At 39.0% G+C, this 112580-nt stretch overlaps 4 protein-coding genes across 5 annotated transcripts; 2 read left to right on the top strand and 2 right to left on the bottom strand.

Moving 5' to 3' along the window:
- The first annotated feature begins 13287 nt into the window (after positions 1 to 13287).
- her9 (hairy-related 9) lies at positions 13288 to 15092 on the top strand. Of its 2 annotated transcripts, none has more exons than XM_058409084.1 (4): positions 13288 to 13601; positions 13851 to 13946; positions 14058 to 14145; positions 14250 to 15092. In XM_058409084.1, the coding sequence occupies exons 1-4, from the start codon at positions 13494 to 13496 to the stop codon at positions 14810 to 14812; spliced, it is 855 nt and encodes a 284-aa protein (XP_058265067.1). In that variant the 5' UTR covers positions 13288 to 13493; the 3' UTR covers positions 14813 to 15092. The 2 variants fall into 2 exon arrangements, with proteins under 2 accessions (XP_058265067.1, XP_058265066.1); XM_058409083.1 differs by having other exon boundaries at positions 13289 to 13601; positions 14247 to 15092.
- Positions 15093 to 39951: 24859 nt separating this feature from the next.
- LOC131365877 (PPARGC1 and ESRR induced regulator, muscle 1) lies at positions 39952 to 73112 on the top strand. Its single transcript, XM_058409784.1, has 6 exons — positions 39952 to 40030; positions 41256 to 41453; positions 65088 to 65217; positions 65920 to 69662; positions 71783 to 71899; positions 72171 to 73112. Exons 1-6 carry the CDS (start codon positions 39952 to 39954, stop codon positions 72275 to 72277), a joined length of 4374 nt encoding a protein of 1457 aa, XP_058265767.1. The 3' UTR covers positions 72278 to 73112.
- A 1503-nt stretch (positions 73113 to 74615) lies between these two features.
- Positions 74616 to 88761, bottom strand: plekhn1 (pleckstrin homology domain containing, family N member 1). Its single transcript, XM_058410510.1, has 16 exons — positions 88534 to 88761; positions 86643 to 86733; positions 86388 to 86549; positions 85332 to 85412; positions 84218 to 84308; positions 82704 to 82837; positions 81912 to 82067; positions 80687 to 80767; positions 80521 to 80596; positions 80279 to 80424; positions 80034 to 80189; positions 78735 to 78971; positions 77976 to 78140; positions 77221 to 77442; positions 77002 to 77062; positions 74616 to 75560 (listed from the first exon to the last, which is right to left on the bottom strand). The coding sequence occupies exons 1-16, from the start codon at positions 88605 to 88607 to the stop codon at positions 75376 to 75378; spliced, it is 2118 nt and encodes a 705-aa protein (XP_058266493.1). The 5' UTR covers positions 88608 to 88761; the 3' UTR covers positions 74616 to 75375.
- Positions 88762 to 96481: 7720 nt separating this feature from the next.
- Positions 96482 to 111686, bottom strand: klhl17 (kelch-like family member 17). Its single transcript, XM_058410921.1, has 12 exons — positions 111479 to 111686; positions 106027 to 106288; positions 105121 to 105242; positions 104590 to 104811; positions 101651 to 101767; positions 101257 to 101470; positions 101022 to 101166; positions 100697 to 100864; positions 100164 to 100252; positions 99848 to 99921; positions 99303 to 99484; positions 96482 to 98349 (listed from the first exon to the last, which is right to left on the bottom strand). Exons 2-12 carry the CDS (start codon positions 106238 to 106240, stop codon positions 98121 to 98123), a joined length of 1776 nt encoding a protein of 591 aa, XP_058266904.1. The 5' UTR covers positions 106241 to 106288; positions 111479 to 111686; the 3' UTR covers positions 96482 to 98120.
- Positions 111687 to 112580: the final 894 nt, after the last annotated feature.

Raw genomic sequence — 112580 nt, 5'->3', positions numbered from 1 at the left:
TTCCGACCGAGTGTAATTAGGAGTGGAGCCGCTACAAGGCAGAGGGCCTGCTGTGCCCAGCACTGCTGTCCTTCTCAACCCTACTATATCATTGGAGAAAAGCCTATATAAAGCTAAAGTATTTTAAAATTCTTTCTAAGGAGTACCTAGTTTGTCATGTCACACTGTCAAATACAAACACATCCATTTAGACCATAGAGTAATAAAGAAGTCTTAATAAGAAGATAAGTAGAAAATAAGAAGAAAAACACTTTAAATTAAAAGCTCCTGATTGTCACATGAACCACCATTAGAGAAAAACCGAAAACCACCTCATCCTTTAATGGCTGGCCGGAGTTTAGAGGATGATGTTCAGAGGATATCTGCTTGTTGTGAACTCTGGGTGCTGTAGGGGAAATTTAAAGTCTCGTTATTTAAAGATTATTACCCTTAATCTATTAAAGTCAGCGCGAAGTATCCATCACCCTGCAGGCTTCTTTAGGCCTTTTGAACCAGTGGGGGACTCACCAGACCTGTGATGTGCCATTGAGGAAAAAGAGCCTCCCTGGTCATGTGCTAGCTGCCTGTATTTTGGGAATGTAGCCATAAAACCATAGCTGTAACTGAAGACTTTTACTTAGTCATGATGACTGCATCAGAATGTGATATTTGGTTAATGTTCAGTGCATTGTGTGTGAGTAATGTCTTACAGCTCTTTGATGGATCATTTTGTCACCTGTGGAGCAGAGGTAGTTTGCCTAGAGGTGAATTTGACTAAAGGCTCTTTGATGGGTTTACTCAGATGGGCTCAGTCAGCAGGTTCCACCTCATTAGAATTTTCATTATAATGGGCTATAATTCGGAATATATTTATCCTTCCATATTCCCTCCCCTAACCTGGAAAACTGACAGATGGCTTTAGGTTATATGTATAAAAACTACGTTCATCATACTGAACATATCTGTATTTATCACTTATCTATGACTATTGAATATATCTCCAGCCCAGGTAAATGTCATGGATACCATCTGGAACCTTTGCAGGTTTAGTTTCAAAATGCTGCAGCTAAGATGTGGAGTTAAGGTTTACAAGTCTAATGTAAGTTGAGCTGAAGAGTCACATGGCCCAGCGGTGTGCTGTGGGGAGATCCTCACCTGAGGCCATGCTTGGCCTTCCAGCAGAGTAGTGAGCCTGAAGGCCTGTTCTCAAAGGACCATTGTCTCCACCCCGCTGTTACTTTCAACTGAAATCTGTCATCATGCAGTTAGTGAGGAGTAAGCAAAATGCAGCAGTTAGGGTCTGCTCATTAAACAGTAACTTTGTCTCAAGCTCTCTTTTTTTAGCTGAAGACACCTGTTGGGGCTTAGTTTAAAGACAGTGAGTGGGTTTTGTATGTTTTTTAATTGTGTATTTCTATAAGAAAATATATATCTAGGTAACATTATTATTATTATTATTATTATTATTATTATTATTATTATTATTATTATTATTATCATTATTATTATTATTATTATTACTACATGACATTAATGGCACCCATACAACATCCCTTGAGATGCTGTCAGATTGTCCAGTTGTTGCACACATTTTATAGACATCCTCCATGTTAGTTAAATATAGCTATAGCATAAAAGTACAGCTATAGCTAAAGCACAGACTTGGTAGTAACTAGAGAGTTTAAATAGCTATTCAGGCACATAATTGGTCTTCAATTCATGGCTATTTTCCAGCCTAATGTTCTGAAACTGGTATTATCTGGTGCTTCATTTAAACCTACAATTAATTGATACATGAAATCGACTACGGCTGGCCTTATAGGCTCAATCCCCAGTTGTGCAATTTGCAAACTGTTCTTTTAAACCAGTGAAAATGCAGTCAGCTTCTTGTTGTTCTCCATCACTGACATTCTCAGAAGACTGTGAAGAATAATAATAGACTTTACGGGCAGAATTATACAGCAAGATTTTACTGCTGTGAGATGCCTAGGGAGACTGGAGCTATCATTTTAGTTTGACTGTGTTGTCCAAAAAAGTGTAGATTTCTTTTTGCCATTTATTTCAGTTGATTTTTTATACATATATATATATATATATATATATATATATATATATATATATATATATATATATATATATATATATATATAATGCTTTATATATATTGTCAAAAAGCACATTTACTTGATTGAGATTGAGATCACAAATGATCAGAGGCAATAGTGGCATGGATTAAACATCTTGAGGCGACATGATGAAACATGAAACCGTCATTGGAACCATTCTAAAAATGACTCTCATCCACTTCTAAGTGACAACTTATAGTGGGATTTTATATCATTACAGTGTATAACTGTAAAATACTAAAGACAAACAGTACTAAGTGTGTTCATTATGAGAATTTTGTGTGCTGGGAGGTCTTACGAATACAGCACAGTGAGATTATCCACTAAATCTGTGGATATGAAACAATTCATAGCTCTCACAGCAATTCATGCATTATAGTGTCCTCTGAACTTTATGTAAGTATTTCTGTTACTTAAATTGCTCCCTTGTGGTAAAATATGATTTTTAAAAACTGATTTGTGGACAGGGCAGCATGGTGGCTTAGTGGTTAGCACTGTTGCCTCACAGCAAGAGGTTCGAATCCCGGGGTCGAACAGGCTGTGTGGAGTTTGCATGTTCTCCCCGTGCCTGCGTGGGGGTACTCCGGTCCAAAAACATGTGCATTAGGTTGATTGGTGATTCTAAATTGCCCATGAGTGTGTGTGGTTGTTCGTCTATGTATGGCCCTGCGATAGACTGGTGACCTGTCCAGGGTGTACCCCTGCCTTTCACCCTATGTGTTCTGGGATAGGCTCCAGCAGACCCCCGTGACCCTAGGAATAAACGGGTATGGACAATGTGCACAATGTGCAATGACAGGCAGAAACAATATTAATAAAGTTGTAGCTGTTTTCAACAGAGATTTTGCAAATGTAGAAAAATAAAAAGGAGCATGAGTATTTTATGAAACAATAATTGATAAGCTGAAGGGCTATAAAGCACAATATGAACAACAGTCGTAACATCAAGTAGAAACACGCACACACACACACCAAAAAATGGTAAGCCTCTTAATGAGTTAATCCCTCATGTCCTTTCATCTATAGGAGGAGTAGGTGATTCATATGAGACCACAGGGACAGTAAAGTGACAGGGCTGGTTTTGGCGAAGGCATGGAGGGACCTCGTTATGCTGCGGCTCCATGTAGCCGTGGCCAGTCAGCCGACTCCAGTCTGAAAGTGGTGTCACAACGCTGCTCATAGTCCACAGATCAAGGCCCACTAGCCTCCAGGTGGGCCCACTAATGAGCTGAGCCCCAGCTCGACTGATTCCTCCCTGGGCAGGAGGGCCAGAGGCTGGAGGACGCAGTGTCATTAGGGGTCTGGAACTGGCCATAGCCAGGAGAACTCATTTAAAGAGACAATGAAAGTGAAGTTTTTCTGACATAAAATGCAAAAGTAAATGTAGAGCTGGCAGTGGGGGTCTAACACGTCACAGTGCGTCAGCAATAAAGACAAACCCAGGCCATAAAAGCCAAGGCACAAACGACGACATGGGCTTGCTACATTGTTGTAATAATCGTTTTGTTGTTATTAATTGAATGGGCATTGAGTTGTCATTCCTTTGTTCCTCTACCTTTCTCTCTTGCTTTACAACCCTGCCATATTAACAGTGTAAATAGAGATGAAGTGAGCGTTCCCCTGAAGCTCTTCACTAGGTAGAGGGTGAGGCTGAGGGAGGGGCGGCTAATGAGTGTGTTTGTCTCTCTCGTCAAGCTCAGGCTTTTGTTCCGTTGATTTCAGATGCCCATTGATACATAGTGTTGTGTGGGATGCAAATTGTCTCTTCAGCAGTGTTTAGCCCAAAATAAGATAAGAGCCCAAGACATTGCTCTACGGACTGCCTACTTCCACTGACGTGACAAGAAAAAGTGCAGCACCAGATAGGATCTGACAGGGTTCCTGAGAAAGTAGACTGATAAAAACAATTTTGAAATTATATTATTTATATTATATTTCAGAAAAAAAACATAATCACAACATATTAAGAGAAAATTGCAAAAAAAAGAACTTTAAAAAAATCAGGAAGTTCAAACCAGGAAGTGTTTCAACATTTTGTTGCATACTTACAATAAAATATATCTAGAATTCATATTAAATCAAATTACCTTAGGATTTTTTCCGCAAACATTTATTACTCTTAAATGCATACATACATACATGCCATTAAATAACTAAAATCCTTTGAGTGAGATAAGTACCAGCATCCAGCTAGTAAATACAGGTAATCTGAGCCTCAGTGTATATAAAGCTTCTGTGGATTTACTTTTTTTTTTTTTTTTCCAAAAGCCTCACATTAAAAACACGTAAACAGGAAAGCATGGGTGCCTGAGTGTGTAGTCTTAAAGCTAGCAATGTATTACTTTGTAAAATGTGAAATGGGTCAGTCATATGTGCATCACATAAGGCAATGGTGCAAAACTCCATTCCTGGAGATAGTCCAACACAAATAACTGAATTCTCTGCTGTCCCAGCCTTAACTGTGTATCTGGACCTCTATCATGAAAACATCAAAACTAAACAGAATGCAACATTCCCTCAGAAATCCGGCAGTTTTTTCTGTTTCTCATTTGCATTACAGGATTTATTCATCCCTAAGCAAAACAGTGACATTTCTCTAAGTCTCATAAAGACTCTAGTTACTTCGTTACTGTACTTAAACCTGTTTTTTTAATGACCTTCTTTCAATTAATATTAACGAATTTTAATGATTATATATTTTTTTAAAAGAAACATCTCTATTTCCTACACATTTTCAAACATTACTTTTCTATAATCGTATATTTGTTTTCTCATCAGATAACTTAAAGGTCTGCCTTAGGGTCACATTTGTTTGAACAAATCTAAACCTTAAGAGATGACTGCTGGAATAAGACCCAGTACAATTCATTCAAAGTGGCACTTTGTATTGCGATAGCTAGAAATTAGCATATCATAAGAGTTAACATCATGCCAGCTAACATTTGAGATATTAGGAATAAAGCCGTTAGTTCGCCGAAGGTTTTCTCACATTCCTTGCTGAAAGGATTACAAATATTCAATCACTTTTTTACCTTAATTCGACTGAAATTTTTTACCAGTGAATTTAAATTGAGTGAACAAGATTTAGATTGTTAGGATGCTGAATAAGAATTTTAGCATGGGGAGATAAAGAATCTTTATCCTTTTTAAGTCCTGCATCAGTATGTTTATTTGAAACCTTCCTGTTGCAGAGGAGAGAGCAGTTCTGTTTGAGTGATTTGTCAGTGATTGGACTAACTTTGAGCAAATCTGACCCAGTGCTACCATGTGTGTCTTCCTGTTCCCAAGAGTGCTTGTTAAGAATGGGTCATGGCCATGGATTTTTTGGTTTATTTTGCAGGCTTTTCATGCGAGTAAATAGCCTTGGTTGTGCGCTGGCACAGACTGAACACGGTGGGTGTCCCGCAGTGCTGGTCAGTCAGAGAGGAACGAACTCAGCCCAGACAATGTGCTGCCTGCATAAAAGCCTCTTTGTGGATGGAGAGAGGGGTCAACTCTCTCCTCCAGCCAGCTCATAAATAGCCACATTCTCTACCTTTCTGATTTTTGCTTTGGCAAGTAAGCCCAAACAAAAGTGGAAAGACGCTTAATTATTCACAGGGAAATGCATAAAGGATTAATTTGCATTGATTTTGCGTCTCCACAAAAAGAGCCGTTTTGTGAGCTCAAGGACCGATGCGGACCGTTTTCTCCGACCAGCCAAATGGAACAAAAAGATCAATGGCAGCTTCAGCATGGCTATCAGAGAGAAGAATTCTGCAATGGGTCCTAAGCATAATGTTGGTTTTGAGCATTTAACACATTGTCCCTGCCTTTAGTTGTGTGCTTCTCGTCTGAAAAGGACGCATGTTTCAACACAATATAAAAAAAACTCCCTTATACATTTTATAATTCGATTTGTTAAGTCAAAATGGAAGGTTTCTAATTTTAATAATTTGGATTGATGATAGCATTGAAAATGCCAGCAGTGACAAATGGGTCTGTGATTTGCTTTTGAACTTGTAAAACTTTCCATTCAGATTTGTATGATTTGGTAAAAGTGATCTTTCTTATCCACAAATAAATTAATGATGCCTCTTTTCCATAACAAATTGCAACAGTTACCATTACACATTACAAACAGTATTCTGTATTCCAAATCACTTTGTGGATCAAGGCACTTTTTTGACGCTATTTTTATGCTGCACCTCTAAAAGCAACTATTCTAATTTGCATAATTACTTTTGCTTCTGACAGATATTGAGTCAATATTATTGATGATGAAAATTATAATCATTCAGGGAAAATTTGAACTTTGACATCTGATGCAGAATATAGACTAATTTTCCACAGATGGATTTTTCCCATGTTAATCAGAGGAGAATTGAAGTAGAAAACATGTCAGTGACCAAAATAAGAAAAATATCGTACTGTCTTCTTCAACATTGCTGCGTTATGAAAATGAACTTGCTGAAACAGTTCTTATTGTCCATACTTGAAGTTTTGCTGTTTTAGCTGCTTGAGCCTCTCTTTTTTTTTGTTGCTTTTCACACACGTGTGCTGGAGCTGCGGGGTGTGTGTAGGTCCATCTCGTCCCCCTGCAGCTAATATGTGCATATCTGTCAGTCTGAATTTCTTTCAGTGTGTTCATATGGAAAAAGTGTAGCAGTGCACTGCTGCTTAGAACACATCAAGTCTAAATCACTGCTGCTTCATGGTAGTGTAATTACAGGGATGGGCCCTGAGATCTGCTAACTCGCAATATCCCTATAGTGCCCCATTCAGCTAGCGTGCCACTGCCCTGTCTAGAGCGAAGCCTCTTAAACCACATGAAAAGAGCTCTTCTGTAGTTATTGTGCTTATTGTCTCTGAAAGCCTGTTATTAGTTCAGGGTATTAAATGACCGAGAGTTGCTGGTAAAAAAAACATCAGACGACTTACAGGTGTTAGATCTGTCCCTAATCTTGCTACTTTTAATATTGCATGCTTGAATGGACATAGGACCAGAAAACTAAAGTTGGGGCGGGAATGGGTTTAGTACAAACGTTTGGGAAAGCATAGTTAATCTCTATTAATTCATTATTTAAGTTGTTTTAGGAATACTTAATGCCTGGGCTGTGCCATGTTATAACTGGAAGAGTAAATCTCTCTACAGGGAATTTTGTGTGAATGCCTACAGAGGACGTATAAAAAATAATTCATAATTAAAACAAATTATAATGATCAGAATTATGATGCAGTACTCATATTACTCTTTAGGATATGACAATAACTGCAGACCAGTATTTGTGAAAAGCAACGTTGTATTAAAATAAATAAATAAATGAAAGGTTTGCTGTTGTGTCGCAAAAACAATTCGATTCCTTTACACTGTCTAGGATTGTGTTGCTCTTATATTTTTCATTACCAAACACAATTTGGATTTTGGGATTCATTTTGGTCAGAGGTCTGAAATACTTCTGTAACCCTTCTATTTTCCTTTAGTCTTTTAGAAAAGTGAGAAAAGTACTGTCTTGTTTTGTTTTGTTTTTTTATTTATTAGTTATTTACTTGTTTAATCAGCATTTTCTACCATTAGCAATCAAAGTATATAGGACATTACAAATATATATATATATATATATATATATATATATATATATATATATATATATATATATATATATATATATATTTGTAATGTCCTATATACTTTGATTGCTAATGGTAGAAAATGCTGATTAAACAAGTAAATAATCATAAATATGATCATAATAATAATCAAATATAATTACAAATTGATAATTTGATAGAAATTTGATAATAATCAAAAATAATTACAAATAAATTTGTAATGTCCTATATACATTATGTATTGTATTTTATTGTATTGTATATTTTAGGGTTTTTTTTTTTCTTTCTTCTTAGTCTTATATTTTTGTGTAAATATATGTGTATATATAATTTTATATTTTATATGTTGTATCTTGTAACTGACTAAACTGCTGTAACACAAAAATATCCCTCATGGGATCAATAAAGTCTATCTATCTATCTATCTATCTATCTATCTATCTATCTATCTATCTATCTATCTATCTATCTATCTATCTATCTATCTATCTATCTATCTTTAGTGTTATTGAGGAAAATACTTTTTTACTGCTTATATTTATATTTTAAACCTTATTACCAAGACTATAAAAACAGTAAAGACTATAAGGAATCTTGTAAATTGATTGATTTGTGGTGTAGTGTAATTAATATTATAGCTATATGGTCATTTGAAGATGACAAAGGTAACATTTTTAAGGTAAGCTTCCTACTTTGCTTTCATTAACTGTCTATCTTTAACTCAGCAATTTCTTAGTCTTTTTTGCTAATGCCAGTTTAGACTAGTTCCAATAGTTAAGATAATTGGATATGCAGCAAGTCAGGTTCTAGCTAATTGTAAACATTGGTTATTTTTACATATGTTATTTTATGATATTTAACTTTATTCATTTATTCATTAGAAAACTACATTGCATTAGTAATGTATATAACGATAATATAAAGCGGCTCAATGAAGTTTTAAGGTTTTAAGTTGAGGATTTTGGCTGGCACATTATATAGTTATATCTATATATTCACTAAGGTTTAATATCTCAGTATTTTTTTTTCATCGCTGACAATCTTTCAGTTTATGGCAATGGTAATCGTTGTGTCTGCAGGGATATTTTTTCTGTCACTGGTATCATCAGTATAGTCAAATTCACTGACATTTTTTTATTTATTTAAACAGCTTCTCATTAGCTGAAAGACCTCCTAATTTAAAATAAAAGATCCCTGGCCTTGTGATTGTTATAGTTCTGACTTACAAGCTACCATGAAGTGTCTGATGGCAGATCATTGTTTTATCATTGCATTAGCGTTGTAGTAATCTCTTGCAAACATTTATCTAGCAATCAAATTAAGGGTTCCAGTGATTTTCCGAATTCAATTTGGTGTTTTGTATTTTGCCTAATGTGCCACGTTCTTCTCTTTTACACAGACACCAGTAAGAATTGGTCGGATGTGTCAGTGCACAGCTTTAAAGCATTCGTGCGTGGCATTGCAGTGAAGTGACCCATTCCAAATAACCTATATCATTCTGGAACTAGGGTTTATAAAGGAGTCCTTTGGAATGAGGGCTCAAAAGATTTTTTTTGGGGAGGGGCATGATGAAAAGTGCCCCCACCCTCAGAAAAAAGATAAAGAAAAAGTATTTGGACATGTCACCAGGGCTTTCAAAGGAAAACAAACTGCAGCAACCAATGTGAGTTGACTTAATCTGATTAGGCTAACCTCATCAACAGCCCACTTAAAAAAAAGAGAAGAAAGCCATGAATCGGACCAAAAAGTAAGGGGTGGGGGAAGCGCTCTCTCTCTTTCGCGCTCTCTCACTCTCTGTCTGTCTCTTTCTCTGTATTACTCTCCCACTCCTTGCCCAGACTGAGAGGACCAGAGTGAATACACCATATTATAATGGACATGCTGGTCCACAGATGGCAAAATGACAACAAACCATTTGAAAAGCGAAGCAAACACAATTACTCCAAGGATTTTTTTTTTGCAGGTATAAGAACAATAGAGAAGTAATAAGATTAAAGAAGAATGAACTGAAAAGTCCATGAAATGCCACACTCTCACACACTGCCAGTGTTAACATTTAACTTTGAAGTGCTGAGGATTGAATGTAGACCCCCTGAACTCCTTGAGTAGTATATCCATATTTTAAGTAATTAATGCAGGCTCTCACCTCTGTTATGAAGCCCCCCACAGTGGAAGTAATAAATCACAGATGAAAGGTAAATAAAGCATTGAAAAGCTGGCACATAGATGTAATGGGGGTATTTTAATACAGCAGTTTATGTTAAAGAAATCCTTAGCAACAACATTTTTTAAGGTGTCTTTCCATGCCAAAGGAAAGTCTTAGATCTTTTGCCAGTGTTTCTTTCCCATGCAGCAATTAATCCTTCACAATACTTTAACATAAACATGTAACTGACCATTAAATATTAAATGAATCTGACCACATGGTCCATGTGTAATGGAATGGACATCCAAATCTGCTAATATTACACCATTTCCTGCGGGACACCAATGATGATGAAACCCGCACACTATTTTAGTGGAATAAAAATCACGGTATGTGTTTGTATTTACCAGGACTTGTGCCTGCATTTGTTAGGAACTTATGTTGTTACATAGATTTTGAATCCTGTCTATTGGCCTACATGAATTTTGAGGTAACAGTAACCAGAGACCTGTGTCTATAGTTAGAACTGTGAGTGCATTGTACAAGGGATTCATCAAGTAAACACAATTAGGTTCTGTGTGATTGGACTGCACGTAAGAAGATTGGCACAGCAACAGCTGCTAATGCAGATCTAATTGACTGCTTTCTGCATTCTGCACGGATTTGGACAGAAGCTGTGACTCATTATATATGGACAAATAAGGCAGCTTTGGCCAGAAAGGATCTTCTGAGAATGCTCTGATCCAACATATTTGCAGAGTGGACAGAGGTTAGACTACACACCCACAATGCACTGAGCCCCTTTTTCTTTTAATAAAATAACCAATACATTGTGTCATTTTGATTTCTCAGTACAGGCATAGTGCATACATACTTAATACGTGAGTATACTGACCATCTTTAGTAGATTTGACATGTTAAAGATATATTTTGTACTCTAAGCATCGTCTTTTTTTGCTCAACATCTCAGATATTTTAGCTCTAACAGCATGCAGAGCTGAAGTGCTGCATCATTTCATTCAATTCCAGTGCAAACGGGGCAAACATGAGTGGCTGTACACACAGCTGGCCTCTAAGACCTCACGGATCCTAGGCAAACAAGTTTTCAGCATGCCCCAGCAAGGCTCAGGCGGCCAGGACAAGAGGCATCACACAATAGCCAGCAAGCTCCAAAGAGCATGCTCAAGATAGACTTAATAAACTCTCATTGCCTCAGGATTTTCTTTCTTGACAGAGACAATAGTGTGGAGATCTCAGACTTAGCTAGGTTAGCTCATCAGGAATTCAAACATACAACAGTATATTAAAAAAAAAAGAAAAAAGAAAAGAAAAGTTTCCATTCATTTATGAGCATTATTTATAAAGTAAACAACCAGACTTTTAGACAGGTATTTACGTCAAGTTTTTTCTTCTTCTTCTTATTATTATTCATAAATACATTACTATACATAATTTCTTTTTAAAAGCATATTAATTGAACTTGGAAAAAAAAAACTTTTTGCAAATTTTTGCAAGTAAAAATACTGGAAATTTGTTTTACTTATTATTGTTATGTAATTGCATCCACTCGTATAGACAACAAAGATAGTGTATATTACCATACTGTTCTGATTCACACACGTCCAATTACTTGATCATGCAAATGCAGGCTATATGGCCAATAAAGCAGTCTGACCCATGTGCATGGTATAACAAGCATTTAAAAGTCTTTTGGGTTTTTTTTTTGTTTGTTTGTTTATTTAGCTCGCATGCATTCAGAAAAATGACAAGGCTGAACGGTGAAATGTGCATACGCCGTCTGCTGATATGAGTTTAAACAGGAATGTATGATCTCAACTCAGTAATTCTTCTTTTTATCATAATGCTCAAATAAATGCTTTAATATGGTTTCTTTCTTTGACAAAGGCACAACATGAATGAATTTGAAGTAGATGGGCCGCATCAATGTGCCGCCTAGTGGTTTAAAGAGGCTGATTATATTTAAGGAATGTTTACTGAGAGTCGCCGACAGATGGCGCCTGTGACTAAGGAATTATTGAATTATTGAAATTGAAATTTCACAATCCCGTAGACTTCGACAGGGGTGGTTGTATATACATATATATATATATATATATATATATATATAAACATCCAAAACATGTACTGATAACACTGATAGCATAATAAAAACGAATTTCAAACCAAAGTACATGAACACCTAATAATCAAAATTCAGAATTAATACTGAGTTTGGGTTATTATTGAAAAACAAGTTAATGAAGACATGAGCACGCAATGTACTTCAATTCTCCATTCATGATATGACATTTTTGCAAATGTAGCATGTTTGAATATTGTAATAATGTAGCATGAAAATTCTCTCAGGCTAAAAAAGCAAACCAGGCTTTCGCAAACTCCCCGAGCGCACGAACAGCAAACTCTGAGGCGGCACGTGCTCAGAGGAATCAGAAGCGCAGCGAGCAGGCGCACAGGCTCACTGGCACGCGGACAGCTGTGGAGCCCCTCCCCCGCGCGCGAGCTCTTTGGCTCCCGCTCGGTTGTAATGGTCGTCGCGTAAAGGCTGCTCCAGCCAATCAGAAGTAAGTAAGTGTGATTTGCATAAAGCGGGCGACTGCCATTGGTGTCCTGCGTGCCGCTGCGAACCGCCTCGCGTGCCTCTACAGCTGTTTCCTCCCTCAGCACAACGACTGCCGAAGTTAACTACCTGTGATTTTATCATTCATATATTTTTTTAAATGTATAAGTTACATACAAACATATATGTTTTGAGATATATATTTATAACACCTGACAGGGTTTTATATGACCAGAATCAACGTAATCAACTTTGTCTAAAAGTACTTCCCAAATAAAGTTTTCTCTGTGAAAAACAGTTGGATTGTGACTGAGTTAGAGCAATAACAGATATTCGAATCAAAGAAAACAACTTTAATGAATGGATTAAAGGAAGTAATTTACCAAAGTGTACGTTTCAATAAGGGATAATTACATGATTAACCTAAAAGGTGTCTCTTTCCTGTTCCACTTAAAGACGAATTGGCGGCTGAATTTCACAGGCTATAGTCTATATATTTTCATAAACAGGCACGCATAAAGAGTTGTATAAAGTACAGGAATGAGTAACAGGAACGAGTTACTTTATATTGTGGAAAGGTAGTCGGAATAGACGAAAAGGGGAAGCTAGAAAGCGGCCGCGGCGTTTCCCTGATTCCCCTTATCACTTCACAGTTAAGAGAGACTGCACTCGCCGCTTTGTTGTTTGTCCCTGCAGGGCTGATTGAGCAGCGCGTGACTGACAGCCCGCGGGGGTGTTGTCCAATCAGCGGTCTACCCGCGCCCAATGGGTGAGTCCGCGCGCCCATTGGCTGAGGCGAGTGTGGGAAAGAATGCAGAGAGGGTTTCACACGAACCGGGAGCACGCGAGCTATCTATAAATACCGCCGGCGTGTGGCAGAGGGAGACTCGACTCGCCTTGCGCATACTCATATGACAGCTCGACTTTTAAGTGATAGCAGCTGGGACTTGTGCTCTCTTCCCCCTTGTGACCATCACAAGAGTTCGGTCACGTTTAGCATCCCGATCCTGCTGTTTTCAACACTTCCAACGGAATATACCAACTTTGTTTTCTACGGATAAGAGTTTCAATAATGCCAGCTGATACGATGGAGAAACAGACAGCGTCTCCGATTGCTGGTGCTCCTGCAAACGGAACACACACCCCGGACAAACCAAAGAATGCCAGTGAGCATAGAAAGGTAAATCAATCGAAATACTATTAAAAAAAAAATAGTAATTGAAGAGAGTAGGTCTAGTGTGTAGTTTGTCGTTACGATACCATCCCTAATGGCGTGTATGCTAAGGGGGCCTAAGCAAACAAACAAATACTTTCTAAGTTTATTTATGTATGCATTTATATATATATATATATACATTTGTGTTTTTGCTAAGGTTTTTCTAAATTGTGTTGTCATGCAAATTTATGGTATTTTTTTTCGAATTTCCAGTCTTCAAAGCCAATCATGGAGAAACGCCGCAGAGCAAGAATCAATGAAAGCCTAGGCCAACTCAAGACACTCATTCTTGATGCTCTTAAAAAAGATGTAAGTTTCTGTTTAAAATAGCAAGTCTTATTCCTGTAAATCAATACATTGTGCATTACTCAACAATATCGTTCGAACATGCACTTATTGGTATTGTGTTTTTATCAATAGAGTTCGAGACACTCTAAATTAGAGAAGGCTGATATTCTCGAGATGACAGTGAAGCACTTGAGGAACTTGCAGCGGGTTCAGATGACTGGTAAGTTCAAAAGGCCCTCGCATATTCCCTCACCTGAAGCATTTTAATACAAGCCATGCATAGTCGTTCGACCCAACTCAAAATATCTCTTTTACCTCCAGCAGCCATGTCAACTGACAACGCCGTCCTGAGCAAATACCGCGCAGGATTCAGCGAGTGCATGAACGAGGTGACGCGCTTTCTGTCCACGTGCGAAGGCGTCAACACTGAGGTGCGCTCGCGGCTCCTGAACCACTTGTCCGGCTGTTTGGGACAGATGATGGCCTTGAATTACCCACCGGCTGCCCCAGCCCAGCATCCTCACCTAACGCAGCCTTTGAACGTGCAGCTTCCCTCCTCCGCAGTGAGCTCCAAGCTGAGCCCGTCGGATGCGGTGCCGTCCAAGGTGTTCGGGGGATTCCAGCTGGTGCCCGCCACTGACGGACAGTTCGCCTTTCTCATCCCTAACCCCGCGTTTGCCTCCGCTACGACCCCGGTCATCCCTCTCTATGCTAATGCTGGAGTTCCGGTGGCTGTCAGCGCAAGTCCCGTGCACGCGAGCTCGGCCCCTCCAGCGGTCTCCCCGGTGCAGGGCATGACCTCATTCGCCGGCGTTTCGCAAGCCGCGAGTCCGGTTGGCGTGAGCGCAGGTCCCGAGAGCAACGAGCCGGTGTGGCGGCCCTGGTAGACCTCCATGCATCATGAAGAATAAAATGTTGAGTTCCGTTTTATGGGACTGTTTAACACTTTTGTTGAACATGTTGTTCATTTTGAAATGTTACCTGTGTCCAATATTTGGATTTGTTTGATACATATGTTGTTAAATCGATAGAAAAGAACACTCAGAAGTACTTTTTATTAAATAATTTAGTTTTGTACAAAGTTTGTAAAAGATGCCAAAGTGTTACTGTCATGTTTTCATTCTGAATGTTTGATGTTGAATAAACATTTATAACAAAGCTTCTCAATGACGTTTTGAGACTTTTCACTCATTTTAATCAACCATATTTAGTCGAATAGACACATGGCTAACTTATCCGAGTTTACACCCAGTTTCATTTACATTTTATTTTAAGAGTGTGGCTGTGAGGCCTGTTACTCCAGCATAATCTACAGCCTGTTTTGGCTAAACAAAATTATAAGGGGTGTTTCAACAAAAAGGGGGTCATGTTTTTTTCCCTTTCTTTTCCGTGTTCCAAAAGGTAATTAAAAGCTTGAAAGGGGTCTCATCCTGTATGCAGCGGGATCTGTAAGAAGCCCTATTCACTGGTCGGGGAAATGCGCTTTAGGGGTTAATGTAGGTAACACATTGTCCAGCTGAAAAGAGAATATGGAGGAATCCCCTCTTCTCTTTGTGTCGTAGAATTCGCTCAATCTTTTAGCTGACCTCAGATGTGGTGTTTTCGCGCTCTTTTGGCTTCTAGGATGACTTTAAGGACAACAAAAACCTAGAGAAAGACTCCTGGCTACGTGCAAAACTGCTGGATTTATTAGGAACCAAAATAGTGTGCTGGCCTACATAACGCAGAACTGCTACAATTGTGAAAAGCTTATTATTCAATAGGATTGGAACATAGTGGTAGTTGTTATCAGAAAACACTTAATTTAAATTGGCTCTGAAATTTCTAACTGGCCTCGCGCGGGTAATAAATTTTGGCACTCGGTCGTGTGTGTTATCTCTGGCCATAAGCCTATCTTCCCCCGGCGGATGCGCTCCGGAACTTGGAGACGTGTCGCTCTGTGTGTGTGCGTGTGTGTGTGTGTGCGTGAGTGTGTGTGCGTGCGTGTGTGAAGCGCGCGTGTGTGCTGCCTCATGCTCTTCCGTCTGCAGCTCGTGTTACACCTTAGCACCCAGCTGTCATTAGAGTTCCCACTTAGCAAATCACATCACACTTCATATTACAACCAGCATAGTTATTTGTAGAAACACAACATTCCCATAGAGACCTAGTGGTAAGGCATTTTAATCTATTAGAATATTGTTATTCTAATTATAGTCAATGCGCAATTATTTTGAGGGATCGGGTGCCAGGGAGGAAGCAGAAAACGCACGTTTGTTCAAAGTCGAACGATATTTGACAGCGTGTGGGCTTCTGCCTCTGCCTGCATGTTTGAGTTAGCAGAGTGTAGAGAGGCTGCTGTGGTGCCGAGGTCGTGAGAACGGAGTGAACCGGAGAGCTCGCGGCCAGGCACAGCGCCAGTCGGTAAATCCCCTCTGGCACCGCAGGCGGGTCGCGTGGAGGTGGAGAGGCGCGAGCAAGTGTGTACGGAGCCAGTGGAGAGTCTGCCTCACACACACACACACACACACACACACGCGCGCGCGCGCGCGCTATTCCTGATTGATGGACAATTCATTCGGGGCTGTTTCTTTGCAGGCGCTAAAGACAACAGAATGCATAAAAAGCAGGCGGGAAGAGAGTGAACGCGGGAAATCTTCTGCGTTGTGATCAGTTCAATTGGATGTCCCAGGGGATGTGGCTTTGTATTGAGGGTCACAAACCTAAACTGGCCAATTCATTCAGGATGCGCTTTATGGTTTGCCTTTGAATACTCAAAGGTCGTTAACACAATTAAAAGATGTGATGTTAGGAACATTGCAAATGATCCAATTTTTTTTTATTTTTCGCAATATGAATATATGGTGGTGAGAAGAGAAGCTGAATGTTGCTTGAAGGATTTAATAGGAAATGGATAAATAAGAAGGATTAATAGGTATCCAAACCAGTGCCCTTTGTGCCACTAAATGGAATGCTGACTTAATATATGCTTTCTCTTTCAGAAAGTTTCTGAGAACCCTATTTTTACAGGCCACTTTAGCACGGAACATGTACTTAACAAAAAAAAGATGAAGTCTTTGTACAAAGCACAATGTTGTATACACAAATACACTCTCAAAAGAGCAAAAGAGACCAAACCAGTTGCTGGAAAAGTCCCGACCTATGCGTTGTCCGAGCCACATGTTAATTTTCTCATGGTGCTTTGTCTATATTTGTCCAGCCACTTTCACATTCACTGGATAGCAGGAAGTGCTTTGCATGCTTAGGTATGGAAGTTGGAGGTGGAGAAAGATGGGGGCAAGAGGTCCATGTTCCAGAAAAGCAGCAGGAATGTATGACCCTCTTTTTACACCTGCTGCTAAAGGAGCTATGTGAGACTCAGACGTTGGTCGTAAGTCAATAGATATCTGGATTTGTCTACTGCATTCTTGAGTTCTTCAGCTATACCGCACCCTCTTTGTAAAACATGGGATATTGATGATTTAGGGATGTTGGTTTAACATATTAATCCAGCTAGCACGTAATGAAGCAAGGCTAAAATATATGAACTCCAGTGATAAGTCAAAAAACAGCAGCAATAATGCTTGGATTGTGTCCTTTATATTAGCTTCCCATGTCACACTTCTCTCACACATCAAATCCATTTAAGTAGTTCATTGGCCCTTGCATCTGAAATGTTGTTTTTTATTTTGACACTGCTTTGTGGGACTGCCCTTGGTATTAATAGAAACCATCTCTGGGAGCTGGAGTGACCTACGTGCTCACAAGGGAGAAATTCATGGATACACACTCACTGCCTGCTCTGATCAGATATCACAGGCCAAGGAGCCGCTTGGCTTGGACATCCTCATCACTTGCTTTCAGGATGTATTTCTGAGGCTAGGTTTTGCTTTTCAGAATCTTCTCACATTTCAGGATACGAGCCAGATCACTTTAAGCCCTTGCAAATGGTGCAGATTCCATGAGTGAAAATACCCCCCCCTCCCCACCACACACACACACACACACTCAGACATGCTTATGCTGACAGATAGGAGCTCCCATATATTTATACTGACACCACCTTGGTGGCCTTGAAGAAATTGGCTTAAAAGCACATTTAATTTACACATTTCCTCCTCTCAGGCACATATTTAGCTGAACATCACTTATCAGCTGTTTTCACTTGATTTGTTTGCTTCAGAGAAAAGTATTGCTAAAATGCTTTGGAACATTTAAAGGTCACTCTAACCAATTGCCAAAGATGATGAAAAAAGCGATCATTTTCAGTTGGTAACCGAAACGTCAAACAGAGGGCACAATCTGTAGGCACTCATGTTATGAGTGTACAGTGATTTCCATTTGTGCAAGCTTTGTGATATCAGTCTTCTCAGTGGCATTTCCCTATTTTGCAGTACACACTGCTAAGAACTGTGCCATGAGAAACCTTAAACTAGAATAGAGCCCCGGTACAAGTTTAACATACGAAAGTGGTTAAATAGACGTGCTACTGGGAACGGAAGATGTCTACCAGTAGTGACACACTCCCTGTGTGTAGCTTTCTTACTGTGTGTTGCACTGGCACCGTGTGTGTTGGGTTCAGCGGAAGGGCACACTCTGTAGGAGTGGGAAATGAGCCCCTGAAAGGATGGTGAATCAGCCACTGTCTCACCACAAGCCTTGACATGCCCCAGATAGACACCTGAGAGCAACTGCTTACAGCTCTGACTCACGTCGCCTTGTGTGTGCGTGTGACAGTGTGTCTGTGTGATTAGCCTTACTATCTTTACTCCATTAGTAGTCAACACCCTAGAAACAGCACACAAACAAAAGGGGTTCTCTCACAATAACCTAAATGAAGGGATGCAGGATGATCAGTTGCCTGGCTCATGGTTTCCTGCCTTGGAAACAAAAAAAAAAATGTATAAATGCATATTATATATAGAACATATTTGATCTTTATCCTATTATGGGAGTAGTCTTTTCCAGGATGACCCTTTCTCCCATTCACAGGGCACAAGTGTTCAGTGAATGATTTGGTTTGTGTGAAATCCATGCATGAATTAATGAAAGTACTTTCTAAAGTGAAACTAAAGAGAATTTGTCAAAATCCTACGCAGATGAAAGTGAAAGCAAAAAATGTGCTATTAAAACATGCAAGTATTAAAAAAAAAGCATTTTATTTTAAACTCTTAAAAGGTGATTTATTTAAAAGCAGTTACACCATTTTACTTAAAAACAAAAATTTTAATGTTGATTTAATTTTAATGTTGTACTGTTTAACATTAACCGGAATTTCACTTGCTTTACAGCGAATTATGTCGGCAACTGGAATTGATGCTAGTCCAACCTTCAGTTTGCAAATAAAACAGCCTAACTTGCTATAGTTGAATATACCCAGTTAATCTTAGGAAATTCAAGTTTTAAAAGCTTTTTCAAAACATCACACAAAAATCAGTTCCTTTGTAAATATAATAGATATAATAAAATATAAAGTATAAATAAAATCAATGTTTTTAATTTTCCTGTTTAATTCTGTTTAATTTTCCAAAGTCTTTGTCATTTGTTACATCTGACACGTTCCATCAGATATTCCATTTTTCCCCACACCAGGCTGTTTAAGGTACTGAGTATCATATCTTTGCCATCTCTACTGTTAACTATGTTGTGTAGAAAAAGAAGGTCACAGCAGATGATAAATTGGTAGCTTTTTCTATGCTGATGAACCCGATTAAATGCTAAACTGAAATGACTGGATGCAAACTCAAACGAGGCTCAAACTGAGCCTGTTCAATGTGCAGAGTAGAGTCACCGGCTAAATGGGAGAAGAGAAAAGAAGGACATTGATGGCCTAAACTAAAATAGTATTCTGTTTCAGTAATCCTCAAGCATTCAATAATCCTCAAACAATGTATAAATATGGTCAAATAATACATGTTTATAATACTTAATACTTAAATATACTCAAGTATTTTCTACTTCAATCATTTACATAGACCTTCACAGTCTCCAGCGCTCAACTTTTGACTGACATTTTATTCAGCACTCTCCACCGCATGATCAAAACACCAATTAAGCGAATGCCTTTTGGAAGACACAGACTCTGAAGCTGTTCTGGCATCTCATGGGGTCCCAACACCTTACCCAAAACAGTGAACATAGTTTTTTTCATGTGTATATGCAAGACATAGTAATAGACATAGTGAAAAGTATACAATGTTCCCAGATGAACAGGACAATTTCAATTAAGGTTTGAGGTCTGGGGCTGCTTCTCAGGCTGTAGGAGGTGGAATCAGTTGATTTTTTTGATGATGGTAAGTGGAAAGTCCTGTTGAAAACATCTTCAATTGATGTTCACTTAGGTTAAGATCCAGTGACGAAAAAGTACTAGTATATGATAGCCATTTCAAATATAGCTAATCAAATACAGCCTCAAATGCATTTTGCTCAAAGAGATAATGAAAGATGTTTACTCAATACAATGTTTTTTTCTACGGAAACTGTGTGTATGTTGCGTTAAACGGTTTCTAAAGTAACAGTAATTTCTAAAGTAATAGATGATTCATCTTCAAAGTATTAACTGCAATATAAAAGGCTGTGTTTATACAGTATTGTTCAAGTTGATGTGTATTAAACTGTAAAATCTATATACTGTTAAAGTTTAAACTTCTATAAAAACAATATATTTAGGTATGCATGATATATATCACATTCGATTCAAACGTGTGGCTCATTGTCCCTATACAGGATGTCCTGGTGTCGACTCAAACACTGGGTTGCTAGGGTGCATGAGTGTGTGTACATGTGTGTAGAGAGAGTGAGACAGAGACCTAGGGACAAATCCCCTCACCAGATGTTACCAGCTTTTGAAAAGGTGCCATTTCTTTCATGCTTCGCACTGTTCCTTCCCCCCATGTCAAAAGATCAACTTGTTTTTCTTCCTCTCTTTATCAGGCAGCGTCCCAATATGTGGCCCTAAATGACTTCGCCGTCTCACTGGAGTGGCCATATTGCAAACAGTCAGGCAATGCGTGCTTGTCTTTCTCTTTTTTTATGCCCTCTTGCTTCTCATTTTTATGCAGTGGGAAGGTAAACTCTTCCTATTTGTCTTTCACTTCCTATGGTAAATGTAGATCAGAGTGCTTTCCACTTGATAGTTTTACTGCTCCGATTCTCATGCATGAAACAGTAGGACTAAGTGTCAATAAGTGGACAACCTTTCTTCAAACAAAGACACCCGGTGAATGGCTGGGAAGAGAAGAGAGCACAGCTAAACACACACACTCAAAATTGTGTTTTCCTCTTCCACAGATATGGAAATGACATTATTCGTGCGTCACTCTTTCTTTATGTATTTTTGTACATGTGTAAGTTTAGAACTTTATTCAAATGCCATAATATGTGTGTATATTTTGCCATCCAACATCCAGCCATCTATCTCAATGTTTGGAAAGCATTAATGAGTATTTATCTCTAAATCTAATCTTTTACTCTGTTTATCCCTCAGAAAAAGTGCTGATAGAGCTTTCTATCTGAGAGCAAACACCCTGAGCAGCTCATTTTAATGAATCACACAAGTATCCTAGAGCTTCTGCAGCATCACGATTGATCACCTGTAAAGCAGAAAACCTCCTGTTAGGCTTTAAACAGTCCTCAGAGGGTTGACAGCGGGCAATGATCAATGTAGTGTCAGGGGAACAGATAAGATTAGATTAGCACATGCAAACCTCCCACTTCATCTGCCTAAACCTTGTCAAACTCAAAAGTGTATGTAATTAAAGTTCATTTTAACACATTCAGAAGATGCACATTAAAATCATTTCTTAACTGTTATAAAGGCCTACAAAATACTGAGAAAAAAATAGTGCTTGCCTGATTTCTCCTGTCCCATCAAAACAACATACTAAATTGGTTTTTTATTTTTAGTGCCACATACTAGGGTGGTGTCATGCTTCACTACAACCTCGAAAACAGACTCAGGTTTTACTTTGTTATTGTACTGACAATACGTATACCTGAAATTCTCTATTTGTGTTTTCTAGGCAAGACTTTTTGGACTTTTACTGACATCTTTTCTAGAGCTAAATCTGTAAATTCTGTAAAAATGGTAAGACAAAAATTGGAACATTGATTTAAAATCTATTTGACTCAAACGTTGGTTACTGAGGTTACGGTTATGGTTAGATTAATATGTAGCATATCATTAACTAGTTGTATTATTAAGTGTGTCAGTGGAAGTTCTTCAGAAGGAAAGCAAGACATACGTGTGTGTGTGTGTGTGTGTATGCGTGTGTGTGTGTGCACTCTCACACACTGATTGTCAGCAGTGTACAATAGCTGCTCTGTGGTCCATGTCTGACTGTATACACACTGAAGGGGATCCCTGGAGCAGAACGTCTTATTGATCACTTCACCTATCCCACAGCCGCTATCATTGTCCTCTCCCCTTTTCTCCTCAGCCAAATCGATACCTCTTTGTGTCCATCTCTGTCCATTGACAAATCACTCAGGCCAAATGCTTTATTGTGCAGCTGTCAGTCAAACCATAGGTATGACCTCGTCTTTTCCCTGCTTCAACTCTGCATCACGTGAACCGGATTTTTCATGTTAACTTCTCAAATGTATTTTACAGGTTTTTGTTTTTCTTGTGATACTTTTTCTATATTTCTATTTATCTTCAGTGTTTTTTGTTTGCTTGTAGTTTGTGTAGTTTTATGTGATTTTATATTATTTTTCCCTGTTAATTTTTCCCCACATCATTCACTTCTTTTTACATATTAATCTATTTTTTTCATCAAGCATTTTTCACATATTGCTCCCTGTCACATTTGTAACATGTCGAGTTTTATTGTACATCCCTATCATGTGATCATGTCAGAAATTACATGTGAAAAACGTAACATCTCGTTTGTCTTCAGTATAGAGAGGTAAAACAATAGCAATACACCTCTTCTGTCAAACATACTATATTATAAACATTTTTACTTTATGCTTTCTGTTATTACAGTCTTTTAATGCTAACTGTGTTCTGAGGTTATGTAAGTTAATCTATAAATACCTGAGCCACAGCATCTTGTTAGATTCCTATAAATGAAGCAGACCTGTTCAACCTGCTCATCTGTGCCCATACACTCTCTCGGGCCTGCTGGGATAATCTATGGCTTCCGTCTATTGAAGCGAGCATGTTTGCCATTGCTCACGGATCCAGCTTGCCGATATCTGTTTATCACATCTAACATCCCATTCTTTTGATGTGGCCACTTGCCACAAACGAGCTTCCATGGCCAGATCCCCAGCAATAGACACAACAGTCTAGAGTGCAATAACAATACTTCACTACAGCGCTCTTCCTATATTGTGTCTGATAATTCCGATTGGGGAAAGTTTATTGTTCAGAGGCCTCTTTGTAGTGCTTAGCCTGGAATGTCTTGTTTCCTCTTGAATATTTTTAGCTGAAAAAAGACATTAGCTCTGTGAGTATATAGGCATGAGAAACTATTTGTAGGTGTAAATATGTGTGGTATACAGACTTGTTTTGCATGTGTGTGTGTGTGTGGGCTTGACGTTTTATGATGAATCTATATGTTACTGCTGGATAGATGTAGAGCACTGTATCCTGACAGAACTGTTCACGATCACTGGGGTGTTTCAGATGAGGACAGTAGGTCATCTAGGGGTCTGTGACCCTCCTCATTTAAAGCGACCAGGAGTCAAGCATTCAGGAGCAGTGAATGGAGGCGACCATGCAGTGGACAGCAGTCTTGATTGCTGAAACGATGGCACAAGGTTAACAAGCCTTATTTAGGAAGGTCTGTCACCTCTGCCGAATGAAGAGAATGCTTGAGGAAAGCTTTCTTGGAAGAGCCCACTCAACACCTCACACCATGAAACCTCGAGGGCTTTAGACTGAGACTTACTTCCCACCCAAGGAAACATCTGGGAACAAAGAATAAAGCTGCACAGTTTCATGTGTGTGTTTGTGTGTGTGTGTGTGTGTGTGTGTGTGTGTGTATGTGTGTGTGTTTCTAAATGGATTCATGAGTTTTCAGAATTTTTTCAAATAAATCTGGATATAAAACGAAAGAAATTTTGAACATATAACAACAAAAAATATAAGAACAAAGAAATCTCAATATCTTGAATGTTCCTTGTGCAAGATTCTGCATTATTTCATTATTAAAGTTGCTATTTAAATTTAAGCATATTTGTGATATCGACCATGTTAGTGTCATTGTACAAAAGGTCAGAGTCTTATCCCTTCCACTGAAGCATGTGTTCATTTGATTGGGATTTGACTTGACAATGATCATCAGCTTTCACACACTTGCATTGCATGCTGTCATTAAAACAAGTACGAAATATGAGGACATTGTTTAATGAATATAAATATTTTTAAGATTCTACTTTTCACTCAAGTTTTTGCTTACTTTTCATTTGTAATGAAAAGAAATGGTATTAAATTATAACATATTTCACTAGTGGCCTTTGATTTCTAGAGGCCGTTATATGTCTATGTAGGTATTTTTTCTAATTGTGGCTCATGCAAGCTATTCAACTTTGTCAGTGTATTAGTTTCCTTACAGAATCCATAGATATTTTTAGAAATATATTTTTGAAATATTTTTCATTTTATTTTTTTTAAATAAAGAGATATTTTGCAGCATTATTTATCAAACCACTGAAAAAAAACATTGATTCACTGTCACTAGATTGGGACCTAATTGCTTTAGACTATTCAGACTTTAACAGAAAATAAGGCCATGATGTTTGGTCTGCTGTGAAAAGTGGGCCTTTAGAATGAGCCACTTATCCGTATTCAGCATTGCTTCTCTAGTCCCCCAGTAGACAAAAGTCAGCGATGACATCACCTCATTTTTCTTCAGTGAATAAGCCACAGGCCTGGCTCATGAGACGTCTCTTTCAAACCTAGCCACTAAATCTACTTAGGAGGTCTCTAAACACTGCTATGCATTTTCTTGATTCCTATCTAATAATCAGTTGATTTACCCAGCAAGAAGTGTGAGATTTATCTATTCTGGAGAAATGTATTTACCTTTGTCTTAAAAAAAAAAAAACACTTTCCTTTTTCATACTGATTAAAATAGTTTTAAGCTATCTCTCTCTCTCTCTCTATCTCTCTCTCTCTCTCTCTCTCTCTCTCTCTCTCTCTCTCTCTCTATATATATATATATATATATATATATATATATATATATATTTATATAAAGATATATAGATATAGATATATATAGATATATACAGAGATAGATAGATAGATAGATAGATAGATAGATAGATAGATAGATAGATAGATAGATAGATAGATAGATAGATAGATTCTCAAAATAATGACAATAATAACAAGCTAGATAAGTTCTCAAAATAATCAGACACAAATTAGGAACACCTTATTTTGACAGCTAGTTATAGTGTATGTTGTTGGTGTTATTGTTTGTTTGCATGTATTTTAGCTATAAAGCCCCTCTTTGTAAAAGTTGTTACCTTCTGTCAGTGACCATTAAAGTATAGGATTTCTGCATAGACTCCAAAGGGTAAATGGTTCCACTTCAAGTATCTGAAGTATCTCAGCACTTGGCACACGCAACAGTAAATAGTCTCGGAGCAATTGTCTTATCATTCCATGGGAAAGACCAGCATAAGAATGCAGCTGATCAACCAGAGCAACTCATGCGGGCTCCATGCCCAGGAAAATGGAGTTAAGTATAAAGAATCTCGAAAGTTTCACGTTTCTCACAGCTGTGACAAAGATGTGTTCATGATTAGTTCATTTGTACTTGCCATCTATTTATAAAGGAGGCTGTATTTTTAGGCATTCTTTTTTTTTCTAAAGAAGGGAAGTCCATATGTGAGTATTAATGCAGAAGCAGGTGGTTAAAAAGTCTTTGTTAATCACTTAATGATGAATCCCCCCCCACTTTACATGGTGGCTCTTTAGGGGCTCTTTTACTCCTCATGCATGGGTTGAGGAAACTTTATAAAAAGTTTATTTTAGCATGAAATGAGTGGGCATGGATAAATGGACTGCTCGAGGTTTTTGTCAGCCGATGCAGTCTAGCCTATTGGGGGTCTCCAGAGCGGGCAGGTTCTGACCATATGTCATCATTCCAGGCTTTTGTGTGGGTGTATCTCTGTGGCAACTGCATCAGCTGTGGCTATTGTGTGGCTCGACTCACTAGCCCATATATTCATTGCCAAGCAATTGCAGGCCCCGCAACAGAAACAAATTGATACATACAAGCTCCGGCCCCATTTGGCTCACATGACACATTTCAGGCGAACAAAAAAAGAACATTTTGGCCTGTTGAAAATCTTGAGGAAAGATTGGTCTCTATGGAGACCAGGCGGCCGGCCCTCCACGGCCCATTAAACTCCAATCAGATGTAAATTTCTGCTCTGAGAGCCACAGCCCCCTTCACACCAGTGACACAAATTAAACAGTTTGTTGGCCAATTCACATGTCATTTTAATAGCTTTTTATTCATTTGCCCTTTGTTTAAATGAGCAGAATTACAAATCGTCACTGATTTATAATATCTGGCCACTTAAGCAATCTGTTCGTTCTAACTTTGGCACTAACAAGGGGATGAGCTGCAGGACAGAGAAAGCTGCAGTAAGTCAGAATAAAACTGAAGGCTGGTGAAAGGATATTAAGAATGACAGGAAGAATTTACTATTCATTACTTTATATTAAAAAAAATACATATTTTATGATTTAAAGTTCATTTCATATATAAATTATACATTAATATATTATATACATTAAATTAATTAATTAGTTTTTTTGAGAAATGTAAAAAGCATTGAGTTATCACAATTAAATCATTAAAAATGGCAGATCTGAAAGTAACATATTTTTGAGTGTAACATTTATAATGTTTCATATAAAATCTATTTTATTTCTCAGAAGTTATTTGCACGGGAGCCATTCAGTTTGATCAGTTTTTATTATTTCTCTTTGTTATAAATGATCTAGACCACATTCCTCTCATATAGTGGGGCCTATATTACATTAAGAGCATGTTTCAGCACTAATACAAAACAGAATATTGGCTACTGAAGAAACCAAAAGCAAGCTCCCCATGCTTTATTTTTTCTGTTTTTTTTTTTTTTTTAAATCGTGTTTTTGCAAAGCTGCATGTCAGGGTGGAAGCTGTGATGTGGAAAATGAGTACGTTTAACTTGCGGGCTGATGCCTCTGAGCAGGAAGCAATGGGCTCTTGCGATTGAGCAAAGAAAATATTTTGCTTGACTCTTGGGCTGGAGATTTGTTCGTACATGGCAGTTTGTGTGTATATTTTTCTTGGTTAGCATGCACTGTCTACTGTTGTTAAAATCACTAATGTCAGGCTTCAAACAAGCAAGATTTATCCCATGTGAAGAAAAGGTCAGCAGTGCTTCAAGCTCACATCATTGCCATGTTAGTGAACCACAGAACTGAGGTGCCTGAAAAACAGACACACAGCTTTTTACTCTTTCCTTTTTGAGGTCATGCCAGTATGACCAGTAGCACTGCCTTAGTAATATTTCACTGTTAATGATGATGATAAATAAATAAATGGTCTGCAGTATTTCGAGCATCTCTAGTATTTTGAAGCAATTTTAAGTAACACAGTATTATTTAAGAAATTAAACAAGAAATTTTGTCAGTTATAAAAATGTAAAAGAGAGCAAAATTTAAGAAACAGCACAAACATGCTGTAAAAATGCAGAAATACTTATTTAGGTATATGTCATAATTCTATACAACAACAAAAACAGCACCACCACCATCAACAACAACAACAAGAACAAAAATAAACAAAATAATAATAATAATAATAATAATAATAATAGTAATATATTTAATTAATTGTACATGTGGATAAACAAATAATTAACACCAGCAACAATTTCTATTCTTTTATTATTATTATTGTTATTGTTGTTGTTGTTGTTTATATAAATGTGAACAAATGTATGTAAGTAAACAATTTGTATAAATATAAACAATATAGCATAAAAACATATATATATATATATATATATATATATATATATATATATATATATATATATATATATATATATATTATAAACAATAAATAAAATAAAAAATAAATATTAATTGAAATTGAAATTGAACATGCTTGTCAAACAGAAGAAACTCCTCCTGCATCCCCTCGGCTCCCCTCAGGTTAACCTCACAAGGGGCACATGCTAATTTGACAGTGAGATGACTGATTGCATCAGCACCATCACCTGTGGTGCTCATTTTCATATGTCATTGTGTGTAGCATGTGCCGGGTGAAGGAGCTTCTCCCCAACACAAGAGCATCAGCATGTAGCACACTACAGGATCACTCTGTGTCTCTCATTCAGCATCTCTGTTTCAGCTAGCTGATGAAATAACGAGGTGTGTTTCTCATGCAAACCGTTTCTCGTGTGAACTGTTACTCAGCATAAAAATAATGTAAGAATAATAATATCTAAAATAAAAGCTTATTATTTTGGTAATAACTATCAATTATTTAGCAAAAACTAATAGGAAAGTTACCAGAGTGACAAATTTGGATTCACACGAGTCTTAGGAATTTACATTATGCATTGCAATGTTTACAAAATGTCTTTCCTACACATATTGTTTTAAAGACAATTTAATGATTAAAATATTAGTATGTTTTTGTGAACAGAATGATGTTGCTAGCTTTTGCTCAAAATTCCTGCTTTACAGATCGAACAAAAAAAGGTTAATTATTTCAACCCTTACTAAAAGCTGTTCATTAGGGATTTTTCACTGCGCATCCTCTAAAGCATTTTTTAACTACTATAGTGCACAGGTCACAATGAGAACCATCCCAAGAATGTGTGAAAACGGAATGATTATACAGAGGAATGTGAATGTCTCAGTCTTTTAATTGTGTCTGCACTTTATTCATGTGAAAAGCAGACAGGGAAAAAAACGTCTGTCTAAGATGGAAGGCTGTCTGGTTGCCTGGTGTCTTCACTCTTCTTGTGTTTGTAGCTTTAGTGAGAGCGCTGGTGGCAGGAGAGGAATCATTAGAGCCGTATCCAGTCCCTCTGTGTCTGACTGACAGGCTGATACAGCCAGTGCACTAAAGAAAGGGAGGAGGAGAAAAAAAAAACTCCAACTCTCTCGACACTCATTGCAAAATTGTAATTGCCCATCTGGTTGTTCATTAGGGTAACAAGGGCGCTCTTTTGGAAATGATGGAGGGGGGATAGAGGGGAAGTTAAGAAAAGGAATAGGATTCTTCAGGGTCCATAGGCTCCAATTATTCAGAGATTATCCTTTCCCATCCAGTGATCTTGAAATGAATAAAAGTTTGGCCTCTATTACTGACAGCTGGATGCACAACTATAGATGCTGAAGGCAGATCAGGGCCTGGGGTTACGGTGTCAATCTAACTCTGACCCTCAGGGGTTACTGAGGTGATGTGATGTAGTGACAGCACACAGGCATCGCCTCTTAGCAGACTGCCATATAAATCCAGAGGCCAATCACATTAGCTGGGTTTTTTTATTCTTCCGGAGTTTTAAAGCAAAACAGTACATATCCTAAAAGTGTGTGCCGCCTGTTGCCTTTGAGGATAGCTTAAGGACTGTGCATGTAAAAAGACTTAGGGTGAACAGTCATATGGCCAAGCCCTCTGCTTAGAAAGTGGCTAATATATGCCTATTTGAATTGTGTTCAAAGCAGATGCACACAAATGCATGGAGATGCAGCTGTGAAATGTACACCTTTATAAATGGCACAGATAAAGATCAGTACTTATTCACCAGCACTTTAAGATCACCCCAGAAATCTACTTGAATTGTGAAATGATAGAGACGGCCAGGTATTCACCCTCACCAAGAATTTGAATGAACTCTGGTGTCCTATCCACATAACAATTTGAGAAAGACCTTCCAAACTCCTAATCTAAGGGTTAGATCTTACCATAGTGTTGATTCATGTGTGATCACAGAGCAAAGCCACAGGATACTACTGAATTGCTTGTAGTGTTATCTCCTGGGCAGCGATCCAACTCCTGTAATCAGAAGATGCTCCTTTGCCTTGGCACCCTTGATGCCATCTCCCCCCACCACAGACTCCTTGTCCCCCTCAGGAGCACGGCTCTCAGATCTCCCGACAAGTGTTGCCGAGGCCTCTCGTTTTTATCATGGAAAAAGGCTGCAGCATTCTCATGCCACCACACAATGCCTAAACAAGCGGGTATGTCTAATTCAATTAAGTGCACGAGACTGTGCCAAGTCTCAGCGGGCCCCGCGTGACAGTAGTAATGAGCTTGGGCTTTGAGTGATCTGGGTGGTGAGGGGGAAATAGTGGAGGGAAGGGGGTGGACGGCACCCGGCTTAATACTTCGCTCCTTACTGCCACCCGCTCTCACAGATAGCCTTTGATATGCTGAAAATGGCCAGGAAAACCTCATTTAGGCCCTTTTTAAATGGAATATTTGGCATTCCTAAACAACTGTACCAAAGGGACTTGAGAGGACACACACAGATGGGTATTATGCAGCCAGAGCCCTGGGTGTTCCACTGATCTTCCCTCTTCACTCTGTCTTTCTCCAGTGACACACAAACACAGCTGGCCCCTGTGTGCTGTATGCCAGGGGCCGCATTGCGTCTGAGCGGATGTAAGATACAGTCGCGTATAATCCATGGATGGACCCTTTGATGAAACATGAATAGAGAATAGAGATTGTTGCAGCGTGCTTCCTCTGGCTTTATGCAGTGTTTTGGCATGAACTGCAGCGTTGAATGCAAACACGCGTATCCATGACCATGCTGGGGACCCCGCCCCCTTTGTAATCGGCTTAGATGGACTTGTGACATATGGAATTCAAAGAAATCATTTCAGCTAGCATATTTGAAATGACAATTAGACTATTATTTGACAAGTCGTACAAGGGATAATAAAAAAGTCTCACTTTGCTCTGCTTTTGAAAGACAACCACTGAAGAAAGAGATGACAGAGATTTTGCATGCTTTTGCTGTTTTGTTGTACTCATCCATTCTTTTCATTTCTTTACACTGTACATTAGAGACCTCTACCACATCTAAATGACATAGATACATAGATGTTGTACACTAAAATAAATTTAAGTGGCACACTATATCCGTTTTACTAACGGTTTACTGACATTCTTTTGCATTTCAACACTTTTGACTTTCATTAGCAAATATTAGAGACCTGGGCAGCCATTAGTTTCGGCAAAAAACGCTCAGAAAAGGCCTCCCGCTGCTCCTGTGAAGCGCCGATTCCCAGCCGGCACAAAAAAGCCTCTTAAACGTTTGACTTTCTCACAGAAACAGCTTGCTAAATGGCGTTCCTGTAATGGACTCCTGCTAGGGTTCATATGCGTTGTATACCCTGGATGCCCAAAGTTGTGTCAACAGCATTACCATGACAAAGCCCCAAAAGAAAGGCAAGAAAGGGTTTTTTGAATCAAAAAAATCTGAAACTATAGAATTCTTTGTTTTCAGGAGAAAAAAAGCTTCAAATCAAAGACACTGATGGTATTTTTTTTTCTTGGATGGAGAAAGTGGTGCTGAATGAATGTCTTATTTACATGCCAAAGGGAAGGGATGTGGTTTTAGAGGATGGGAAAAGCAAGGCCTCTATTATAGAAGGTGCTGGTGTGCAGGGGCTGAGGCTGAGTGGGAGCCTCCCTGCCAGGCCGCGGTTAACAAGGCGCTGGATGAATTAGAGAATGGCAATGAGTTTTTAATTGGTGACACATTATATTTATCAAGCTGACAGGCAGAGTCCCGAGCTTGGGCCTTTCTTGTTTTGTCCCTGGGCACACATTACTTCCCCCTAGTCACCCTTTCACATTCCCGTCTGTCCAGAGCAGCTCCCACACATGTGGAAAAAAATCCAAACATAATAATTGAGCGGTAAGTTGAAAGACTGTTGCATAGATCCAAATCCTTGCTCCTCTTTTTTCACATTCTCATGGTGAAGATATGAAGGCAAATCCTTTTCAGACTTTTCAATCTGAGTTCATTATAGCAAGGAATAACATTAGCAAGGAATCCATATTAAGGATTGTGGAAAGTTCTAATATGTGAATTCATTTTATTCTTTTGATAACAGGAATAAACTAATTCTTTCTGTTTGAGAATAGACTTTTGTAATTCGAGTAATGTTTGCTGAAACTGGAACGGCCATGCTGTAAACAGGTGAGGTAAATAGGGATCACAATGTGAGAGTAAGTTTTCCTTTTCTTTCCTTGCACAGTTTGAAACTTAAACATCTCAGTGTTTGGTGAGCAACAGGAGTGCATCAGAACTCAAACAGATTTGGAAGAATCTTTTGTTGCCCTTCAGGGGGATGGGTTTAGGAGTAGAGCTCAGCTCCGCTTTATGTAATGGGACCACAGAATGGCAGCAGAGGAAGGGGGCCTAATGAAATATTTAAGATTTCTGCTAAAAGAGGCCCTGAAAGTTCCAACAAAAGATTTGCTGAGGGCCTTCATTGTGTGGCAGCCTGGTGGAAGCTGTGCCGGGACCGCTACAGATGTGAGGAGGGCCCATATTGAGCCGGATGGTGGAGGCTCTGCTCACAGCTGTGTCTGCACACTCCCGGCCGGGCCACCAGCCCCCTGCTTTTGTGCCCCATTGTGGCCAGCACATAGCGCTGATTTTACACCAAGATGATTGCACAGCAACGCCTTTGTGCCGCCACTAAAAAAGCACCCCGCCCCGTCCTAGCGAAAGCTCATGTCTGTGCCCTTCCCCCTTTCTGCCCATCTCCAGCATCTCTCACTCTGTCTGTCTAGATTCCTTTTTTCCCCTCTCTCTCCATCAGCAACAAACTAAGGGATGACAGGGTGATGAATCCATACCCTGTTGTCCTGTCGCAACTATTGAGATAAGCACCAGGGTCTGAAGCATTACCCATGTGGCCTTCCTCCTCCAGAACCTGCCTATTTACTACTTAATGGCCGTTGATTAATGGGCCATCTATTCAAATGAACATATGCCATTTTTAGGACCTATAAGAGCTTTATGTCCAAATTCTGAGCCGGGTGTCACAAGGTCAAGGCAGACCTTTTTAACACATTATCTGTGAAAAGGAGGTGATGCATAATTTACTAAGAACGTAACAGTTGACTGAGTGGGTTAAGCTGAGAGTAAAGGATTCTCATGAAATGAATAAATGCCAAGTCATGCATGTGTCATTATTATCATTATTAGCCTCCGCAGCGTCTCTGTATTGGAATAAGTGAGCAGAACTTACTCATTCCAATACAGAGAGTTCTGCAGCTATTATTTAGAATATAACTTAATGAATCAATTTTAAGGCTTTATTATGGAATAAAGCTTGTGAATTGGAATTTCCTATTTGCAAAGTCAAGTGGTCTGCAAACCCAAGTTCAGCCCATGCCATGGTATCAAGAGACAGCTCATAACGTCAATTTTAAAAGAAGTTCTTCCCTACTTTTAAGTAGAATTATATTTCCTATAATCAATCAACAAAAAAGACATTAATTGCTTCAATCTTTAAAATTGACCATACATTTTTGTGTTAAGGTAAATAAATCATAAAAGATCTCTTAAATTACTATCATTAGCTAGTATTGCTAGCATATATAGCATTAGCTGGTATTGGTGTTGGTATTGGTGGAGCAAACAAAAGACAAGTTTTTGTGGAAATGTGCATGCTTTTCGAACAAATTTGTAGCTTTTTTTTGTAGGTCCTGAGGTCAAAAATAATTCTGATCACCGACTTTCCACTTCCGAGTTAAGTCGAGCGCAGCATTAAACCAAAGCCAAGTGGAAATACTCTTAGGTCATTCAAAAGTTGGAAAATGAAAAAAAGGTTAATCCCTTCTCAGATCTGGTTGTAGCTCTGCTGAAAAGGAATTAAGCCAGGAATTACTCTGACATTACGCTAGTCTGGACTTACTATTCTGAATAAAATTACTTTTGTTTGTTATCATCTTCACTCAAAACTCATGCTGCTCCACCATACTCAAGATTTATTGTAAGGTTTTACATTCAGTAGATGATGGCATGGAAAGATTTGCATTCATACAGCAATTAGGTTTTGCAGTGGGTTGTTCTAGGATGCTAACCGGGGAGTCTGTGCTGGGGATAGGATCCAAGAAGGTTATAATGCCAACTGATCAATGTGTCCTCAGTGTGTTGATGTAAAACAGAGCCCCACGTTGATCTCCTCACACACTAGAGCACAGCCTCATTTCTGCCGTGTGTTTCCCCTCTTTCCACAAAGACCTGTCACGTTTAATGGCCTGTTGGCTGAGTGGGCTGCTGTAGCCCTCTCCAGAAGAAAGGCCAGGAAAGAAAGGCTCATAGACAACTAATGCAGCTTAATATTCTTTAAAAAGGTCGGGGGACAATTAAAGGAGTGTTTCCCATGGTTCTCCCCCAGCGGTTACTGCCCGCCTGCACAGCAGCCAGGCTGTTTGATGGAGTCTGAATACATCTTATTGATGGGGTCAGAGATTAGAGGCGACTGGGATGGCTCTGAAAGGGCCGAGTGTGGCCTCTGAGAGAGGCTTGGCAGAGCCACATTCAGCCAGGCCTCTCGGCCTCCTTCACACACCAGCACATTTGCTCCACTTGTCTGCCTACAAATGCTTTTCAACTGAGCTTTCCTATTCACAGACACCACACCGCTGATGCACGTGGGGCTAGTCTGTTCTCTCAGAGCAAGCATGCATGTGTGTGTGTGTGTGTGTGTGTGTGTGCAGAACTACATCCAAGCTTGTAGATGCAAGATAAAACATGTCAGTTGAATTATTCATTTGAATTTCAGTTGGATACTCCATTTACATTTGTAATGATGGTAAATGACCAGTTGGAAGCAAACAGAGAACATCTAACTTTAGATATACTGCGCAAAAAATTGCAAAAATTGACCTGTCTTTATTGATATTCAATTTTGGTAGATAAATATTATTATGCAGCAATTACTGTATATATTGTGAAACTCTACTGGCACTACTTTCAGCCACAACCTTTTCGGATAAATTTAATCTTTTAATATAATCTCATTTTATTGATTGTTTCATGTAGTTTCTGTATATAAGGGTTTAAATCCCACGTTTATTTGTGTAGAAAATTTCTGTTGTACCATTTATTTATGTAACTACTTATTTTTTCATAATGCCCATTCCTCATTACTATAATGGAAATATAATGTACATTAAAATGCATGGTCAGGATAGAATTTGGCCAAATGTATAACGTTCATCATTCTATTGTGCATCAAGATGGGCTGAACAGATCATCATAAAACTGACTTTAAATGTTTTTTTACTTAAATAAAAATGCTACACTTTTATAAGTAGATTTGAAAAGAGATTTGAGAGTTTTTACTGAATTTTGCTTAAACTTTGCTGCAAAACTCTGCTTCTCTTTTCATTGTGACTGGAAATAGATTCCATGATCACTGATAGTTCTCAGAGGAGCTTCCTGTGTTCCTGGAAAGACATGCTTTGAAAAGCAACTAATTTGGCTACATATGAAGTGTGTAGATGCTGGTAGAGGAGGTGGAACCCAGCTGTACTTTACCATACTGCAGCAATTAGAGGAATGTTGTGGGTCAGTGAATACACAGGCTTTTGTTTGACTCGATTGCTGCATTCAATGGGATCTATAGAAGCATCAAAGAAGGAACCCAATTACTGCACTGAGCATTTTAATTGTTCATTCTGTGTAATTAAGAAGCAAGTTTCAAATGTTTTTAAGGGGCCACTGGATTATCTATTTTTTTTAATCTATCATTAGGTTAAATGGCATGCCCCTGCCCAGGTGCACTTTGGCAGAGGGTACTTAGGGGCATTGCTCCGTACACGAATCTGCAGTGGTCAGTGCTTGTTAGACATTGTTAGTAGCTTGTTGCACATATAGGATTAACCAAGCCCTTTGCCTTCTGTCTCAATAATAACATCTAGCATCAGTGAGTATGGACTTTTCAGAGTACCATTCTATTTTTATATTTTTTACAATATTTTTTGCACATTTATTTGCAATTTATAAGACATTACACATACAGTGTTTCTTGTACAGTAGTAGAGAAAAAAACATAAAAATTCCACCATGAAACAAACACACTCAGTGCTCAATTTATTAAAAATGCCTTTACACTTATTCATTCATGCAATTATCTAATCAGGCAATTGTGTGATGGCAGAGCAATGCATAAAGTCATGCGGGTACTGGCCAGTAGCTTCAGGTAATGTTCACCTCAAGCATCAGTATGGGGAAAAAATGACAAGGATCACACTGTTCACTGGTAACAGTTCACTGTTAATTCTAACGCAGCAAATTTATCATTTCCATTATGACTAGGTAGTCAAATGGCACTGTGGGTAATGCGGGAAACTATTAACTGAAGTTAAAATAGACTCAAAGTAAAAGTCTATGGAAGACTAAAAAATTATATCAGAATTTTGTTACACCATTAAACTCGCCTGCTACTGAAGATTATATGTTAAATATAAAGAGTAACATGCAATCAATCAGGGTGTAGTTTACCTTCAAGTCTGCAGTGTAGATGCCTTCATTTTAAATATCTGTGACCTTAGTACCACTTTTGATAGCCATGACCAATGCAGATTTACTTTCAACACTGCAATGCAGCCAGGCTCATGTCATCTATAATCATCTCTAAAGAGAAGGGCAATTTTAGGACACATGCTCTTCCCCACCCAATTCATGATAAATGTATGCTGTTGACACCTTCTGTAACTGTCTGCAAGTTGCTGCAAAAATCTGGGAAGCACAGGGTTCAGCAGCAGCTGCCAACAAGAGGCGTGGTGGTGATGGTGGCGCTGTGTGTTTGTGCATGTGGTGGTGTCATGGGAAGGACCTTGTGAGCAATGTTAATAACTCACAAGTGGCCGAGGCCGGTGGTCACTGCCACATTATTAATGTGCTATCACACTCCCTGGTATCCAGCCCATGGATGCATTCCAGCAATAATGGGCAGCAGCTGGACCTGGGTTTCCGGGAGGACAGCTGATTCTGGTCTGATGCTGGGACGTAGTCTCAGGGAAACACCCTGACCTCTCCCCAGCTCAGGCTGTCTACACGCTCTTTGCATCATGTCTAGGCCTGGAGTCCCTCTGCACTTTGTCTTATTTCAACAGGCTGTATTGACAGCTCGTTAGAAAGCACTGAATGCAAACTGCAACACATGCGGTTTCACAGTGTAGGCTTTCAAGGCTGGTCTAACATCACACAACTGAGGCAAAGCTCTTAATGCTGATTGCTGTTCTGGATATTGTATCTATTATTGTTAGAGTTTCACTAGTGTCATTACTGCTCATTATTAAAGCATAGCAAAACAAATATTTAGATGTTGAAGGTTAAATGTGTATATTTACACTATATTGCCAAAAGTATTCGCTCACCCATCCAAATAATCAGAATCAGATGTTCCAATCACTTCCATGGCCACAGGTGTATAAAATCAAGCACCTAGGCATGCAGACTGTTTTTACAAACATTTGTGAAAGAATGGGTCGCTCTCAGGAGCTCAGTGAATTCCAGCGTGGAACTGTGATAGGATGCCACCTGTGCAACAAATCCAGTCGTGAAATTTCCTCGCTCCTAAATATTCCACAGTCAACTGTCAGCTGTATTATAAGAACGTGGGAGTGTTTGGGAACGACAGCAACTCAGCCACGAAGTGGTAGGCCACGTAAACTGACGGAGCGGGGTCAGCGGATGCTGAGGCGCATAGTGCGAAGAGGTCGCCAACTTTCTGCAGAGTCAATCGCTACAGACCTCCAAACTTCATGTGGCCTTCAGATTAGCTCAAGAACAGTGCACAGAGAGCTTCATGGAATGGGTTTCCATGGCCGAGCAGCTGCATCCAAGCCATACATCACCAAGTGCAATGCAAAGCGTCGGATGCAGTGGTGTAAAGCACGCTGCCACTGGACTCTAGAGCAGTGGAGACGCGTTCTCTGGAGTGACGAATCGCTCTTCTCCATCTGGCAATCTGATGGACGAGTCTGGGTTTGGCGGTTGCCAGGAGAACGGTACTTGTCTGACTGCATTGTGCCAAGTGTAAAGTTTGGTGGAGGGGGGATTATGGTGTGGGGTTGTTTTTCAGGAGCTGGGCTTGGCCCCTTAGTTCCAGTGAAAGGAACTCTGAATGCTTCAGCATACCAAGACATTTTGGACAATTCCATGCTCCCAACTTTGTGGGAACAGTTTGGAGCTGGCCCCTTCCTCTTCCAACATGACTGTGCACCAGTGCACAAAGCAAGGTCCATAAAGACATGGATGACAGAGTCTGGTGTGGATGAACTTGACTGGCCTGCACAGAGTCCTGACCTCAACCCGATAGAACACCTTTGGGATGAATTAGAGCGGAGACTGAGAGCCAGGCCTTCTCGTCCAACATCAGTGTGTGACCTCACAAATGCGCTTCTGGAAGAATGGTCAAAAATTCCCATAAACACACTCCTAAACCTTGTGGACAGCCTTCCCAGAAGAGTTGAAGCTGTTATAGCTGGAAAGGGTGGACCGATGTCATATTGAACCCTATGGATTAGGAATGGGATGTCACTTAAGTTCATATGCGAGTCAAGGCAGGTGAGCGAATACTTTTGGCAATATAGTGTATCAAGTTAGATGGGGGAACATAAATAGTGCATATTATACTGTGCAACCAGTTATTTAGGAGTGCATGTTGCACTTAACACACTCATATTTCTTCCTCCATACACTGCTCTCACTAGGGATTCAGTTTGGTGTTAACAGTCAAAAGGAGATTTAATAAAGAGAGCTATATGGTGTGAAGGCTGACCTTGCTTCAGCCCCACACTTAGCTTGCACTTACCAATCTTTCTTAGAAAAGCCACTTCTTCTTTTAGTGTGTTCCCAAGGCGCTGAGTCTCACAAAATAAAACACACACATACACATAAGCCCAGACCTGAGTCTTGGCTGAGGCCCATGGGCCGAAGTGGTGCTGGCGGAGGCACCGTGAGAAACAGGGGGGTGACAGGCGAATGTGAGCACAGCTGCACAACTGTTGAGCAAAAAAGGCCAATTACAGAAATATGCAGCCTGAGGCTGCCGTGCAATGAAAACAGAGCTGTGTTTTTACTCAGTGCTAAACTACGATCAATGTATAATAATAATAATAATAATAATAATAATAATAATAATAATTCTTTTACCACTTTGTTTATGGAAAGAATCTAAAGGTTTTAGTGTGTGTATGTGTGTGTGTGTGTGTGTGGTTTCTTAAAATGCATTATAAAATTTAGACCAATCCAATAAGAAAAAAAATCAAACCAACATAATCCAGGTGTTTTATATCTTGCATTCAACCAGCTGCAAATGAAAAGGAAAAATCCATGTGTTAACTATTCGTTTACAAAATACAGTTGTATATCAAGCGCAACAGAATATTCTGTTTTCCTGAAGAAGAAGAAGAAGAAGAAGAAGAAGAAGGGAAAAAAAGTGTTATCCCAGCTGCTACCTGCCTGGTCTCGCTCACGCACGTTTTGCTCTGCGCGCGCCACAAAGCCAGACGCGCGCGCGGCCACGTGCTCAGCACGCTCTCTACTGTGCGCGAGCTCGGGCTTGCACGTCCGTCATCATGCCGGTGAGCTCCTCTGTTCTTCTGTACATCCACCTTCTCTAATAACACACACGGCTTACTGCCCAGCGGCTAAACTGGATTTACAGCTGCACACACCCGTCTTTACTTTTCACGTGTCCTTGCACACTTTCTCTGTGAACGTCATTTCTCCTGTAGGTCAAAATTTTGTGAAAGATTAGTTCTATAAAAATATAATATAAATAAATATCCTAAAGCTCAAATTTTGCTTTGTTCAAATATTTTCTAATTATTATTATTATTATTATTATTATTATTATTATTATTATTATTATTATTATTATTAAAGTTTTAGTTTAAGTCATGTGTAAATATACTAGCTTAGTAATAACTAGATTCCAGTTTCTTTTATGACCACACAGTGGCTATTCAGTCACAATTCATCAACAAAAAGCACAAGACAAGCAAGAAATTATAATAAACACCTCAGCATGACTAAACAAACCGTGGATATCTGGGTGCAGAGTGTGCCACATCACACTGGCATGCAGGACTTCTTTAACTGCAAGTGTAACTGTGGCTGCTAACATAAATACTCACTCACTTATCCTGCTCAGGGGTCTGTAAAAGTGGGGTTAAAGCAAAAGAATTCAACCTGGATGAGATGTCAGTATATCATAAGGCATCCAGAGGAAACAGTACACAGAGGAATCCAATTAGATACAGGGAGAACATTGGACCGAAGCTCAGGACCGAATCCAGGACCCATCACATGTATTCACTTCTGTAAGTTAATCCTGTAAGACCATTGTCGAGCACCTTCCCAGATAGCAACTAATTACAATACAATAAAAACTATAATATAGCTATAATAATTATAACAACTTAAACAATTTGATAGTGAATGATTGCTCTATTCTCTGTATCACTGTAACTTTAAAACAATTCCAGACATTATTTAATAGGAAATGATCTCATGTTCTGTTCTCTAGTTCTTGAATAAAGTTTCAGTAATCTTGTCCAGAATAAAGTTTCAGTAATCTCTTCTCTAGGTCGTGGGAAGTTCATCCTAAACCATGTTTATCTAAAAAAAAAGAGGTAAAGTGGTGGTACATCATTGGTATGATAATCAAACACTGCTAAATTGTCCTGATTTATGAAAAATATTTATCATCACTCAGCTTCAAAATCAAATGTGAAACAATACTATCCATCCATTTTCTGTAGCAGATAGGGGACACCCTAGATAGGATGTCAACCCATCGCAAGGCAGAATTGCACACATTCACACAGTTTAGAGATGCCACGAATCCCACAACACACTTCTTTGAACTGGTGGAGGAAACCAGAGTGCCTGGAGGAAACCCCCAAAGCATGGGGGAGAACATGCAAACTCAGCAAGCACATGACAGAGGGTGAGAATCATGCCCCTGACCCCAGATGTGCGAGGCAAACATCTTAACCACTAAGCCACCATGCCCTCTCTATTTTACAATAATAAATTGCAAAATGACATTTACTGTGTGTGTGTGTGTGTTGAGTGTGGGTGTGTGTGTGTACTTTAAGAGAATATGTAGCCATGTGTACATGCACCCATGTGCCAATCTCATGCTTGCATGTCATATCTTTAACATGACAGTTTTAAGAAGGCAGGAGGCAGAACTTGTGGTCAGGTGGTTGGTAAAGAGTGGGGAGGGTTGTGAATGTGAGCAAGGACGCATGTGCATGTGTGTGTGAAAGAGAGAACCAAAGAGAGCTCGTACTTCTGCCTTTCAAGGTGTGTTATTTGCTCAAGGCTGTCCAAACATTTACGGAGCCCTGGCAGCCCAGGAATGCAGAGGCACGGCTGAGGCAGTCGAGCAGCAGGCGTGGGAAACCGCTGCTCTCCTCAACCTCTGCCGGATCCTTCCCCCTCGGGCAGAGTGTCAACACAGCCAGTGCCAGAGATGTGTGAGCCTGATAGTGACAGGTCCCGTCAGCAGCGCGAGCGCTTGTATACACACACACACACACACACATATGCGCGCACACACTTGTACGCACATGCATGCTTGCTCTGGGAAGTATACAGGGCCTGCCGCCTCCCTTCCACACTGACACACTTTAACAATCTGACGAGGATGCCTGGGGCGGCCACACGCACTCAGGCACACACACACACGTACACACACACGTACACACACATACACACATTTGACTATCAATTGACAAAATTATTTAAGCAGTTAATTAATGTTATGCTTACACTTAAATTTAAGCATCTAGCTTATCTCTCTTAAACTTAGTAAACAAAAGGAAATCTTTCTGCTCTTTTCTTTTTAATAAAATCTAAAAACAGTTTTCTTACCTTTTTCTAAAAAATACAAAACTGGCAAATGTCCCCACATGGTTAAACCTGTCATATATTCATATACTAGTAGAGACATTTGGTCCCCACCAAGATTTAAAACATGCCTTCTCTTACATACATTCTATACCAGTCGACTATTCCTATGCAGACAGCGACAGAGGTACGGTATATTCATATATTCAAACAAAACATTCTACATATATTAATATGCATAATTCAATACAGGCCAACACTAATCGAAAAATGTAGCTATTCAGTGGACCTACACCCAACATGCTCTTGTGATCAAGGACAAACTGAAGTGCTCACTGCTCTGTGATAATACATCTAACCATTTCTAATCCACTCAAACAACAATGCCCACATCCCAGCTGAGCTCATGTTATGGAGTTATTATCCGCAGGCTGAATGCACTCGGCGTCTGCTCCCCATCATTACGTTAATAGCCCTGTGCATTGTGCTGTGTGGGGCGTGTAGTCACATGGGTGTGGTGGGGACACCGTGGGTGACACTGAGTGCTGCTAGAGCTCTTTAGATACCAACAGACGCTATACTGCAACAAGTGCTTGCAACCCCTCCCAGGTTTAATGAGTCTGTGTGTGTGAAAGGGAGACTTTATGTGTCTGTGCACGTTGTCAACATTAATTCAGGTCTGAGCAATTTGAATAACTGTTGAAACATAATGCTCTGTTCAGTCAGGGCAATTAAAAAAATCTCGAAAGTCCTTCCAGCAATATGAACGTGGGCTCCAAAATTGAAAATATTATAAAATTGTCCTAAAGTAAAATGGTGCCTAAATATATATATGTATGTATTGCAACTGAGACAGACCAGCAATTTCTTATGTTAAATATAAAGACAATTTTCAAACATCAAAGTTTAAAATGAAGGATTAAATATTTGCTCAGCGCTTCATTTAACAATTGAGCAACGCGAATGGTTGTAATCCCCAGGTGTTGCTTTGTGAGTGTGCCAAACACGGGAATCTAGTCGAAACCCAGAGAAGGAAGTCAGTCATGCAGTATCTGATGGCCTCGGGCAGAATGACGGCAACGTCAGAGCTCAATGTTTCGTCAAACAAGTTAGAGAACAGTCACTCTGCCAACTGCTCAATGAAACCGGCTTTTGCGTCTGACAGTCTAATGAAACAGATGCTACAATGTTTCCTTGTGGTTTATAGAGTTTATTTATACTTCATTTCAAATTGTCTTTCAAAGAAAGGAGAAGGGGGAGGGTTTAGGTAATCCATCACAGTGCCAGGTGGCACAGATAGAAAATTACTTTTTTACTCATCCGTGAGCTCACCTCAGTGGACAAAGGCATACACAGGCTAGTGTGTTTATTAACAAATAAAAAGCCGAAATGCACCTCACACACACACACACACACGTGCATACACATGCATACACCCACACCCGTGTATGTTGTTCCTCTTGTCTTCAGGCTCCAGACACCTGCTTACACTGCCAGGAAGAGTCATGTTACAGTGATGAGGCAAGATCTGACCAATGAACTGCTGTGAGAACAGCAGGCGAAGGTGGTGGGAACTCTCCTCCCCTCTCTCTCTCCGCTACGCTCCTTTACACAGTCTTACCTGGGAACTTCGCACAGGCCCAGGGAGGGGCCAGTAACCTGCTTGCCTAATGAATACAAAACAAAACCTCTCACTGACAGGTGAGTTACAGAAGTCAAGTGTGTTCATTTACTCTTTCTTCTCTTCTCAATTTTTTTTTCTCCTTCGCTCTTGTTTGCTTCCTCCTTATTTTTTTCCCCCCTTCATGGCATACAGCTTTACATCAGCCCATCATGGCACCATTCAGAAAAGAGAGAATGGGGCGAGAGAAACAAAACAGAGCCAAAGTGTGGGAACTTTTCCTCCTTCCTTTATTCCCATATGAGTGGTTTCATTGTTAACTCTGTCTGTGTCAACCAGAGTGCACCTGGGGCCAAACCACATACTTCTACACTATACGTGATATGAAACATTCACTCTGGTAATACAAAAACAACGTATTAACTTAGGATTTATTAAGTTCATTGACAAATATTAAAAGAATATTTACCTGTTATTGTATGTATTATAACACCTATTCATTTCTTCCATACAGTGTAGATTCATTCCTCACAATCAAAACATCTATCTGTAAAACATTGTCCATTTTCAGGATAATATATCATATATTAATCATAAAAGGCATATAATTGTTTCAAGCATAAAAAAAATAAAAGTTCTTGTTGCTTTGCTGTCTTTGTCAGCCCTGCAGTTTGTTTAGTATAGAACCAAGACTGCCCCCCTCAGATCACAGAGCACATTGCTTTTGCATAAGCAGGATCACTTCTACTAAAAGGAGCTGGTCCTAGAAACCTCCTGTCTGCTCAGGGGTCCCTGAAATACATGACTGGTTGAATAAAAATGATATCTTTCTTAAATTACTTTTGGCCTTGTTGACATTTTTTTAAACACAGCTTCAGATTGATGTGGAACTGTGTTAATGTACATAGTTCTGTGTTGTTTTATGTAGCTCTGTGTTCCTTGTAGCACCATGGATCTGGAAGAACATTGTTTCATTTCACTACACCGGCTCAGCTGTATATGGCTGAAATGAAAAGAAAAGCTTCTTGAACTGACTTGACTTGATTTTACTTGACAGCATCCTCTCTTTTTCTCAAAGCTGCTTTTCCTTAATGGACTACCTACTGTATACATATAAGATTTTTTTTTCAGAAACATTTTAGAATATTTCACATATAGGCAGCCTTGAGTCAAAGCTTAAAACCTGTTCAGACATTATTCAGGAAGAAAGTCTTGCTGTGTTTCCCATCTCACTGTGTTGTCATCTTTGAATAGGGTTGGAGGACAAGGAGCAAATAGCATAACACCAAAGTGTGAAAATCACTCCCTTTCATTTAACTGAAATGACTCTATCCTGACTCGTAATGTCTCAGTCCAGTGCCCTATACACCACACTATGCACTTTAAAATGACACTTTAACACATTATGGTAAACCTAATAGGATTGCTCTTTGTCTAGACTTAAAACAGAGGCTTCTATTGAGTCTAAACTGTTTTCTCAACCTTTTCCTCTTGCATATGTATTTTGTCATGGCTGTTATTCCCTTTATTTAAACCTATTTCCTTTTTAGCATCTTTTTAAGATTTTTTTGTTTGACATTTGTTTGCAGTTGGTGTCTGGCATTTTTACGAGATTGATGGAGAAGTTGTGATGTGTCTCAGAACTGGAGAAACTACTGGACATTAATGTATATTTCTGACAACTTATAGCTCTAGATCTGACTTATTAATCACAAAGCCCACAACTTATTACATTATTAGATAATTCATGCTTTGATTATTTGTTATATTCCCAAATTAGGTGTTTATACTAGCAGAAGCAAAGGTTACCTGGTGATTGTGGGACTTGGGGGAGGCAGGTTGGCTGGGGCGGTGTAGGGTGCAAGAAAAATGATCATGCAGCTGGACAGAAAATGTATAAGTACTGAATACACAAACCACAGACAACATGTGCATCAATAACATTTTAGGCAATATTGTTTAACAGTTATGCGAGCAGAAATGCCTGAATGATGAGAGAGGTCAGGGGGCAACGTCTGGACTTATTAGAGTTAACATGAATGTGCTACTCTTCCCATGATGAGCAGAAAAGCATATCATAATGCACACATCAAATTTTGAGGTGGACAGGTCACAACAGCAGTCCTGTGAGTGTAGGTGTGTAGGATGTGAGAAACTGGACAGTTAATAAATATAATATGTAAAAAAAAAGAAAAAAATCTATCACAGATGGCAGATGTAAACCTATCTATATATCAGGGCATTGCTAAAGACACTAAAGTCAGTATTGTAAAGCTTGTAGTTTGCTTGTGCACCAGTAGAAGCTGGTCCTAGTTTCTTGCGGCCCCCCTCTCTCACCTTTTTGTGCATGGTTCATGGGAAATAGGCTCACACAATGGCCTGCAGGCCTTGTGATTCATGTTGTTTTTGTGTGTGCCATGAAAGTGGTCAGATTACATTGCAGGCAGTTGATAATAACAACATGGAAATGAGTCCGGATGGAGGGAGCCAGGCGAGAGAAGAGAGAGGAGGGCTGCCTGTTGGAGAGCAGAATACGGATACGTATTGGCTGAATTGATCCTTGGTTGCTCTTGAGGGAGAGGACTGTGTGACCAGACACCCTTCATTCACAGGTGCTCTCACTTTCCACCCTGGTCAGTGGGGACAGGGTTTGGTGACTAACTCGTGTATTTGTTCTTAGACTCATTCTGTGTGAAAAAAGAGGAACCCTTATGAAGACCTGTGCACCTAGGCCTGCACTTTTTGTCACCATTCAGCAGACGAACAGTAGAAGACTGTTTCACCTGAGTGCTGCCTTTCTTTACTTTAGTACGGTTCACTAGTTCACTTAGTTCAAAAGAAGATCCTGGAACCTGCGTCAAGCCCATTCTGAAATATTTTCTTTTTCTTAACCTGTGCAAACAGACTGCATCCATCGTTATTTTCACAGTGACCATGTATGCTCTGTTTGTCATTCATTCCCATATACCGGTTTTGCTCTTTGATCTTCATATGAATGACGTGACTTAAAATCCAGTCTGACAAGTGTCTGGGTGTTCTCGCCTTTGAAACAGTGACCACACATTGCTTCAGGTTCAAGTCTTCTTACGCAGAAGGACAGAGGCATGTCAGGTCCAGTCTAGCCACGTTCATGAGGGAACTAAGATTTAAACTGTTGCTGCTCAGTTCAACCACAGTGACTTTAACCTATGTTTTCTTCAGCTCAACTTAATATACAAAGAAAGTCAAGCCAAAATGTCTCCAGTAGAAGTCAAGAAATGTAAATGCAGGAAAAACATGCTAGAAGGTTGATTAAATGTCTATAACAACAGCTATGACAGCTATAGCAGTTATAACTGTTACAACCAAATTTGACATGCTCTCTTTCCATTTGTAATTTGTAATTGTTTCCATAGTAATGGCTGATTTTCTGTGATTTTCTGTGGTTTTCACACTGTGTGTGTGTGTGTGTGTGCAGTGATGGTCAAGGCTTTTGCTCATTCTCTAATATTTGAATTTACAGAGACTTGTATATAAAACTATCCAAATAAATAACTTAAAATGTGTTGCTGTATAATGCTGAAAAAAACATCATAATTTCCAGAAAGAGACATTTTTTTAATGAGTCTGCAGTGTCAGCACTTTGTAACAGGCAGAAAATTTTCCACCAATGGAAAATCTCCAGGACAGGCTCCAGGCAGGTAACATGACAAGCTTTGACAAATGACACATTGTTTGATGAAAAATTGCTGCCATGAATTGAACGACTGTTTATAGTTAATTCAATGCATAAAAATTGTCATGTGCCATGGTTAATAAATATATCAATTGTATAATCGTTGGGATATTGTTGTGTTATAAGAGGAATAAAACCCCTCAGGATGCTCTGTTATATGAACATATTTAACTACAAATCCCACCACTCAATCATTGATTATTTTTCTATAACAGCATACCCTATAGCGTTTTATTCATTACTTAAATCCATTTTTAACCGGTGTTATTCTTTTGTATTTTTGCTCCAGGCAGCAGATTTTCCCAAACCTTTGACTGATGTGCCAGGCTTCATAAGTTCCCATACACGCTGTACAAAGTTGTGCAGTGTGTGAACTTTTAGCCCACACACACACTGTGAGAGCAGAGCATGCTCCGCTGACATGACCTCAGCTGAGCTGTTGCCCATGTAAATGTTATTTGCTTGTGAAGTGGCAGGACTGAGCAAACATCACCGCATCGTTTCACTGCTTGGTTTATACAGAGGTGTCAGCTGTAGGCGCATGGCTTACACCCTAAGTGTGGGAAGCCTAATCTTTGGCAGACTTGGTCTAAGCTAGGTGAAACAAATAACAACAATGTGTGGAAGAGGCCACGATAATTATAAATGGTGTGACAGCATGCTAAGTAACCCATTAGCAGACTGTGAGGCATGCAGCTGAGTCAGTAAATGTTATCTTTGTTTAAGCCACCTTTTGTTTATTCTTAATGCCAGAACCTGTCATGGGTGTACATGTGTCTGGAACAAAGTGACTGTAAAAGCAAAGAAGGTATTTGCTTTATGATGCTTGTCTTGAATACAGTCTCTGTTAGATTTCCTTGAGGACAGATACATTTACAGCCCGTTTGCTCCAAGCTAATATTGATTCTCAGCGCATGATGCAGTTTAGTGAAATACAACAGCTCTTTATAATACTGTCTTATCTTCATATACATACATGCCGTTCCAGCTGTTGTACTACTGTATACTGTCATTGATAAAGAGATCAGTTAAAAAATGTTAGAATTTAACTTTTACAATTTAGCTTAGGTGCTAGTCCAAAGATTATCAGTGAAACATCATCATTAATACATTAATGTAGCATAATATCACAATAGGAATGATTAGTGTCTAACCTAAATACGCTGTTTAGTTAGAAATATCAATGTGCTCAGTGGTTCAGGTAATGATAGACATGGCCGAATGATTATATAATGGAATCACTGTTATTTATTTTCCTTTTAATGTACCAGTTACAGCTCCAGAAATCTAAAGTATCATCTCAATAAATATCCCAGACTTCCTCCTCAGGGTTTTCCTGCCCTGCAGTCAAAATTTCACTCTCCTAGCTCATCGAAATGTACCTCCTTCTCTTTCTTTAGAGGAAATGTCTCATAGCTGCAACACAAAAGCCGCCTCAGCAATAAATGGCAGCGAAGCAGACAGATAAAAGTAGAAGTTGGTGAAAGCTGAGCGAGAGGGACGGAGGGTGGAGAGCAGTTTTACTGCTCAATGTTAATTGAAGTCATTGAGGGGAGAGTCGAGTATTCCCTCAGGCCTGCCAGGAGAAAGGACAGGCTTCAGCGCTGGTGGGGGTGTACAGCAGTAAAACAGATGCTTTATCACAATGACCTCCATTTCCACTAGAAAGTTGAATGATTGACTCATTTTCATGGTAATAAAAGGGTCTGTTGGTTATTTGCTGCATGTATTGTTTTGGAAATCAAAGTTTTCCATTCTAATGTTACTTCATATGTTACCTGCCCCTGATGAAAGTTTGCTAGCGGAAGTAACATATGGAAAGCTTGTTGTTGCTGCATTGCCTAGAAATAACTTATCTAATCTTAACTTCGAACTCAACTCAAATTCAACCACATCACAAATGCTTGTGTTGTTCCATCCATTACAGAACCCCTTTTCTTTAACGAGAGGCTGGTTCTAAAGATAGGGGTCATCTAACCCTTTGGTAGAACGGATGAATGTAGCGTGTTTCCTTTATCCTGACTTTTTCCATTTAATGTCTCAGTGAATCCTGCCGTTTTGCCATTTTTAGGCCAGACTTTAATCTCTGTTTTGTTCTGCCACCTCCCACTGAAGACAGAGCGTAAGACAAAGTGCTGTTTACACTAATGGCCCACTAGGCCTTTCACTACAGAAACAAACAGCACTGGGGGAACTGAATGCAACTTAACATTTTGACATTTTTCCACATGCTCTCAAAACCAATATTGACCCAGCACCCCTGTGAGGCAGGCTTTAGTCTGAGGCCTTGGCATACAAACCAAACCATTGCATCCAGACCAGCAGGCAGCAAGTCAAGGGGAGAAGCCAACAATACCCAGCCCAGGATGGGGCTCTCCTGCCGGGCCGGCAGAGTGGCCACTGTCCTAGGCTCAAGCTGGTCCACAGAAGCAGGCTGTATGAAAGGCTTGACGCCATTCCCTGCTTTAATGATCCTGTCTGAGAGGGTCGATTGTGGCCAAACCTCAGACCCTGCTGGTGTGCAATACAGACAACAGCAAAGGGACCACAGGAGCACTCGCATGTGTAGAGCGGCTAGTTCTTCTCAAAGGCCACATTACAATCAATTAAGGTTCTAATGACCAGGATTTGGACTTGTAACCTGTGGCTCGGGGTCGGTATTTAGCAGAGTCCTGGTGGCACAGCTGGGTGAGACGTCAATAAGCTCTGAAATAACTTCAGACTGGAGGAAGAGAGCAGCGGGGAAGTGCAGTCTGACTACATCCCCCTGCCTTTACCCACACTCAGACGCACACTAACAAACCGCTGGCTTTCATGTTGTGAAGACACTGACAGGGAGGAAAACAAAAGAATCGCATCCCTCTTCAATAAAATGGACAACACGTCCTATTCTTTTAGCAAGGCCTGAGATAAAGATATACACAGCACACAGATGTGAATTAGTGTCAGGGTGGATTGAAGCAAGGTGACACCGGGGTCATGTGGAGAGTGCAAGCTAAGACCCTCAAGGCCATTAGTTAAGTCACATTAACATACATGGCCAGCAGGACCATGTTAACAGGGGGCCGAATGGGGAGAGTGCTGTGTTTGTATAGTGTTGCCTGAGGGGGCTCCTCACCTGTGACTGCACATGAGGGCTTTCACACCTCTGCCTGCTCCACTGCTAAGAGGGAGGTGCTCTCAGAGTGAATCCTAAACAGCAGGGGTAAAGGAAGAGGGGCAGCTCAGTAGGGAGGATATACATAACTTAAATCAACTGTCTTTTCTGATTATTCAGCATGTCAAAATGCACTACAACAGTACTTTAATGACAATTGCTTTCAGGTATATGAGTAGAGTGAATACATGATTTTAATCATTTAATACAATAAATTTGTGATTCTGTGTCATTAAACAGCCCTAATGTGAATCTTGTATGCCTTTTTGATCAAAAGATTGACTAATAGGAAATGTTTTAAACCTTCTAGTACTTTATATTCATTTTTTTATTTTATTACATTTGAAATATTTTAAATATTAGTAACAAAAGTAGGGACTGTTTATCACTTACAGTTTTGCAGACTCTCCCATTACAGAAAACATAATGACTGTTACAAAGCGCTGACAACTGTGACTCCTTCACTTCCAGTAATGTCTCCTTAAAAAACCCTTCACCATATCAGTTAGAAATTTTGCTTTTTCTTTAAATGACAACACAATCAGTTTACTATTAGCCTTAGTTTGGGAGGAGCATCCACTTAAAAAATCTCTATGAATGAGCCGTTAATGTAGAAATGTATTTATGTTACCGCGGTCTTGCTGCTAGAGAAAAATAATCCACACCTTCTGAATTCAATAGCACTGTGGGATAATTAAAAAATGATGTACAGGCAATTGATTTATTTACATTAAGCCAGTGTGACTGTGTTATTCCAGTTATTATCTCCTGTGTGTCAGACTAATTTAATTAAAAGATCAGTAATATACCTTTTAACTAGCCTATTTAAAAAACAAAACAAAACTATGTCTCAGCTCTAAGAGTGGAATCAGGTTGATTAATTTGGATGTCGAACACACTTTACACACTTTGCATTTTAGCTGTCATAGTTCCTTTGACTGTACCAAGGAACTATGACCGCTAAAATGCAAAGTGCCCAATCAGATTATTAAGCATATAACAGATCCTTTTTGCCATTTATAAGTAATCCAATTATTCCAGGCTTGATTTTAACCAACAGTGGTTAGAATTCTTACATCCATTGAACACAGCCAACAAACTCTGGTTTTATCCTGAGCCACAAGCTAATGCTAATAAGCAGCACGCTGCACAACCCCAAGCACACGTCACCTCACGCGGTTGTGTTCATAAGCAGGGCCAGGAACACTGTGGACTATTGTGAGAGGAGCTGTGGAGGCTGATGGTTAGTAATAAGAGCATCCGGCTCTTCACCCCATCTGAGAGACATCAGCACGTATACCCATGAGGGGGTGTTTTAATCAAAGTTCACAGAGTTCCAAACACACATCCCCTCTGAGAGCTTCACCTCAGCAACACAACCCTAACAGTAAGCATTAAACAATTTAATGCAGTCCGGCAGTGTGTCGCAGAGACACTGACCTCTCATTGAAGGCCTGCCCAGTCTCTGTTCTGATATTAACCACAGTAGGAGTTAGGGGAGATGTAAAGGAACCTAGAGTGAAGTTTCAAAGTTCCCATCGTTGATGTTAACCCAGCTGGCTCCAGGGGTAAAGTATTTCCCAGCGTGCTATTCTCTCTGTAGTTTGATTAAAACTGAAACATGCAAAGAGGGAAGTAAAGAATTTTACTCCAACCTTGATTCATTGCTATCCAGTCCTCACATGTCGGGTACACAATCAAAACAAATTCAGCATACGTACTTTACAATTCTTAAAGCTGCGAAAGGATTGCGAGTAGTACTTGCACTGTATTTGAGTGGGTTGCACCCATTGCTCAAGAGTTTTACTGGGCCAACAATATTTTGTAGAAATACTGTGATCGTGTTTGATTAAAACTGAAGCAAAAAAATGTGGGGGAAAAAACAACACTACTTATGGTGCACACCGAAGACCATGTGGACCAAGATGTATGTGTTTTGTAGGTAAAAATCATTTCTTTACTGAATGTGCTAACTTATGTCTAATGTTCCCATGCTTTGCTTGAATATTAGCTTTAGTTTTCCATATGTTTCATTATGCTGTAACCTATAGGAAATTGTGGTTACATACCAATTTTTAGAAATCTTCATTAAAAAATAATTCTTAGTGGCAGATTTATTTTTTTAAATAATTTCATAGGAACATTGTGTTATATAGCCCAGCCTTTTACCCAATAAGGATGTAACTGGTTGCGGGCTGCAAACAATTGGCCTCATTTATTGACCCAGTTACAAATGAATTTGTTTCAAAGAAAGCAATACAAAACAAGCTAAAACAAAATAAGTCCAGCTATTTAATTATGACAAAAGAAATTGTGCCATATAAAAGGAAGAAGAGGATCTTTTGTGGCCCAGCTGCAATGCTGGAAAATTTTGCACACACAGCACTTAGGAGGCACTCTTCCATTTACTCGTCATTTTGTCATTCAGCACTCTGTGAGCGTTGCCTTTTATGGAGTTTTCCAGGCATTGCTAAATGCAAATTGCATCGCTGAAGGCATTGCTAATCGAATTCACAGATTGGCATGTATTAACGTACACACGTGGCAATGAAGGATTTCCTTTGGCAGGATGTTTCTATATATTAAATATGTATATATTATTGTTATATATATATATATATATATATATATAAAAATATATAAATATATATGACAATAATGTTGTGTCCTTTGTTGTGCTGCTTTGGGGGAAAAAAATGTTATGGCACAGCGGTGTTGTAAGCTGTGAAAGCAGACAGGCGTTGGCTCGGTTTACACTGAGACTGGCCTGCTCTGACTGCCCTACCCAACGCCAACCTGTAGCTTAGATCCTGCAGTGCACCATGGGGTTGCGATGACATCATAAGTATCTGTGTTATAGAGAAGCTGTGCTTGGGAGCTGTTTACTGTCTGGCAGGTGTTTCTTTTTTTCCCTCTGAGCCTTTTTTCTTCTTTCTTGCAATGAATGAGAGAGTAAATATCACTTCAAAGCCATGGCTTTTCCACATCAAACCGTGGGAGAGTAGTACTGTGAGTTCCAGCAGGGAGGCATTTAAAAAAGGTCTTGTCTCTTGTTGGCAGTGTACACCACAGAGTAACAGCTTTAAGAGACTGTGCTGGCTTTATTCGCAATCATAAGTCTGAAGCACATTAGCTTTGAAAAGTTACAGGATGCATTTTTAAAAAAAAAAAAAATATCTGCCTACACTGTGGCCTCTCTGTAGTTTGCCTGCACAACAGTTGTCGCTATGAAGGCACTGAAAAGACCTTTAAGCACGTCTGACCTCCAACTTTCCCCCTTTTGTCATGCCTCATTAAACAAGCTAATACATCAGTTGCAACTACTTATTGCCCTCTGTTGCAGCAACATTCAGGCAAAAAAAGCTCCAGTCAGTCACTACTGGTCAGAGTCCTCAGCTCAGATACTGTCGTCATCTCGATAAGGGCCATTACCCTTCATCCGCGCACGCTCCTCCAGACCAGCGCTTGTTAAGAACCCACTGTTTTTGTCTCTAGAACAGTGCAGCCTCAATGCAAATTTTCCCACATCGTTGATGGGAAAAAGAAAGCATTGGCTCACTGGTTGTGTTAATTTAGTTGCTTTCAGTTCCACACTTTATCTGCCGTCTTGTCGCACTCATTAAGCTTGATGAAAGCATCAGAATGCAGTATTCAACAGAACCAAAAAAGCAGAACCTCTCGAAGGCCACTTTTCCAGTGACAAGGAATGCAATTTTAGAAAGGAGAAACAATCAGGAGTTGCACCGAAAGCAGACGATGCAGAGAGATAATCTGTAATGGTGATGCAGTTTGTGTGCATGACCCGGGAATTTGTCTGAGCAGTGAGGGTGATGTCACTAGTGAGTGATTAGCCAGTGATTTTTAACCATTGATAAAAACAAAAGGACACAAATAAACTCTGGGGGTAATAAATGCTATATAAAACTTATATCTCTCTGTCTGCATTTAAAGAAAACAAGAATATTAATACTGTATTCATGCAGAGATATCATTAATAATATTGTTGTTGTTTTTTATTCCTAATACACAATATGATAGGAGCCTAAAAAGTTTATTGTGAAATATTACATAATTTTTGAGACTGTACCAGTAGTCTAGAACTGAGCCAAGCCGCATCCTGAGATTAGGAACGATACAAGGGGAACTCCAGAAGAAGCACCACACCTCAAGGTAGGTTACAGAGTGCTGGCCTCTCCCTCTCCATGTCTATACGTCTGAGTGAGTGAGTCCAGACACGCTCGCGTCAGACTCTGTAGATGCTCAGTGATTTACTGTCTGATCCTGCCTGGGCTTCAGGCCTTATGTCATTGCCGGCAAGCTCAAAGACATTCTGAAAACTCCCTCCAGCTGTAATGTCTCAGTGTTCCACTCGCCTGCCTGCTCAGCCCACGCGCCTCTGCCCGGGGGAGACAGACCATCAGTGTGTGAACGCTGGAGTGTGGGAGCATAACGCGCTTAGCCAAGTCTGAGAGCTGGGTTTAATCTTCAATAGGCTGCCTAATGTGTGTCTATGCAGAATGGGAAGTGTGTGTCAGGAGCCTGGATAAAACCATCCAAGAATATTAATAAAGCAGATTTAGAATAAAACAAAAGACTGGCTATCATCAAATAGCAATAGATTGAAACAGAAACTGAAGGAGTGGTATCATAAGTTAAAAGTAGTTAGGAATTAGCTGTATGACTAGTGTAGACTGTAGGAGTTAAATCAGATGGGTAATTATTTCTCCCTGTTTTGTAGAATGGTTTGGCCTGTGGTGTTTTTCTGGTAATACCTTCCACATTCACAAAAGGTTTTGTGACTATTTGCAGACGTTTTCTCATAGTTAAAGAATCTCTGGCTATTAGATCCATTTTCATTCATGTACATTTGCTAAGTCAGGTGCCAAAATAAGAAATATTAAAAGAAAAAGTTAAGAAAGAATTGTTAAATCTAAGAAGTGTATGAGAGTGTATATTCATTATTTCTCTTTGGTGCCATTTTAAATGTTTTAGCCCCAGCCTATAGGCATTATGCATGTCTGGTCTGTGTATTTTACCCACTGTTGGGAAACAACACAATCCTTAAAACATGTCCTTGATGCATGCGTACAACAGGATACAACGTGTATGGGGTTTTTTTTCTTTATCTTCACGGGGATGTGAGTAAGTGATCAGATATGAATGTGAATATGCAGAAGCCCTTAGTAACTGCCAGGTCTGGGTTGTCAGTGTTAAAATTAGGAAACTTTTTTTTATTATTTTAACATTATTATTTGAGAGGGATTAAAACCAACTAAATATGTTAGTTACTTATTGTGTGTAGTGTGTAGTAAAAGCTGTATAAGCATAATTAAAATCCTGCACACATCTTAATCGAGACTAGAATTGGCAGACCATGTTGACATTGCTGGCAGTTCTACCTCTTGGGGGTTTCCATAGAGGTTAAAAAAAATAAAATAAAATAACATTTATCAGGTTTAGACCACACCCACGTGCAAATAGAGATACAAATATTTGGGGCACAAATAGACACAGCCATAGACTCAGATTGCCAAGATATTACAGACCAGATATTACTTACACAGATGTGCATACACACATATTATACATAGATACAACATACTGTATAACAAAAGTTGACAGTGGGATTGGAAATCTCATAATATTTTTAGTATTTTTTGACTTTATATGTAATAATACTGTTACATGTACACCTAGACTATTACTGTTTTCACTGGCTGGCAAATATAATCTTCTTCTATCATTCATATTCCACAATGATTTTATTAATGAATGTTTCAGGTTTTGATCGTTTTCACTTCAGAAACAATATAAAAAGTGCAAACTTAAAATTAATTGGTGATGGCACTGATGATAAAAATATTTCTTAAGCAATTAATCATTATTGGTCCCTATTCTACCAGAAAACGAGGACACTGGTTCGTTTTATTTAAAAAATTATCATAAGCTAATTATTCCGGCACTTCTCATTATAAAGAAGCAACATTCACAGCCACAGTGAATCATTCGACAAAGTGTGACAAAGTGAGAGTCAAAGTGACAATGTTTGTTTTGTCTGACGTGCAAATTTTCTTTGTCACTGAACCGAGTGATTCTAAAGTCACGCTTTGCTGCACAGTTAAACTTCTGTTAAAAAAAATAAATACATACTTGTGCCTGCATTGCGTGTAAAGACAAAAGCGTTTGTTCCTTCATGCTAATGGCTAAAACGGCAACAAAGCCGATTTAATTTTGTAAAAAAAATCCTCAGACAGTTCAAATGTCACAGAACAACTCAATATATCATGCATCACAGTTATGGTTTTAACAGTACTTATGCATTTCCTTTCCAACAACTGTAGAGTTCCACTGAGTACAAAGATTAGAATAAAATAAAAAACATATTTTTGGCTGCAGTTTTAATTTCTTTTTTTTTTTTGGGGGGGGGGGGGGGTTATGCATGGAGGTGTTGGTGAAATCCAGAGCAATGGGGAGCAGCATAATTATTGTTTAAATGTGTTGTGCTTTCTGAAAAATGACTTACTTTTCCCCCCTTTTTTTCAATGTTTCCATGGATTTGGGTTCACATTTCACAAACTGCAAAGCTTCATACAGAACTCTTTTACTGATCTGTAATGAAATTCATCAGATTCACAGATAAATGATTAAAGTTTTTCATTTTCTGGTAATTAGATTTGTATATTATATTTAACTGTGCTTCGCTCAATTAAATGTCACATAGGAAATTAATTGATGATGAAATGAATTGAGTTTAACCTGTAAAAGCACTGGTGTATTTATTTACAATAAAGTATATTATTTCATAACTACAAAGAATTATTCATAGCTATAGTAAAACTAGTATATATTAAAAGGTTTGTAGTTACAAGAGGGATGACTGCAACTGCCTTATCTTTGTATGTATGTATGTATGTATGTATGTATGTACTGTGTCCAGACACTTTTCTCTGTTAATATGTGCTGATGTACTGATTGCATGTACAGACAGGTGACAAAATAAACACCTTAAAAAGTCTTAGTAAGGTGTGTCTGTGGTCGCCTGAAAAACTTGCTTGCGCTTTCTCATTAGGCTCTTTGTAGTTTCCTATATGAAAATGTACAAAATAATCTAAGACCAGATTTAAATTGTTGTTTCTATACATGATGGACGCAATGTATGTGAAAGCCTAACATTACGAGAATACTAAATTTCTATCACATGACCTTAAATGCATATTCATTATTCACGACATTTCTGGAATGTTTCTCATTTACGTTTTCTTAGCAACAGTTTGTCTTTAGAGACCAGTGATTAGCCATCATCAAGTGCCTGCTTCACTAAACCTGTTTCTATTATCCACTCCACTTCCCAAACATTCATCTATTTACATTCCTCCTTTATTGGGGGCTCTGTTTCTGTTACATTGCTGGCAATGTCTAGTGCTGATTGGCCAGTGGTGAGTAATAGCTAAGAGCCCAACAGGTCAGAGGTCACTGTCTCGGTCCATTGATGGTGTGGGTAAATGAAAGAGTGGTGACAGTCCTGCTCTTGTTATCAGGGCTGATGAGTGACGAGCAGAACGATGCTATTGCTGTTTCCACCCCAGGTTTGTTTGGGTTTGTGTGCATGGAGTGTGTCAGTGCCAGAGCTGGTCCGAGCCTGCCTCTTCCACTTCCCATTGTTTAGCTGGTGCTGATAACCCTTATGACCTGCAGGAGAGCAGCACAGCCATCACTCTGTGTGTGGTAGAGTATCTGTCAGGCTTTTGTCACCAGATCAGTCATTAACTGGCACTTCAAGCAGCGGAGAATGCACATGGTCTGGTCAGACCTGCTAAGTTTAACGGAGTACAAACAGACAGGCCAGGGGAGAGGCTGGAAGGATGCTGGGGATCCACTTTTAGCCCCTGGATACAAGGCTGGAATGATTTTATTCACCATTTCCTGTCTGTCATCTAGTGTAGACATAAAGTGTTAACAATGAGGTGCTTACATAAGCAGTTTATGTGCAACCAAGCACTGGCAAATATGGGAATCATTTCTGACCAATAATATGGTCATCTTCCTTGAAAAGAAATGTGATTATTTTATTTCATGTTAGTATTTTTGTTTTATATACATATCAGCAGCAGCAGCCAGCAAGAAAGAAGGATATGACACATCTTCTCATATGCCAGCATTCTTAGGAGGATCAGGAGGGGAATTTGACTAAAAATACTGTTCATCCTCATCCTATTCCTGTTCATACGTGACCTTTAGCTGGTGAGATAATGACTGGCGTAGAACAGCAGGAAGGCTGTGTGGTCTGAGGCCCTTCCCAAATCATCCACACAGAGCTGGAGGAGGGGAGAGTCCCTTTCCCTGTGCTGAGTGAGCTACTGTCCATCAGGGAATAACAGGCAAAGGCTTAGAGCCAAGCCTGAGTCACCAGCATTCGATCTCCAAGTGCAACACTGACTCATGGGCCTGCAGACTAATACACTGCTTCTGAAAATCTCAAACCAAACTGCGCCACTCAAAGTTTTCATTTATTTTATTTTATATTTGCAAATTATTCAATCTCAGGTTCCTGTTAATATTTTAATACCTATAAAGACATACAACCAAATATCCTTGGAAAACGTCGCAAAATACTACTAATAGGAAGGACAACCAGAGCCTGGGGTGATTTTCTTAAAAGGATTGTTTGCCACCTGGTGGCCGAAATGTGAACTGCAGTTTTTTTCCGGTTTTTAAACTGAGTTTTGTCTTTCTAACAACAGCATCATCATCATCATCATCAACAACAACAACAAACACATATCAAATTACAGTTGTTAAACAAAAAACAAACAAACAAAAAAAACTTTAAGCATTTTCCAGCACAGAACTAACTTACTATATCACTTTTGTCTGCATGTGACGCAAAATGTGCATCTATTTGGTCCGTGTTCTTTTTAAAATTAGACTTGATTTTCTTTTCTCATTTATACTTTAAATAGAGAAAGTTCTATAGCTTAGAAACGGAAAAACAGCTGTCTAAAACCGGAAGTATCTCTTCTTCTGTCATTTGTGGCCACGTGCAGTCTTCTACTGCGGTGAAGTTTTAGTTATACAGAAACTCGGAAGCGGTATTTTAGGGACCGTCTACAAAGTTCTGTACGACTGAAATGTGGTACTTGGTACTTACCTGGCTACGTGCCCCAGTTATTCTAATTTCTTCTTAAATATACATATGCCATGAGTCACTGCATACAGCTTTTGTTAATTTATTGATAATAATTTAATTAATAGAGAATATGAATTGTGCATCATGTGAATTAATTTGTAATTAATTAATTATTTTTTTAATTTAAAAAAATCACTATTCCTTAAATACCTTCTAGGTCATGTGACCCTGTGACCCAAAACTAGTACCAAAATAATCTACTTGGAAACCTCCACAAGGTACACCTGTTATCCCAAAATATGTCTTCACTGATATTAATTAAAAATTAATTAATTAATTAATTAATTAATTATATTTGAAGAAAAAGTCACTTAATGAAATGAAAATGAAAATCAACAAAGACATTTTTGGGGATACAAAGAGGTGTAGCTTGAGGGGGTTTCCAATTAGATTATTTTGGTATTAGTTTTGTGACACAGGGTCAAATGACTTAGAATCTATTGAAGAAATATGATTTTTTTTTTTAAATAAAAATAAAATAAAAAATAAAATAAAAATCAGTGAACACATTTTGGGATAACAAGAGGTGTACCTTGTGGGGGTTTCCAATTAGATTATTTTGGTATTAGTTTTGGGTCACAGGGTCACATGACCTAGAAGCTACTGAAGAAATAGCGACTTAATGAAATTAAAATTAAAAAAGAAAGAAAGAAAGCACAGGCAGCACGGTGGCTTAGTAGTTGCCTCACAAGAAGGTCTGGGGTTCGAATCCTTCTGTGTGGAGTTTGCATGTTCTCCCCCTACTTGTGTGGGTTTACTCATGGTTTCCTTCCACAGGCCAAAAACATGTATATTAGGTGGATTGGATTCATAGGAGTGTGTGGTTGTCTGTCTATATGTGATGGACTGGTAATCTGTCCAGGGTGTACCCCTGCCTTTCACCCAATGTGCACAGGGATAGGCCCCAGCAGACCCCTGTGACCCTGATTATACAATGGATGAATGAAAAAAAGGAGTTCTCCACATTAAAGCTGCCCTATCATATCACCCAACACATTTTACCGTATATTTTTGAATTTAGACATGCCACAATGCCATCTTGAGAGATCACTGTGTCTTGTTAGGAGCTACTGACAATTCTGTCATTTTGACTTGTGCCTAATAGTTCTTTTAAACAAGGATTGGATGAGTCAGCACTGAATTGCCAGACGTGGCTTCAATTAGAGAAAAACACTGTCTTATTAGTCATTGTGGATGTTATCAAGTAGCCTAAACAGATCTTAATCCTAGACATATACCCGGTGGGCCTAATCCTGTTGATGTAAACAGAATCCCTCCCACACTTTTGCAGCCCACTATCCCAGGTGCAAACATGTTCGCTCTCTCTCTCTCTCTCTCTCTCTCTCTCTCTCTCTCTCTCTCTCTCTCTCTCTCTCTCTCTCTCTCTCTCTCTCTCTGCCACACTGCCCAGTGTGTGCTTGCTAATTAGGAGAGCAGACAGATTTCCCACACTTAAAGAGAATCAGCCCTATTATGTTGATGAATAAGTGACAGAGAGAAAGAGGGAGTGAAGAGTTTAGAAACATTCTCACTTCAAATAATGAAATCTTATCTCATTTTTAAATGATGGGCAGCAAAACCTGAGACAATGAAATCTTCAGCATGCTTTTGATTTTTTTTAAAAATCCTAAGCTTTTGTATTCTTCAAAACGATTCAAGATGATCTTTTCTCTCATCATAGTCCTATTTATCTGTATTCTATCCTAGCTTTGGTGGGGGTTGAGGAGATGGTGATAAGTGAGGGAACAGAAGGCATAATTAATCAGGGATGGTTCAAAATTGAGCAGATAATAGGATAATGAGTGTTATCTCAATATCATAAACACTTGCTTGGATAGACTAATTTGTTAATCCCATTGTATTCATTAATAATCTTGATGTGTGTAAACACAGCTCTATCCCAATTAACCACTGCGCCTGAGGCACAGCTGGAGCCGCCAGGATATTTTAGCATTAACCTCAAAATTAGCTAAAGGCTATTCCCTTGTGAGCAAATACCTCTGAGGGCAAATCTACATTGTTAAGAAATATGTAACAATCATTTTGGCACTTTGGCACAAAAACGGATTTTTAACATTATTAAGAAAATGTCCTTTTCGAAATTTGGTGGAATTCTTTCAATTAATAATCATGATGAAAAACCTTTTCTGTAGTCGTTTATAAGTCTCACTCTTCTTTACAACATTGCTTCAGTTTATTGATGTTTAGGTTATTTGTTTCTGCAAAGCTTTCTTAATATCCAGCCACAACATCTCCATGGAGTGGGTTGAGGTCTGGATTTTGAATTGGCCATTCATTTTAATCCTGTTTAACCAATTTGATGTAGATTTGCAGGTGTGTCTGAGATCATTAAGCTTAAGCTGCTAGACAGATGGCCTCACGTTTGTCACAAGAACATTCTGGTAAAAGGTGGAGTTCATTGTTGTCTCACTGAATGCACTTTTTTCTAGATCCTGTGTCTGCATAACCCAAATCATCTCCCCTAAACCACCATGCTTGACAGTCGGTATACAAGGTGATTGTGGTAATAGCACAAACATGGCACCGTGCGTGATGACTAAATATCTCCATTTTGGTCTCATCTTATCTTTTCATGAATATAAACAATTAATGTGCTTACAGAAGGCCTTTAGGTCACATGACTGTATCTCTGATCATTAAACAGTCTGTTCTTGGCCTGAATTTCTCACTCCTACGTTGCTTCCCTACAGGCATCACTGATATCCTTTATTCATGGCATGATGGAGACACAGACCTAAGTTCTTCAGAAAACCATACTGCCAAAAGTTGTGCTTTTATAATGGTAGTGGCACTTCTTGATGATTAAATCATCATAAACATTTCTATCTATCCATCCATACATTCATTAAAGCATTCATTCACCCATCCATCCATTCCTCATATCATCCATTCCTTTATTCATCACATCACCCATATATCCACATGAGGAGACAAAGAAATTATACTGACAATGATATGTTTTACATATGTTGTGTGTTAAGCTATTGTATGAGCTTTAAGCTACTAATAATGAGAAGAATCCCTTAGAAATCAAATTACATTTTTGTACAGTCTATGCAATTATAGCTATCCTCATTCAGCGGTGTTGTAATATCTCCCTGTTGCCCCTACTTCCATCCCTCCACCTGTACTTCTTATCTGTACCTGTATGTATCTGTTACAGCTAGTCCAAAAATCATTTTTCCATGCAAACTTTTCCACTCAACTGTGTTTATGTGTGTTTTGGATCAATAAACAGATTTTAATTCTAGTTAAAAGGGAAAAAACAACATAAATGTATTAGTGAAGTGTTGGGTCATTAAAAGTTGGCAGAACATCTTAAGTGTACTTTGGCACAAATTCTGAAAAACTGTACTGAAGATGAACATTATTCATCCGAAGGACATTCCGTCTATGAGTGTTTCGATAATGATGGTGGATTCTAACATGTCTAACATGTCTGTCTTAAATCTGTCACAAGGTTTCGATTGAGATCAGATTTTGTGTTTGTGATATATACACATTTTTGTACATGTGTGTGTGTGTGTGTGACTATGTGCACCAATTTTGGCAAGGACTCTCCCACAAAAAAATATTGCGTCTGATGAGAATTCCTGGTTAAATAAAGGTTCAAAAATACATAAATAAAAATAATTTACATAACCAATCAGCCTTTCAGTTAGCGTTCATGCTGTCTCTGTGGATGGGGATTGTGATGATCCTGAAAAATAATGTCTCAATTGACAGAAATGGTTCAGCATAGTATAAATTTAAGCAGTCAGAATTAGTTTGTATTGATATGCAGTGACAGTTCTCACTAAAGCAATATACCAAAACCATGGAGGTGAAAATACACTATATTGCCAAAAGTATTCGCTCACCTTCCTTGACTCGCATATGAACTTAAGTGACATCCCATTCCTAATCGATAGGGTTCAATATGACGTCGGTCCACCCTTTGCAGCTATAACAGCTTCAACTCTTCTGGGAAGGCTGTCCACAAGGTTTAGTAGTGTGTTTATGTGTGTTTAGTAGTGAATTTTTGACCATTCTTCCAGAAGCGCATTTGTGAGGTCACACACTGATGTTGGACGAGAAGGCCTGGCTCTCAGTCTCCGCTCTAATTCATCCCAAAGGTGTTCTATTGGGTTGAGGTCAGGACTCTGTGCAGGCCAGTCAAGTTCCTCTACACCAGACTCTGTCATCCATGTCTTTATGGACCTTGCTTTGTGCACTGGTGCACAGTCATGTTGGAAGAGGAAGCGGCCAGCTCCAAACTGTTCCCACAAAGTTGGGAGCATGGAATTGTCCAAAATGTCTTGGTATGCTGAAGCATTCAGAGTTCCTTTCACTGGAACTAAGGGGCCAAGCCCAGCTCCTGAAAAACAACCCCACACCATAATCCCCCCTCCACCAAACTTTACACTTAGCACAATGCAGTCAGACAAGTACCGTTCTCCTGGCAACCGCCAAACCCAGACTTGTCCATCAGATTGCAGGATGGAGAAGCGCGATTCGTCACTCCAGAGAACGCGTCTCCACTCCATTGAGTCCAGTGGCGGCGTGCTTTACACCACTGCATCCGACACTTTGCATTGCACTTGGTGATGTATGGCTTGGATGCAGCTGCTCGGCCATGGAAACCCATTCCATGAAGCTCTCTGCGCACTGTTCTTGAGCTAATCTGAAGGCCACATGAAGTTTGGAGGTCTGTAGCGATTGACTCTGCAGAAAGTTGGCGACCTCTTCGCACTATGCGCCTCAGCATCCGCTGACCCCGCTCCGTCAGTTTACGTGGCCTACCACTTCGTGGCTGAGTTGCTGTCGTTCCCAAACACTTCCACGTTCTTATAATACAGCTGACAGTTGACTGTGGAATATTTAGGAGCGAGGAAATTTCACCACTGGATTTGTTGCACAGGTGGCATCCTATCACAGTTCCACGCTGGAATTCACTGAGCTCCTGAGAGCGACCCATTCTTTCACAAATGTTTGTAAAAACAGTCTGCATGCCTAGGTGCTTGATTTTATACACCTGTGGCCATGGAAGTGATTGGAACACCTGATTCTGATTATTTGGATGGGTGAGCGAATACTTTTGGCAATATAGTGTAAATGCCCCCACAGCATAGCAGAGCCTCTTTTGTAAATTATTAAGTGTAAAATGTAACTAGAGTAGTTCACATGAATGAATTCTGTTAATGTTTCCAGTCAGCACAGACGTGCTCTTCTCCATGCCTGCGAGTCAGAAAGGAAAGTAGATCAGTCCACCCGTGATGTCCCATGATGAGAAATACATCAGCTGACACACACCTTGGCTGATCCCTTTGTGTGAGAACCTCGCTGTTCTTTCCAGCTGATGACATCCACAGAGAGTATGTCCTCTGTGCCAGGAACACAGCTAATATACAAAACAATTATATCATATTCTTTTATTTTATATGATATTATATTCACTCTCATTGCTTTAATATCAAAGAACAGCATTATCTATAAATCCATTTTGTTAGCACCTTGCCAGCTGAGGTCTGCATTAGGTACTGAAATGATACACCTCAGCTGAGAGGGTCAGAGCCAGGAGCTTTGCGTGTATTACGTGATCAGAAACACTGCTCTATTTATAGGGCATCCTAGGGCCAGTGTGAGGCTGCTCTCTGTGGCATGGCATGGGCCTCCAGAGTGTTCATACTATCCCTCACAAAGTACAGAGAGCACACAGGACAGCCACAGTAGCACTACAGAACAACTGAACAGGTAGGTGAACGCCTGCATAACTGTAGATAGAGACACGCAGATATAAATGGGCATATTTTAGTGATAGTGCAGTGACACCTAAACATAGTCTAATTATTAGCTGGTTAGCTGTGAATGTGTCATGCCACTTCAGGACTTCTATTTACAACAAGCTCATACAGTTTATCATATATTTTTTAAAGAATTTTATATTTTTTTTGCCTTTTAAGAGTGTGCGTAAGTACCATTCGAATGTACATCCATATGTGTACCAGAATGATAAAGATTCCATCATCCTATATTACCCAGAATACAGTGGGATCCTTTTGGATTATACAAGGATACACCTTGATGTGAGGAATGTTCAGATAAAAACACATTAACTGCATTATTTTATTTAAAAAAATAAAAGATTCGATGAATAATTTTATTTTTAGATGTGTCTTGCATGCATTTTCTAATCTGATTGTCAGGAGTCATATTTTTGCTAACTGCAACGTGTGGATTAAGTGTGAATTTTGATTTTTAGGCTTTCTGGCATCAGAATAATAGGTTGCATGAATACCTGTTGAATACAGAGTTTATATCTTGTTTCAACACTTTTCTAATAATGTACCAATAGGACATAAACAAATATACACACATACACATATAAATAACACATAAAAATGCATGTAAACTCCCATGTGCTCAAAGTGTCTTTGGCATTTGATTTTGTTGCAGTTTCCACTTTGCGATGGATGATTTTGAGTACAGTGTCCAAATCTCTGAACTCGACTGGGACTCCTTCTTCCAAGCATGTGAAGAGTGCAACATGTTGCCCCCAGGGTTAGCAGGCCTGGATGACTCAGGAATGAGTGACATGGATGACATGGCGACCCCGCAAACACAAACTGCCACACCAATTACCTCACTCCATCCAGAGCTTCGAAATGATGGTCCCCCTGACTCTGAAGGCTCTCCTGTGGAGGTTTACCTGAGTAAATATGGCTTGAGCAGTCCAGATCAAATTCTCTCCGGCAGTGAGGATGACTTCCACTTGGAGGCTGTCAATGTGTTCTTTGAGAGGTTGAAAAGTGTCTCAGTGACTGAGGATCACACAAATTTAGGGAGTAAAATGGCTGGCCATTCAAAGCGATCTGATGTGAAAGAAGACACTAAAGAGATAGCAGCATCTGGAGAAATATTGCAGTCATGCAGAAATCAGACGGCACAGTGCAATGATTGTCATACCTATATATATAGTGAATCTACCGATGATGACGGAGAAATACATAAATCTACCTGCCCTGACACAGAGCTGTTTATCAAAGAAGCAGACTGGTCACTGGACGTACTGAAAGAAGGAGATAAATGGGAGGCTCGCATGAGGACACAATCAGACACTGAAAAGAGTCCATGCAATGTTCTAGACAATGGTAAAGAGCTCACAGACCCAAATCAGCTTAAAGAAGCAAAGTCTCAACTAGTAACAAACAATAATTCTGACATGCTAGCAGTCCTCGGTCAAGCTTCCAACATTACCCCAAGAAGGCGAAGAAGAAAGAAAAAGCGAATGAGTGTGGAAATGTCGGAAATGGATCCAGGATATGAAGCACACTTGCCAAGCAAAGTGAGTGATTCTGATGAGGACACATATGGGAGAAGAGGGGAAATGGTTCGTGAAACTCATATAGCCAAATACAGTGGTTCAGGGACTGTTTCTGAGGCACCTAGTGAATTTCTAGTACATCCTAAAAAAAACAGTAGTTCAGAGAATTTCTCAGTGTTTTCACAGTCAGTCCAAGTGAAGGGAGATATCAGGAAGTCCACACAGGTAAGTCCTAATTTACAAGAAGAGCTCAACAGGAGTGCAGGAGTTACTCAGAAAAAGAGAGAAATGGATATAATGCCTGATAATAATCTGACTGGGAAACCAACAGAAACTGGGCAGATTGCAATGAGCGCAGATCTCAAATCTCCTCAGCCTGGTGTTTCTGTTACAGAGACACCTCAAAGGGATGACAATCAATCTGCACACACTAATGGAGATAATGCAGGAATTCATTTACAGCTCAATAACCATTTGCCATCAGAAGAGCCAGTGTCTATTGGCAGCTCTGATGTATCGAAGGTTGAGAGAAAACCTGGAAGCAAAGAAACTCTTGTTAAATTCTCATTCTCAAATCACACAGATGATGTCAAGTCACCTGCAGATAGTACAGCGTTACAAATAGCACCACTGATACAATCACACACTCTTGTTTACTCAATGATACCCAAAAGTCAATTTGAAGAAAGAGTGACGTTATCAGACTTTCAGTTTGATGGGTCTAGTGCAGTAGGTCAGAGGAAAACCTCAACTTCCTGTGTAACATTTCCTGAGTTAACAAACAACACACTCTTCTCAGCATCTTACAAAAACACTGAAAAGAAAGAGATTTCACCTCCTGTGACTCATGATGAAGTCCCCCACGAGCACAAAAAATATGATTTGCCAGCCGAGGGGAATCTGTCAGAAACAGTTCCTTTTAAGTTGTTGCCACAGGCAACTCATGAACAAATAAGTCACCAGAATGATCACAAGACACAAATGAGCGCAGCCCAAATATCAGAGGCAGATGAGACAAATGATGCTCCATCAATTGAACCAAAAGCAAAAATTACAAAGGAAAACTTGTCAAAAAATGCTGGCGTCTCAAATACATCTGTGAATCCACAAAATGAAGATTGGGTAGAAGAGAACTCCCCGTCTTTAAGATTAAGTAATATGCCTGAAAACCAGGAAGGCAAAAATATTGAAGCTGTTCAGTCCCCTGGTTTCAAAGAGGACAGAAATGAAGAACTGTCTCTTAAGGGGCAGACCAAGGAATACGAGTCTCTGATACATACCCTTGACCCAGACAGTCATCTTTCAGTTTACTCAAAATCAGAACCCACCTTGTCTAATATTCCTACAAGCAATGAAGAACAAAAAGGTTTCGTTCTCTCTGTAGATCCACCACCATGTTTTTCATCTAAAGACCATGACCTGTCACCTACTATAGTACAACATTCACCATCTCCATCTCCTGATATAACAGATGGAGCCAAAAGTCTAGAAACACTAGATACTGATTCTGTAAGTCAACCCACACCTCCTGTATATGCTATATCTTCCTTCTGGAATGAAATGGAGAAGCTGACCATAAATGACATATTGCGACTACGTCTAGTTAGCCAAGCTCAGCACCCCAGTGTACTACTCCAGTCAGATGACAGCAGTATTGCAGAGGTGACAGATGCAGCAGATTCAGGATATTTTACACACTCGGATGAATCCAAGCCAGACCACTCCAGTGGGGATATGTCATTCATATCTGACTTTGATGGAAAGGTTGCACAGCTCCTAATTCCAGATGCAGCCAAAGTAGATGAGGGGATAAATGAGTCTCCTAAACCAACAGGCGTAATTTGGGAAAGTGATCCAAATCTGTCTGGAACTGCAACTGGAATGGAAGACGTGATTCATTTGGATACAGCCCATTCATCATCTCTCTTTAGAAATAAGTCCAATCACTGCTTCAGGAAGATGTGTAAAAATATTAGTGTCCAGAACTTGCAAACTCTTGAGGGCCAAAACTTGGGAAAAATCTGGAGAAATGCCTCTGTCCACTCCATCCATTCTGTTTATGCCACTCATCCTGAAGTTGAGGATGACTATGTAGATCCATTTGATCGTGTTGAAACTTCATCCCCAGTGTATCTCTCTGATGAGGAGGAGACGGACAGCACTGGCATCACTTTCTCAGAGATCTTTGAGTATCTGTTTGGTACGGATGAACCCAAACAATCTGTCTCTGAGGCCAGCAGTGTAGATGATTCTTATCTCAGTGGAACTGACACCTCTGTCCCTGAGATGTATGAACATTTCTTTTCAGAGTTTGAGCCTGAAAGTTTCTATTTCCCACTTGCAGACAACAACACAAGTACTAACGACGAGCTGGTTCCCATCTTCTCCTCCTCACATTCAGCAACCAGGAATGTCCAGTTCCCTGAAGTGTATGATTACTTTTTCCCAGATGATTCCCCTGTTCACTCAGATGAAGATGAGGAACCTGAGCATACAGTCATCCGAGTGGTCACACGATATGATCACAACCCAACCAAGAATCATGACTCTGTAACAGCCTCAGACCCATACAAACAGACTTTCTCTGAGAAAGATAACAGTTGGAACTTTGTGTGGACAAATCCTTTTTCATTCAGGAAAGTCCGGCGCACAGGAGTTACAGTCCCAAGTGAGGAGTCAAGTTCTCGGGCTCTGACTCCTGTAAAAAATACTGGCAGGTCATTTCGTGGAGGAATTCAACCAATATGCATATTTGGTGCTGATGAGAGCCCATTTCCAGACCCACTGATTTTCAACCTGGAGAACCGCATCTTCAGACAGCTGGCAGAACAACAGAAGATATACAGCGAAATGCAGACAGTTGTCGCTGATCCAAGTAAGCTTTACTATTTTTACTACACTCAAGCACCCACACATGGATAACGGTAGGAGTTCTGATGCATTTTAGTTCAAACTTTTTATTACCGATGCTACATGACTTACACTAGAGAGGAATTTGCATAAAACAAAAAAACTGTTGTGTACCTGAGCGACACCTTACTTCAAAAAATATAGCAAATCTACTAGAATTCTTTTCCATTTAGTATCATTACAATTGTAACGACTAGGACCCGTGCCTGACTCAGAGCACGTAGCAACTGGTGCAGTTGTGTTCATGCCAAAGGAATGGTCATGTCCTGTTCTGAATGATGTTGGCTGGCCTCTTAAAGCTGCCATGTGCCAGAAAGTATTCACATATTTTACTTTGAACTACAAGCAAAAATAGACCAGCTTCAGTCCTTGACCAGAGCAAATCACCTCTATAACAAGTACATAAAAGTATTTGAGGCAGTGATGACAGGACAGCATACATATTTTATTATCTATATTGTAACATAAGATACATTGAAACTCTATATTTTAACACTCCACGGTGGTAATTCAGACAGGTTGTAGTCTCAGGAAAGAATTTTGTTTACTGCAGTTTTCTCCAGGGAGGTTTCTTTTGGATGTGTATTGTATAGTATTTAAGTAGAAATAACAGTACATTTAATTTTACTGTCTTGTGCAGAATATAAAAAGTAAGCATTTTAATGAACTTTATAAAATATGTTTAGTTTTATTAGTAATTGGCAATTCAGGCAGCCTATAGGTATTATGGGAACTTCATGAGCACTTCTTGTGAGTCCAAATGATATTTTTATATACACTTACTAGCCACTTTAATAGGAACATTAAAGGAAGTTCCATTTTAAGAGATCACATGGCAGAAGGGCGTTGATATTGTATAGGTCATGAGTGCAAAAGTTCAACAAGTTCTGCATTCTGGGATGCTTTTTTACTCACTATGGTAGTACAGAGAGGCTAATTAAGTTACCATAGTCTTTCTGTGAACTCAAATCTGTCTAACAATTCCCCTCTGACTTATCTGATCAAAAAGGTGTTTACACCCACAGTACTTACACTCTGTGTAATCACAACCTGTGTAATCGCTATAGATTGTTAGTTTCTGAAATACTCAAATCAAACTAAGCCAGTTTGGTGCAATGCCGTGATCAAAGACACATTTTCCACATTCTGATGTTTAATTTACAGTAAAGTGTCTGGTGAGCGTTCAGTCCCTTGATTTCATATCAAGGGGAAGACAAAAGCGCCTTGTGAGTTCACAGGAAGTTCCTGGTTGTAATCCTCTGTGACAGCGGTGGTGTTGCAATGCTTAGTAATTGTATTTTGTGTTTTTCACCTGTAATGAACCTGCATTTTTATATACAAAGAGAGAGAGATTTCATCTGAATGATTTCATCAGAGATTTCAGATGAATGTATCAGTACAAAATTCCTTCAGCAAATGCAGCAATATTTTTATGTTAATATTTCTACCAGTGGTAAGGGGTTTGTCCTGTTACTCAGTCTTGTAAAACATGATAAATTGAAGATAGCTGGTGGTCAAAGGTTCAGTGATTATCCCAGTCATCTTTTCATGTATCTTTGGACAGGTATCATTTGAAGGAAGAGGGTGTACACGTGCTCCTTTTATTCTCTATCTGCTAGATAGCTTATCTTCACTGTTTCTATCTTCACTGTTTCTACTTTAGACTACGGTCACTTCAGTTTAGCATGGTATGACAAATCCTATAGTAGATTTATGAAGCTATTGCATTACTTACAGCAGTATTTTATAGCATGTTTGATGAAGACGTTATATGGCATAGTCATTATTTAAATCCTTAATTTTTTATAATTGTTGATTAATTGATAAATGTCATGCACTAAATAATCTCAGGGCACAGCAGGGTAGCAGTACTGCCTCACAGTTTCAGGGTCCTGGATTGTGTCAAGTTTCTTTAGTTTATCCCAAAACCGTGCCAGACTGGTTTAGCTATTGTAAGGTATGAATATATGCATGGTGTACCATCCAGGGTGTCTTCCCACATCAGTACCAGTATTTCCATTCTGAGCTCAGGATTCAGTGTGCTCCTGAATATGAATGAATCATAAGGAATCCCATCTTTTCTAGGGGTGGATGCACCACTATTGCCCATTAAACAGGCAGATATGTGTTTGGTTTGCATCGCCTTTGCCTCATGGGTCCTGAAGTCAGTCAACCCTCAAGGAGCTGATACATGGAAAGCTGGTAATTAGCCATCCATTTATCATTTACACTGTGACATTTTAACATTAGTACCATAATCCAATGTTTGTTTGTTTGTATAAATTGGGATGAAAACCATTAATTTGACCTTTCAATAAACTTTGGATATCCTTGATATCTATGATACAGTGAAAGAAATGTTATGGCAACTGTGCTCACCTGACATTTAAACCCTGACAAACAGTTAGGAAGATTTAGGGACATAAATAGTGTGTATGCCACTGATAGATGTCGACTTGTCTCATTGCTACAGTTCTCTTGGCGAATATAAGTGCTCTGTCTGCCATCCGATACCTCAGGAGATTCACGAGGGATGAGGCGGCCAAGATTTCTCCACTGCGTCAGATCAAGCCTGCATAAATCTGACCACAAGCTTCTGAGTGTTGCCAGGTCACCTTTCAGTCAGTCACTCCTTTTTCCTATGTAACCCAACCCAGAGCTGATGCTACATATCATAATCTGTGCATGCAAAAATACCATGTGATTAATGAATAGCCTTTATCTATAAGCTGGCTCATGATAATGGGCATTAGCTTTCATGTTCTTAATGGAACGCATCGTAATCATGCAATATAATATAAAATGACCAAACCTTTAGATTTCATGAGCAGTGTATTACAGTTGAGTCATCTTTTGTTGGCAAAGTGGATCAGGTACGTTTTTGGTCATTAGTAAGGTAATGTAAGTGAGAGGGCAAGTTAAGATGTCAATCATGAGGGAAGATAAGGGCATTAACTTTGATCACATGTCTTCTAAAATGACCAATCCTGTGATGAAAGCTATAAGTGATACTGAGGTGAAAATGCATTTGGCAGAAGGTAGAAAGGAAGAGTGAGAAAAGACAGCTGTACAGTGCCTTGTAGAAATTAAATAAATGGAATTAAAAAATACTGAAATTTGGGTCCAAGCACCAAAAAATACCTTTGGTTGTGGCACCACAAAAGATTAAACAATATCAGTTCTCAAAACCTGAATGAAAGTTCTTACAGAGCAAATACTGCTATGTGATATAAAGCACAATTGTTGTGATGATAGGAATAAATTATCTTAGGAACTTATAATGTCTTGGTGTGTAAGTACTCATATCTATCCTTACAATAATAGTGCACACATCATACTGTATATTTAGTGTCATCTTTATTCCTCTGTTTTTTTGTGTGTTGTTTTTCTTCTTGGAGAGTCGTTGTAAGATAATGCAACACATGACTAAAGATGTATTTCAAAGAAATAAATGAGTATTTTTGCTATTTTGATTGGGGTTTTTTTTGTTGCTCTAACTGCACCGTTACTTTATTACCACAAGAGGGCATCAGAGAACTGTGTACAGAACAGCACAGGGCTGTGCTATTAGATTAAATAGACCAGGTTAAGAGCAGGAAAGCTACTTCTTCTTCCTCTTCTTCTTCTTAATACTCGGAGGATAAAGTAAAAACAACAATAATTATAAATTACCAGAGACATTGCATTGATTACATTTAAACCAACATGAGCTGCATAATGCAGGTTATTTCTTTTTCTAATGGGTCATTAGAGCCTCAGACCACCAGGGGGCACCATGGCTTTTTGTAAATAAATAAATAAATAAATAAATAAATAAATAAATAAATAAATAAATAAATAAATAAATAAAATGACACTATAATATTAAGTTTTATCAGACAGCAACATAGGGACCCCTTGCGATGTGGAGAGTAAAAAATTGCAATTGTTAACATCAAAAAATTCTTGAAGAATCAGGTATGATATCAGTCTGTGGTGGAAAAAACACGAAAAGGAAGAAAGAAAAACACATAGAGAAACAGATGGGCAATGATGAATAATTGCCCAGTTTCCTGCTTAAGCTTGATTAATTAAACACTGAAAAGGTTAGTGGCTAACTAGCTAGCTAGTGTCTAGATGTTGCTAGCTCTTTACTATTAACACCGCTCAGGTGAAACTTCCATCACTTTGGTTTTCAGTTTCAACTGATGGTACATTTTAGAAATCATATAAATGTTCGGGTGGAAGTCAGTTACGCCTTAGGGTTCTCAAATGTTCAGAAATGGCTTTGTATAAATAATTTATTAGAATCTGCATCAATTTGTACAGCGTGGTCGCTATATTATAGAGTTTTTATCATGATTAGCCTGTTTTTACTGTTCATGTGAAATGTATTGGTGTAATCCAAACCTAAGCATTTAAAAGTTTGTTTAAAAGTTTGTTTGTTTTTTTCAGGGCTAAAACAGATAATAGATAAATAAATAAAGTATAGTTTACAGTTTTGTTAAAGCTGACTGAAAACCATTTTAATGACATGTTTGGTCATCTGGGACATGTGTTTTCACTAGATTACGCCTTTATTTTAAAGCATTATTTTTAATTATAATCAATCTGGCCAGAAAGTAAGCGCTACTACGTGAAACTTCATCTGTGAGGACATATTTCCATAATGAAAGCTCATATTGCGATAGGGTTCAGTTTTGATCACTGTACTGAATGTACGCTTTATATGTTTTTTTATATGTTTTTTTTTTTTACTTTTGAGATTTGGATTAAATGCATTCAGTTAAAGTGACAAAAAATCTCATAAAATTATAATTAACTAGTGTTGGTTTGCGGTTATCTGCCACTGGTACAAAAAGAAAAATATTCAGCTATGATTCACAAACCTCACTTTGTGACTATTGTGATAAACTATGAATTTGTACGAGACATTAAGTGAATTCTTTTTTTTATTTTTATTTTATTTTCAAATATAAATATCACACCAAACTGAAGGAATAAAACATTCACACATCAGTGAAAACGGTAAAAAGTCTGCAGTATGTACATATGCAACAAGTTTAAAACCAAACGTTTCCATTTCAGAGAATTCCTACAAATTTCAACATATGCTGACGTTCCTGGAATGAATAATAAAAAGAACCAAAAGAATTTACTTCAGTATGAGACTGAGTAGGCAACACAATGTAGTGAAATAATATATAAATAATTAGGAATATAATAATTATCTGTACAAAACAGTGCAAAGAAACAAAATTGCAGATGCTCTATTACAAAAAAAAAAAAAACGCTATTTACATTATGTACATAGTTAGAAAACTCGAGACCTTTTCTAGCCCTGTATCATATACAAGTGTTTGTAATGGTTTATAAACAAAGAATGCTACATCTATCAAAAAAAAACTACTGAAAGAAATGAAAATGTATTTGTTCTATGATATACAGGAAATTATTTTAAAAAAGAAAACAAGCCCAGTGCTCCTGTACCTCATCGGCCTCTGTTCATTTACCCCGGGAGATTATTTAGAGACACTGGGCAAGTTCAGCCTCATGTAAAGCCCTGTATGAATGCCGGTGCGAGGGTGAGAGTGTATGTATGTGTGTGAGACAGAGAGAGTGAGAGCGAGAGTGCAGTAAGGCATAGATTAGCAAGCTATGTGCACAAGTCCAGGCGGGTGGAAGCCCATTGTTCTCTTTTATGACCATCTCGTCTGTGTTTCCATAGCGCCGAGGCCTCGAGCGCTGAAGTCAGGCTGCGTCCGGTGTGCTGAAATTCCAGGCATGGCTTGAACCATCCCGTTACTGCAGTCAAACTCCCAAATGTTGTCATAGTCCATTTCCTGGTCATCCGGTTCCACTGGTTTAAGATAGGAGTGATCATCTATAAAGGGAAAAGAGGAGAATACAAAAGTTAAGAGCAGCTTTGTAAAATATGCCAATTATGTGAAAGCTGTTAGAGGTGTAGATTGCAGAGATCAAGCATGCATGACAGGTTATTTGGTCTCTTTAAAACCTGTACAATCAGAGGCAGCCCTGCCCTTCAGCTTTACTGAGGAATGAGCCCTGTAAATTCTTGGGCAGTTTAGGTGTGGGAGTTAAATATCATGCAGAGCAATCAAGACAATGATACCAAAACCAACAAGATGGTTTCTCTGGATTGTTTCGTAGTGAGATCAATTAATAATTCTTTTAGACCAGGACTCTTCAGCTGGCAGACTGCAGTCAAGATGTGGACCCAGCAAAGTATTTCAGTGGACTGAACTTTTTTTGATAAAAAATTTGATAGATACTTTATTCATCCCAAAGGGAAATTCACAGTTTCCAGGAGTAATAGATAGAATAGGAAGGAATATAACAAAAAATACTAAAATACCCAAATTAGGGTACAAAAATATAACAAACAATATATCAAATAACAAAATATAAAATATTACAAAATATAGCAGAATATAACAATATAATTTAATATAATATATAATATAATAAATACAGAGATTTTGGAATAAATATGGAGATTTGTGGCCAATCACATGCGTTTATACAAACTGCCCATCAGACCAGAGACGTTAGTTTAGAAGCGGAGACTGTTCAAATACTTAATTTATCTTCTCTGGTTTGATTTATATGACATGTTTTTTTAGTTTAATGACTGTTTAAAAATGATTAACGTGTTTGTTTGCATTCATAATCATTCAAAATAGATGTCTCTCATCTTGTCAATATTAGTAACGCAAAGCAGCTATATAAACGTCACTGACATCATTCGGTCACATTCGTTACGTAACCATCATAAGCAAGGAATTTTGTAAAACAGAACCTTTATTTTTAAGGTGTAGTTTAATATCCCTCTGCTAAAGCCTCAATTCGAATAGCAATATGCATTAATGAGTAGCTCATCATCCAGCGTGTCCCAGCTGTGATCTTTAAATCACTCTCGGTTGTAATTCTGTCCTTTTTCTCAGCTCCCCTAATGTGCCACCTGCAGTGCTGTCATCTGGACTGTCACTGCACTGGGCTTTACTACACACACACACTTTCCCTGCCCTTTAAAATGCCCTGACATACTCTACCCACTTCCCATGTCCAGTCCTGTCCTGCCACTCAATATAAATTTACAAGCTATGAGCTGAGAAACATGATCAGTGACACAGTGTTGCTTGATGTTTACACACGGTAGTAGTGATGACAAATGTTATACTTAAGTTAGTTAATGAAACTGTCTTTATGCCATGCTTTTGTGTTCAACCCTGAATGTCTAGTTCTGTCTGTGCATATAAAAGGATACTCTTGTGATATAACTTTCAGATGCCATAAATTTTTACCTGGGGTGAGACTGTAGGGCAGCTCCTGCGTGCGTGTGGCAGCCAGGCTTGATGACTCTCTCTACAAAACACAACATAATCCATTCATTTGACATAATCCATTCATTTGACACTTCTTTGTATGTCTGTTTAGAACAAGCTCTGTTGTGTAACAACAAGGAAAGCACTTTCTGGTGATTCCATATATATGTTATGTTACGGTATGTTTCCTGGGGTTACCTGTGTGATGTGGTTGTGCTGTAGCACTGTATTAGGAGCAGGCAGCAGCTTCAATCTGGACACAGCCTGCGCACGCTGCTCCATCGCCCACTGTGTGCTGCTTCCATCATGATCCTGGGGCTGACTGCTCCTGTTCTTACGGCCTGGAGGAGGTGTACACAAGCGAAAGGAGGCCGGGAGGAGTGGAGGACAGTGCTGTTCTACAGATACCTGTGAGGAATGCTGTTTAACAGAAACAAAGTGCTGTTACTAAACAGAATATCCTTTGTATTATAGGTAGCAAAATTCATGAAGACGTTACAATATGTAGTTTGGAGGCAAATTTAGTCGTTTGCAGATATCAAGACAAAGTAGTGGCTGTCACTCAAAGGAGTAAATTAGAGAACCTTAATTTCTAATTTAATTAATTCAGAGTATTATACACCAGATTTTGGAGTTTTTGCACTTAAAATTGATTTGAAAGGCAGAGATGTCTATCCATAAGAACTCTTTAAACTTGTTACCATAGTTACATTCCAACACAGCCAATCAGAAACAAGTATTACCCACAAACAGTCTCTCAATCTACTGTCTGTAGGTACGTAAATCTCATTCTCTCAGACTCCTCCATTATGCATTTGCATCAATCAATTAGTAATCAGGACGGCAAGGTCTTAGACTTAGGCTTGTCAAATCAGCAGCCGTGTTCTCGGTTCTCGGTCACAATGAGCACAGGTGTAAAAAGAGAAAGCAATGTGATCTCCTGCCCCACTTACCGACGACACCTTTGCCAAGTCCTCCTCCAGAGGGTACATGCCAGGGGTGGTCGGGTCATCATACAATGGCGAGAGAGGTTTGCGGTGGGTCAGCAAATCCGAGTGGCGGTGAGGAATGGAGAGCTGGTACTTTATAGAGCTTTGTGGAGTACTCCAGCTGTTAGACTGTTCATAAACACAAACCAAACATGAGCACATCTCATCATAAATCCCTGCTTACGTTAAACTGTTATGAAAGGTACTAGAGTAGTATATTACAAATTATATTATTTTTCCTTCATGTCCAGTTACTTGAACATTTGTAGAAAATTTAATGACCGAATGACACATCATACTTCATAACCATTTATATTTCGTGGAATATCTGCAGGAAGTTGCTTCCTGTTATCGCATACATTAATACAGAAACTAAAGTCATTCCATTGCCAGCCACTTACTGACTGTTACAAAGTGCAGACACTGGAGACTTCTTCCATAAATGTTAAATGCCAGTCTCCTTGCCAAAATCTGCAACTGCTTTCTGTTTTTTCTTTGTTGAATAACAACGCATTATTAATCATGTTATCAGTGCCAGTGAACCGGCTGTTGCTGTAGCAGTGATAACATATCAGTCGAGCTCCTATCCAAGCCATAAACACCATCTGACCATTCAGAATGTTGAACTCTACACAGGGGTTGTATGAAGCAGTCTGTTTAAATCAAGGTTTTGAATAACCTTGTCAAAACTGCATACAAGATATGAAGTTTACAATAAGATACCTTTATAAGTGGGGCTTTCTCGATGTGCTGTACAGAAGGGTTGTGTTGAATTCCGCTGTATGGGGTGTTGTAAATGGGAGACAGGGGCTCCTCACAGGACAGGTAGGAAGTGTGCTGAGGGGAGGAGTAACGCAGGGGCATTGGTGCAGGCCTGGTCTGAGATGACATACTGTTGCTCCTGCTGCCCAGTCTCACCGAATGCTGCGTCTCAACAGAGCCAGGTCTGCTGGAGATGTACTGTAAACACACATGAACAGGAAGACAAGCGGATTAATAATGCTAAATATGGACATGAAAGCAGACAGAAGCCTGCTGGAGCTTATTCGCACAGCTGAAAATGCAAGATATACTGTAAAATCAGTAAATATGTCATGATGATATGTCTTCCCCCTCAGCAGAGCTCGCTTTGGGCATTCTGCCCCATCAGTTGTAAATTAATTAGACTCCTTGCTTCTGATTCGACTGCTGGGAGGGAGATTGAATATCTCCTGGCACTAACATCATGCGATACCATGCTGCAACTTCAAAGCCGATCACCATTCAGGTCATCGGGTTGAGATATGTTATGCTGCGTGGGTGAATCCTGCCATGGAATGTTTCTAATAACAGAAAACATCTGAGAGAGCTCAGAGGATGCCTTTCAAGTTCAATCCCCCCACCCCCCCACCCCCCACTCACTACAACACAGCATTAAATGACGCCGCAGGCTGAAGCGCTCAGCAAAACAACTGCAGATCAATCTGTTTTCGGCTACAAGCAAAGGAAGCTGGTTACATGGTAACAGAAGTAGCAAGGGTTGGACGCCAAGTTAATAATTGATAGCACCGAGACCACAGAAGTATTCCAGAGCATGACTGGATACTGCTCCTCCAAAATAAACACTCGAAAGTAAGTCAGGTCAGATCACTTACAGTAAGAGAGGTCCACCCATAACACTCCTTTTCCAAAGTTTTACAATGGATGTCTTCTCTATGTGTTGTTGTTTCAGTGTTGGATAGTTGTTATATTGTCTTTGGGCTGTGAATATGTTTGCCCTGATATGTGTAGTCTTGTGGAACGACAGGCAAGTAAGAACTTCGCTGTACTTTGTGTGCACATGACAATAAATGACTTTGATTTGGATCTGATCTGCTCTAAATTCATGTAAGCATTTGTACCAGCAAACCGTCAAGTAATTAAGAGCTGAACTGATATATAAAGTGACAGCTTGACAACAGTTCACTTAACAGTATTGTCAGACTTATAATAATACTCAGCAGCTGTTCAAACACCATAACAGGAGCTGGGATGTTCGCTTACACAGAGAGGCTCGATGTAACCAGGGGAAAGGGGGTTGTCATCACAGCGGGGCAGCTGGAGCTCGCATGATCTGCGTCCACTGTGCAATTTCTGCAACGCGACTTCTTCAGCACCTCCTCGGCTGCTGCCGCTCCATCGCACGTTTATCTCGGGAGCCTGGAGGCACAGAAAGACAGTGTGAATATCTAGCTTGCAAATTTTCTGCAAAAAACTCTTAACATTCTGAGAGTGTGTAGTCCACTTACCTCTCTCTGAGTAGGTGTGTAGATGATGTCGTAGACGGGTGGAGGAGGGCTAAGGACGGGGATATCTGCTGCTTTGAAGTAGTGGATCCAGTCACGGAACTCGCTCGTGTTCGGACACGACACGACGATGGGGTTAATGAGTTTCCCTGCCCAAAAAAACAAGAGAGATTAGCATTGGCCTGAAAAGATTTTGCAGTATGCAATGCTAAGCAATAAAACCAAGAAAATGATCATTAACATACCTTCGATCATAAATGTGTTCGGCTTAATGTCTTGGCATGGAGTGGTAACTGTAAGCATGTTGAGAGGAAGTTTTCCCTGTAAGCACAAAGCACAGAGTGTGGTTTTAGCTTGGTAAAATGCCTTTTGGACAAAGAACAAATTATAACAACAGAGTGCTTGTTTTACCTTGTAGAACAAGCCATCACTCTCCTCAGACAGTATAATGAGATTGCTAGGATACATCACCAACAGTCTGTCATACTGCTCCTGTGGGAAAAACGTTGATTCATGGTCAGCATTGTGCTTTGTGCAGATTATAGTGATGTGTTAATTGCTTAGGACAGGTAGCAACATTTTGCTTTTGAATCACAAATGAGAATAGCATGTTTCAAAACTCTACAATGCCTACACCTACAGTGTCTTCCCCACCATGGGAACCATGTGCACAAGTGTTTTTCCTGCCAGGAGATAGTGACTGCAGAGCTCTTGCTCTGACAGCGGTTGTCTTATGCTCTGAAAGGGTGTGTCAGCCAAGCAGCTGTAGGGTGAGTCAAGTCCATGCACGAGCAAAGCAACTGGTTCACACACCCAGTTTACACAAAAGGGGCACACGTCTACATGTTAGCCATTACAAAAGTCTTTTACAAAAGACAACCTGTCTGAATTCTCACCTTTCCTGTGGGAAAATGTATTTCAATGCACTTGCTTCTTATCACTCTGTAGGTCTACACTGAATGCAAATCCACCGACAGTCAAATTTTAAAGCGGCTAACAAATAAGCAGCCAGACGTTTTAGACCCCGAGGGTAATTTGATCTTGTTAAAGGGGTGACTAAGATCATATCAGATGCTGCCCCCAGTGAACCAGCCAGGGAGCAACCAGCACTGACGAAGTGTTGATGTAATCTTCACTTGCGCAACAAAGTGTTTCATAAAGGGGGCTTCTTAGCAGCACTTTTGTTGTCTACATGTGTACATTCCCTCCGTGTGATCTGATATCAAATCAGCACACCTTTTCAAAAAACACCATGAAAAACTGAACAACTGGAGGTTTCAACAACAGATATGCCAACTACTAAGCATATCACACTGTAAACAGATGGCTTACGGAAGTAAATTCACAGATAAGTACATAGATACAAAAATGTTATCAACAAAGTGTACATGGCCATCTGTTTTAAAATGTACCATATGTAGTTAATGTGTAGTTAGAGATCATCGTTAATCAATTACATTTCTATTCAAAAATTGTTCAAACTAAAACATTGACATATTTGAACATGTGCAAATGTACATGAGATTTACTTCTATGAACAATTCATATCAACGTAGACATCCTCAGCTGCCTGTATAGTTTATGTATGATTACAAAACTATTAGAAATTAGAAGTAGTGTGAAAATGTTGCCTTACCTGACAAGGTAAATGCTGTAGCCTGACTTTAGTGACATAGGTGATTGGACCCAGACTTTCCCGCTGAGAGCCCTCCCATTCGTAGATAGGCTCTTTACTGATGGAGTTCCTCAGCTCTTCTTTCCCCTGCTGTGTGGACTGCTGTGTGTTCTGGACCTAATAGAAAAGTACACAAGAGGAAGTGTGAAAATGAGAATTGTTTTAAAAGTAATGGCACCAAACTTTAAGATTCCTTGTACTTATCAGTGATACAGAAAAAGCAGACATGCTTTTTTAATTTAACATGGAGAAGACCACTAAAAGTTAATTAAAGGTAAACCACATACACGTCCTAAGTAAAAGGCACAAAATGTGATGACAATAAATGCTCCAGTTTGATTAAGTGATTTCAGTGTAATTGTAAGCCATTTTTATAGACACCGATTCAAAGGAATTCCCTTAGACTTCCAATGTTTTAACCTGTTAAATGTTATACACTGAAATAATTTTTTGCTTAAGGTCTATCATTGAGAATCTGTTTTGTTTAGTGACCTCACCTATTGCGACAGAGGTGCAAGTCAGCACTGGCAGAAAAGCCATTCCTTTTCTATGATACTGTTACTGTGGTTAACCTTAATCTGAGCCGCAGTCCCAGCCACACCCCTGTGCAATCCTCATGAGAACACAATAACACTGATCTAAATTACTCAAACCTAGCTTTACTGCACAGCCACTGCTGTTAAGATCATTATCTTTTTTTTTATTATTTTTTTCCAAGCATAGGATTAGCACAGAGTGCTGATAGCTCTATACCTTAACCCTGCTGTGAGTGTCTGGTATAATCGCAGTTCCCCCATTGGCTTCAATGTGTTCCTTTAGGAGCCCGAACCAGTTGTCCATATCCTCCTGGTTTGAGCAGTAGACGATGATGGGGTTTAAGCTGACACCTAAAAAGGTCAAAAAACATAGGGTCATGGGTTTATTTGAAAAGCCATGACACAGCAAACATGCCAACAACTGTCAATTATAAGTGGTTAAATATACCCACAGGTCTTTGCTATTCAATGTATTTTCAGTTTACTGTTACTGAAAAATGAAATTCAGCCTGCATCTGATTTATACTGATAACATGTCTTCTAACCCTCTTGAACATGCCTCATGTGTTAAATACAACAGACACACCTACAAACTTTGGAAGAATGTGCCAGACCTGGAATCTGACTCCGTTATCAGCTCCACATACCAGCAAATATCAGCCTAGATATCAGTCTCCTTCACCAGCTCTGCTATGTCATTTCCAGTTATGGCTTAGCTTTAGTTAGGACATGCTTTATGGGTTGGTTGAGGTTTCTAGCTTGGGATGAAAACTGGCCTCAGTTAAATATTCCCACACTGATGAGAGGAAAGTGAAAGTTAATACCGTGTGGAGCTGATTGTAAATACTTCCTAGGCTGACCCTCATTGACCCAAAACACAGAGCATATGAAAGGGTCAGAGCTTTCTAGTTTGGGAGCTGTAGAATATCAGTGATCTCCCTGATATGAAATGTGGAGTAGTGAGTCATTTTAGGAGATCTGATAAGAATGTATAAACCATTTTTGTTTCTTTTTTTGCTGCTCCATGCCAGGATGTTTAGTCATGTGGTCAACGGAAATATTTGTTTCTTTTAAGGGATATTTAAGCATGTCCAGTCTTTTATTTGACTCATATCCTGGTTATGTTCTCACACATTGAAGTCCTGGTATGACTTTTGTTTAGAGACTCACAAGGCAGTAAAAGGGCCTTTATCCAGGAATCATCTAACTAGACTGGGGAACCACTTCCGATTGAAAACATGTGACACCCAAAACAGGCAAACATCAGTAAGGGAAGTGAAACCTGCCCACAGGAATGAGGAATGTGGAATAGTTTAGCTGGGATTTGAACGATGTGGGAGAGAACCAGAGGAAGAGCTCTCTTAGCACAACAGCTGAGAGAGCTTGGTTACACCTGTTGTATAACAAGAGGAGGCTTGAAGGACAATTTCACCCTGTCCTGACTACTAGCAAATGGACAGCTCTCTTGTTAGTCTTAAATCTATAAAGAGGGCGAGAGGGTCAAAACACTTATGAATCAGTGGAATGTTGTGGTTGCGGATGTATGTAGTGTAAGGCTGTGCCTTTATTATCCCGAGCTTTGTGCTGGACGGAAAAAACACATTTATTCATTGCCTAAAGTGAGTAAAAGGCTTTTTAGCTGCCAAGCCTCTACACCCACCAGTAGCAGCAATCAAAATAATTTAAGAACTCTCCTTTAACACGTGTCTATTGAAGAAACAGTGCACTCACCATTTATTTGGAAGGCAAACTCCTGCGGGTCTCCATAGCTAGTTCTACTCTGTACTTTGCAAATCGTGAGCTCCTTTAATGGAAGAGTGCCCTATAATGAAACACAGAAGAAACTATCAGTAGGCAGTTAGAGTCATTTTGTTGTAGTGGAGAGCTGGTAATCCCCCAAAATACCACAGAATTGTGAAATTCTACACATTATTATTTCTTAAAAAGCAGCATGTTGGACTTTTTTTGTTTGTTTTATAGTTAGATTTATTGTTGTGGAACGTCCATGATACAAGTTAGTTCATGTTATAGTTTACGTAACGGCTATAAACTGCCATCAGTCACCAGCCTTTCTTTTTCGTCTCTCTTGAAATTAATACAACACAAAAATGCAGTCTGACATGATGCAGAGGGGGCAAAATGCTAAGCGCAAAGACTTCCCTGTATTGTTAAGTTTTGCCTCTGGCTGTTCCTGAAGATGAAAAAATCTAGAAGATTGATAGCTGTGTAGCAATAGGAGTTTTCCCCAGTTATGTAAAAAAAAAAAATAATAATAAATCTATTGTACAGATGTAATAATTATTGTGAAAGATTAGAAAAAGCATACAGATGATTGCATTCACGATTTTTATTCTCTTTATGTGGAACATCTGCTATACAAGTTCCTGTGTGTTTTATTACTACAGAGACACTATAAACATTGCAGTCGGACCTCCGGCCTGTGCCATGCTGTTATATGCTCATTAATCAACAAATTCTGACTATTTAAACATATTCAACTATGTTAGCATCGCTTCTGGATATTCTATATCGTTTTCTCACTCTGGGGAGAGATGAACCTTAATTACAGCTGTGCTTCGTTATGAGCTGTGGTCATAAACACAGTCATAATAAAAGGAAGTGATTAATGTTATGTTAATCATTACTGGTGTACTCACAGTTTACTCACAGCCATATTACCTCAATTGAAGGCTAACTGCTTACATCATGATTATATAATACAGTGTCATCTGTTTTTTGTATTTGCATAAACACAATATAAGAAAAGAGTTTTATACATTTTAAAATGTAGAGAATATTCTAACAAATATCATAGTTTTTTTTATGGGAAAGAAGTATTTCTGACCTGATAGGTGAGTCCGGTGGTGTTGTTGGAGACGAAATGAAGGTGCGTTTGGAACAGGTCCAGGTAGCAATCATGTACATCCTGTAATAAATGCCACACAATCCTTTAGTTATTTACACAGTCTGAACAGTAGCAATGCTGTTTAACCTAAGCTGAAAAGGAATTATTTCTGTTGGTACGGATTAAGTGATTATTCTGACATATCATAGCACCCTCAGCTGCCATCAAGACAACAGAAGTTAAGAAGCTCTTCAAAGCAGTAAAGGCAACCTCACGCATTGTAGTGCTTGGTAAACATGATGCATGAAGTATGGTTTTCCTTCCGTCAGCTGATAGTTTATTGATTGTTTTACAGTGTAATGTAAATTATGAGCCAGTGTGAATAATTCTGCCTAAAGGGAGTGTTCTACTTCTAACATAAGCAAAAGTACAATTCAGAAAGGACCTGACAGTGATTTACTATATTGGCCAACTCATTTCCTATCACCTGATAAGTTTGAATAATATAATGCCAATTTCCTGTTAAAAAAGGGTGTTTTATTCTATTTCATTACACTGTTTACTAATTGCAACATTTTCCAAAATGACTCCATCCTGGTTTGTGTTATTCTTTTTTCCTTCCTGTCTTCTTTTTTTTTTTTTTTTAAGGACACATTATGCAAACAGAGGTTGCTCCACTTCAGTGCTCTATCAGTAGCCTGATCACAGCCCCTGTGCCCGGAGGCAGCTCTGGAACACGGATAAGTTTCAAAAACGCACACGTTCAGACAGGTACAATGCCCAATTAATCTTCCCTAATACGCAACGCGACAGGCAACACAATTCACACAGCTGCGAGAGAAAGAGACATTCTGTACTCGCCGCATGTCTGTTGCACTGGGATCAATGATGGATGAGTAAATGGATGAGCAATAATGTCACAACTGCTGGAGCAACATAATGAGCTTTTAACAATGATGACTGTCATGGCTGTATGTGTTTGTATTCCAGCTGAGGGATTTATATGTCTAACAGTTCGTTGTGTGAGGTGATGTGAGATGAGGAGGTGTGTTCTACCTGACAGTGCAGGAAGCGAAAGCGCACTTTGGAGCTGTGGATCAACCTGCCGTAGTTCTTTACATTAATGCTGCTCTTCTTCCAGCCGCTAGCCGGGTCGTAGGGAAACGGTGGGTCCCATTTGATGTTCTCAATGGCCTCAAGATCTTTAGGTGACATTTCCTGTAAGCACAAGAATCCCACCATTCAGCATGCATGAATATCAAGTATTTGGTAAAGTATTATAAAGTAACAAGAGCGCAAGAAATTACTCACCTTTCTCGGTGTGACTGTGCAGAGAATGTTGATGATGCTGTTGGATTTTTCCTGCCCCTCCTGCGGATTTTTTTTCCGGAACAGTCTGCTGCTGCTCAGAAGACAAGACAAGGCTTAGTCATGCGTTTGTTCAAGAGATACTCACGATTCTGGCATGAAGTAAAAGTCAGTAAGTTTGGTCCTAGTGACCCAGATGTAATCCAGTAACTCATAACTGCATCATTTCTCTTGGGTAAGTCTCTCCGTTGGTCATTTCCGCACAAAAGATTTTACATTTCCATTGTTGCAGCCTTTCTGGACCTCCTATAGAGTGTACTGGTCAACGTATTATACCTCCCCACTCCATACACCATTTACTCACACTGAACAATAGGGCTTATGTTTCCAGACACAGGGCACAGATATCGAAAAAAGGTTCATATGTCATCCTTTGTCACCCACGACCCCCATTTGTAGCCATTAGTGTCAGGCCGCTATAATGTCGTCTTTCCTGCACACTCGTGAGAGAGGAAGTCAGTCTGGAGATTTCTTTCCGCCGATCTGCTCTGCTCTCCTCCATTTTTTGAATGCGATTAGCATAACAACAATAGGATCATTCATGCTCTGAGGGATTGGATGTATCAATGGTATTCCATGGTGAACACATTTGGCATCCAGACCATTTAAACTAGGACGGGTATTGCCAAAAAAAACCATGCAAATGCCAATGTAAGGTATTATATTAACTTTCATTGCTCAGGTGTTATTCAAAAAGAGTGACCCTGCTCCGTTTCAGACCGGACACGGGAACACACTCATATTTGTTCTTTATCAACTGATAGTTCACCTGCTGCAGTGTGAGTGAGTGCACACTGAGAGAAGAGAAAGGGATCGTAGCAATGGAGAGCTGCTTTGATTTAAAAGTGTATAATCGGCTAGTAGATCAGTTTCAGACCCTGAAAAACTTGATAAGCCTAACGTCTCCGGTTTTGGTGTGACATGACCGGGCCTGCTAGAGTGGGCACTGAAGTGTGTGCAATAAAAAAAAACACAATAGGACTTTATGGCTTCTTGTTCTTGTTTGGTGCCTGGTATAGAATACTGTATACACCTACAACATCTATAACCAGCAATTGCAGACTTCAAGGCATTACTCTCGTAAATGGATATTTTCCTCATAAATATTTGGTTAGTTGATTAGTTTCAATGTTATTACTACATTATATATAGTAGTTCCATGAATAACACACTTTTAAGATGAATAATCAAATAACAAACCAAGAGTTTAAGAGTTTAGGGAAGTGTTTGAACTATTTTCTTATGACCGTTCAAGTCAAATTCATGCAAATATCTCGCAAGATCAGGTTGATATAAGCTGACACCATGCACCATGTACTGAAACCACACTGTAGGCAACTCAGGCAGGTCTGAAAGCTCAAGCTGGAAACAGAAGAGTAACTTTATCACAGCCTTGAACTCTATCAGCACCTATGAGAGTCAGCTTGCTTGTGAACTGTGATCCGGTCACTGAGCTGATGAGAATTACATACGCTGACATTATGCAGAAGAGCCCTAATCACTTATCACTAAGCGGAAAGTTGATGCGAAAGCAGCCTGCCACTTTATATGGCACATCTTATCATCTTATCTGTCATCGCAAAACTACACTAAACAGCCTCAAAGTCAATCATTGAGATTCTTATTTATCTTTCCATGTACTTGTTACTTAAATATTAATCAGGTACAAAATGATCAAAGTCATAGACAGTGAGAAGTGTACACATCTTTAAAAGCATTTAAATCAGTTTGTAATACAAAAGCCTGACCCATTTCCTATAGGCTGGCTATCTATATCCAGACGATAGTGTTTATATATGTCTCTATAAGAGAGCAGAAGTACAGTGGTCATTACCTGTTTCGCCGTATGAAACTCTTGCTGGAGAACCTGAAATTGTGCTGAGGGACGCATGACATGCTACTCCCCATGTTGATCCTTGTGTGTCTAAGTCTTCCCAATAAGTGAATCTCTTCCTTCTGGTGTTGAGTGTGTAAAATTCCCTTCTGTGTAATCCAAGCTGTGTGGAGAGAGTGTGTTCACCAGAGAGGTGAGACTTCTACTGAGAGCTCACAGAGAGCGAGGAGTCTATAGAGAGTGTATGAGTGGGAGGGGGCAGGCTGAGGTGTGTGTGTAAAAGCGGGTGTGTGGGTGGGAGGAGGAGGAGACTCGGAAAGTGGGCAGTGTAGAGGAGTTCACACTTGCCTGGGATCCCTTCACTAAATCAAGGCTCGTAACAAAGGCAGAAGTGTCCCTTTTCACACCTATCAGGGGCCAAATGGCACTCATTTCAATGTTTGGAAGACCATCGTGAAAGAATGTGAAGGTCCGAATGGAGCCTGATGGCGTCAATCAAGACACAGGCATGTCTGAGCATGACTACAGAGTATACAATAACTAATGCCAGGGCAAGGAACTATTTTTACACATACGGACCTCTATCTATCTATCTATCTATCTATCTATCTATCTATCTATCTATCTATCTATCTATCTATCTATCTATCTATCTATCTATCTATCTATCTATCTATCTATCTATCTATCTATCTATCATTAGCTCTAAACATCCATACCAGGGCAAGAAACACATTTTATGTCATTTCCTTCAAATCATTTTCCATACACATGTATTTTATATATACTTATTTGTCAGAATATACAATATAACTTCAATTTATATACATGATATCATAAATACTCTCACATATACTAATGTACAAAAATAAATAGTTTAATTAAAAATGTACTTAAAAAATTATCTCTCTCTTTGTAACAGCCTCTAAGCTTTTCGTTTTTTCCATTTTTTCATATTTTGTGCTTTCCTGTTCCCTGGTAATATGACAAACTGCATTTTTGTTTTGTTTGTTTGTGTTTTATTAACTTCATATGAAGGCTCTGGTGGGGGGGGTGACAATCTGCTGCTGTCATAACATGAATGTCTTGCTGACATTCCACAACATCTAACTCAAACTATTAACAGATCAAATTTATTCCTGGTGAATCACTTTAGTATAAGAAGAAATCAGTATTAGAGGAAAATAATCAACTTTGGTGTTACTAATGATATCAATACCCTGTTGTTGATTATTTTCCTATATCAGCATGGACCACAATGTGTTATTTGAGGAGAGAGACCTTTATTAATCCCCTATAGGGGAAAATCAATTTAATACCGAAGAACAAGTAAGAGCAGGAATAATAATAATAATAATAATAATAATAATAATAATAATAATAATAATAATAATAATAATAATAATGTAAAAAATAATGTAAAAACGTATAAGATAAATAGAAATAATTTTAAAACAATAAAATAATTTAGCATGACTACATATTTCAAAGTGTTTCATTTGTCTTACTAATGTAATAATAAATGAAGCATGAAATATTTATTAATTTAGATTTAATAAACTGCAGAATTCATTACAATCTGTTTTGCATTAATTCAGCAGGTCAGGTGACTAAGTAAAATAAATGTGACGACTACGTCTAAAGATGTCAGTCACTATTTACTTTCACTGTGTTTTGTTTTTCGTCAGTTTAATGTCCATAAAACAATGTCACCTCTGACATTCCAGGATCAGTATCTCTGAACATGAGGCTGGTGGGTGCCACTGTTTAAGGAAGGTGTTGCTGAGAATTCCTTCTGCCATATTTGCTTAAAAGTGTAATTGGGTTTAAAGCCCTGCGTGTTTGCTCATGGGAGAGATATCATCTAAACAAATTATAAGTGAATCAGCCCTCATGCTGTGAGTTAGATGGAATATTGTGCAATCAGGTCCTTATGTGTTTGTGTTGCTGATCTCTATCTCACAAGCAGGTTAAGAAAGCAGGTTCAGAAACCCTTTTTGTTCAGATCCCCCAGTGTTGGGCAAAAATACATAATACACTTTGACGGTTCTTTTGAATGTTTGTTGAAAATGTTCTCAGTTGTATGATGTGGGTGATTTCTTGATAGGAGTGAGATTGTGTCAGATTTATAAATATGTAAGCTTATGCCCCACCACACTTTCTACACTTTACTTTCAAGTTTATTGTCATATGCATGAAGAGTGCTTAAGCATCTGTATACCATGAATGTATTATGCTACATTTATTCTTAGCTGGAAGTATAATTATTAAAATACTTCAGAAATCCTTTTTGGTTTTTGTAAGCTTGAATCCATTAAGCAGCACATATCTGAAACATTCATTTCCGTGAGTCCTCTATTTTATGTTATGCAAAGGGAACATTTTTGTACCTTTTGTAACATTCACACAACCCTGTTAACCTGAACACATTCACCCCTATGAAATATTTAGAATATTTTACATGAGGAATCATGAGGACACATGAGGAATTTGCATCTTTTTTTCCCCCGAACATCAGGCACAAAATAAGTGATTTTTTTAAGTGATACTGTCATACTGACTAATGATGTCAAGTGTGAAGATAAGCAGTAATTATTCATTTTTAAAGACTTAGAATAGATCATGAGACGTTTCTAATGTCTTTATGCTGTTAGCATGGACCCTAGTTAACTAAATACTGTGTATAAATCTATGCTAAATACCCAGCTCTGTTATTTATTCAACAGCAAAATGCAGTAATGTTTGGCAAACAAACCCTGTAAAAAAAAAAAAAGCTACCCGAGACAGGATAGCATATTTGCGAATGGTTTACTGCATGTTTTCTTGGATTAAATGTTTAAAAAGGTTAGACAAATAAGTTGACCTTTTAATAGTTACAAATATTAAAGGCCACCATGCTCTTAAAATCACAAGATTACCACGGTTTATTTAGACATTTCTATTGAACAGCTCGCTTAAATGATAGATCGCTGAGAGTGGCAGGTTTAGGCTTGTCCTGTTTGTAAAATCTTTGTTTCGTTACAGACCTCAAGCCTCAAAGCTACCGTAAGTGAATATACACAGTTGCTTTGTTTTGGTGGCAGGTGATCTAAACCAGCCGAACAAGGATATGCAAGTGTAGCATATCCCAGCAGTCCTGTTAATCATAACCGTCTTCGCTCTGTTGGTGTCTGAAACCCTGATAGTCATGTCATAGAGATAAGAAGAATGAAAGAAAGAGAATGGGTGTTATAGAGAAAAGTGTAGACTTCCTAAAGTTTTAAATGGTAACATTTAAAACTTTAGGAAGTCTACACTTTTCTCTATAACACCCATTCTCTTTGGGTGTGTTCTGAAATAAAGGAGAATACTGATAGCTGTTACATATCTATGTGGAACAAAGTGATGTATTTACCTGTGTGATAGTTTAGAGGAATGGAAAATTGGCTCTCACTCACACACACACACACACACACACGTACTTCAGACAAAGTGAGTCATGCAACACTCACTCAGAAATCTCAGTATATGGGAGCAATTCTGGAACAGGTATGACACAGCCTGGGAAGCACACATGGTTTCTGGATGATCCTGGAAAGTTGCAGAGTTTCGGTTTACTCCACTATGGATTTCACCTGAAGCTTTTATCATGTCATAAAAGTCTAACTGACATCAGCAAAACAAGGAAACGACATTTTTGTGTCGTCATAGTTCAGAAACAGGAAACACTGATCAACCAAAAGGACTGCTGACAACGCAGTTCAGTGTCTAAAATCAATATACAAGGAGTGTTTTTTTTTTTTTCCAAAGCGACCCTTTTAGAAGTATTATCATAATAAGATTGGGAGGCCATTGAGAAGTCTACCAGAGGTGCTAAGTATTGGCTATTGGCTGAGGTAGAATATTGTTTACTGTGTGTAATTGTGTAATGGTGAGTAAACAGCTCACACATCCTGTCAGATGCTAATTTATTTCATTATTGAGCTTTCAGCCGTTTATCATCTGACTTAATCATCATTAGAAGAAATCTGCCTCTCAGTAGAAGTTTGGCCAGTGGTGATTTATTTTCAGTATCTTAGCTGAGCAGAATGTGTTAAATGCAAAATAATCACTCAGATAAGATACAAGTTAAAATGAAAAATTTGAGTCATGGCTTAGATCCTTTTTGTATGTCACAAAAACCCGGGGTGTGTAAAAGTTTTATTTCCAGGATATAACAGAATATCATTAACATTATTTAATAAATGCACTCTCTACTGTTTTATTAGAGGCGAGAATAAAAGTAACACAAGGAACTATGAACCCCAGTCAGATGAATCGACACTTCAAGCTCCCACATCACACAATAAAAACCTGCTTCCTGCATGTGAACTGAATTTGTTTCTTTTTTTATATAAACAAAGTGTCCCCTGAAACAACCAAAAGCTGATTTCTCCTTTAATAGAAAATATTTAGGTCACACTTTCTGTGAAGGTTTAATAACAATGTTGATTATGCCGTATGAATTGTTATACCACAGCTTGTCTGAATTCTCAAAATCTCAAAAAAGAGAGTCGATAGATGACTCTGTAGTGTGTTGTAAAATGGGTGAGATGAATTTTTGTCCATGATAGAGAGCAGTTTGACCAGTGACCTCCTGTTCCTCCATGACTCAAACCACTCCAGTTTGTGTCCAATGATAGATCCAGCCTTGCGAATTAGCTTGTTAATCCTGCAGGCATCCCTGGCGCTGATGCTGCCCCCTCCCCCAGCAGACCACAACACAGTAAATCAGGGACAACACAATCCAAGTTCCAGCAGTAAAAGGACAGGATTAGGTTTATGCATTTGTCCAGATACATTATTGTTCCTGTAGAAACAATTTGTGCATGACGGATTCTCAAAATCATCTAACGCTAATATTAAACAATTTATTTCCATTGTTTAATGAAGACAAAAGTATACTTGTTGATAGGAAGTTTCTGTTAGGAGACATTTACTGTACTTACAATCTATGGATGGAGTCTCCAGTGTCAGCACTTTGTGACAGTCAGTAAGTTTCCCAGAATTGGAGAGGAGTATGTGATTTCCAGGTTTTCAGTCTTCTGAATGATAGTTTGTAGCGGTTATAACATAAGCAATAACAAGAACTAACTTGTGTTACATTAAAAGTAACTATAACCTGGTTTATTGTAAGTAGTGGTTTATTTTTGTCCAGTAGCATGGTCTGAAGTATTTTATTACTTATTTAACATATGGCATTAGAAGCAGTGTTCGTAACACGTTACATCATAGGTACATTGACCTGCATTGGTATTTTTCCCCTTGAGATGTAGGAAAATCACAGAAAATAAAGCACTGGTTCAAATAATCAGAATAGAATAGAATTTTTAGAATAGAAAAAAGTACTACATAATTGTTATTACTTATATAATATAATTTAATAAAAAAATACAACATTGCATTAAGAATTTATAGTGCATTCTAACCAGTGCTGTAAAGTATAATGCACTTTTTCTAGTGGAAAATGCATTCTAATTACTTTATTACATGCTATGAATGTAATTCCTATGTCATTATACAAATGACCTTTATAAAAAAGCAATGCTTTCATTTTGCAGAAAGTATCGTGTGTTTGCCTTTTGGCATTTTTGTAAGTATTTCAGGGTGAGTCACCAGCCTACACACACACACACACGTATACACACACACACACACACACACACACTGACTGATGGAATGATGACAGTAGTGAGGTGATCAATAGACTCGTGTGGTATTCCCTTTAGTGTTGTTCCAGACTCAGTGGGGGTAGCCGGGGTGCTAACTTCACACCTTCGCCTCTTTTAGTGGCGCACATGGGACAGAACTCTTGCATCAGGTGTGCGAGAAAGAGCCTTTGGTGCCGAAGTTCTCACGCCACCAAAAAACACACACACAACGCGCAAGCCTTATAAGGGCTTTCTTTTTTTTTCTTTTGAAGAGATACTCAAACAACTGTCAATGATTAATTTGATTTCGTTAGTTCCAGAAGGTGATTTAATCAGACAAAAATGATCACTAACAATCAATCAAGGATATATCAATTATGCAAGGCTGTCGTATCAAAGCTTAGACATTATTATCATTATTGCAAAAAAAAAAAAAAAAATGACGTGCGTACTATTTATATTGTTTAGACCTTAAGGCATTTAGTAGTAGTCCTTTTTCCAAAATGTTTTTCAAGAGAACTGTTCCAGCCAAATTTTCCCTTTTCCACAGAAACGTGGTTGAGACAAAACAGGACAAGTCACACAGAACTACCACTGTCTAGCAATGAACCTCTCCCATATTAATCTTTGCTCTGTTTGAGATAAAGGAAAGATACAGCAGACACACATATCATACTTCAAAAATCACTCAACAGCTAGATAATTTGGGTATTTTATATTTTCACTTTGTGTTAGATAAACAAACCCGGAACAAGGAAAATAATATCCATTACATTTTCAGAGAACAGTGCACAATATCAGTTTTGCTAATGGGTATTATTATAAGATATTTATATACACAATTTAATAGAAATGTCTAACACAATACCACTATGTCTATCTGTATCTATTTAGTGCTCCAGAAATATTTCTAGAAAACACAGAGGGCCTCAACCTCAGCTATCTCACAAGAGTTCATAATTAGTCGTCTTAATTAGAGCTTTTTAAATGACTGTTTTATATACTGACTATTTTTATATTATATTATATATATACATTTTTTTTTAATTAGCTAAACAAGCTTAAATTAAATCACAATGGCCCTGAGCAGGCAGTTACTAAGGATGCTGTAAATCCCTGGATCCCAGTCCTGATACTAGTCTTAACCAGATGTTCTGTAAACCTCTGTGGGAGACTTTTTTTAAATAAATAAATAAATAAATAAATATGTATGTATGTATATAAGTATATATGTACTGTATGTATTTGTATCTGTTTGATCACATTATCATTTCAAATACTAATACATCTTCAGTATATTTGGGTTATGTCTATTTTATCCGGATAAATATATATAAATTTTTTTTGGTAATAAATTGTACTCTAGGATGACTTCAACAATAAACCGCATGTCATGATGTCAGAGGTATTTGTTCTGGCACTGAACTCAAAACCAGTTTCTTTCGACCTTTGAGCATTTGTTACAATGCATTGCAATGAAAACCATTCTTTTCTCTTCATGACCTCCAACCCACACCCACAAACAGGGGTTAATGCTCCAGGACATCCCTCTACTCTCCAAAACGTGAGCAACTTCCGCACAGTGAAGGTCCCATGTTATTCCTATTAGACACACTGTCTAAGAGTGTAAGAGCTCACAGGTGTGCATGCCGTGTAACTGAAGTCATGGAGGGTAAAGTGAGAATGCTCAGCTGTCTGCGTGGATCAGTCAGAGAGCAAGAGGACAGATTGATACTGTAGAGCTCTAAACTGTTCCTGCAGATGGCCGAGCAGCCTCGGCCACCACGATACAGATAATTCAATCATGTGTGTCTTTAAACTAACATCTCACACTTACAGCCATTTAGCCTGGAACTATTACTATATCATTAGTGATGGGTAAAAGTATGTAAATTCAATTAGCTTTGTGTAATATCATTTCATGTAATATCCGTTGCAGGTCTGTCAACATAAAAACTTCAAAATGGTAATGTTTATCTAAGACATGCTCAATAATAATAATAATAATAATAATAATAATAATAATAATAATAATAATAATAATAATAAATATGTTTTCTGAAGTAAAATTGTTTCTATATTAATATGAGGATTACAAAATACTTATAAATAAATAAGATGAAGAAGAAGTGACTTTTGTATTATTACTTTAGATTCTATCCCATAGATTTCTTCTTATTAGTAGGAGTAATAGTAGTATGTAAATGAACAGGCTTTAGACAATTTTTGTCCTTTGGTCCTTAGCAGAAACACCAAATTAAAATACATCCACATTACATTTGAAAACAGCTTTATTTTTTTGTGTACAGTAGTATATTGCTCCATCTGAGAATAGTGCAAAAAAAGTAATAATTAAGTTTCCTTCATAAATATAACAAAACATTATAAATAAACAACCACAACACATTGAAACGAAATGAACTGGAAAAAAGCCATGTTTACATACACATTGCACAGTTGAATGAATTTCTGTTTATGTACATGGTCTTTTTCTTGTCAGGGTTGGTTATCCTGGGAAAAAAAATTCTGGTCAAACCAGCAGGACACCCTCCCTGCCTCAGAAAACAGCAGACAGCCTCTATAGGCTGACTTATCACTCATAATCCCTGCATATACTTATCTTCTAACCTAGCATGGGTTGGTTCAAGAACAGAAATCCTTAAAAAAGGAAAATAAAAAAAGGTTGTAACTTCTTAGAAGTTATGCTACATTTTTCCCCCAAAGTATATGTGACAATGAGTAAGGGTTTTGTAATCCTGCATCCTCACTATCACAGCCCTCTAAGTCAGTGTTCTCTTCTAATGTAAGATGCATTGGTAGTTGCTAATACCCATGACATCTCAGCAGCATACACATCACACACTCACTCTCTAACCAGGTTGAACCCTATGGTGCAAAAGAAGTGAATGTTCTGAAATGAAATATATATATATATATACACACACAAGACTGAATCCTACATATGTGAAGGATAAAGTATCTGTAACAGACTAGAATTAATCAGAAGCACTAGGTTCGGCTTTCGCAAGACGAACCTGTGAACACTGCATGGAAATTAATGTGAGGTAATGTGAGGTTGCTGTAGGTCACATCCGCTTTCAGTATGGCTATACTCTTTAATAGAGAATCCTGTCTCTACATCGTCTCCATTTTTCATGGTATGATTGCGGAGTCATACGCAATAATTTATCAAGGCTTCAGATACACGGCTACATGGCTATGAACTCAGTTTTATTTACTACACTGAAAAAACGTCAAACATTCTCTCTTCTCTGATATTGAAAGTGGTTCCTTCTGCATAAAACGTCTCTGAATTAGTGTTATATGTTTCTATATTACATTTAATAAAATAAATAAGAAAATATATTCAACGTGTACTTGAATTCTCTGGTCAACATTTAGAGTATGATTATTTCATCCAGCACTGTATGAAGTCTCTCTGCTTCTGTGCGTCCATGCACAATGGTGAAATGTGGCAGCATTGCACATCACTGCCACCTAGTGTGGCACAGCAGCACTACAATGTTTTATTCTGCCAAGACAAAATTTCAGTAAACATGCAAGGCAGAACCCAAGAACTACATTCCTAGGTGAAATCTTTCATTTTTATATATTATTGCAGTATCGTGACGTTTTCTTTTTCTCAAAAACAAATACATTACAGTATACATCTATACAAGTGACTTAAAAATGGCAGAGAGACTCTGCACTTTCAAGCATCAGGGTGGAAGGTGCAGGGTGAGGAGGGCAGAAGTTTGTGGGCTTCACTTTTCATTTTTATCTCATACTGTTTTACCTCTCTTCATCTGTGCTATGATCCATAGACTGCTTCTCCCCCACCAGAGCTCACACTGAGCAGTTGCGCCTCTTGGCCACGCAGGGCAGGCCGCTGGAGCTCAGTCGGGTCTTCACCCTTTGTCAAAGACTGGTGGAGGAGACGGATAGCGTGGGTGAGGATGGTGGAGGGAAGTTGAGAAGCTCCAGGACGGCCACTCCGACGCTGCTACGGCGTGTGAACATGCACGATGCCGCCACCCACTTGTTGCTGCGTGGGTTGTACTTCTCGATGGAGTTGAGGCTGGAGCTGCCATCGTTTCCACCAACAGCATAGAGCCAGCCGTCCATGGCCACCAGGTCATGAGTACTCCTGAGGAACATGAGAATATTTACAATGACATGATATATAATGTATTCAGCTAGCAATTTTTGTTTAATGAGGCACAGTGATGTGGACATTTTCCTGCTCCAGATTGCTTCTAGATGTGAATGGGTGTACAAACGCATACGCATTGTGCTGTGTCTTCGACATGCATCCTATCCAGCTCTGGATGTACCATAACCCTGACCAGGATAAAGTAGCTGCTGAAGATGGATGCATCTTTATCTAACTGTACAGTCATAATGTCAAATAAACTAAACTTTAGGGCTTAAAAGAGTGAAGATATTCAGAGATATTCATTGTTTTAACTGCAGGAACTAGTATCAATTCTACTACTTGGGCTAAATTTCCAGGAACACTTTTAGGTCCTGCCTGGGATTTTTATCAACCTGTGTTTTAGCTTGTAAGTGGCATGAAAAGTAAATATTTGTGATGCTATGATTTTCACACAAGTGATAAATGAAAACTGTTAGAAGCATGTTCTGTAAAAGGGTTTAGTTGCTGTAGACTAAAACCTAGAAAAACAGAAATTGTTCTTTGTGGAGCCTTGGTTCATATTTGCTGAGTTAGCTACATTGCACAGTTGGAGTCAGGGAAAATGCAAATAAGGATAATTATTAAATAATAATTTATTCAAGAAGTGAGTAGTTCTCATTCAGGGTTTTTTTTTTCATAATTTTGGTGAAAGCAAACCTCTTGCTGTTTGTCTAATTTTGATGCTTGTTCTACAATCAGAAACCCTTCATGATTAAATTAGCTTCTGATTAATTAATAATTAAATCAGATGTTGTGTCACTAGCTGCGATAGTTCAGTCTGACCTCTCTGGTTTTACATTGTTACCCATTTCTTTATTAAGTTCAAGTGATTTTTTAAGGAGCACCACACCCAGTTTACATGTGCAGCTCTTCACCTGAAGACATTCATTGAGGCAGTTGCTTACCTCCGGATGTTCATCGGAGCCACTCCTTCCCATGTGTTGGTTTTGGGGTTGTACCGCTCTACTGAGTTCAGGCAGCTTGTTCCATCATTGCCTCCAGCAACATAAAGCATTCCTTCCAATACAGCAACGCCAGCACTGCTCCTCCGGCTCAGCATGTTGGCGATGGCAGTCCACGCATTGCTCTAAGGAAAGAAAAATAGCGAAATGAATGAAATACATAAACATAAACCTTTGGGGTCTGTTGTTTATGAGGTCTTTCCCAAAGCAGTAAGTAAAACTATATATGTAAGTCTCCAGGGCACAGCAGCTCTGCTCTGACTGGTAAGTAGACCTCATTTCTGGACCAGAAAAATATAAATAAAAGTCAAAGTAGCTTGCAAAATCCATTGTTTAATATTATGTATGGTTTAAAAACACTTGTAAAACTGAAACAACTTGCCTTAGAAATCTTAACCCTGACACCTTAGATCATACAAAATTTTGAAACACATTTTTTATGATTGCAGAATAGCTTTTATAACTTTTTTTGCCAATAACAAAAGTACCTGTGGGTCATATTTCTCTACTGTGGCTAGGTGTGAGGAGCTATCATATCCACCAACTGCATACAAACTGCCATCTGAAAATATACATATGGTATACATTTGTTAATGGGATTTAAAAAGGTAAGATCACTTTATACTTTAGCAGCCACTTCTACTTGTAAACAGTAAAACATGAAAATTACAGGTCTTGTCTTGCAAAATGAATCAGTCTTATTTTGCAGGAAGATGAATGATTGCGTGTGTTGTCATTCATAACCATACACATTAAATCCTTCTGTGGTAGGTTACGCAGAGAGGCTTCCAATGAAAAACTCACCGAGTGTGGCCACTCTCACATATCTTCTTCTGGTACTCATAGCAGCAATGGAGGTCCAGGTGCCAGTTAGTGGGTCATACCTCTCCGCACTAGAAGACAGAAAAAGAAAAGCAATTAAGTGTTTATAATGGCACTAAAATATTAGCGGATACAACAAAGGAAAAATAATCCATTCCAAACTTAATCCCCCTTTGCTGTCATAATAAACTTTACTCTTAGGCTTTCCACTAGATTCCATTAGTGATGTCCCTCCATGACATTAGGTGAGGAGGCCTGGGGTGATAGATAGATAGATAGATAGATAGATAGATAGATAGATAGATAGATAGATAGATAGATAGATAGATAGATAGATAGATAGATAGATAGATAGATAGATAGATATACTCAATGTGTGTGGGGGGGTATACTTTTATGCACTTTATATCTATTATTGAATATTAAAAAAAATATTTACATTCCTAGAAGAGGAGATTAGTTTATGTGGTTTATTACCTACTGTCCTTCTTTCTAAACCCATGAGGGTATCTTACCTGTTAAGACAGGATGCACCGTCATAGCCTCCGGCTGCATAGAGTAGTCCATGCAGCACTGCCACACCCAGACAGCTCCTCCTGGTTCCCATAGATACTTCTGGTTGCCAGCCATTGGTCACAGGGTCATACGACTCAACAGTGGCCAAGTCAGATGTACCGTCATACCTGACGTCAAGAAATTTAAGGTTAAATTCTACAGAATTTCACTGAATTTACCAAATCCCTCATAAAAAGCCAGTGATGTGCTAACACATGCTCAGGTGGATATATTCCAAGTATAACAGAGACAGTATATTAGAGATAAAGATAACAGGCTTGTTACCCGCCTACAGCATACAGCTTATTCCCAATAGCAGCAACTCCGACTCGGGCTCGTCGTGTAGACATAGATGCTACCATGTGCCAGCGGTCTGTTCTGGTGTCATAGGCCTCACAGTCTCCATGTATAGCAAAGAGACTGCCACCACCTGAGAGAGATCACAACAGATTGCTTAACTGACATCAACTAGAAGCCATAAAATCATAAAAATACTAAAATTGCATCTTGATGTACTGACCCACAGCAAACAGCACAGGGCTGGCACCCTCGCAGCGACGGGGCCGAGTGCGACAGTTACTCAGCACGCCCCTCTGCTCAGGCATCAGGTGATACTTAAGCGCTTCTATCAACAGATCTTTACACTCAGAGTGGTGGCGTACTAACAGCTCCGTATCCACATTACTCATCAGGAAGTCCCGCGTCAACAACGGCAGACGCACACACTTCATCAGCTGGAGGAGAATGTTGCCCAGTGTGTAAGATTGTAGCAGACAGGGTAGCAGTGGGAAAGAACCAGAGAAGGGATAAATAAGTATTTTAAAGTAGTTTATATATGTACTCAGATATACTGAGAATCTGCATAATGTGCTGTAACCATATAAAGTGTGCTTGACCCGCAGGAGTACACTCACCCTGGGTACATGCTGCCTTCGCCCATCAATATCGTGCTTAACCCAGCTCAATACGGCCCTGTACACTTCCTCCTCTGATGGAACATTTAAATTGTCACTAGAGATAAGGTCCAGCACCTGTAGTGCACACACAACATAGCAATTATATATTTTCCAATTTATCCTGTTTGACACATGTACACTACCACTCAAAAGTTTGGGATCACTTGCATATTTCAGCTTGATTTCAGCTACGGAGGAAGACTCCATCAAGCCAATCCATTTTGTGGGAGATGCCCCAGGAAGCATGGGGTGAAATCTCTTCAGATTATCTTGAAAAATTGACAGCTACAATGCCCAGGCTGCAAAAGGTGTTTTTTTTTTTGATGAAGGCAAAGTTTGAAGAAAACATCCATCATTTCCATCAAAATCATTATTTCTAACTCTGACATGTCAGCATGTCCTGTTCTTTTGCTATATTTTCGGTAGTGTATACGCACATAAATAATCTGATAATGGAAAAATCTCAGGATCTACATGGATCATTTAATAACCTCATCTCTTTCAAAATACATGGCATGTACATCTTTACAACAGCTGACTTTTATTTTAGAATATTTTAATTTAGTGTGATAGACATCCAAAGCGTGTTTATTTATCATGGCTAATTCCACACAATGTAGACTGAGCTATTAATTCTATAGTGTTTTCTGCAGTGAGGTAGAAATATAAAAAGATACCAATAACTACTATACATGCACTGAGTATCATATTTATATAGCTGAAGCTGAAGGATTTAAGCCAGAGTGAAATGTAATCAAAGAAATAATGCATTTAGCACTGTGACATGCAGAAAATGTACCACACTGAAAGGAAAAAAGCTTCTTTGATATGTTGCCTGATCAGCAGAAGGCTACCTTTTAAGAAATAAACACTGTTTCGGAAGAGAATATTTTCCACCTTCAAAAAGCAATCCACACCATATTATATTCCAAATGTTTTCCACAGGTATGAGCTCAGTAAACACAGAACCTTACCATACTGTCAAGATCAGGGGTAAAAGACAATGGACACACTAAGGCCCAGTACAGTTCTGGTCATAGGTGCATAGAGGTATTTTTGTGCTTGTCTGTAAAAAAATATACGTGTATGTCTGTAAGTGTAAATGAAACAGTTACGGGTTTCCCTGGTCTTAAACCTTAAATCTCGGCACATGTCACAGCTGAGTAGGCGCAGGGATAAATTGCATACTGCTGCAGTGACACAAGCCACCAACACCTGCTGTGAAAAACACAGAGAGAACACAGAGAGCAAGAGAAAAAACCAAGCAGCAAAGCCCTTTTCATCAGCTGCTGTCAGTCACTTGTCATGGAACAACACCAATGCCTGAAGGGGATTTTTAAAAAGGATTTGAGGAGTACAGCATTTCAGCATAGGAGTGACAGACCTCAACTAAGCAAAAGCACCAGTAGTTAGATTATTCAGAAAAGAGAGTTTACTTAAAAGTGAGGAGATTAAGAATAGACAAATGTTGTGCACTGGAGAATAACAGGAACAGGCAGATCATTTCTGATAATGCTGAAATAAAGAATTCATGACACCTGAAAGACAGGATGCTGACCTAGTATAGGATTTGTGTCAAGGCTCAATAAGTGATGACTGGCAGAGATCTGAATTTCTCAATCATATAATTGCATAGTATTGCTCGCTTTCTGTCCTCCATCTGAGGACAAAAGAAAAGGAAGCAGGACATCAAATGTATTTGACAAGACAAAGTTCCTTGCTCACTGAAGCATCATTTTAATATGCATTATTTATTTCTGAGTTGTTGCCCAAACTGTAAAACCCATCACTGATCATAACAAATCTGGGTATACATACAAACACACACACACACACACACATCCCTGAGCAATGATAGAAAAGTTTCTGCTGAATTTTGTTTGTTAATGCTTTATGAATTTTTGTTTGTGTTCGTTTGTTGTTCTTGAATGTATTATTAATTTCTATTAGGTCATTCTTGTTAGGTTGGAGAATTTATACCATATGCTTGCATCACATGCAACAATAACAAGGAAGCTTGTGTATCCTCTCTTGGAGAGCCTCCTCTCTCCTCACTTCCTCCCAGTCTATTTAAAGAACTGATGCATCCCTAATGAGGACACACTTCAATCGATTTCAGGGTCATTGACTGAAAAGATGTAGGAATGAGACAGTGATTAGTGCAGGAACTCTTAAATTATATTGGATGTTCCTTTTACTGTAAAATTAATTTCCTCTATAGATTTATTGTATTTATATGTATGCAGTAATATTTTGTCGTATTTATTATGCCTTTTTCTTATTTATTATGTTGAGGACATTTCTGCTCCTCATCATCCAGTGACAAAACACATTAGTTCCAGGGCAATATTATTTATAGGTTTAACCCCGGTCAGTTCAAGGGACTAGTGAAGCAAGCTATATAGGAATTCCATATAATAAACATAAAAATATATTAGCTGGTGGTTTTTAATTGCACCACTATGACTAAAAAAAACTAATGACCCACTGGTTATGCTTCATGGATCTCTGGCTTTTGTGCCACCGTCTCAAGTCACCCTAATCCTTGCAGTCGTTCTCCAAGCTATACTTTTGGGACACCAATAAGGTGTAGATCAATGATAGAGATTTCAAATGAGTTTGTACTTAAAGGATTCATTTAAGACGCAGCATTCTTTATGCTAAGAGGACAGCCACTGTGTAGGCCTTCAGACAGTAGAATGTTTCTCCAGAGTCTAAATTTAAATTAGGCCAATCATATGACAAATTGTTGATAATCACATTTTTGTCCATTTAGGAAAAACGTGGTGACCAAAAGTTAAATGCTGCTAACACACGTTAACTGTAGGACTGAGTTGAGGATGCTGAACTCCTGAACAACACATTCTGAAAATCTCAATCTAACAATCCATCCTCACCTGTTTGAGCGGCAGCAGCATGAACTCCTCGGTCTTGGACACCTCCACAAAATGCTGCAGGACATATTTGTGGGCAGACTTGAGCAGGTCACTACAGGAGTGTGTGTCAGCAAAGCCACGGATGCCCAGGCAGTTAGAGGGGTCCAGCTGACTGAGAAGGAACTTGCAGCAGGCGTCTCTCACTCCATTCAGCTGAAGGAGGCTGGCTGCCGGGAGCAGCGTCTTCACACACCAGACAGACAACCAAGAGCTTAGCCTTAGCCAAGATATACTATACATTACAGTCTTTTTTTGATTAAGTATATCTTTGTCCAGACTTGGTATTAATATCTGTCTCTTGTGAGCCAGTAACAAGTGGATTGCAGAGTAGGATAGCCACTCACATCTGCAGTTTTGTGTCTATGTATGACATAAATGAATTTTAATTTGAATGTGGTCTCAGACTTTTGGGCTGCACTGTATATGAAAATATTGAGAATGAGATCAAGTATCATGAAATAATTTTTCTGCCAAAACACCCTTAAGCTATACCTGGACATTTCCTTCTCCCACTACTATCTCAGCAGTGTAGGCATACTGCACCAACTGTTCCAGTGCCTGTGGATCAATGTCATGCAGCGTCACGTGGGTCTGCCGGCTCTCTGACATCTCATCTGCACGTGCACACATACACACACACACACACACACACACACACACAATTTGACATAAAAGAAAGGTCGGGCTGACGGGGGGTTAGAAAGCATGCTGAAAATAAAGCTTGACATTTAAGTTAAATTAAGAAACTTGAGCGAATCAAGGAATGTCAAAACAGGCCACAGATTTAAACGTTATTTCTCCTTGTTCCCTAATACTTTTTTCCTCTAAGCTGTCCTTCACAGTGAGAGGTGCTCACCCACTTTGGTTTAAATGAACTGCTCAGAGGTTTGAGATGAGGTCAAACGTATATTGGTAAGATCAAAAGAGTAACGGTAAACTCCTGTCCACTCTGTCCTTAGACATAACATCACAATCTAGCCTGAGGGGCAGTGGTGATGACAAATAAGAAAAACAGGACACCTGCTGACCTAGGACCGGAAAGGGAAAAGAATACACTTGGAAAACACAGGCCATTGGGGATAGGAGGTAAAACAGGAAGTGATGCAATAGGAACAAATAGGCTGAACAAATTTAGATCTGGGACAAACACCAACAGTAATAGCTTAAACATTTATAATAACAAATGCACAGGCTTCCTTTTTTTCTGACTACATTAAATCCTTTTAAAATTAAGTTTGAATGCATGCGTGATTGTATTAGGTTCACACAGATGGGACAAAATACACAATGCAATGAGGAATGAGAAAAAAACAAAGCCTAAAAAATACTAAGATATTGTTTGAAAATAGTTCTTACTTTCTGTTTGGCATTTGATGATATACACTGTAAATCACCTACTAGTAAACATGGCGTGGAAGTAGGGGCTGCAGGAGGCCAGGACCACTTTATGAGCCTTGATCTCCTTGTTGGCCACGTGCAGCACGATGTCACAGAGCAGGCCACGTTGCCGCATCCTGTTCATGGACACGAAGGAGTCGTGATAGTGGCGTTTGGAGTTGTGCGAGATGCTGTGGCCGTCGCGATTCACCAGTTGCATGCCTCCCTCCATCATGGCACTGCGCTCCGAGGCCTGCTGTTGCCTGAGCCTCAGTCTCAGCAGCTGTAGGAAAAACACAGCTCCTGTTTAACCAACGTTTCTTGCCAAAAAGAAAGGCAGTGAATGTTAACTTCTTACAAATAAGTACTGAATCATCAATACTGCAATACAAGACCATTGGAGAAGTGAAAGGAGGACAAATGTTGTTTGTCTGCACTGTCCTGTCTTGTCATCTTGTGCACTTCTGTTGTATGTCTAGTTTTTCTTGCACCTTAAGCATAGTTTAGTTTTATCTCTATGTTTAGCTCAATGTTTGTCTGCGTCACTGCGTACTGCACTGTACTACATCTCTGTTATGTGTAGCACCTTTGGTCTAGGAGGAATGTTGTTTTACTTCACTGTGTACTCCATCAGCTATATATGGTTGAAGTGACAATAAAGTTTCTTTGACTTTTGACTTTGAAATGCAAGATCAAGCTCTCGTCTTTATGGCCGTCTGGACAGATGTAGTTCAACTGGGGAATGCCCACGTTTTGAAAATGGTGTGTTCTGTGGTTTAATTTAGTTTCCAATCAGAAAACTTCACTTCACCAATTGACAATGGATGCCAATGTTACGTTAGAGGACCTTACATTAGAGTACGAGTCTTTGACCACTGCCTAAATATCAAAACCTCACAGGTCTGCTCCAGAAAACGGGTTTGAGGAAAAAAAAACTAACTCAATCATTGATCTCCAATATTTCTCAGACCTGTGGAAAAAAAATGCATTCAGCAAACCTCTAAAAGACTGAATGAGAAATGTACGTGAATGTTTATAGCTGTTGTCTGATTTTTGAAGGTTCGCATTTTTTCTCCTTAAAAAGATTAGAGAATACTTCCTTATGTGACGTTCACACATACAGCGACTTTCAGGAACAAAACGTTCAAAGACCATTTATTTTCATTGGCGACTAAATGTGAACATGTCCTGTGTCAATACAAAGTTGAACTTCAGGCATATATGGAGCTACTTCATATATGCAGAGACTGTAAATGGGATTAAAGACAGAAGAGGCCACATGCTTCGTGTCAAACGGCACACACTGCTTCACTGGCATCTTCTATAATATGATGCAGATATACACTGCTGAATTTTATATACAAAAACTCTTTCAAGAGTATGCTGGAGACTACATAGTATAGCGACTGGGTTAAGAATCTTTCCTAAAAATTCCTAAGTACTCTATGGATGCTTCTTAGAAGTTCAATCCTGGTGGCAAAAAACATATTTCTTTTCTCTCAATAGTTGATTGTTTTCATTTGTTACTGGTATAAATAAGTACATAAAAAAATAGGTTGAGCGTACGGCTCAACCTAATAAAACCAAATAAAATAAAGCTCACTAGTTCATATTTTCAGCTGAAACAGCTCTGCCCCTTTCCCTAAGGTACTCCATATAAGTACATATGACGTTAATGGAGAGATATGGAAGTAATTTTAGGACTATTTTCAAAGATAATGATACTAAAGCCGATGCTCACTTTTTTCAAGATGATGAGCATGATTCAAACTGATGTCATGACAGTTCTTGCTAATGCAATACCACAATCTGTTTGCTCCTCACATTTTAGGAAACTCTATCATTCTCTAACCAACAGGAAGTGGTTCCCTTCTGCCACCTTTCAGTCCCCTAAGAGCAGATTCGGCATCATTTATGAAAGTGGGCTCATCAGAGCTGCTGCAGTAGCCAAGTGCCTTAATAAATAATGAGCACTTCATGTTTTAAATGACGGCTAATTATGACTGCTGCATGTCCTTGGAAAACATCAAAAAACATTTCTTGTCTGAAAATGATGGCTCGACGTGCACTGTGGACTAAAACGATACTGGAAAGACTGATGATAGAGAGGTGATAAAAAGCAGCAGTTGCCTGTGGAAACTAATAACATGAGAAATGAAGTAATGTTTCTGAAAATGCAGTTTGATGTTTTATATGCATTTAATGACGCTTGACCAGATTGAGCTCAAGTAATATCTCCTTAAAAGCCTAATACAACAAACACAACAAATTCCTAAAATGTTCATGATCTATAAAAGTGACAGCGTTGGAAGTAAAAGGGGAAAAAAAAAAAAAAGCAACAGACTGTAATAAAGGTTGTATTTAAGAATGTTGTAAGCTACAGGAAGCTAAAGATTACTATAAAGACTTTTAGAATATAATATTAACATGAAATAACTCTTTCAAGGGGAAAATCCCTGCAAGATGTTTGTAAGACATACACAGACTCTTAGCTATTTAAACACTGCAGGTGAGGTGGGGATTAATGTGAATAAAGATGCCCTTTTGCAGTTGCACATAGTGTGTTGGGAAATTTTAAAAGCATTCACAATTTCCTTTGCATCTCCATTTCTTACGCTTTGCTCAGAAACCTGTCGATACTATGGGGCACGTTTGTGTTTGGAAGTGGCGTCAGTCACAGTCGATGGCCATGAAGGAAAATATGCTGAACAGACGATTGTGCCGATGCTTCCTTGTAATCTGAATAAAGAATAGTCACGTTATATGTTTTAATCTCTTCTTATAGAATCAAAAGCAATGGTTTGTTTTACTACAGTTACATTTATACATAAGATATTTATTGTAATATACTTTTGTTTTTTTTAGAGGACACCAGTAAGACTAAATAAAACATTTCCTTTTAATATAATTCTAAATTCAATAAGAAAATGATTTACTGAGGAGCATCTGTGAAAAATCTGAAAATTAATTTCCTTACCAATAAACATTTGTATAGAGTCCAGATGGCCTTCCAATCTAAATCCTTCACCAGTCTATTCCAGTAAACTATACAATTTGGAATAGAGACAATATCAAATAAGGAACGAATAGTCTTATTAACATTAATTACTCCAGGGAGGAAACAAAGTTATCCAAGTAAACCTGAAACAGGAGCACATTTTCTGTCTTGGCCGTTAAAAATGTGGTCAGCTGTGTGTGACTTCACTTCCAAATACAAACAGGTGCCATAGTATACTCCCACCCCCAGCACTGCTTCACAGGTTTTTATGCAAGGCATCAGAAATGCGAATGCAAAGGGAATTGCAATTCCGTTTGAATTCTATCAGGCTCCATATGCAATGCTGAGGAAATGAAACAGCAACTAGGGAAATTGCTATTGCTTTTCCAATATGACAGAGCCATAACTTGTAAGTAGTACCCAGAACTAGGAAGACATAATAAAGGCAACTGCAAATAGACGTTGCTTTTCTATTTGAAATTTGACAGATGTTATACATTCGTGTAAACAAAATATGCAAACTATAATATATCATTTTGAATTATGTCACAATTTATGCGCCCACAAATAAAACTGCAACTGCAAACACATTATGCAGTTAATTTTGAAAATAATCCAGAAAATACCTCCATACAGGCAGCAGCATCTCTTCCAAAGGAATTTCACTGACATTGCAATTCACATTACAATCAGCAGAGGGCGCCAAGATAATAAACTGCTCCTTTAAAGCATTTTCACATAGAATATAATGAGCCAGCTGTGGATTACTGAAGTAGAGCAAACAAGAGTAAGAATTCAGCTGCATAAAAAAAGAATTTCATGAACTGTCACTTCCAAATACTTTAATCGGTCGTGTATTCTTTCAAGACGTCATGGATCTCCATGGATTGTGAATAGACTGCATGTAGTAGGGCATCAGCTTCATATAGCAGCTTTAAGCAACCTGTGAACAGCACGCCTGAGGTTAAATAGAGGTGTTAACAATGCTGCTTTCTTCCTTCCCTTAAAAAAAAGAGCATCACTGGGACTGAGTAAAGAGAAAAGAACATGGAGCGAGAACGAAGTGTGCAGTTGTTGAATGACCTCTACATCTATTCTCTCCTCCCTAACACACCCCTTCCATAAACAAAGAGCTAAGGCAAACAAACCTACCTTTTAACAGTTATACTTGCTATAGGTGGCAAAGAAAAATCTGCTTGAGTGTAATTTCCCCTACGAAGACAGTGTAATGAAGAGCTTTACTGTCAAAGACCACCATCATCTCAATCTCCATCTGCCCCCACCCCTTTAAGTACACTGTGTGTAGACACACCGGTTACCATGCCAATACCCCCATCCCTGTAGACACCACCACCCGTCTGTCTGACTCAGCATACTGAGTCACATCACAATAACAGATGCAATGACTAAACGCATCTTCTTTTTTCTGGCCTGATCAGAACAGCTGTGCCTTCAGTTTATAGCCCTATAGTGCCTGGGATGCATATGGTGAGGCAATGCAGACTCCCAGCACCGCTTTGTAAGATGATGAGCATCATCTCCTCACCTCCTGCCCTTCCTCCCCTCCCCACCCCCTTTCTGATTTACACACAGGATCCCCGGGGGGGAACACTGCGTTCTTACCTGTAACGACAGACGCCTGCTTCCTCGAGCTGCTCCTCTGACAATGAATGAAAGCGATCAGACCCGACCCGCTGAACCGAGTCGTGCAGTGCGCGTGAAATACGCGTACAGACCTCTAGTTTGCGCTTTTGTGTGTTGTTGACGTAAATGCAGCCCGCACGAGTGCTGCGCGCTGACATCACAATTTAAGGTAGCGTGCCTTGTCTACATAGACCATTTATAACCCTACTAACGCCGTCGGTTTACAATTATGTAACGAGACGAGTACTACAGCCCGAAATATTTCAAATAGCTCACAACACATCAGCGAGGGAATACTTGTTGTGTATGGTTTGCTGGGTGCATCTTGTATTAGAAAAATCAGTCCACCTTAAAACTTTATTGCATTGGAAATCCGTCTTGGGTCTTTAAATCAAAGTGGATTATTTTTTCGTCTAAATCTTTAAGTGTGCACATTTAAAGATGTCGCTTGAACGTTTAATACGGTTGAGTTTCATGTTTTTGTGTTTTCTATCCTTCGGAAAATGATAGGTAGCAATAAGCTAGCACCTATAGCCATGATACTGACCAAGCACCAGTTCACCGGTAGCAGCTTTTTTATTTTAAGGCAGTTAGCACTTAGCTGTGACTTCTTTTCTCTCCTGAGCTAGACTGTCAAACCTGGAACAAAGGCGCTGAGAGAAAAGAGGCTGCGACTCATTAGGTTCGATTTCAGGCGTTCATGTTTACTCCAGCTCAGTGTCACTCTTACTTTCCTCCATCAAAAAAAGAAACAAGCTTTACCTGTGCACGAGTTCTGCTAACATGTACGGTTATAACGTCGTTAATGAAACACCTTAGAGCACAACTCACCTGACGACGTCGTCTGTGTCTGAATGACAGCGCGTGCTTCTTTCTATGGAAAGCTCTCTCCAGTTTTACCAGCAGCCGAAATGATGTTGGGTAGAAGCAATGTTCTCCTCCTCAGCTACAACTGTACACGAAGCGAGAAAACAAATAAATAAATGTGTGTAATTACATGTAGCATCTAAACACAGACCTCAGACCTCACTGCCCGGGTTGCCAGATCCGCGTGAGCAAAACGTACATCATGGATAATGTTGTTAGTGGGTATGGGTATAGCATTTACAAATATCCATCATAACAATTAAAACGAAGCTTTTCCAAAACACAAAATGTAATTAATTCCATATTATATTAAAACATAAATGTCACATACACTATATTGCCAAATATTTTGGGACGTCATGCACATGAAATGTAATATGGAGTTGGAGTAAAGCCTTCTGAGAAGGCTTTCCACAAGGTTTAGGATTGTGTTTATGGGAATTTTTGGCCATTCCTCTAGAAACTCTATTTGTGAGATCAGGCACTGATGTTGGACAGGAAGGCCTGGCTCGCAGCCTCCGCTCTAATTTATCCCAAAGGTGTTCTATCAGGTTGAGGTCAGGACTCTGTGCAGGCCAGTCAATTTCCTCCACACCAAACTCACTCATCCATGTCTTTATGGACCTTACACTAGTGTGCAGTCATGTTGGAACAGGAAGAGGTCATCCCCCAAACTGTTCCCACAAAGTTGGGAGCATGAAATTGTCCAAAATGTCTTGGTATGCTGAAGCATTAAGTGTTCCTTTCACTGGAACTAAGGGGCCGAGCCAAGCCCTTGAAAAACAACACCTGAATTCAATGATTTGGAGGGGTGTCCCAAAACTTTTGGCAATATAGTGTGTGTATATATATATATATATATATTAAAACATAATACAACTATATATATATATATATATATATGAAGTGCATTTATGAATGATAACAGTGGCTGACTTGTTTTGTGGAAATCCAATAACATTAAGTGGAAAAAAACAGCTTTTTTATTAACATGAATTGTAATTATTGTTGTACTGCTGTGACAATTGAATTTCCCCACTGTGGGATCAATAAAGTTTATCTTATC

The sequence above is a fragment of the Hemibagrus wyckioides genome, linkage group LG15 (assembly GCF_019097595.1).
Source record: "Hemibagrus wyckioides isolate EC202008001 linkage group LG15, SWU_Hwy_1.0, whole genome shotgun sequence".
NCBI classification, from domain to species: Eukaryota; Metazoa; Chordata; class Actinopteri; order Siluriformes; family Bagridae; genus Hemibagrus; species Hemibagrus wyckioides.
The sequence above is the reverse complement of the archived record's forward strand: the minus strand, read 5'-3'. Positions and strand labels throughout refer to the sequence as shown.

What these genes read in the sequence shown, in the direction of transcription:
- her9 (XM_058409083.1), top strand. Translation starts at nt 13,494, where the DNA reads ATGCCAGCTGATACGATGGAGAAACAGACAGCGTCTCCGATTGCTGGT. An exon ending in ATGCCAGTGAGCATAGAAAG is followed by an intron (nt 13,602 to 13,850) that starts GTAAATCAATCG and finishes TCGAATTTCCAG; the next exon opens with TCTTCAAAGCCAATCATGGA. An exon ending in GCAGCGGGTTCAGATGACTG is followed by an intron (nt 14,146 to 14,246) that starts GTAAGTTCAAAA and finishes TTTTACCTCCAG; the next exon opens with CAGCCATGTCAACTGACAAC.
- LOC131365877 (XM_058409784.1), top strand. Translation starts at nt 39,952, where the DNA reads ATGACTAAACAAACCGTGGATATCTGGGTGCAGAGTGTGCCACATCAC. An exon ending in GGACTTCTTTAACTGCAAGT is followed by an intron (nt 40,031 to 41,255) that starts GTAACTGTGGCT and finishes TATTTGCTCAAG; the next exon opens with GCTGTCCAAACATTTACGGA. An exon ending in GACAGTTGTCGCTGATCCAA is followed by an intron (nt 69,663 to 71,782) that starts GTAAGCTTTACT and finishes CATCTTTTCTAG; the next exon opens with GGGTGGATGCACCACTATTG.
- plekhn1 (XM_058410510.1), bottom strand. Translation starts at nt 88,607, where the DNA reads ATGGGGAGTAGCATGTCATGCGTCCCTCAGCACAATTTCAGGTTCTCC. An exon ending in TACAGCATTTACCTTGTCAG is followed by an intron (nt 80,768 to 81,911) that starts GTAAGGCAACAT and finishes TTTTTCCCACAG; the next exon opens with GAGCAGTATGACAGACTGTT. An exon ending in ACTTGGCAAAGGTGTCGTCG is followed by an intron (nt 77,443 to 77,975) that starts GTAAGTGGGGCA and finishes TCTGTTAAACAG; the next exon opens with CATTCCTCACAGGTATCTGT.
- klhl17 (XM_058410921.1), bottom strand. Translation starts at nt 106,240, where the DNA reads ATGATGGAGGGAGGCATGCAACTGGTGAATCGCGACGGCCACAGCATC. An exon ending in CCCTGTGCTGTTTGCTGTGG is followed by an intron (nt 101,167 to 101,256) that starts GTCAGTACATCA and finishes GATCTCTCTCAG; the next exon opens with GTGGTGGCAGTCTCTTTGCT. An exon ending in AAGCTGTATGCTGTAGGCGG is followed by an intron (nt 100,865 to 101,021) that starts GTAACAAGCCTG and finishes TCTTGACGTCAG; the next exon opens with GTATGACGGTACATCTGACT.